The 127,415-nt window shown below is 44.9% G+C and overlaps 1 protein-coding gene across 1 annotated transcript; it reads left to right on the top strand.

Moving 5' to 3' along the window:
- Positions 1-56,744: 56,744 nt before the first annotated feature.
- Positions 56,745-119,854, top strand: GABRR1 (gamma-aminobutyric acid type A receptor subunit rho1). Its single transcript, XM_006263881.3, has 10 exons — positions 56,745-56,991; positions 79,915-79,968; positions 88,516-88,622; positions 97,862-97,929; positions 104,089-104,312; positions 112,749-112,831; positions 113,840-113,980; positions 115,403-115,555; positions 117,980-118,176; positions 118,945-119,854. The coding sequence occupies exons 1-10, from the start codon at positions 56,870-56,872 to the stop codon at positions 119,230-119,232; spliced, it is 1,437 nt and encodes a 478-aa protein (XP_006263943.1). The 5' UTR covers positions 56,745-56,869; the 3' UTR covers positions 119,233-119,854.
- Positions 119,855-127,415: the final 7,561 nt, after the last annotated feature.

The following is a 127,415-nucleotide window of genomic DNA, read 5'->3' as shown; positions in this document are numbered from 1 at the left end:
TACCCAATACTGTTTACACAGTTTATGTATTTAAAGCAACATTTACAGAGAACATTGTCAGGAGGGGCCCTACCCAAAAGCTCCCTTCCCCCAGGAGACTGCCTGCCTCACTTGCCTACAGAGTCAGGTGTCAACTTGCATGCTCCTTGTTGGATATTTTTTTCTGAAGTGAGATGGTTATGTTTTGGGGTGCAAGATTGTGTAGGCTCTGACATCTAATAGGCAGAATAGGATTGCACCAGTATTTCATATTTGCCAGCCCACCAGGAAGAAATGAGCAGGGCACGAAGCAAAAACAAATAGGGCATGTCCAGATGAGCCCACACATGGCTCTTGCCATGTTTCAAAGCAGTTTGAAAAATGGAAAGAGGCATGCTGGGATGAAAAAAATGTTCCCCGCGCTGCATATATGCAACATGGGCTCAAAATTTGATGACTGGATATAAAAAAAAAAAAAAAAAAAAGTGGGGCAGGGTATGGTCCAGGACCACGCCCTAAGGCAACCAGAGGCTTGGGTCCTCCAAAGAGACACTCTGGTAGCTGGCCAGGGAATCTCTCTGTCTGCCTCTTGCCCCAATGATATAGCACGCTGCCTCCACATGCAGGGCAAGGAGCAGTACAGGCTGCAGAGACCTGGACCCGGGCTCTGGCCCAGGTAAGTAGACAGTGGAGGGGCTGAAGTGGGGGGCTCTGAGGGTGTGGGGAACCATGGGGGGGCAGCTCAGGAGGGGTGGGTCCCCTGCCTGCCCCAGCAGGGCCCACATGCCCCCCGCATGGCCCTGCCCCCCCATCCCCCACCAGCCCGCAGCTCACCCTCAGCAGCCATCGGGGGTGCTCAGGGCCTCTTGGGACAGCCCCCTGCACAGTGCGGGCCAGTGTGGTTCAGCCCCAGCCATCTGGCACCTGGTGTTGCCTGTGCCACATCATGCGGGCCTGGCCCGGTGTGGCACCGTGTACCTTTGGGCAGCTCTGGGCTGCTTGGGCTGTCACCTGGGGTCCTGCGCTGCTCATGGGGACTGCCTGTCATGCCAGGCTGGGTCCTGCATGCATGGAAGTGGCCCAACCCATGCAATGTGGCACAGGCAGCACTGGGTGCTATGCAGCCGGGGTCAAGCCGTGTTGCCCCGTACCACATAGGGGGCTGTGCCAGGAGGCCCTGAGTGCCCCAATGGCTTCTGCTGCTGTGGGTGAGCTGTGGGCCATGCGGGGGGGTTGGAGCCATGTGAGGGGGCATGTGGGCCATGCGTGAGGTCATGTGGGCCCTGCAGGGGGGGGCAGTCCATGTGCTGTGTGGGGGATCTGTGCCCTGTGGGGGGGCAGGGGACCCACCCCTCCTGAGAAGCCCCCCACATAGTGCCCCCACACCCACAATCCTCCCACACCTACCCACACACCCACCCACATCCCCCCACACCTCTTCCCATCCTGTTCCTGCAAACCCCACATCCTCCCATCACACATCCATTGTGCCCAGCGGCCAGACAGGATGAAACCTACTGGCAGGAGCAGCTGTCCCCTCATCCTAGTTAGTGAAGGGGTCAGGGGGAGCTCTAACTGCTCTATGATAAGAAAACCAAAAGCAAACATAAAAACATATAGATATTTAGAATTAATTTTATTATGATGATAGAGACACTGGTAGGCTTCCAAATTGCTTTAACATTGTAAATATATCAATAAAAGATTGCCCAACTGATCGATCTCTCTGTGTGTGTGTGTGTGTGTGTGTGTGTGTGTGTGTGTGTGTGTGTGTGTATATATATAGTGGTTTTTTTGTTTTAATTGTGGAAGAACATGGATTTGGGGGTATTTTAAAGAGTGATTTTGGGATTTTTTTTATCAGAGATTTTACAGTTTTTAAATAGGGAATGTGGCAGACTAGTAGGGAGTGCTCCTGCATTGAGCCACCCACCTCACTGTGCCCAACCACGTTCTAGGCTCCAAGTGCTTCCCTGGGGGCACCCCATGTCCAGCTGACCCCTTTCCTGGAGCACATCTGCAAGCCTGGGGGTAATGTTGCCACCTCCCAGAGTCTGGACTGATCTTGGACCTGTGCCCCCTGGGAAACACAGGCCTAGTAGCCCTTGAGGGTACTTGACCCACTGCAAGAACTTGGGGTGCTTCTCTCAGTCTGAAGCACAATTAGTGGTCTCCCTCAGTCAGCCAAACCAAGGGGACCACAAGGCATAATCTAGACCCTCTCTCAATAAGCCTCCCATGCTAGGTACAAAGGAGAACTTTATTGGTTACAAGGAGTAGGTTTGGAATAGGATACAAGGTGGAACAATATCAGAGAAATACCTTAGAGCAAACAGTGGCATGGTAGCCTTTGATCATGCAGCTGAGTTACTGCAAACTATATAACTAGTTAGATCTCAGGTAGCTTACTCATTAGTATCATCCAGAGGCAGGTGGAGATTTCCTCTAGAGGCAGGCAGTTCATTGATAATCAGTTTTAAGACAGAGAGAGAGAGCTTCAGATGGTCCAGCTTCTCAGAGTTTTCATCATGGCTACTGCCCCTCCTCCTGGGCAATGCTTCACTTATAGCCCTTGCGACCTCATTTACCTGATCCAATGAAGGCCAGAAACTGTTGGCTGCCAGCCAACCAATTTGAAATGCATCACTGGTTGCTGGGTAGACTGGCAGGGTCTTTAGCCCCCTCCCAGTCATGTTGGCATTGCTTAGAACAATAGGGAGTTTAAGCCTCACCACCCAGGTATGTGATGCCAGTCATGTAGGCAGAGGGAGCAGGTTTCCCCCTCCCTCATGTATCCAGCTCAAGGTTACCTGAAGCAGATGGGACCAGAGGAGTCTACCCTCTGCAGTGACCATGGTAACCAAATTGTCAGATAGCAGAGTTTGGGGAGAGACAGAGATGGTATCCTGCTAGTGAGGCAAGTGGCAGGACCCAGGCAGAAGGCCCTGCTCAGGGCTGGCACCGAGGACCCTGCTGGAGGGGGCTGACCTCCTGGCCACTTGGGGCCAGAAGGGCATGCTTTGAAAGTTCAAAGCAGGTCACCACACTCAGAACATTTTCCCGGCAATAGTTGCCTAGATGGCTAGGTGGTGGCACACATGCCAGTACTGCCACACAAAGGCCAACTGTGCAGCCACAGCCTGCTGGCAGCTGGCCCAGAGGTGCAGATGCCTCTGCTGTGGCTGTGCAGTCCCTGGCAGGTGCGCAGCCTTGGGGTCACATGGTGTCGCAGGTGGCAGCAGGTCATAGCCAGGCAGCTGCCTCCAGTGCCAGCATGTTAACTCCTAATAATAAAAGCTTGGTAATAAAAACAACAGGGAAAGGCTGAAAAAAAATGAGTCAATTTTATTTTGTGAACTCCTAAAATCATTATTATTTTCAATTGACTGGAAGTTCTGGTAAATAAAGTGTAATCCATATCATTCATCAAAAAGATGACCATGTGCCTCATGTCATTGATTTTAAATATAAAACATGCCTTTCCCATAGACATAACTCAAAATCAGCATCCAGATGGTTACAAGTATCCAAGTCTCCCTTGTAACATGAGGCCAATAGTCCTGATTGCTATAAGCTATGCAGATGTGTTGACCACCCTCACAGTCAAAATTCCTCCTAAGTGCCAACCTAAATTTCCCCTGCTGCAGCTTGAGGCCATTGCTCCTAGTCCTGCCCACTACAGCCACAGAGCAAAGTCCATCTCCATCCTTTCTGTAATCACTTTTCAGGTGTTTGAAGACTATCAAATCTCGCTTCAGTCTTCTCTTCTCCAGACTAAATAACCCTAGTTCTTGCAGACTTTCCGCATAAGTCATGCTTCCCAGGCCCTTAATCATTTTTGTTGCTCTGCACTGGACTCTTTCCAAACTGTCCACACCCTTCTTGAAGTGTAGGGCCCAAAACCGGACACAGTATTCCAGGTGAGGCCTTGGAAGAATCACTTCCTTTGAATTGCTAATGACACTCTTATTAATACAACTCAGTACGCTGTTGGCGTTTTTTTGTAACAAGTGTACACCATTGACTCATATTCAGCTTAATACTATTGTAATCCCCAGGTCCTTCTCTGTAGTACTGCAGCCTAGTCAGTCAACCCTTAGCCTACATTTGTGCGTGTGGTTATCCTGTCCCAAGTGCAGGATTTTGCACTTGTCCTTGTTGAATCTCATCTGACTGTGGAACATTTTTCCAGTCTATCCAGGTCATTCTGGATCCTAGTCCTCCCCTATGGAGTGTTTGAAACTTCACCCAATTTAGTGTCATCTGCAAATTTGATAAGCATGTACTCAATCCCATTGTCCAAATCATTAATGAAGATATTGAACTTGACCCAGGATGGACCCCCAGGGCACCCCACTTGATATCTCCTTCCAACTACACATTGAGCCATTGAGGACTACTTGCTGAGTATGACAATCCAACCAGTTACATATCACCTTACAGTGCTTTCATCTAGTCTGTATTCCTTAGTTTGTTAATGAGGATGTCATGGGACAGCATGTCAAAAGCCTTGCTAATGTCAAGATATACTACATCCATTGCTCTCCCCTCATGCCTAACCTGAATGTATAAGTAAAAAGTAATCTGAACCTTGCCTCCAGCTATGCGGCAGGAGGGAAGTTGGGGTGGGGGAGGGGCAGGAGGGAAGCTGGGTTCCCTGGGCTGCTCCTCTATTCCTCACCTCTTACTCACAGTAGGGGTAAAGCCCTTAACAGATCATCTGGGCCCAATTTTTAAAGTTTTTTTTTTTCTTTTGCAAAACTGTGCAAGAGTCTTGGAAAACTTCATCAGTTTTCCAAATCGGGTTTCTATCATGAGTCTTGCAGGAGGCTTTGAGTGTTAATATGTGTATTTAGAACCAACAAAACCACCCAAGGAAGAGTGCCTGGGAACTTGGTTTATGGAAATGCATATAAATGGTTTGAAAGAAAATGTTATTGCTCTATTTGTCACATAGATTTATAGAAGAAAATTGCTTGTTTAGCTTAGAGCAACTTCTGAGGGGAAAAAATAGAGAGAGGAGTTTCTTGTAATGATAATTTGAAATTACTTTAACCAAATATATTTGGGAAATGGGTCATAACATTGAACTGTAAAATTCTCTAGCTCCTTGGCTCTGTCCATTTTATCTCAATCTCTTAACGGGAGTCAAAATGCATTTCAACCATGAAATATGAGACGTCCCTTTAAATCATGACAATGAATGTATATTTATAGGGAAGAATCCTGAGTTACAGCATTGCATACAGCGACTACAAAAATTTCCAAGATGCACAGAGCAGATCTTTGTTACATTTTTCATTTAACACAGGTTGGGCACACATTATTATGCTACTAATCGGGAGGAAGTAGCATGGAAATGCTTTATTCCATTTGCAAACAGGGTGTAGGTTTGCTACACAAAATGGACACATTTGCCAAAAGATAAAGAGCCCCATAATAACAGGGACTCCTTATCCTCAATTAAAAGGTCAAGAGTTCAGAACAATGTTATAATAGGCTTCCAGTAAGTGTTACAGGACACATTTAAATATATTGCTCTTTCCTAATCTTGATACCTAGATACCAAATTCAAGAACATTAACCTTCTGCACCATCTTGCTCTGGCTTTGTCCTTGGACCCATATTGTTCAACATCTTCATTAATGATGTGGACACTGGAGTCAGAAGCGGACTGGCCAAGTTCGCCGATGACACCAAACTTTGGGGCAAAGCATCCACACCTGAAGACAGGAGGGCGATCCAGGCTGACCTGGACAGGCTCAGCAAATGGGCAGACGAGAACCTGATGGTGTTTAATACTGAAAAATGCAAGGTTCTCCACCTTGGGAGGAAAAACCTGCAGCATCCTTATAGGCTTGGCAGTGCTACGCTGGCTAGCACTACGGAAGAAAGAGACTTGGGGGTCATCATTGACCACAAGATGAACATGAGCCTGCAGTGCGATGCTGTAGCTTGCATCCATAGATGCTTCTCAAGCAAATCCCGGGACATCATTCTCCTGTTGTACTCAGCCTGGGTGAGGCCACAGCTGGAGTACTGTCTCCAGTTTTGGGCCCCACAATTCAAAAAGGATGTGGAGAAGCTTGAGAGAGTCCAGAGAAGAGCCACACGCATGATCAGAGGTCAGGAAAACAGACCTTATGACGACAGGCTGAGAGCTATGGGGCTATTTAGCCTGGAAAAGCGCAGGCTCAGTGGTGATCTGATGGCCACCTATAAGTTTATCAGGGGTGACCACCAGGATCTGGGGGAACGTTGGTTAACCAGAGTGCCCCAAGGGATGAAGAGGTCAAATGGTTATAAACTACTGCAAGACCATTTCAGGCTGGACATAAGGAAGAATTTCTTTACTGTCCGAGCCCCCAAGGTCTGGAATAGCTTGCCGTCGGAGGTGGTTCAAGCACCTACATTGAACACCTTCAAGAGAAAATTGGAAGCTTATCTTGCTGGGATCCTATGACCCCAGCTGACTTCCTGCCCTTCAGGCAGGGGAGCTGGACTCCATGATCTTCTGAGGTCCCTTCCAGCCCTAAAGTCTATGAAATCTATTAAATCTTTCTAGGACTCTGGTCTCCAAATCCAGGGAGAGATGCCAGGAGATTTTTAACAGCCAGTAAAGGCCAAAGGCTTGATTGGCTGAGAAAGCAGCTTCAGCAACAGTGTCCCCTAGGTAGGCCTAGGATGGGGTATGGGGGTCACAATAGCCCAAGATAGTAAAACAGCCCTCTCAGAGGCACCCGCATCATTACTTGCAGCATGGCACTTTCTGCACTGTGCTAGGGGAGTAGCATGTTCAGAAGTTGGCTTTTCCCATATTCCTGGACTTTCCTGGCTTCCACATAAAGCCAGGAAGGAGTTGTCTCCTGCTGTTGCAGGTGTCAGGGGGTTTTTTTTGCCTTTTTCGGGGGTTTTTGCACTCGGGGTTGGCTCCCTCCCTCACTGTGGTGGCCTAAAAGAGTGGGTGGGGATGCAGTCACTCCAGAATTCACTGTAGCCTTCCCAACCCTTCTCCCAGTGCCGCCGTTGCCTGCCCTGAGCGCAGCCTGGCCCAGCCCTCTGTTAGAACAAGCCTGGTGCCAGCTGCAGCCTGCCCTCACCCCATGCGCAGATCCGGCAGCAGATGCTCCCCATGCCCTCCCAGGGTGTGTGCAGGGGTGGGAGCTGCCCCCTCCCGCCCTGTGCCCTCCAGACAAGCTGCTCACAGCTCCATCCTGCGTCCTGTCATGGCTGTGCAGCACCTGTACCAGCCCCACTCCCTCCATCACTGCAGAGTCTTTGATCTGCCTCCCCCTTAAAAACAAGAAAAAATATAAAGGGGTACATGAGATGAAACTTTGAGACAGAAAGGGTCATGGGTGCTGGTGCTGCCTTAGTCATGGGGGCATGTGCCCCCCCCGACCAGTGCCACTGACTGGGGGGGTCCCCCCGCGGCCGATCCTGCCAACTGGGGGGGGGGGAGGGGGGGCGGGTCCACTGCAGCCAATCTCTCTGTGGCTGATCGCTGTGGCCAATCACTGAAGCTGCTTTTGGGAGTGGCTGCAGTGGTCAGCCGGCACTTGCAGGGGGGGCATCGGCGCTCCTGCCTGCTCCCCCTGCCCATCGCCTAAGAGGTGAGTGTGGCCAGTCAAGGGGTGCACCGGCGCTCTCAGGGGCTGCATGTGCACCCCCGTGCACCCTCTACATGCTGCCACTGGAAAGGGTACACTTGTTAAAAAAGGATGAAAACTCCTGTGATAGATTATTCTCTGTGACGATAGGGTACAAGACAAGAAGCAATGGTCTTAAATTGCATGAAAAGAAATTTAGGTAGGGCATTAGGAAGAACTTTATCACTATGAGGGTGGTTAAGCGTTGAAACAGGCTACCTCCTTAGAAGTTTTTAAGAGCAGGTTAGACAGACACTTGAGTTGGGTGGTTTAGTCAGGGATGATCCCGTCTTGAGCAGGAGGAGTGACTGGATGACTTCCTGAGGTCTCTTCCAATTCTACTATTCCGTGGTTCTGTGACTTTGGTTACTTGCTCTGGGCATGACATCAAACCTTAGAAAACATGAACAAATATTGTGTAACCCAGGTGCACAGAACTGCCCATGGCCACCACCGAATAGTGGCATCCTGAATGCCTGGTGGCCAGTGACCTTGCCCACGCCTTCTAGTGGCTGTGGCAGGTTCCTCAAGTAGAGGGTCTCCCTGTACAGAGGATGGGTCTTGCAAACAGGGTTAAGTATCTCCAGGATTTAATTATATAATATCAATTACAAATAAGCAAACAGGTTTAACTCATAAAGTCTATTAAAGGGAACATACAATACATACCCACAATCCTGGTAATGACAGTCATAACACAGAACTTTTCCTTTGAATACCCATAACCTACAAGGAGAGTACTAATCACAGATAGATATTAAGGCACCAATATTGAACCAATTGTGTTACAGACTTATAGGCTTGCTCCTACTTATGTACACATCCAATCAATAACTTTCATAGATTTCATAGATTTCATAGACATTAGGGCTGGAAGGGACTTTGGAAGATCATCGAGTCCAGCCCCCTGCCAAAAGGGCAGGAAGTCAGCTGGGGTCACAGGATCCCAGCAAGATAAGCATCCAGTTTGCTCTTGAACGTGTTCAATGTAGGCGCTTGAACCACCTCCAGTGGCAGGCTGTTCTAGACCTTGGGGGCTCGGACAGTAAAGAAATTCTTCCTTATGTCCAGCCTGAAACGGTCTTGTAGTAGTTTATGACCATTCGACCTAGTCGTCATCCCTTGGGGTGCTCTGGTGAACAAACGTTCCCCCAGATACTGGTGGTCACCCCTGATAAACTTATAGGTGGCCATCAGATCACCCCTGAGCCTGCACTTTTCCAGGCTAAAGAGCCCCAGGGCTCTCAGCCTGTCATCGTAGGGCCTGCTTCCCTGACCTCTGATCATGTGCGTGGCTCTTCTCTGGACTCTCTCAAGCTTCTCCACATCCTTTTTGAATTGTGGAGCCCAAAACTGGATGCAGTACTCCAGCTGCGGCCTCACTAAGGCCGAGTACAAGGGGAGAATGACGTCCCGGGATTTGCTTGAGAAGCATCTATGGATGCAAGCCAGTGTTTTGGTCGCTTTACTAGCCGCAGCATCGCACTGCAGGCTCATGTTCATCTTGTGGTCAATGATGACCCCCAAGTCTCTTTCTTCCTTAGTGCTAGCCAACATAGCACTGATGAGCCTATAAGGATGCTGCGGGTTTTTCTTCCCAAGGTGGAGAACCTTGCATTTATCGGCGTTGAACACCATCAGATTCTCGTCCGCCCACTTGCTGAGCCTGTCCAGGTCAGCCTGGATCACCCGCCTGTCTTCTGGTGTGGATGCTTTGCCCCAAAGTTTGGTGTCATCGGTGAACTTGGCCAGTCCGCTTCTGACTCCAGTGTCTACATCATTAATGAAGATGTTGAACAATATGGGTCCAAGGACAGAGCCTTGGGGGACCCCACTGGTCACAGGACACCATGATGAGTGACTTCCATCAATTACTACCCTCTGGGTCCGACCATGGAGCCAATTTTCCAGCCAGTGGATCGTGGTGGACCCAAGGTGACAATTGGCCAGTTTCTCCAAGAGGTGATCATGGGAAAACTTTTGTACATCAGGATGAATATGATGGCTCTCTGCACATTTAACAGCCTGGGGGTGATGCCTTGAGAGGAATAGCCACTTTGTCCCTTTCACTGGAGCGTGGGCAGATCCTCCTTGGCTTGGGTCCCTCTGTGCTTGCTCCAGGCATCACGCTGCCGGCTGTCACTCCTTCCTGGTGTCTCCGCAATACACTTCTCTCCCCTGATCTGTGTCCCCTGACACAGCAGGCCTCAAGGTCTGGGCTGCTGGCTCAGGCAGTCCCCCTGGCCAATGTACACACCCTGCCAGGCACTTGGGACAGGGTTTTATCACCTCCTTGTCCTGGCTTTCTACAGGATGCCTCCCCCCTGATAAGTAGAGTCTAGCATCCCCTAAACCCACCTTTCCCCACCATGAACCAGGTGGCTGCTCTGGCTCCCTGCAACCTGTGTCCCGCCTCCTTCAACCCCACACGCAGGCGGACTGGACCTGTCTCTCTCTGGTCCCTCCTGCTCCGTGCAAGCTCACCCTGCACAGGGCTTGTGGGCTTCTTCCCTGCTAGGCCGCAGCATAGCTCTCCTCCTCATCCCAGGAAGAATTCATGGCTCAGACATCTCCCCAAGCCTGCAGCAACTCCCTCTGTGGCGCTGCAGGCTCCAGGGAAGAACCACCGCAGCCAGGCTCCCTCCAGCCTGCAGGGTGAGCCCTTTTCTCTCTCTTCCACAGCGGTGGGGGAGAGGGAGGGAGGAGGGGGGTGGACCCTGTTATCCAGGACCTCCCTAGCCAACCCCATACAGGGATTTGTTCTGGAGCCTTTCACAATGGCCTCCTGTTCCTTTTTTTTTTTCTCTCTCCCAGAATAGGTCCCTCCAGGCAGGCTTCATTCACCCACACTATGGTGCCTCCTTGGGACAAACATCCCACTTTCACAGCACATTGTCTCTGGAGGGGCAACCTTCCCATGCTGCTGCCCAGCTGTGCTCCCCACAACCTTACTGCTTGTTGCATGCCTGGGCATGACATCAAACCTTAGAAAATTTAAACAAATATTGAAAGCTACAGCACATATCCACACTAGGACAGTGTACCATGATAAAATCATACCTACTCTCCACTCTCTATGCTGTTCCTGTGGAATAGAGAGTCAAGTTCATGGTCTCAGTTCTTATTTTTCAAAGTGTTCCATATGCACATCCTAGGATACTCTAAAACACAGCTGTCCAACTGGTGGCCTGTGAGGGATTCAGTTGTTGTTCACCATCTTCTGCCTGGCTGCAGCTCCCCACATTGCTCAGGGTACAACAGGAACTGGAATCTCCAGGGTCCTCCTCCCTCCTTCAGCTTCCACGTTCTGTGCCCGGCAGCGCAGCATGCCATGGCATGGTGTGAGGCACTCAGAGTGAGATTGGGGCTGCTGCAAGGTATGTGGTGCAGCAGTGGAGAAGGGGGTGCACAGTGCAATGGGGATGTGGCCATGCAACATGTGGCCTAGGCGCCCGTGACTCCCACTGGTGCAGTCTGTGGGATGGGCAGCCCCTGCTAGTGTGGCCCACAGGGCATGAGGTCTCTGACCTCTAAGAAGCTGGGCATCTATGCTCTAAAAAGAAAACTAAAACTCCAGAATGAAACCATGGTTTCCTGGGGACTGGCCTGAGCTAAAACAGTCTGCTAGGGGAATGCAGAAGCATCACGCACCTCCCCACCTCAACTCCAAGAGAAAGATGCAGTTACTTCGACCTCACTGCCTCTAACACAAACACTCTGGAGCATGTACTTGTTAGAAAGACACCCCAGCATAAACAGGAGGTCCTGCTGACAGTAACCACCACACTGTGCACACAACTCCCCCATCCTAAAGAGCAGATGGTAGAAAGAGCAAACTAAATGTGACAGATGTTTAATGCACCACAGGAAGGTGCTCAGATACCGAGTATAAAAGGGCACTTTAACAACCTATAGAAACAGAACAGACCCTGGCACAAGTCAGGACTCACAAATCTGCCTCTAGTACAGTGAACCCAACGACAGCATCCCAATATGGTCAGTTCCAGTGGTTGCACCAGTTCCTCTAACCCAATCCATCACATTAATTTTCTCTGAGGGAAGGTGACAAAAATTGTTTCTTCAGCATTTGCATCATCCCTATGAAGAGAGACTGAGGGACCTGGACCTCTTCAGCCTCTGCAAGAGAAGGCTGAGAGGTGATCTTGCGGCCACCTACAAATTCATTAGGGGGACGATGCTCTGTTCACCAGGATGCCTCTTGGGGTAACAAGGAACAATGGTCACAAACTGACCAGAGCAGATTTAGGCTATGTATCAGCAAAACTTCTTCATGGTATGGGTGCCCAAAATTTGGAATGGGCTTCCAAGGGAGGTGGTGTTCTCCCCTACCTTGGGAGTCTTTAAGCGAAGGCTCGATAGGCATCTGGCTGGGGTCATCTGACCCCCACACTCTTTCCTGCCTAGGCAGGGGGTTGGACTTGATGATCTGTTGAGGTCCCTTCTGACCCTAGCGTCTATGAATCTGATTTTTTGGTGGGACAGAGTCATCTTTCCTCAATGGAGCTCACATCTCCCAGCTAAAACTGGGCTTTGATTTGCCTCCATTGGATGACAAAATGCCACTCTTCATCCCTGGGGCTCAGTCCTTTGCTCTTTATCTTCAGTAGAGAGGATAACGGGCTCTATTGAATGCAGGTCTACAGCTCCCTGTCAGATTCCTGATACTTTGGGCCTTCCTTTCCCCTTAAAGTGGAAGTGATGCTGGGCAGGAAAGTTCTTTTTATTCAAGGATTCATTGCCCTCTGAGATGGGTGGGTGTGCAGTTGTGTTCAGAGGAAGTAGATGAAAGGGGAAACTGAGGGCCATTCTCTTAATACATCTTAGGTTACAGGGCTCTGAATTACGCTGTGCAATCCCCCGCTGGTGGCAGAGTGCTGCTGTTATTTCAGCCAGGGCAGGGGTTTGTCCTTTCAGATCATTCTCTGTTCAAACAAAAACAGAAACAAAGGTGTAGCTTGAATTTTTAACTGAACTGTTCTCTCAGCTGTGGAGGCGAGAAATGCCCTTACTGAAATTAATGAAAAAATGCGCATGATCCAACATGCTCCATGGATGTTGTTGTCCTCCCCATTTCTGCACACACAGAGCAGAAGCTGCACGGACTCTGTTTCACCAACACTGTTGATTTTACATGCTTTTTGAGGCTAAGCTTTTCCTGGCCTTGAGTTGAACAGTGCAGCACTAAGACATGGACTTGTCGGTGTACCCTGTGCTGATGCTAATGAGGCTTGGAAAGGTCATGGACACTGGCCTCAATGCACAGTACAGGGGAATTTAACAAATCAATCTCTTAATCACTGCAACCTGGCTTTTAGAGGGTGTTACGGTAGGAAAACTCTATTATCCGAGCCAGAAGTGGGCAGGTGGTGATCTGTTCAACAGCTTGCCAATTCCCGTGCTAATCCCCTTACAGAAGCACTCTGCCTCACCCCCGTCCATCCTCACATGGATTCCCCCAGGCTACCATTCATAGCAAGACAGCTTCAGACTCTTACATTGCAACAGAGTGCCATGCTCTGCCCATTGTTATTCAGGATCATTGATGCACAGCATGCTCAGTTTTTCTTCTCTGTCCATCTGTCATATTCCTAGCGGTGCCTGTCATTATTATATACCCCTCTGAGACACTATCTATAAACTTCAGAGCTGGAGGCAAGGCACCGATTCTTTCTCCTTACGCTTGGGCTCACCAATATGATTAGTGTAACTACAGAAGATTGAAATATAAAGCAGCAACCTGTACACTCTCTCTCTCTGGCACAGCAAAGACGAATTGTTCTTAAATTCATCAAAAAAGAATTGAAAGAATTGAACAGAGACAAGAGAAAAATAAGACACAAATAAATGATCCTGATTGCCATAGCAGCATGTTGCTTAGCCGTTAGTTGTTCTTCCCTTTCCTAGATTTTCTTGACACCAACCTAATTTCTGTGTGGTTGTTGTGTTACAGCCCACAAAGAATGAATTTGAACATTATGACATGTTGAGAAGAACAGGAAAATTCCTTCTGTCACCAACTCTGACACAAGCCATCAATAGATGTAAGAAATGGCTGGAGGAAAGAAACACCTTATAGAAGATCAGATGATAGTTTATAAGAGCTGCTCGTAAAGATCTGTTTTCTTACTGTGCAAATCAAATAAAACAATCAGTTTGGCAAAGTGCAGAGTGTGAATTGGGACTGTGGAGGGCAACCCACTACTAAGAGCAAAACTAGAGCTCTTGTTTATGTTGTAATGAGCCAGATGCTAAGGATGTTCTGCATGTCCACTAGTAGTGGTCCTGGTGGGCTTGCCTACACAATGGCAGCCAAGTTTTCTAGCATCAAGAGCCTGAGCCTGCTCCACTCCCTTCCCCCACTCCCATGTTCAAAATCACACTTCACACCCTGCAGTTTACCAGTGAGGCTGCTCCATTTTTGTCCTCCTTCACCCATTCTTAAGAGCAGCTGCTTGGGGTCAAGTCTGGAACACCCTCACTGGAGTACTTCTCAGTTTGCATCAATAGCTACAGGTGAGGGGGGTGTGCTTGAGCTCCTTGGTAGCTAGACTGGCCATTGCCATGGCGCAGACAAGCTCAGTGCAGGGACTGTAGGCTCTTTGGCCATTGGAGAATTTAGGGAGTGGTTCATGGTCTAGGCTGTTCATAGGTTGGGAAAGGGAAATATGGTTACAGAGAGTGGAAAGTGGCTCCATCCTGGCTGTCTCCCAAGGCCAAAACATCTTTCCTTGAAAATACTGGTAATTACAGTATTTTCCCAGGAAAAACACAGCCAGCTGCAGTCAAAGGGAACAAAACATTGTGGCTGTTCTGTCAACACTCTAGCTGTAAGACTGCCACAAGTGCTGCTGTCTGAGCAAACCTGACAGTCTACCTAGCCCTTCTTCTCTTCTCAACCTGAACTGAGTGGGCAGCCAGCTTCTGCAGCATGAGCCTCTGCCAGGAGAAAGAGAAAATGTCTGTGGCCATCAGCTAGGGAGTTCCACGTGGTCACTATGCTGACCCCATGTGCAGTACATGCAGAGGCTCAAGCTTCAGAAAACTGTATAAACATATTTCCTTGCTTAAAGCACATATAATTTCTAGCAGCTGATTTTTTTTAAAGTGAGTGTTATATGTGAGAAAATATGGTAAATTGCTGTAACTTTAACCATGAATGAAACATTACAATGTAGTTCCTCCACTTATACTGCTATATATGTGCATATATAATGCATATATAATAGTTACATTGTGTGCATATATAATGGTTACATTGTAATGGCTTATACTGGTATCATTCCATACCAGTACAATGGTTACATTTGTCCACACTCCTCTTTTGTGACTCAAGAAAGGCATGCCCTTAGGCAAGTAAACCTCAGTGGGGTCTTTGGATTGGGAATCCCTGCTTGCAGGGAAGAGCATAAATGATACCTAATTCGAGGAGACAGATAACTCTCTTTTGCATCCTGCATGGGTGTCAAGGCAAAGGCACTCAAGTGTCTTCATTCCAGATATGGAGAACCAGGACACACAATTCATTGTTTTCAAATTTCACTTGTAGGAACTCATGTCTAAATTGTGAGACATGACAGAGCATTGCCATGTTTCAATCCCTATTTGAATCTGGGACCTACCCCTTAGGAAGCTATCTGCATCTTTTAGTGCCTAAAATACCTTCAAACTAGATCCTAACTTTCATATCAAATGGACATCCTATTTTCCACCTCACTTAATGCTAGTTGAACACACCCATGCTTGAATACACTTTTCATGCAGGATCTCACATATAGCAAATGCCAGGCATCCACCATCTCAAGCAGCCCCCTAATTAATTTCAGCTGGGTGCTGCTGCTTCTACAACATCTGCAGAGGAAGTGCTGACCCTGTCTCTGCCAAAACCACAAATGTAGGTTTCTTTTCTCCCTGTATTATTCTCCTCCTAAAAAAGCAGAGTGAAGGTTATGAGGGAAGCAAGGGAGCTGTCAGACAGCAGATTTTGGATAAGGAAAGGGAAAGAAGCTGAAACATTTTCATGGTTTAGGAACATACAACTAAAAGGGGCTTCTTGGGTCTTCCAGACCCATTCCTTGCTACTGCAGGCAACTGTCAGATAAGGGAAGAAGGGAGCTGTGAAAAATCTCCATCCCAGCCCCCTCTTTGGATTGGTTGTTATCCTCTTCTGTATTTCTCTCTCTCTCTCTCTCTCTTTCTGCCCATGTGTTTATCAACCTGTTTTCCTAGGTGATCTCCTAAGGAGGGGGGGTTTCCTCTTCCTGTGTCCAGGTCCTTTGTGTGACCTTTCCTGCTGTTTACCTGGAGGGGTGGTCCTAAGGTAGTAGTTACTCATCAAGGTGAGGGCTGATGTATTTCAAACTGACTAGTTAGCATCAGTAGTGCTGAGGAAATACCTGATCCTGATCGGGTCTAGATGATGAGGTTAGAAAGGTTATTTAAAAGGGTCCCTGCATCTTAGGAGGGGGAGATATCTTCTGGTCACTGAATCAAGCTGTGGGCCTCCAGAATTCTCTGGAAGTTGATGTGAGTAACTTACCTGAAATCTAGCTAGGAACTTAGATTTAAATGTTTTAGTCATGTATCAAAAGGCAACAAGCCTATGCTGTTTTGCTCCAGGTTGGTTTTCTTTCTATATTTGGTTATTTTGTATTCCTTCCTCTCCCTATCCCTCTTTTATCAATAAAGCTATCTGTCATAGCATGCCTTGTGGTGTGTGCATTAGAGGGAAGAGACCCTCCTTTTTTGGTTCACTTACTCAGCTAGCTAAGGTGGGCCTGGCTTTTTGCATCCCTCCAGTATAGGAGACAGCTTGTGTATGCTTCAGGCTAAAAGAAGCACCCCAGAATCCCACAGTGGGTTAAGTACCCTCAAGGGCTACAGGGTCTGTGTACCCCAGGTGGCACAGAGCCCTAACAAAGACCAGACCCAGGGTGGTGGCAGCGGTTACCCCAGGCTTCTAAGTGGGCTCCAGGAAGGGGGTTGGCCAGATGTAGGCGCTCCAGGGGAGACACTTGAAGCTTGGTTTTTGGTTGGGCACAGTGAGGCGGGTGGCTCAGCACAGGAGAACCCCCTACTGGCCTGCCACAGGAGCATAAAGATACTGCAGGACTCGGGGCTTAAGGCTGGATGTGCTTTCATTTTCTCTCACAGGCCTCAGGGAATCGAGGAGCAGGGAAGGAAGTTGGCTCTATCCCCCCAACTAGCCATCTTAATTCTGTGGATCACCATCTGAGTGCACAGTGGTAGGGAAGAGGAGGCTGGACAGAATACAGTGAGGAATGATTCAATTTATGTGATGTTACTACTCTTTATTATGCATCAATTACTATAGATATGACTCCAGTAAATTTTGATGGGACCGCTCATGTCCCTGAAACTGGAAAGAGATTGTTGTCACCAAGCTTGGCCATGTTTTAGTTTACCTCCTTCAGCACAACTCCCTGCAGGAGAAGGTCAGGGGGTGGAAAACAAAGCAACAAAATCCTTGTAGATTTTCTCCAACTTGTGCCAGCTGGAACTAATAAGTTTTCTGTCCTCATTTGTTCCTTTGCAGAGTGAGCCACAGTTCCACATGCGAACCTAGTGAAGCCTCTGGAGTAAAAGGTGCTCAGCATGGAAGGCTTGTGCCTCTCTCAACTCATGCAGGAACCATATTTTCCCTTCTCAGTTCCACGGCTATAGTGAGGCCATGCCAACATCTAAAGCCCTTGCTATAAAGGAAAAGGGAATGATTGGGGATGTATTACTCTTTGTGCCTGAACTCAGGAGAGCTGGTGAAGGAAACGGTGTAGCCTCATTCTAGGCTCATTTCCTACTTAGCTAAGCTAGCCAAGTTCCTGGCTCCAGAGATCCCTCTACAGAGTTCCCTTTCCTTCCTCTTTCCAATGGAGAGCAAAAGACATCTGCACAAAGCAGCTTTCTCTGTGCGTACACCTTGCAGGAATGATCTTGCCAGTGTTTTATGACTTTGGTTTCTGCCTCTACTTTATTAATCTTTATTGCAGTGATTAAAGGTTGCAAATCAACTATTCCTATAACACCCTCCTCTCCCCTTATTTTTACCCGCTCAGAACTTGTTTACAGACTTTTGAACATGCCTAGTCAGAGTCCCAAGGTGACTTGATTTTGAAAATTCAAGTTTAATTTCTTTAGCCATTTTTACTCATATTTTTTGGGAAAGCATACTTTCCTTTTTAAAAGAATACATTTTATTTGCACAAAACCAACTCAAAGCAGGCTGAACTATTTTCACTTCACGTGTCATATATAGCTTGTCCTCAAATAAATATATTTTGTACATTTGAATAAAAAATGTTATACCCTATTAAAAATAATCTTTCATGCACATTTCTGTTAGGATGCTAGCTATATCATTGCCTGTGGCAGTATGAAAGAGCTTGATTCCTTCATGCAACAGTGCAAAACAAATATGAATTATTATTATTCATAAAAGCCCATTCCACTTTTTAATATCTAAACTCCTGGGTGCATTCTTATTCTAGAGCTTCTAGCACATACTGTTCACTGTCATAATGATAAAGAATATCAACACCAATAGCACTGTTTGACCTAGATCTTTTACAGGATTCCTTGGTAAAGGTAAAGAAGATTTATCAATGCTGTTGTTCAGATGAAGGAAATGAGGCACAGATCAGTTAAGTCACTTCCTTGAGATCATGCATCCAGGGAGCAGGAGAATTAGGAAGAGAAGCCAAGTCTAGCTGGGCATACATTTCTCATGCAGATGTGCAGCTGAGGAAGTGTATGCTGATACAGTGATGCATGCATGGACTTTGCACTTAGAGCGCAACTTTCAAATCCATATTCATATTATATCTAATGTAATAAATAAATTAAATACCCCTAGTTCAGCAAGGGCAGCATGTTAATAAAGGGTCATTACCAAGAGTTGACAGTTGGTTAGTACAGATTAATTCCTAATGAAGAAAAAACTCTTTATGTAATGCAATGCTTTTGGCTGTGGTTCAAGGATTGCAATCATCCACCCACAACAAACCTTTAAATCCGGCTTTGTTCCACAGGAAAAATAAACCAAAAAACCTGCCAGTTTTTAAAGGTTACAGTTCAACCAACCTAAATCAGATTCCAATTCCCAAGGAATCAAAGTTATTTCCTAAATAGCACAATATGTTAAGATCAGTGGTTCCAAAATGCATTGGTCCAACCCTCAACATTTCTTACAGACTATCAGGTAACCTATCACCAAGTTTTCAACTGAAAAGTGGAAGGATCTGGTGAGATCTGTGGGCCACTTACCATGGCTTCTTGGCTTATGGATTTTGTACCACTGGATTAATTCATAGACCAACATTACAGATGTGTCCTACTTTGCTACAAGCTTTTTGAGAGTTTTCAGTAAGGTAGTAGTATAGGGTGGGGGTGCTCAACCTGTGACTTGCGGGCCAAATGTGACCTGTGGAGCCTGGGCATCTGGCCCACAGGGCTCCCCAGGGGTTGGGAAATTTGGCGGTGGAGGGGCTAGTGGCAGTTAATATGACCACACTCCCCCAGTGCCCAATTCCCAACCAGTAGTGGGTTAGAGCTGGGCAATGTCCCCTTCCCTCCCCCACCTCCTCAGAGCAGCTGGGTTATGCCCCATTCAATCTGTGGGGCTGGGTTGGGGCTGCATCAACCCCCCCTTTCCCTCAATGGGCTGGGTTGCCCCTGTGCCCTTCCACACTGCTGCCCTGGGAGCTGGATCATGCTGCCCCCTTCCTGTGGTGCCAGCCCTGGGAGCTGGATCAGGTCCATCACCTAGATCTGGCCTGCTGACAGACTGGACACTGCCCATCTGGCCCACTGGGCAAAAAGGTTGAGCTAGGGAGTTATGTATGGAGTTATATATGGAACATTCACAGAATATAGCTTTTAAGGACCCTCAAGGGGATATGGCATAGTTCTGTGTTAGAAAAGTGTAGAAGGGCCATTACTGCTGTGAGAACACCAAGAGTGAACAGTGGCTGGCTCAGCAGGATATCTCTATGGATCTTGTGTGCAGTGACATGGAAGCAGCAGCTCTTCTGCCCTTTTGAAGAAGGCAGCGTGTACTTCAGCAGTTCTTTTAGCAGGTTCAGAGTAGGGCATACTAGCTGTCTGGGAAGGACAGCACTGCCAACAGCCTCAAGTCACTGAGCAAGGACACTTGGGGGAGGGAGATGGGCAGGAAATAAGAATCCTTGTGCTGTTTTGCATGCTCAAGCAGGGTTAGCCTTAGCTATGGCCTTAATTTCCATTAGCCACAAGAAAACAGATTACAAAATGCAAAAGATCAAAACAGCTTAGGAAAGAGCATTTTTCTGCAGCAGCTCTTCCAGCTTGTCTTTTCTAGGAGCCAGACCTCAATAAATCCATATAGTTTCATTGGTTTCAGCAGAGCTATCCTATTTTACAACAGCCCATGGCCTGTCTCCAGCATACCCCAGCCTCCTGTCCACATGGGATGAGCCTAATAGTTCGAGGGTGGCCATTGGTCCTGTTTGATACTGGATCATCCTGTTTTTAACCCCTTTATCCTCTGTCTGTTTCCAAATGAGGAGTGGATTGCAAAAAGTCCTGTTCTTCAGTTCACTGGTGGAAATACATGTCAATCATTTGTCCTCATGATTCTATTGGCTGGGCCTAGAGGTAGGGTGGTGCACAGCCAGGGAGAACGGGGTTCCAAGCCAGAGAAGGAGGGAGGGAGGGGCCTTTTTGTGGTGGCTCTTCCCCTTACTGGTGATTGGCCAAGGGACCCAGTGGCCCCTCATTGCTGATTGGCCAAGGAGGTGGCAGCCACTTCCCTCACTGCTGATTGGTTGAGGGGGCTGGTGGTCCTGTCCCTCACCAAGGAGATGTCTTGTATTCTGATGATGCATCATTGGCCACCCTAGGCACTTCCCTGCAGAGTGATCCCGCAACCCATCAAGGCCACCTCTACCATGGTCCTGGCTTTTGATCTGTCACTTCAAAAAGAACAATATATTTGACATTAATTTAAATTAGAAAGCACTGTTTTCTTTTCCTCTCAGGAAATGTAGGTGTTAGTAGCAGCCAGTTTCTTTAGGCAACTCAGGACAGGATGTTTCTATGGCTCTTCCAGTATATTTCAGCATCACATTGACAGGTGCACACTTGCAGGACTGCCAGCCTCAGCACCTGCCGTAAGTGCCCTAAGACTCTGAAACAGTCTCAGGGCTTAAAGCATTTCTAAAAAGCCAACAATCAAGAGTGAGAGGAAGGATAGTCTGAAACCCAAATCTATTCAAATGTCTTTAACAACTGAAGGTGAGGAGCAGAATCATGAGCCTGTTTGTTGCATGGCTTGATAAAACAAATAAAATAAAACTGATCTAGCTGATGGAAAGCAAAAACAAAGATGACTTTTTTTCTAGGTGCTTTTTACTGGATGAGGAGTTTTTGAAAGAGTTTTACTATGATGGTCTAAGACATGCTGCCAGCCTGAATTCTGCAATTATTTTGATTTAAACAAAAAAAATGCCCTGTCACCAACCAGTAAGCAAATACAACTGAGGCTATGGAGCTATGACAGGATAAACAGGATGCTTCTCTACAAGATGCTAAACACAGAGAACTTGGGAAATCACAGCCGGTAAAATGAGACTAGTTTAGAGCAGGGCTCAACATTTTTGGTCAGAGCGCTAAAAACACCCCAACCTTGAACCATGCCTCAACTTGGCATGTCCGAAGCAGACAGTGGGGGAACCACAAGGGGCCCGATCCTCACTGCTGGTGGTGGGTGCGTGTGCACTTCTGGGTGGATAGTGGGGAAGGGGCTAGGGTTGGACTCCCCCAGGCCTCTTCCCTGCCATGCACCCAAGGCACATGTGCAGCTGCCACCACCATGGAGCCCAGCTGGGGCTCTGGACCTTGGTGCAGCTGTTTGCAGCCTCCCAGCTGCCTGCCATAGCTGGCCTGGGCTCTGGGCAACTGCTGTCTGCCACAGAGCCTGGGCTGCTTGCAGTAGGGCGTGCAGCCTCTTGGCTGCCTGCTGCAAGAAGCTCAGGCTCTGTGGCTGGTGGCAGCTGCCCAGAGCTTGGGCCGGCTGTGGCGTACCAAGCAATATGGCCTTGTTTAACATGCTCTGGCATGTGTGCTGGGAATTGCCAACCCCTGGCTTAGAGAATGAGGGTGATTTCTTAGATGTGAGGATTTCTTTCTTTTTTCCCCTGTTCCTCTTTTTGATAGCATCAGCAAGCTATAGGAAACAGTTTCAAGCTATAAGGAGTGAAGGGAAGGTCACCTGTGTGCATGTAATGAAGGACTTAAACAGAACGGTAGATTGAATGTGGAGATTTAGCAGAGACTAAAAAAAAATCAAAATAGATTATTATTTTAAAACAAATCAGTGCTGCTGACGTAAAGGTTAAAGGGCTGTGTGAGTGGAACCTGGAGCTATAATCTTCAGCTTTCTTCAGGGTGTATAAATTTGATCTTTTCCCTAACTTATGTGGGATTTACATTATCAGGAACTACTTTGCTGCTGAGAACGAAGAGACCTGTCATGGAGCTAAGTGATAAATGGTCAGCTTTCCAATTCTTTGGAGGAACTGTTGAGAGGATGTGAAAGAAGTTTGTGCATGTCAGGGGCAATGACAGTTCCTATCATATCACATATCATGTCATAAACCCTGCAGAAGCTTGCACTCCCCTATTCTGCTTTCAAGCTGTGTCGTTGTGTAAGTTAGATTGGCAACTTAAAAAACAAGGTAAATGTGTAAAATGGTTTGTTCCTGTTGGGCCATCATGACCCCAAGAATTAGGAACACATGTTCTTTTTCTAGCCTGAATCAGGAAAGAGGAAATCAAGGCTATCCCAGAGTGTGCCATCCACTCTGGTGGAGCTCCCCCAGCACGAGCTGCTGACTACAATATCTGCAATACATGCCCCTCCATAAAATACTGGGTATACTTAATTATATTTATAACTCATACTAAATGCATAATATGCATCTATTCTTGCCTGCATGACTTCTGAGTCCAAGTGTGTCTCTGTTGTACTACATGGCCTTATCCTGATTCCTTCCCCCCTCTTTACCAATAGTGAACAGTGGTAACTTTGGTTCTCACTCCAAAATTCCTACTGCACCAACCCTGCAGCCCCAGAAACTGGCACAAGAAGCAAGGGGGAGTTCCCACTTTTATTTAGAAAATCCTAGGGGTTAGGGTCACAAGCCAATAAGCCAAAGAGAGGGAACAGGTAAAAGGTAAAGAAACATCAACACCATGGTAACATACACTCAGCACCTTAATTTCCTCACCCCTTTCCCCCCAGCAGACTGCCCCTTGGTTCCTCCTGCTGCTACACACATTACAGTCACATTACACTACCAGCCTTTCAATGACCAAAGAGTGTATCTTTTGGTCCCATGAACTGCAGTCCTAATTCAAGACTAAGGAAGCTGAAAAATTAGGTTTTTTTCATTATGATGTTTTATCATTCTTTGAGGAAGTCCACCAATGACATTGATCTGTCTCTCATACTGTTAAGGTTTGAAATGTATGAGGGTATATACATATTAGTAATAAATATCTTTAGTGGAATGTGTAATTGGTTTTAGGGATACTTATTAGTTTATTAGAAAATGCACAAAAATATTGAATCAGTTCTTCTTTCAAACCCATAACAGTTAAGTAATTCTGAGGGAAGGAATATTCTAAGTGAGGTCTTGGCAAATCACTTAGCTCTGATTCAAATGAATACCTATTGCATTATTCTCAACAGCCCAAGGAGTTAAACTTATAGAATGATAAATAAAGCTTGTTTATTCAGAGAGCCTTCTTAGCCTGCTCATCTGCTGTTCCCTGCCCTTCCTTCCTGCAATCCCCAGGCCAATGTAACAATTTAAACATAACACTCTAAAAGGTATCCACACATCTTCCCCCTTTACATGTAACATGTAATACTAACATTGGCAGTTTAGTTCAAACCATAGTTAAATCACATTTTACCAGGTCACTATTAATCTTTGTGTTGGCTTTTTAGCTCTGAGTGATCTTCTCGGTTTCTCTGCATTTTCAATCCTTATTGGTTCAGTTCTTATTTGGTTTCCTTGTTCAGATGTCTCCACTTATGTGTCATTTTCAGTCTCCTCTGTTGTTTCTTGTTGCTTTGTTGTTAGCTCTGTTTCTTTTGGTTTATCCCATGATGCTGCTTCTTTTCTCCCCTTTACAAGCTGCAAGTGTTGTCTGTTCCTTCTTAATACCTGTCCTTCCAGTGTGACTACTTTATATAGGATATGGGAGCTCCTTGATGGGAAACTAGTGCTTTTTTGTTTCCACATTTGTCCATCTGAAATAAGCACCATCTCTTTGTTGTGCAGTTGTGGTAACTCCCTGAAACCCCTGTTATAGTACCATTTTTTTGTTTGAGTTTGTTGATTTTTTAAAATGTTTTCATGTCTTGCTATGCATTCTGATGAGCATCATCCACAAGATTTGGTGCTGGGTTTTGAGTTTCCTGTTAAATGGCATTTCTGCTGGGGACAATCCATGTTTCATGGGTGTTGCCCTGTAATTTATGAGTGATATGTAAACATTGTTGTGTGAACCTGTAGCTTTTTTCAACAATTTCTTCACTATTTGTACTCCATTTTTCACCAGACCATTGGATTGTGGGTATTTAGGACATGAAGTGTTGTGACAGAATCCATATTTGTTTGCAAATTCTTTAAAATCAAACCAGTTGAATTAAGGTCCATTGTCTGCTCTCACAATTTGTGGAATCCCATGTTTAGCAAAAATAGATTTGATGCATGTTATGACATGGTTTGCTGTTGTGCTTTTGAGCAATGCAATTTCAGGATAGTGACAATAATCTAGCACTAATACATAATTTTTTTCCTGCATGCATGAATAAGTCAATGCCTACTTGCTACCACGGAGCTACGGGCTCCTCCATGACCATCATGGGCTCTTTGTGCTGATCTGTACTTCAGGCCCATTGTACAAGCCTTTACAGCATCGTCTACATGACTTATGAGGACAGGCTGAGGGAACTGGGCTTATTTAGTCTAGAGAAGAAAAGACTGAGGGGGGGATTTCATAGCAGCCTTCAGCTAACTGAAGGGAGATTGAAAAGAGGATGGAGCTAGACTGTTCTCAGTGGTGGCAGATGACAGAACAAGGAACAGTGGTCTCAAGTTGCAGCAAGGGAAGTTTAGGTTAGATGTTAGGAAGAATTTTCTCACTAGGAGGGTTGTAAAACACTGGAACAGGTTACCTAGAGAGGTGGTGGAATCTCCAACCTTCATCTCCATCCTCTTCAAGACCCAGCTAGACAAAGGCTTGGCTGGGATGATCTAGTTGGGGATGGTCCTGCTTTGAGCAGGGGGTTGGGCTAGATGACCTTCTGAGATCCCTTCCAACCCTACTTTTCTATGATTCTTTGATTCTATGTCTCAGGGATCCTGGTTTTCTCTGTTTAAAAATCTCAAATTCTCTGATAAAAAAATTGCAAATTCTCTGATTTAAAATGTTTTATTGGCATATTTACAATTTTTAAGCAATTTGGAAGCCTACCAGTACCTCAGTCACTATAATAAAATTAATTCTAAGTACCTAAAAATATTGGTATTTCATTTTGAGTTTTTTATCATGGAAAATCAGAGCTCCCCCTGCCCCCTTTGCTCACCAGGATGCAGGTCCAGGCCCCTCACTTCCTCCCACAACTTCCCAGTGCCCCTCACTCCCCACCTACAGTTCCTCCCACCCTCCCCAGCCACCAGGGCTATGGGACCAGGGCCCTGGGTCTGCAGCCCCCACCCTCCTGCAGCACTGCTTGAGCCTCAGCTCTTGTCTGTGGGAGGCAGCAGCTGCTGTGGCAGAGCAGAGCATGGAGCCTGGCTCCCCCTTGACAACTGGTGGCATGGCTGGGGTGGAGCCCATCAGAGGGGGCAGGGGCGGGCTGCCTGCTGTGGGCTCAGGGCTCCCTGCCCTGCTGCCTTGTCCTCAGTGCCACTGTGGCCCAGTGGGCAGGACCTGGCTCAGGAGGGTAGAGCGGGGCTAGGCGGGGAAGCTCAGTGCTACCACTGGGAGCCCCGTGCCACCCTGGCAAGGTGTCCCCTACTCTCCTGGCAGCAGTGAGGGGCACAACTCAATGCCTCACCATGATAGTGTGGGTCTTGCAGCATCAAGGTGTTTCCCCGCCCAGCGGCTCTGCCCTGCCATGCTGGGTTCTGCCTGCTGGTCTGCAGAGGCCCTATGGGGAAGGCAGCAGGGCAGGGAGCCCAAATCTACAGTGGACAGTGTACCCCCACCCCTGCCCCATGGACAGATCTGGGGGCACGTGCCCCCCCTACTTCCCTGGGAATGTGTGCAGTGGCGGGGAGCCAAATCCCCTCCCCCACCCCCTGGATGAGCTGCTTGTGGTCCCTTCCTGTTCCCCACTGGGGACTTGAGGCCATGCATTCCAGCCCCAGGCTCCAAATGCCATGCACTGTCCCAGCTGGGCAGCAGCCCCAGCTCCAGCCCTACTCAACTCCCTTCCACCCTCCCTCACTATGGGGGCCCCAATTCCCTGCCCTGCCTGATTTACCTGGGGGAGCCACTCTCCAGATTGCCTGGTGGCCATGTTCATATGTAAGTCCACACATGTACATGGCACCCACTGCCTGACCGCCATCCTCCTGCTCCCCCCAGCCCCTTGCAGGCTGTAACTCTTGCCAGCCTGCACAGAGCTCTTTGCAAAAGCATAAAATCCATGTGTTTCTCCATTAAAATGAAAAATCTGCGTGTTTTTTTCCGTTTTTCTGTGGGAAACGGAAAACCCAGATCCCTGGTCATTATTTATGTTGGACCAATATAGACCTTCCTCTCCTTTTGCATTTTTCAATGCCTAGATGCCCCTCATGTTTTCTGTTTAACATGTCTTTCTTTAGCACTGCTGGAACAACAAGTCATGAGCCTTTGAACAAAATGCTATCCAATACTCACAGCTCTTCCTTGAACTGAGAGTAGCAGTTAGGTATATGTTTTCCAGGCCAATCAGAACAAATAGCTGTTATCACTTTTTGCAATGTAGTGTCCTGAGCGGTAGCTTCCACAATTAGTGCCCACATTTTATCTGTGACAGGAGTCACTGTTTTAGATTAACATGTCCTATGTCTGAGTCTGGAATTCCGTCATTTTCTGTTGTGTCATGTGCTCTGGACAATATATCTGCAACAAGTAGATGTTTTCCTGGCATCCACTGTATGTCTAGATCGTACATTTACAGTTGAAAGAAAAGTCTCTGTAATCTGGGTGGCATGTTTGGTAACCCTTTCTTTGCTATAGTTACCAAAGGTTTATGATCATTTTCAGCTATCACAGGCTTCCCATAGATGCATATATGAAATTTCTTACAGCCATATACCAGAGCTGAGCTTTTCTTTCTCAATTTGTGCAAATAGACAGTCTGACTTAGAGAGTATCCTAGACGCGTATGCTACTGGTCTCCAGCTATCCCCATGGTTTTTCATAGATTCATAGATGTTAGGGTTGGAAGGGACCTCAATAGATCATCGAGTCCGACCCCAAAGCACTTCAAAGTTTTGAAGCAAAGCTGCTCCAATGCCTTCTTTAGAAGCATCTGTTGACAATTTAATGTTTTTTTTAGAGTCATAGTATTTTAGTACTGGAGCTTTCATTATTTTTTCCTTCAAGTTTTTAAATCCAACTTCATGTTCATATTCCCATATCCACTGAGCATTCTTTTGTAGGATTGATCTAAGGTGTTTGGTCTGCTCTGCTAAGTTAGGTAGATATTTATCTACATAATTGATCATTCCCACTAATCTTTGCACTCCTTCCTTACCCATAGGGTGTGGCATATTTGTAATGGCTTTAACCCTTGCAGGATAGATTTGCACCCCTTTCTCAGAGAGCTTTTCTCCCAGATATGTTATTTCGTTGACCCTGGATTTGCATTTTTGTTTGTTCAGTTTTAAATCTGCTCTGCAAGCTCTTTCTAGCGCCTTTCTTAGCCTCAAGTCATGTTCTTCCATAGTATTTCTCCAAATGAATACATCATCAATATAAACCACAGTTCCATCAAGACCTTCAAAATGTGTTGCAGCTTTCTGTGAAATATTCAGAGGCAGAACACAATCCAAAAGGAAGCCTATAAAAGCAATGCCTTCTGAAGGGTATATTGCAGATACATAATGTAGTGCTATTCATTTCTAGGGGAAAGTGCCAAAACCTAGAAGTGGCATCCAAAGTGGAGAAATATTTAGCTTCCCTGGTAGGAATGGGGAAATGCTCCCTTTTGGTGTACCTGTTCATTTGCTTAGGATCCAGACATTATCTCAAGGGTCTGTCTTTTTTTCCCTTCTATTATGACCAGTGAATGAACCCAAGTAGTTGGTTGCTCTACTTTTTCCATGTTAACTAATCTATTTAATTCCTTTTTCAGTTTCTCCCTTAGTACAAGGGGAAGTATTTACTTCTTTTAATTCTATCTTGTACTCAGTTGACAGTTTCCCTATTCCTTGAAACATATCATAAAAGCTTTCTTCCATGTTTTTGCTTTCTAGTTCCTCACTGGCATCCATTCTCTTAATCACACCTAGGAACACTTCTACATGTGATGAAACGTGCCTGATTGTACGGTTTAATTGCGTTACACTGTACACATGCGTGGGATATTTGCAATTTAAATGAGTTTGTCATGTTCAAAAATAAACCACATCCTGATGTATTTTAGTTCCCAATGATGCAAATTGCAGTGATTCATCCATTAATCTGTCACGTGTACATATTAATTCACTCAATGACATGTAATGAGCCACCAAATCATTACATGTCATTGTACAATTTTTGTGTAGTGAGCCCCTATGTCCACTAGATGTCACTTCTTATTGCAGGTATTTGCGTGAAATTTGCAGGTATTTATGTGCATTGCATGTTTTAGCATGCCAGGTGTAGCTGCACAGCCTGGCATGAACCAATCTTCTGCTGTCTTTTACTAGTATGTTACTAAATAAAGAATTCTTTGCATGTGCTCCCTTATTTGGGATACTGTGGTGCATGGTATTTATTAACAAATAACTGTGTTTATTAATAACTGAATTTATTAATAACTGCGTTATTTGTTTATTAATAATTGCTTTATTTGGGCTGCCAAGAGCAGTTTCATTTCCCTTTAAAAGAAACAACTGAGCACCCGGTTCCAGGACTGCAGGTTCTAGCCTGGTTAATGCAGGGAATATAAAACTGCTTGGCTGTCTTATTCAGGTGCCTGGGAGCAGTTTTATTTGCTATTCAAAGCAAATGGCAGCCACCTGGTCTCTGGACTACAGCCTGTAGCCTGCAGGCATTAAAATTTTTGTTTTCATTGTCACAAGCTGACAACACAGAAAGACCCATGGTTCTCCTGGCTTGGCAGCAGACAGTCGGGCCAAGCTGCTGCCACCTGCATGGACACCCCTGCCTGCTCAGCATGGCCCTGGCCAGGGTGCCTACCTGGGCTGTGCTGCCTCTGGCTCTCCAGGGGGGCCTGATTGCCAGTGGCCCCAGTGGCCCATAATCTGCCCCATTGGCCCATAATCTGCCCCTGCTTAAAGCAAAGAATATAAAACCACTTGGCCGCCTTACTTAGGCACCTGGGAGCAGTTTCATTTCCCAGATAAAACAAATTGCAGTCACCTGCTCCCAGGACTGCAGGCAACAGACAGCCCTGGGAAGCGGCCGCCACCTGCACAGACACGCCCACCCAACCAGCATGGCCCTGTCTAGGATGTCCACCTGGATCCATGCTGTGCCTGATTGCCAGAGGCCCTCTTGGCCCATAATCCACCCCTGCTTAATGCAAGGAATATAAAACCACTTGGCCACCTTACACAGGCACCCTGGAGCAGTTTCATTTCCCGCTAAAAGCAACTTGTGGTCACCCGCTCCCAGGACTGAAGGCAGTAGAGAGTCCCAGGAAGAGGCCGCTGCCTGCAGGGACACCCTGCACACCCAACATGGCCCCAGCCAGGGTGCCTGCCTGGGTTGTGCTGCCCCTGGCTCCCCGGGGGGCACCCTGATTGCCAGTGACCCTGTTGGCCCATAATCTGCCCCTGCTTAATGCAAGGAATATAAAACCACTTGGCTGCCTTATGCAGGTGCCCAGGAGTGGTTTCATTTCCAAGTAAAAAGCAAATTGTGACTGCCTGCTCCCAGGACTGAAGGCAGCAGACAGCTCCAGGAAGCAGCCTCCACCTGCATGGAAACCCCTGCTCACCCAGTGTGGCCCTGTCTAGGGTGTTCACCTGGGCCATGATGCCCCTGGCTCCCTAAGGCGGGGGAGCTTGATTTTCAGAGGCACCGTTGGCTCATAACCCAGCCCTGGTTCATGCAAGGAATTAATAACTGCTTAGCTGCCTAACATGGGTGCCCAGGAGTAGTTTAATTTGCCATTCAAAGCAAATGGTAGCTGCACTGTCCTAGGACTCCCCAGGTCCAGGGAGGCTAGGGGTGTTGGGCAAGGCCAGGTGTTGGATACCTGTCAGGGGGGGCCTCTCCATCACTTCCCATCCACAGTCCCCCAGTCCCGACAGTGCCCCTCACTGCCATCACAGGTGAGGTGGGATGGGGATTTACCAAATTTTCCAGTTTTACCAGCCCCTCTACTGGTCCCTCTGTCAGCTGCTGTTGATTTGGCAGTGAAGATAACAAAGTGAGGCAACCTGGCTTGACTATCTGCTAATCACCTGCACGGAAAGAAATGCATGCCTGTCAAGTTTATACACACGGAACATGAAGTCAAGCACATAGAAACCTTTATTTACATAATTAAACACAACTGATAGATCTAACATAATTTCCATAATTTAGTGATTCCCACCAAGCAGCATTTACAAGGTAACAATAAGCAATAACGAACAACTTTTATAATGACAAGCAACAAGTAATAATCAACAGCTTCTATAATGACAAGCAATAAGCAATAATCAACAACTTTAAAACAGCTAAGCATTAAGAATTTCAAAATTTCCAAGCTTGAGTGCCATTCTCTTCCCCTTGTCTGGAAATGCCTCCTGCTGCAGTGCTCGGACAAGAAGTGGCCGCTGGTGAGACATACCTGTCTGACAATCTCATGCAGCCACACTGCACAGCTATTGATGGCACTTAAGATCCTATCTGTCTAGGCACTGTTAACAGGATGCCTATCTGGCCTGTGTCTGCTCAGCAGTGACGTACTAAGCAGAGCTGAAAAGCAAGAAATGTGGAAATTAGAGTCTTTTTTGAGATCTCTGCACTTAGCGAATCTTGTGAGTGGATAAGAAGCGGTCAGGGAAAAATGATTGAGAAGGGGTTGCCTGGCTGCAGTGGGTTGTAGGCCCTGGATCTCATCTGATTGGTCCTGGGGAGGAGCTGCTTACAATTTGGGGCTGTGGTCATACGCCTAAGGATCGCCTCTCTAAACATTGACTCTGAGCGGTGTCTCTCCTCAAGATTGGCATGGTACCACGTGGCCAGCTAAAGGAATTTATTTGTGCTGTCCATGATTTCCCTTCAGAGTTCCTTTGTGCTGGCCATGCTTTTGGTCTATCTCTCTTTAGCCTCTCTAAGTGCTTCCTGGATTTTGTCCCACCACTCATCCACAGTGTTCCTTCATGATCCCGAGGCTGCCACCAAAGCCCCCACCATGCTTTCTCTGGACCACTGCTGCCTGTGGCAGAATTCATGCATTTGCTCAGCACCACTGTGAGCTGGTGTCTGCGCTTTGGGCGCATGATCCCGGCTTCCGTCTTGAGTGGTAGCTGGTGACAAGAATGCGAAAAGAAAGTGCTCATGGTCAAAGATCTTGTCCCCACTTCCTAAATGAAGTAACAGTTAACCCCCACCTAAGCAACTTTCAGAAAAGCTACTGCATGTCCACCACACTGGCAGGGAAACATTGTGTGCCTGCTCTAGTCCCACAAATCATTCTAATGCTCTTTTTCCAAAACCTACAAGTCCCTGGGTGTGATTCCTCTGGTGTCTCTGGCACTGACACTGATCTTTGGGTCTCTAGAACTTCACCCATGTCACATGAGTCTGGGGGGAGACAGTATCATCATTGTATCCGATGTGTCCTCCTCCTCTGTTTTGCGGCCGATTTATCTGGGAGACTGGTTGCATGGTCAGGATAACTTCTTCTTGGCTGTCCTCATCCACCAGCTTCTGTGAGCAGTCACCCCAGGCCTCTGACATGTTTCCTGTAGGAGTGGCAGAACAGTCTGTGGACTCTTGACTAGGTGTGGTATCCTGAACCCCATTGTCCCGAACAAATGGAGGTAAACCTTGCCTGCATCCTTGGTGAGAATGACGGACAGCTGGTCATAGAATAGGGCAATTGTGCATCATGACCCAGAACGAGAGTTCTTGTACTTGGTTCAATGGAAAGCACATTTCAGGGCCTTGATCTTGCTGTGGCACTGTGCCCAGCCCCAGTTGTGCCCACATGCCTTCATTTCCTTGGCAGTGGCTGTATAGACTGGATTATTTCACTTTCCAGCTGCTCCAGAATCTTTTCTTCCAGCTAAATATTGATCAAATCTTTCAGTCCTTCCTGGGTCCTTTAGGGGCCCTGGTTTATAGATGTATCTGGGTCCTGCTCTGTACTCTGCAGACTTGACTTGTTCTTTGGCATCACCATCAGGTATTTTTTATGGCCAAAATGAGTCAAGAGAGGGCTTGCTATGCTGTGACCAGAGTCGTGAGATGCTTTCTGCAAAGGATGAGGGCAGTTATATAGACTCGTGTTTAAAGAACCTTTTCTGAAATTCCATGTATGTGTGATGGGCTAGCTGGCAGTGACTTAGCCCAGGGGTTTTGAAAGGGCAAAAGATGATTGGAGGACTTGGGATTCCCATTCCTCACCAATCTGGTAATGATTTGGCTCAGGGGTTTTGAAGAGGTAAAAGATGATTGGAGGACTTGGGATTCCCTTTCCTCACCAATCTGGTAATGATTTGACTCAGGGGTTTTGAAGGGGTAAAAGATGATTGGAGGACTTGGGATTCCCTCTACTCACCAATCAGGCCCCAGAGACTCACCCTCCATGTCCCCTGATTGGCCCTTTGGGTCACCTGGAGGGGGATAAAAGGGGCAGCATGGCTGATTCAGGAGAGACCAGCAAGAGACCGCAAGGAAGGAGCTTCAAAGAGCTGGGCCAGCCAGGCGGGAGCAGTTGCCCCAGAAGAGCCTGAAGGAGCGGGACCTGCAGGCAGCAGTTGGACCCTCAGCAGCAAAGTGTGTGGCTGGCAGGAGAGGCTCCCTGCTGGGCTCCAGGATTGCCTATGAAACGCTGTGGCCAGCAGGAGAGGCTCTCCCAGCTCCAGCAAGGATCTGAGGAGCAACCTGAGAGGTTCCCAGCTCGGCTTCCAGCTCCTCAAATAAGAGGTCAAGCAGTTTGATGTGAAGCCAGGGCTCCGGGAAGGTCAAGACCTCTTGCAGCCTAAAGTAGCACCAGCACTGGTGGCTGTGAGGTAGAGTTTCTGCCTACCATGTGGGGGATCTGAATCCAAGTCCCAGCTGGGGTGACTTGGGGTGAATGAAGTAACAGGGAGAAATTCTTATTGCAGTGGAAAGGGGTCATTGTGTTCCCACCCCCCAGGTACCTAGGCCCTATACCACTTGTATTTTGTGCCTTTTATATTTCACCAACCAGTATTGTTTGTTCTGCTGTTTGTGTTTTATATTTTGTTAACCCTGTCTTTTGTCAATGATTGTAAGTGTCTAACCTTTGTTGAATCCTGCCCCCTCGGGGCATTGTAGTGTCCCCTATACCCCCTGGTTTATGCCTGTTATGTTCCCAGTATTGTTCTTTCATTAAAGATATATGGTTAAGGCCCCATTGGTGGTCTGGCCCTGCTCTACAGGGGGAGGAGAGTCCCTACACCTCCCACAGCGCTTGTGCACCTGCTTTGATCCCTTCAATTGGAGAGGGGTTACCTCTTGGAGTACTGTCTGGGTTACATTTGCATACTTATGAAGGCGTGAACTGTCTTATTACCAGCAGTCACAGGAATCTGCTTATGTGACCTTTCCTAACAAAACACCGGTGATATCAATAGCCTGCCCCAAATTGTCCCCCATTGCCCAGAAGGATAGATCACAATGGTTCTCTGCTGATCACACCCAAAAATCTTTGGCTGGCAGCTCTCCCTTCAAACAGACCTCCCCTCATCCCTCACTGTCCCACCTATCAGTTGCTCCACTGTTCTGAGGGTCTATTTGGTATGAAGGGAGGGAAAAGTGGGGTTTGTCCATTCAGTGTTCTACTCAGCACCCCGCTTTTTATCACTGGGTGTTGGACAGATTTCAGGGGGTATCACCAAAAACTCTAAACCCCCAAGTTTTTTAAGCAGGGCCGGTTACAGGAACCTGGTGTGTTTAATAATTGAAATGGAGCAGGGCTGTTACTGCTACCCTATTCCAAAATCAGGTGTAGGGTGATTTTGGACCATTGTGATGCTGGGATTACTTGATGGTTCTTGTGCCTCAATGTCTGGCATAGCTGTGGATATGCTAATGTGGGCTATTCAAAAATAGAGCCAGCACCACACACCCACATTTCTTCCCTGGCTTATTCCAGGGTGGGGTAAATTGATGGGGTGATACTTCTTGGTGGACCTATTCACTCTGGCAAATGCCATTATCTACTTCCCTGGGCATATGATGGTTTTCTGGGGTCATCCTACACCTCAAGTTCTCAGAGGACATGCAGAACATGCCCTGCTCCTTCCACCCCTCCCCACCTCCACCATAGGACATACACCCTTCTGAGCCAATGCCCAGCCCAGAGGCCACAGCTTCCTGAGCTGTGTACAAATAGAAGTGTAAATAGCATGCCTTTTATACTGCTACTGATTCTAGTCAGCAGCCCTAGCTATTCAACTAACCCTGCTACTGCACCTTGGTGGTGCTGTGAGCTGAGCACTAGGGGTGTGCGAGGCGGGCCCTATTCGATTCGGATTCAGCCCAAATCAGGGACAGTGATCCGATTAGTCGATTTGGATTTCAATACGGCCGAATCCGAATCTGAAGATTCAATGCTGATTCAGATAATCAGCGATTTGGCCGTAGACACAGCTTTACATGCTTTTTCTACGTACCTCGAGGTACCAGGCGGCTTGTGAACGCTGCAATGCTGGGACGCATGAGGGGGGCCCTGCACATGCTCAGTGGTGAACCCAGAAGTGGACCAGAAGTACTTCCAGTCCACTCAGCCTAAACTGGAAGTACTTCTGGTCCACTTCCGGGTCCACCGAGGAGCACGCAGGGGGGCCCCCCTTGCTCTCCCGTCTCAGTGATTGGCCACAGGGGGACCCTGGGTGCCTCCCTCAGACCCAGGAGGCACCAGTCATTGAGCTGAGGAGGGCATGGGGATCCCCCCAGTGCACTCCCCGGAGGACCCAGAAGTGGATTGGAAGTGCTTCTGGTCCACTTCCGGGTCTGCTGCCGAGCGCGCTGGGGACCCCCCTGCACTCCTGTGGGACACTCCGTGCGCCTCAGCATTGCAGCGTTCACGAGTTGCCTGCTACCTAGAGGTATGTAGAAAAAACATTTAAAGCTGTGTCTATGTTTGAACCGCTGAATCTTTCCGAATTGATTCAGAGGGTTCCGATTTGATTCGGAGAGATGAAAGGGTCCTCTGATTCAGATTTGGAGATTTGGCCACCAAATCAGGCCAAATCTCCGCCAAATTGAATCAAGGACCGAAGCTTCGCACAGCCAGACTAAACAGCCACCCTGTTGTGCGCTGCCAAACAACATGGCTTCGATGAATCGTGATGTGAAAGGCAGACACTGAAGGGTGTGCCCATGACACTGATCACCTATAGTGAACCTAATGGGGTGGAGGGTTGTTAGGCCTCCTCAGGTGACCAGGGTCTTTCTTACTTATCTCTGATGGAGGTGGGTTTGGGGGCCAGGAATGCACATAGGACTACAGCCCACCCTTATGGACCCTATAATGAAACTATTGTGGAGACTCAGGTAAGGTTTATAAGTATATTGTAAAATCACCAATACAACAAAAATAAGAACATTAACAAGTGAGAATAGTACAACAATTATATACACTAGTTTGAATACAACACTATAAGCAAGACTGCCAAAGCGGGCAGTAGAGGGCAACGTCATGGCCTTCTCAGGGCTCACTGAACCACTGAGACAACCAAGCCCTCAGTCTTTTCCACACAGTGTACTCAGACCGAGAGTGAGAGGAAGGGTAATATTTACCAACTCTGACTGATGATCGAGGTCCCCGATGAGTACAGAAAAGTCTTCAATCAAATAGTCCAAATAATGCAATAAGTCAACCCTCACACACACTGTCACAAGCAATCCAAACTCAACCAAGCCTTCTCAAATTAGTCATCAATCAATAAACCAACCAACTAAATCATGCACAGGGTGCCATCACCACAGTTCTTTCAGTCCTCAACTCACATGCACCAATCATTCCCAATCGCCCCAAATACTCACAGGATGCCTTTTATACCACCAAAGTCACTCCACTTGTCAATCATCCTCCACCCAATCATGTCAATGTGCACACAACACCCATAATATAGTGCACCCAGCACTCAGATGTAGTACACAGCACTACAATGAACCAAAGAGGCTGCTGCGCATGCTCCCAGATAGTATGTGGGTCATTGACAACATCAAGGTGGAAAGTTCAGCTGTTCCATAACCTTCCCACCTCTAATCAATGCATGCATGCCTAGGAGGGAAATCTATAATGGGACTCTTTGTATGACAGCTGGACTGAGTAAGGAGAACCAAATGTGGTTGGATGCCCTAGAGATGTCTGACCACAGAATGGAGGCACTCAATAATGCAGACATGCTGCTACTGGCCACAACGCAGGGGATGATGAACCTTCTACAAAGTTGTGAAGGAATACCAGGACCTAATCACACCTGGCTATACCAGGCAATAGCTTGTGCAGTGGAGTGGGAGAACCAGGAGACAGCCACGGATATGAACCAGTTTGGCGTGGTTCCCTGCATGGCTGTGGTGGTGGTGGTACCTGAGCTATGCCAGCTGCTGAAGGACACCACGGTGAACAACTTCATTTGCCTCCATAACCCCATGGAAATTGTTGAAGGCTTCAAGGCCATGGGGTTCCCTAACTGCTGGGTGCATTGGACAGCACACACATCCCAGTGTTATCCCCATCGCAGGCAAGCTGGTAATTCACAAACAGCAAAGGATTTGCCTTGGTGATCCTCCAAGCTGTAGTGGATTACCAGGGTGTTTCACTAATATTTATACAGGCTGGACTAGCAGCACATAGGATGTGCATGTCTTTAGAAACTTGCCACTGCCTCGTACAGAGAAAAGACAACATGTGACCAAAGTCCCAGATGCAGTGATCTGGGGTGTTGCCATGTCCCCATTTATCATAGCAAATACGGCTTACCCCCTTCTGCCCTAGCTCATGAGGCCATATGGAACACACATTACTGGCTTGCAAAAGATGGCATTCCACTATCATCTCAGCAAATGCAGGATGACTGTTGAATGTGACGTTGGCTGTCTGAAAGCACGGTGGAGGTAACTGAAATATAGGCTTGAAGTGGAACCAGAAAACATAATGGCTTTCATTGTGACAGGCTGCATGCTCCATATTTGCAAGGCCAGAGGGCAGGTATTCAGCAAGTCTTGGGCTGAAGAGTTGCAGGAGGAAACGGACAGACAGAGAGGTGGGTGGGCAGTGCATATTGCCCCCCACCATCAGCATGCAAATGGGGGTCAGGTGGCCATTGTGCAGAATTGCCTGGCTGTACACATTTTGGCTGCTGCAAATGGAAATGGTTCACTAGGACAATGGATATGGTACCATTCCCATTCAATGTTTCTCTGAATACAAAATAAAATTTTTGTTGCAACACAACACTTCTGTCTGTCTCATAAATACATCATGCATAATATGTGGGAGGAGGCTGCAGGGACGGTGGGGGAGGCAGGGAGAGCAGTGGGCATGGGGCTCCCTATGAGCAGATGTGGCTTCCCATGGTTAATTGAAATATGAACAGCCAGTGCCAGGGCTGCGGCAGGGCAGGGGGGAAGGGGAGGGAGGTGCTGCCTGGGGGAGCGGGAGGCATTATCAGGTTGTCTGGCATGGTGCTGGAGCCTCAGCCCAGGGTGGGGGGTGCCACGGGCATCACCTCCCCTTCCCTCCAGCCCACACTGAGGCCCAGCTCAGTCTGCCACAGCCATCATGAATCAATGCCCAACACCCGGCCCTGCCCAACTCCCCTAGCCTCCCTGCACCTGGGAATTCCCGGGACTGGGTGGGCACCATTTGCTGGTAATAGCAAATGAAACTGCTCCCGGGCACCCATGTTAGGCAGATCAGTGGTTACTAATTTAATAGATTTCGTAGATATTAGGGTCAAAGGATCCCAGCAAGATAAGCATCCAAATGTTTCTTAAAAGTGTCCAGAGTAGGTGCTTGCACCGTGTCCGCAGGGAGTCTATTCCAGGCCTTGGGGGCTCGGACAGTAAAGAAGTTTTTCCTTATGTCCAGCCTAAAACAGTCTTGCAGGAGTTTGTGAACATTGGACCTTGCCATTTCTTGGGGTGCTCTGGTGAACAGGTGTTCCCCCAGATCCGATAAATACCCCTTATGTACTTATAGGATGCCACCAAGTCACCCCTGAGCCTGCACTTCTCTAGGCTGAAGAGTCCCATAGCTCACAGCCTCTCTTCATAAGGCCTGTTCTCTTGCCCTCTGATCATGCATGTGGCTCTCCTCTGGACTCTTTCAAGCTTCTCCACATCCTTCTAGAATTGCAGAGCCCAGAACTGGATGCAGTACTTCAGCTGTGGCCTCACCAAGGCTCAGTACAGCAGGAAGATAACATCCTGGGTCCTGCTCGAGATGCATTCGTAGATGGAAACCAGGGTTCTGTTTGCTTTGGTGCGGTATTGCATTGGTGGCTTATGTTCATCTTGTGGTCAGTCATCACCCCCAAGTCTCTTTTGGTTGTGGTGCTAGCGAGTAGCATTGCTGAGCCTATAAGTGTAAGCTTTTGGTGGAGCCTGCCTACCACCCTCTGCAGCTGGAGGAGCGAGCTGCTGGAAGAGTGGGCAGCCCCTGAACTGCAGGGGGCCAGGTCCTTCCCCCACGTGGTGGCAGTTTAAAAATATGTATTAAAAAGTAATGAAATTAGTGAAATGACACCATTAAATTTATTAAATGAATGAAATCACAAGTTTTGGTCAGCTGTACATGTCAGTGACCTGTGAGCTAGACATCACCGACTGGTCTGTTGTGGAAATTACTGGTTTGGTGGCACCTCCTGCTATAGTTCATTACTAGACAGATCAGTGGGGTGGACTGTTATGCAGTGCTCCCTGCAGTAATTTACTATGAGTAGCATACTGAGATTTGTTTGATTTAAGAGCTATCACTTGTACACAGTGACAGAACAAATTAAAACACCCCGTGTCAATTTTGGGGCATAAAATAAACCCGTTTAGTTTAGTGAGGACTTAACCCCTGTCACATGTATAAGCTCCTGTTATATGTAGGCAACACAATAGTTGGCACTAGCTTTACTGGGACTGTTACAAACTGAACTTTTGCTATATTACCCTCGTGTCTAACATTCAGTACACAAACACCCTTGGTTCCAATCATGTTCTCATTATATGCTCTAAGTCTCACTTTCTTATTTTCATAACACACAGATTTAGTTTTCATTTTTTGAATAATATATTCTGGTATTACATTGACATGTGCTCCTGTATTTAATTTAAAAGTTACCATTAGTCCATTGGTGTCCAGGGTGATTGTCCACTCCTCAGAAGATTTAACTTCTTCCTGCATTTTGCCAGTGAGGAATTCTTCCTTTTCCTCATTGCACGGAGCATGTACCTGCTGCTTCTTGTGTGTTGCATCCTGATCCTTTCTGTAAACTCTTGCAAAGTGATTGAATCTTTTGCATTGGTTGCAGCACTTACCAAAGGAAGGGCATTGCACGGGTTTGTGATAACACCCTAAGCACCTGCAGTTGACCATTACTTCTTCAAGCTTGGCTGCTTCATAGTGAGGTCCTCCATTCTGTATTGTTTGTGTTTTGCCGTAGGTTTTTGCAGTCTTGTAATTCTGTCTAGTTCAACTTGTTCTGCTTTTTCCTCCGGCTTCTGCAGCCTGGCATTTGTTACCTCAGCTGCTTGGCACATTCTAACTGCCTTTTCCCGATTAAGGTCAGGATCCTCTAACAGTCTTTTCCTGAGGCTTGTTTCCCTTATACCTAATACTTTTTGGTCTCTGATCATGGACTCTTTTAGTTGTCCAAAGTTGCATGACTGGCTCAGCAGTCTGAGGTCTTTGACAAACTCCTCTGTTGTCTCACATTTTTTCTGCTGTGACATGTGGAAATTATACCGTTCAAAAGTTTTGTGTTGTTTGGGTATACAATATTCCTAATTTTTTTTTTTATCACTGTGCCATAGCTTTTCTGTTCTGCTTCTGACAGATGTAGGCTATCAAAAAGAGACAGATCTTCTGGGCCTGATATATTTAAAAAAAAAAAGAAGCTACCTTGGGCGAATCTTCCTTCTCTGTAGCATCACTAGCCATCATATATAAGGTGAAGCTCTGCTTTAATTTCTTAGTTTTCTGCTACATTGCTAGACAGCTTTAACTCCTCTGGAATTCTAAGATGCTCCATTTTTTGTCTTTCTTCACACCTCCCTCCTGGTACCATGTGTTAGTCTCAAAAGACAAAGGAGTTAAACTTATAAAATGATAAAAATTGTTTATTCAGGGAGCCTTCTTAGCCTACTCATCTGCTGTTCCCTGCTGTTCCCTCATCTGCAATCCCTGGGCCAATGTAACAACTTATACGTAACATTCTTAACGGTATCCACACACCTTCACTTCGGAAATAATTTTTCTATCACAGGACATATTACTGAAATATCTAATTCTAGCCCAAGAATAAATGTGAACTGTTTCATCAGAGCTGTCAGATATATTTTGTTCATGATCTTTAGGGCCCCTCCATAAAGGCAGGTAAAGGCACGATGGGATCTAATGTGTGATCCACACAAGTGCGGATTATTGACACAGTCACATCCACATGCCACATGGGAACTAAGAGTGCACATTAGTTCCCATTGTGCCTTACTGCCAGTACAGTGTGAGCCTATCTGAGGCTCCCCCTGCACTGGCAAGAAGCAAGCTCCCGTGGCTGGGATCTCCTGCAATGTAATGTACTGTAGAACACAGCTCTGAGCTAAAACTCATACTATTATCAAATATACAACTAAGAGTGTGCTCTTGTTGCAAAAAAGGCCAACAATTTATTAGGTTGTATCAACAGTAGTAGTGTCACTTGCAATTCAAAGTCTTCTTCTCTATTCTGCATTGGTGAGGTCTCATCTGGAGTACTGTATACTGTTTTGGGCCCCACACTTCAAAAAGGATGTGGACAGTTTGGAAAGAATGCAGCTCAGAGGAACAAAAGTTATTAAAGACCTGGGAAGCATGGTTTAGGAGGAATGTCTGCAAGAACCAAGATTATTTAGCTGGGAGAAGAGGAGACTGAAAACTGAAGGGGGATCTGATAGTCTTGGAGATTAGGAGATTAGGATTAGTCTAAGAGATTAGGAAGAATTTTCTGACTATGCGTGTGGTCAAGTATTGGACCGGGCTACCTAGAGAAGTTGTGGAATCTCCATCCCTGGAATTTTCAAGAGCAGGTTGGACAGACATTTGGCTAGACTGTTTCATCAGGGATGATCCTGCCTTGAGTAGGGGGCTGGACTACAGGACCTTGTGAGGTTCCTTCCAGCCCTACTTTCCTATGACCCTATAATCATCATAAAACACACAGAATCTGATTTTCAGTTCTTCTGTCCCTTATTTTGCTCTCTTTTCCTCTGTTCCAAAGCAGCTTTAAGCTCCCACTTGGGAGGTGTGCAAGGCCTTGCCCAGCTCCCAGTGTAAGCAAGAGTGCCAGCTTTCCACTAGCAGAAAGAAGTCAGAGACAAACCATATACCACATGCCTGTGTGCAGGGCAGAGCACAGCCATGTTCTGCCAGTTCAGCTGGCATAAAATGGCTTAAGGGCTAGAGTCAGTTGCCATAAGTAGTGTAGCCTCTGGGCTGCTCTTACTTCAGAGCTGAGGCTGTTTGAGAACCAGGGAACATAGCCAGCTCCTTGAGGGCTCCTTTTCACATCCTCCTCTGCTAGTCAACTCTTGGAGAAAGAGAGAAGGGCGTTCAGTATTTTTCCTTGTAGATGTGATCCATCTATGATTGATCTAATGTGCTTTAGTTTACAATGTCATAATTCTCATCATATGCATGTTGTTTTTTCTCCTTTGAGGGGGTACAACATTGCAGTACAAGTCTCAAATGATAATTCTTTGGGAAGGATATGTTTGCTGAAGGACATTATACTGCTGACAAAACAGTATGACTAGTTGCAATTTGAAACCACTTGAGAACTTAAAATAGCATGAAAGTGAACCCCATGTGGTTGGTATCTAGTATCCTGTTGCCCAGGGAAGGATCGTTTGAAATTGCTAATTTGTATAGGAAAGACTGTCAATGGTACCAGAAGCTTTAAAAATGTGTAAACAAGGTATCCTCCCCAATCAGTCATAAAAACTACCACTTTGAAAGGAGTGAGGGTTGTGCACTGTTATGAGAGAGGACAAAAACTGTTATCACTCTTCTTCACAGTCTCTGTCACATGCTACAGTCTTTAATTTCAAATCTCATGAGGACCTCACCATTTTTAGCACAATATGAAACTCAACTTTGTGCACCGGTGCTAGGTTGTGCTTCTAATCTAAATTAGGGAAGGATACTTTAGATTTGAAACTGGTGATAATTTTATGGTAGAATAAACTGAATATGGAGCTCCCTAAATCACAGATGTCTGAGGGGGCTGATCTATCAGATCATCCAAATTATCACCCCAAAGATGCAGGATTGGTGCATAGCTATGTTAAAGAGGTACTTCCATGTACTTTGGCGCCTAATAATTGTTTTTTTGTAGGTGACACACTAGATGTTGTTCCTGATGACAAATGAAAAATGATCATTCCCAGGGAGCAGCAGATGCTGCCAGTGAGAAACCTTTAAGGTTTGTTAAAAAAAAACCCAACGTATTAGAAGTTATGAGCAATCATTATTGTGAGGTATCAAAGATAGTAGAAAAAGAATGTGAAATAAAATGTTCTCCAGTCTTTCAGTATCTTCAAAAAAAAGATTCACTGGGTCAAAAATCAGTGCTACTGTGACTTCACTGACTGCAGCAGAGATGTGTCCCCTTACACCAGTGCTAAATTTCATAGTTCATAGTTTCATAGTTGGTAGGGTCGGAAGGGACCTGAGGAGATCATCTAGTCCGACCCCTGCCATGGCAGGAAAGAGTACTGGGGTCAAACGACCCTGGCCAGATATTCGTCCAGCCTTTTTTTAAAGACCCCCAGGGTAGGAGCCAGCACCACTTCTTTTGGAAGTTGGTTTCAGATCCTAGCCACCCTGACAGTGAAATAGCGCCTCCTGATGTCTAGCCTGAAACTACCCTCCACTAGCTTGTGTCCGTTGTTTCTTGTAACTCCCGGGAGTGCTCGGAGGAACAGGGACTCTTCTAATGCCTGCTGGTCCCCCTTGACTAGTTTGCAGACTGCCACTAGATCCCCCCTCAGCCTTCTCTTGTGGAGGCTGAACAGGTTCAGGTCCCTCAGCCTCTCCTTGTGGGGCCTGCCCTGCTGCCCCCTGATCATGCGAGTGGCCCTCCTCTGTGTCTCGGCTGGGCTGAACCAACTCGAGGTGATTCAGAATTTACCCGTTCGTCAGGGTGGGCTGGTGAATGGAGAGGCTGACAAGCTTAATGGTTGCAAAAAACTTTACTTACGTCGCGGGTGGCTGCAACGGAAACGGTTCGGTCGTCTGGACAACAATGTGAGTTGCTCCAGCTGGCGAGGCCAATGCCAGTAAATTCGTCCGTAAGTCAAGCCGGCGGGAAAAGGGTACGTCTGGGACTGCGTTCGGCGACGGGAAGAAGGATCGATAGGTGATCAGTCTATCGATCAGCTAGCCGCAAGTCGGATCTCTAAGAGGCACTCTGCAGCGTGCTCAAAGCTCTTTGACTTGGGCGGAAGTCGCACTAATTTTTAAACGGCCAGCAAGCCAATTACCGGCCGCTGCGTGTGAATAATTTAGCACTAGCCAATTGCGGGGCACAAATTTGCATCCGAATGGCGGGAACTCTTTGCACCGTGCATTTCTGTGCTGCAAAGAGAAAATGCATCCTGCAAAGACAGCTGCAAAGTGGCGGGAACTCTCTCCTGCACGCGGGTTCTTTATGCAGCAAAAACCCTCGCTGTGCAAGAGGCTCTTGTGTGTCAAGAAAATTCCATAGTGCCGAGGCACCAAACTCACTGGGTTATGACACTCTGGACCCTCTCCATATTGGCCACATCCCTCCTGAAGTGTGGCGCCCAGAACTGGACACAGCACTCCAGCTGCGGCCTGACCAGTGTCCATAGAGGGGGAGGATCACCTTGGACCTGCTTGAGATGCAATTTGTCCCAGAACATTCAGACAGTTATGTTAACAGGTTTACTTTGTTTACCTCTATGCATATTGAGCTACCTAATCATTTCTGAAGTTGAGATACAAACTTCTCTGAGGCAGTCTGGAGTGCTAATACCCAACAAGGATTGGTATCCAACAAGGTATCTCACTCTCCAAAAAGAGACAAATAGCTGGTGAACGAATTTTAACTCCCCTTTAATTAAATTGTTCCAAAATATTCACTGTAGAACTACACATGAAAAACTTTCTGCCACAGAAAACAACTAAATCTAAGGGTCTATTTGGGATTACAGTTTTTTTGACAGGGTGTAAGAGGCAGATAGAGGAGGTTATGTAAAGTGATTTCTATCATGAGAACAGGATTCAGCTAGGGCATGAATTTTTGAACCAAGACATTTAAAAGATAGAAGACAAGAACTAACTGTGTATTTTTCAAAGCATAAAGTGAAATAATATATTTATTTACTTTTTATAAATCTATTCCATAAGTGTAATTCAAATAAAAATGCAACCAGGTACCTATATTTGCGAATGGAAATTTAACTCTTTGCCCAGTAGTTGGATCTTCTATACTTTTAAATTTCCTTATACATTTTGGCAAAGGCCATGCATTTTTCTAGGCCCATCACACCTCATGCATTCAGCATGAGATTGGACAGTTGTATCCCCAAACATTTAGGGTTGAATTTCATGCATAAACTTTCCTGGCCTCTGAAATAGCTTCTGGGCTAATGTCATACTACTGCATTACAAAGAAGTGAACTCGAGTCATGAAAATAGGCTCACAGTTTATGTGACAGGTGTCATAGCACCAGTGTCTAAAACAACTGCCTCATTTCAACTGGCCAGATCTGAGGCATGTCTACACATGCATTTACTTCAGCTTAGATTTACTGTGCATTAACCTACTGCACAATTGTTGTGTCACCATACGGTGACGTTAGTACTGTACTGTGTTTTAGTACTTGTTTGGGAGAAGTACTAAAACACGGCACGGCAGCCACCTGTACTGCGCTGTATGGATGGTACACATTTAGATTCACTGGCCATAGCGACGTGCTATAGGTGGGCAGCATGCCACTATGGTAATGTAGCTGGAAATCATGTGTAGACCCCCGTGATCGCTATATCACCGTAGTGAGCTGTATGGTGACATAGTGCATCGCTCACAGGGTGATGTATAGATTCACCCAGTAAGGGTTTTTGGGTAGGTATCAACACATGTGGGGATTAGGGGGCAGATTTGCTCCCAGGTCCCTGCAGTGTGCCCCTGTGGCCACTGGGGAAAGCTCCAGTCTCCCCCTGGGTGTTAGCTAGGGGCTGGCAGGGAGCACTGGGGCAGGAGACAGCTGTCTTCTGACCCTGGGGAAGCTGCCTGCTGCTGGGGTGAGGACAATATCCCCCTGCCCTGGCAGCAGGGAGCTTCTCGCCCTGCCTCCCTGATATTGGGTCTGAGGCTTGGAAAGAGGTCCAGGGGAGGGGCAGGTCCCAGCCCCCTGCCCCTATCTGCTGGAGGGGCAGCGAGCAGCTACCTTGCTGCTAGCTACCCCACCAGCAGATTAGGGCAGGGGGCTGAGATCTGCCCCTCCACTGCAGCTCCTTCTAAGCCCTGGGCCTTGATTGCCTGATCAGGGCACAGGGCTGGGACCTGCCCTTGACTGTGACAGTTCCCGGCCAGCCACAGGCTGTGCGGTGAAGCCCAGAGCTGGCTGGGACTGTCCAAAACAGGATAGTTTGCAGCCACCTCCAGGGGCTGGCTGGGAACTGTCCCGGTCAGGGGCATGTCCCAGCCAGCTCCAGGCCAGGTAGGGAACTGTCCCTATGCAGGGAGCTCCCAGCCCCTGCTTCATGATCACAATTACGATTGCAGAGTGGTGGCTGGTGAGCTTGTCTCCGCCCAGCTATGTGAGCATGGAGCTGGAAGGGAACAGACTGGGGAGCTTGTTCCCCCTCCAGTTCTGTGCTTGTGGAGCTGGGAGGGGGGGAACAAGCTGCCCAGCCTGTTCCACCCACCAGCTCCATGCTTGTGGATGGGGATGAGTCTCCCCAGCCTCTGCCTGTGGGGAGCTCCCAGTACTGTGAAGCCACTGCTGGGAGATGCTTATTTCCCAGCCTGAGCCCCATGGTCGTGGGACTCAAGCTAGGAGATAAGGGTGCCCCAGCCCGAGCCCCACAACTGGTGGCCTTGCGGTTGCGGATGGTGGGGCTCCTCACAAGCTAGATCAGGACCCATCTCTGGTGGTGGGGCAAGCAGCAGCAGCGCTATGTTGGTTCAGAGAGCCGTGGGGGTTAATGCAGCCATCCCTTGCCTTGTTGCTGAAACACATTCCTATTAGGGCTCCATACCCCAGAATTCAGTGGCTTACCCTACCTCTGAATTCCCAGCCCCACTAGGAGCCCGGCAGCCCAGGTGTTTGGCACCTCTAGTCTTGAGTGTCCTGATTAGCAATAACTAAAAGACAAATCAACGGCACATGTGCATAGCTTAAGGAATTGTCCATAATGAAATCAGTGTCTTTTGAGGGCGTTCAATTTTTTTTTAAACTTGTGTGTGTGAACTAGCATAAGTGAAAGTGGCCAGCCTAACTGCCCTGAAACATGTGTTTATGCACAAAACAGGCTGAGAACAGGCAATAGCAAACCAAGGTCCCCACTCCTGCCTCAATACTATTTCTTGCTCTTTGCTGAGATCACCAGCAACACTGTAAGTTTGTGTCAGTTGTTCTTTTCATGTTTGTGCTGGGTCACAAAACAGAGCCTCTAAAAAGTTTATGCTAAAAGCATCTCATTTTAAATTTCTGGATGGAAACTAATGTCATTGCCCTTTCTATTTTGGAACTTTCTTCTTCCTGGTCTCTCATTTGGGTCTTGTCTGATTTAGAAATGCAGTATATAAATGAAGCCAGACCTGTTGCCACTGCAGTCATTTACAAAACTTCCACTGACTTCCACCAGGGGAAACTCAGTATAGGTGTAGGAATGTGTGATGATCAGTGCCCTTGTGTCAGAAGTCATAATGCATAAACCCGAATGCCTTTTAAGGTATTTGGGGGAATAGCGCAGTTTTACAGGCCTCCAGCAGAGGGAGACAGGCCCATACCAATTTTCCTCATTGGTTAAATGCAATAGGTTTTTATTCTAATCAGACAAATACATTTTATATTTTTCTTAGTGGGGTTTTTAAGTTGTTTTGGGTTTTAATATCCTCAAATTAAGGAAAATGAACAGCAACTGAAGAAACAAGCATTAAATGCAGGGAGAATGGGGAACTTAATGCTGAGATAGGAGGCTGTCTTACTTCATTTTATGTCTTTCCTAACATATGGGCTGAAATTCCTAGAGGTATCTTGGAAATTTAAATGAGGAAAATGAGTTGAAGTTCACCCACCCCATCATTCTGAACCACAGGACACTTAAATCTGCAATGAGTGGGTGTCCCAGTCTGGGTATGTTATTCAGGTATGCAAAGTGCTGGTGAAAATGGAGAGAACAGCCCCCCAGCCCACCCAGCCAGGGTTTACACAGCACGTGGTAGGAGGGAAGCCCCTGTGGTGAGGGCTTTTCAGACCATGGCAGCCCTTTCCCCTCCCCAACTGCTGATTGCTTCAGTAGCTGCTGTGAGTCTGAGGCAAAACTAATGCAGGGGAGCAGGAACTTCCCTCTGCTCCCTGAGCTATCCCTGATACTTGCAGCATCAAAGGCAAGGGGTTGGGTTTGGGGCTAGGGCTGGGGGGGAAGAATTCCATCTTTCCAATTGGAGCAGAAAGCCCTCATCGTGCATTTCCCTTCTGGACATTGCTATAACAGAAACCCCTTCTTGCCTGCACCCCCCCCCCCCAATTTTTTGCATTACTTTTTCCTTCTAAGTATTGGCAGAGACCTAGCACACTCATTGCATGGGTGTGGCAAGGCTCAGAGCAAGCCAGAAAGCTGAAATTGCTTTTGTAGGAGAAACCTAGAAACTACATCTACATATCAATTAAACTTAGTGTCACTAAAGAAAACACAAGAACTAAAATATCCATTTCAAAGACTGTAAAAATATCCTGTGCTAACCTAACTCACTTACTGTCCCCAGTAGCCTTTGATCCTTACTAACTCACATTGCATTTTTATACATTTCTCACAGTGCATTTTTATATTTCATCTGTCTCATCTTTACCATGGCATTTTGTATTTTATATTTTATACTTTTAAACCCTTAGGAATGAAGTTACACCCTGGACCATTATTAAAAACTGCATTGAAGTTGTAATTGTAAAGTGATAAAATCTGCTATATTGGGCTGGTCCCATGAGTGAATGCGAGTATATATGATGATCAGTAGTTAATTTAATGACAAAGCAAATGCCTCTGGCTGTTAATTAACAATAGCCTAGGCGGAGAAACTTACCATCACAAAACTCTACAAGCCATTTTAGACTAATCAAGCCAAGGAACTGATTCCTGGAACTGAGCACCCACCCTATTGATTATTCCTGCAACCCTTAACAATACCATTGTTAAATTAATCAAAATCACAAACTGACTCCTGAAATTGCACATACCAGCAGGCAGAGACCCCTGTGACTGACAGCTGTCATGCACTACTCAAGACCCACATGGGACAGTGTCCTCCAGATTGGACAGCCAAGATGATGCTGGGGAATCAGACAAGTCTGCCAGAAAGGGATAAAAGGCAGTGAAGCATGACCATCAGTGGTGCCTTCTCATCCAGCACCTACTTACCAAGACAGAAGAACAAGCAGGCAACCCTCTTCTGCAGAAGACATTGTCTTGAAGATAGCTGGCTGTCGTCAGCAGACTCCAGGGCCTCAGATAGGTAAATATACTAACACCAGTGCTCTTACAATCACTACAGCAGCTACTATACACTATACCATATACATTAGCCACTATACTACATGGGTTTGAGTGACATGGGTTTGAATGAGTGAGCGTATGTGCGTGTGTGTATTAAGGTGACCAGTACCCCTCATAACTCAAAGTTTGTATTTATGATTTTATTGGTAACTTCACATCCCATTCAATAAACTAGAATTTGTGATGATCCCGAGAGCTGGTCCTTTGTAGCCAATACAATGACTACTAAATGTACCATGGGGAGCAGAAGCCACGGTGGAGCTTTAACTCAAGGGCATTGTCCCTTGCACTGAGGCCCTTCACAGGGTTTGGCTTGCTCTTCTTTTTGGCTATCCAGTGGGCCTGGAGGGTCTATTAACCCTGTTTAGCCCATAACCTGATAGTAGGAGATATAGATTCCAAACCCCTCTAGTTGATGGCGAACTAGAACCTGGGTCTCACATGCCCTTGAAAAGTGCCCAAAACACTATAAAAGTGGGCTATAAGGTGAGAGGTGCTCATCCTCCATTTTTTTATGACTTCCACAGAGCTCCATGCCTTCTTGGGCAGACCTTCCAACAAACTGGGATCAGATCATTTGGAGAAGGGGCCTTGCTCCTTACAGTAAATCACAATGGGATGTGCACAGCACTTAGGACATGCAGAAGCCCATTACTACATGTGCTATTACTATCCCCACTATGTAGCACAAACATGGCAACTTTCCACTAGTTTGTAATAGACACAACATATATATGCATATTTCAATATTGTTTAAAAAAAGCTCTTTCTAAAATTAGGTATGCTAAAAGCCTATCCTTCCAATTTTAGCAACCAAAACCTCAGTATAGGAGGCCAAGTACCCTCAAACAGCTCATAAAATATTCTAAACCAACAAACCGAACACGGCAAAACAGTGGAATGATGTGAAGCAAAAGGAAGGAATTCTAGAGACAGAACATTCATCACTTGGATCATTCCTAAAACAAAATCTAAGTCTACAGGAAGAAAATCTGTGACATTAAACTGAACTTCCCGGATACAATAATACAGTGCCAGGTGGAGGAAACAGATCCATGTGTTGCAGAAAGAAAAACCTGGATAAAGAACTTTAACAAGATGTAGGTAGATATTAAACATTTTCCTTGCATTGTTTTTGTGCTTCAGCTCCTTTCCAAAACAAATGAAAATACAGCTTGCTTTTTAATATTCTAGTACAGTGAGTTGTTATTTTTTTAACAGAGCAGCGAGGAAGCATGTGCAAATATATCATTGTATAAACTTTGCAGCTCACAGAGGTGCGCTGTCAGCTGCAGTATTTCAGATTTCTGTATCCTGACTGATCACTACATGGTTAGCATATTTCCCCTCTCTTTATACACTGTACAATCCATTTAGGGATTTACATTGGCTTAGAAGCACATGTGCTATGCTTTCCCTCTATTTTATTTTTATTCTGTGATGAATAGACCTGGGTCATAGATGGTTTGGCGCTCCTCTCTGATGTGTGCCTGCTAATCATTTTCCATAAAGATCTTCTTTGTCATGATTCTCTTTGATTCCTTGGGTTCTCCCCAAAATCCTCAGCATTCACAAAACAAATAAAGACTCAGTCTCTGACTAAAAGACATTGCAGATTGAATGGTCATGACCCTGAGGGGCACAAGAGACCAGAAAGAGGTGGAAGGGATCCTTGATAATAATTGTGATCATGACATTATTTAGAACCTCAGCTGATGTATGTTGGCACAACTCCAGGGTTGATGTTGATTTATGCCAGCTGAGAATTTGACCTTTAGTATTGAAAAATAAAATCCTGTTCCCTCCTTTCCTTCTTCTCCCAGTTTCTGCTGGTCTCTGAACAAGAGAAAGGTAGTACATCTAGTTTTGAATCCTGCCACTGGGGTACAGGCATGTCCCTTTTTTTAGCTGCTAAGGAAATATTATTTTTCTCCTCTTATTTACTTAGCATATCATTAAAAAAACACTTCAGTATAAACATAGTAACTGTATGTTTCTGCTCACTAACCTCCTTGTATTTCAGATCACACAAGGGGCTAAGATGTAGTTGTTCAAAGCAATTATCAGCATGAAAGATTGTGCCATAATGGAAATGCAATGAGAGGAATTTTTAATCCACTGGACAACTCTCCTGCTTAAATTGGTATAGTTGCTGTTTGAGGCTAGGGAGAGACATTCAAAAAGCCTGAGCCTGAATTGATTCAATCTTTGCAGGTTAGTCTAACCTGGCTAAATTGAATCAGTTTGCAACTGCACAGACATTCTTTCTGGATTGAGAAAATTCAGGCAAATGCCTGCAGTGGCTCACGCTAGAAGCTGGGATGCTAGAGCAGCCCTCCCTACTCTTGTACAGTGCTGAGCTGAGGGGGGAGGGAGGTGTGGCCAGGTCCCAGCAGGACCTCTAATTAGGGAGGTCTGCCTACACCATCCCGTTCACTGCTCAAGGGGCAGGAGTGTTGCCAGACCCCAGGTCACTGCTAGCACTCTGAGGCAAGTGGGGTGTGCAGTACATGCATCTGTTGATGATACAGAGCTTTTAAATCTCCCTTCTTTATACTGTCTGCAGCTGACAGGGGAGCAAACCAGCAGGGGGCTGATAGTATTTATCACATCAGCAAAACAATAGACTCCATTGCTTCAAACTCTTCTTAAACAACTTACCAGCTGACCTGTTGATTAGCTCCAAACAGCTCTGAGCAGTCACTGTTCTGTCTGCCTGTCCCAGTGAAATCGGAGTCACTCACACACAGAGACACCCAGCAGCATTAACTAGCATACTACATGCCTAGAGTCCATGGGGCTGGGGTCCCTGCTGTGGGAGATGGGAGGGCGGGGGGTTTTCTGGTTGAGTGGCAAGCAGTGAGAGGCAGGTAGGGCAGGGGGAAGCCAGGCAGACTCTGCTGTGCCTGCAAGTCTCAGTCAGAGCTCCAGCCATGGGGCAGAGGGGAGAGGCCAGCTCTGCTGTGGAGCAGAGAGCCCCTCCCAACCCAGAGAGCATGCCAGAATGCTGGGGGTGTCTGGTTTATCTGAAACCAGCAAGGGGTCTGGGACAGACATTGCATAAAGGTGTTTGAGTCAAATCAGTTAAGTCTGATACTACATTCAACAAGGTTTATTTCAAACCAGTTTCAGCCATTTTCAAACTGGTTTATGTGCACTGAACATCTGTTCTGTTACATGTTTAAATCAGTTTCTGATCACTAAAACCGGTTTATGTGTAATGGCTGTCCCTACCCTGGGTGCATAAGGTCTGATATTGTGTGTGTGCAGTAGTCAATTCAGTTAAGATTATTCTAGCAAGAGTGAGCTCTTGGTTTGCTGACATAAGTGACCTAGTTTTGCTGTGGAGCATATGTAGTGAGTAGTATCCACCTGTTGAGTGCTGAGTGCAAGGTATGGTGCTGTGTGCAATAGTGTGGTAGCATGTATACAGGCATTTGATTCGACAGTATATGGCCTGAGCATGTGCTTGATACAAACATTTATGACGAACAAGCCAGAGCATGAAGTAACTGGGGCTAGGAACAGATATTCAAAAACCTGGAGCCTGAATTGATTCAATCTTTGCAGGCATGAATGATGCATGCCCCCCAGCAGCTGGGGGGGCATGGCAATGGTGGGAGCATGGCAGCAGTGCTGGGAGCACAGCAGCGGTAAGCAGGGGAGCTCCCAGAGATGCCGCCGGCACTGTTGGTGCTATCGGCAGTGGGGGAGAGGAGGGTGGCGACTGCCAACTAGTGGTCGGCAACCAGCCACAGGTGTCACCAGCAGTGTTGGCAGTGGCCAGCGGAGATTGTGGACCACCCGCAGACACCACCGGTGGTGTTGGTGGTGGGGTGGCAACTGGCAACAGTGTCAGCGGTGCCTCTCTGTAGGGGGTGCACCTCCACACTCAGGGGGTGCACGTGCACCTGTGTGAACCCCCTACATGTTGCCCCTGTTTGCAGGTTAGTCTAACTGCATAGACTGAACCATTTTGCAAGTGAATAGACACTCACTTTTGACTGAGGAAATGCAGGCACATGCCTACACTGGCACAGGCCAGAAGCCAAGGGAGGGGGTGCTAGAGTATGCATTCAGCTGTAGGGAAACTATGCTGAGAGCAGGGGGAAGGGGCGGGTGTGGCCAGACCTCAAGTGAACTAGCCAAGGAGAGGGTTTAATTTCTCCCTCCCTGCCCCACCAAGGACAAAAGATATCCTAACAACAGTATGGGCTCATTACTACATGAAGACTGCAATGATGTAGAAAAGGTGGAGAAACAAATATTTCTATTTTGTATTTAGAACATGTAGAAAGATGTACTCATATCACAAGAGCAAAATGAAATACTCAGTATTAGTAATTAAGCATTAGTAATTAAGATGAATGTTACACAACATCTCTTAGAGGGATGTGGTAAACATTTTCAAATCATCGTACCTAAATAGCTTTCACTCAAGAATCGTAAAAGAAATTTGGCTCAGGACACAAGAATTCAGCTGGATGCTATCTTTGACTGGACCAACGGTATGGTTGTTAGAGACATAGGCAAGCTTTAGGGTATTGCAATTCTTTCCTCAGGCCTCTAAGACAGAAACAGATACAGCTTAGCTAAATAGCAGATGGAACAAAAGCTTGTTAAGTATGGTCATTATCACTTGTAAAGTACAGGGGTTAGAGGATATTGGCTGGGGAGATCTCTAGCCTGCTTCAATTTTTGGTCAATCTAGGAATATTGGTAAAATTAAAAGGACTGAAAGTGTGCTAATTCTGCCAGTGTTCAAAATGGCAAGCTGAATGACACAGTTAATCAAAAGCCAGGCAGACTGTACCAAAAACAACAGAAAAGAGAATAAAAGAGTCTAGGTTATTAATAAAGAATGAGATAAAAATATAATTAATAGTAGTCAGCATGGTTAAAATTAGATAGCTCTTGCAAAAAATCTTGACTTCATTTTTTGAAGATATCAGATGGTGAAAGGTAACTGCATAGCTATAAAAACACCTGAGTCTGACTTAATTCTACATGACGTGCTCATTAAAAATGTAGCATTACACAATATCAATAAAACATATTGAATGGATTAAGAACTGGATGTCTTAATTCAGTTGATGGCCCCAGCCCTGGCCCCGGCCCCAGCCCCGCGCTACCAGCAGGCCCCAGCCAGCACCACTGCTGCTACGGGCCCCAGCCCCACCGCCACCGTAGCCATTGGCCTTGGCCCTGGGGCCAGCCATGGCCACATGCTGCTGGTGGGCCCGGCCCCAGCCAGCACCACTGCCACTGCAGGCCCTGGCCCCAGCCCCACCACTGCTATGGGCCCAGGCCTGGGCCTGGCTCCGGCCATTTGCTGCCGGGCCAGGGCTATTGGCAGTGCCAGGATGAGGCTGAAGCCCGGGCCCATGGACCTTGGCCTCTACCTGGTGCTGCTGGCGGCCCCAGCCATGTGCTGCTGGAGGGCCCAACCTTGGCTGGCACCACCGTGGGCCCCAGCCCAGTGCCAGCACCGGGCCAGGGCTGTCAGCAGAACTGAGATGAGGTCAGGACCGGGGCTGGGCCCAGCCCCATCCCAGTGCTGTTGATGGCCCCGGCCCTGGCCCTGTGCTGCTGACAGCCCTGGCCCTGCGTGGGCCCAGCCCCAGCTGGCACCACCACCTCTGCCCACTCCAGCACAATGCCGCTGCTGGGCCGGGGCCCGCGTAGGGCTGGGGCTGTGGACCTGTGTGGGCCCTGGCCCTGTCCTGGCACTGCAGCTGGCCCTGGCCATGTGCTGCCGGTGGGCCTGGGCCTGGCCCTGGCCTTTACTGCCACCGCTGGTCCCAGCCCAGTGCTGCCCTGGCCCCAGCCCCATGCTGCCAGTGGGCCCTGGCCCGTGGCCAGAATGAAGGGGGCAGCAGTGATATGATATAGTGTAGGCTGGTGCAGGGGTGGATGGACTGAGGGCAAGAAGAAGGAGTTAAAATGTAAAATCATCAGGAAAGGCTGATGAAGGGCTTCACAGAGATGAATCAGATTGCTAACACAAGAAATTTTTTTATTGACAATCTAGAAACTTTTTTTACTGACTGCCAAACTTTTTTACGGACATTTTTTTACTGATATGCTTTATATAATATAAACATAACTCTTCTGCCAGGCCCTGCCCTGCTGCCAGCCCCCAGTTAGAAAGACTGGGTTCAAATGTAGGAGTTTAACATCAACCATAATCAAAAAAATTAACAAGTTTGGTTGTCAATAAAAATTTGCAGCAAAAAAAAATTTCTTGAGTTGGCAACCCTGTTTGACTGCAGCAATGATTTTACATTGTGCTGCCCCCCGCTGGGGCTTCCTTCTCACCCCAATATTCTGTTGCCCCTGACTATATCCTGCACCATGCTGCCTCTGCAAGGCTACTCCCCAACATTACACCCACCAGTCCTGCTCCCCCTCTCCCCTCATCCTGGCACCCCCCCGCCCACAGAAGCCTCCCTACAACCCAGCAGTATTACAGGCACCCTGGGGTGCAGCAGTACATGGCTGGCAGAATGCTCTGTGCAGGATGCTGCGCTCTGTATCAGGTGGCACTGCTGTATTCTGTCTGCCAGAGCTACAATCAAGCTGAAGCTCCTTAGTGTTAGTACCGAAGTTTAATTTTTTTAAAATTAATTTTACTGGCAGCCATCTTTAGCTTGATTTTTTTACTGAAACCCTGAAAGGAGGGAGGATGCAAGAACAAGTATTTCCCATTTTAATTAGCATCAATGATACTTTTATTCTTCACTAAAGATCAAGAACACTTTTCCTTCAAATTCTATGAAATCTTCTGTTGTTGTCTTCCTCTTGGCATTCCCTACTCTGCATTGCTCAGGTGTGTAACAGTCAAGCACAGGGGTGGATGATGGGGGTAGGGGGTTAGTGTACTGAAGTGGTAACACCCCCTTCGACTGTATAGTGCACATGTAGTGAACTTTCCGCTGGCGAGAACTCTGGTCCTAGCTACTGGTCTTCACTACCAGTCACACATCCTATGACAGGAAGCGCTCCACTGTACCCACCCCCACTACAAATTTCCAGATCCATTCCTGATCAGTCATGATCTCTTATAAATATCCAGCTGCAACAAGTGTAAATAGCTCACCCTACAAACATTATTATTCCTGTAATTAGACATTTTCTATAGATCCTGTATATGCCTAATCAGCATGGCACTTAGCAGTGAAGTGTGTGAGACAAGCCATGCAAGCTCAAAAGCAAACAGTAATGGTATCACCAAGAAACTATAAGCATGAGCACAACAAATAGAGGTTCAAAATATTATCCTTAAAGCCAGATAGAAGTTATGATTATCAGCTGCTGGAAGCAGATAAAAGTAGATACTTAAAAGATCTGTTGTACATAAGGTATTTTAACAGATTCTATTAGTACGTTCAAATAATTTATCAGTGATGAAAGAACCACTCTGATGAATTACTAGACTATCCCAATCTACCAAGTGGAAAGATGAATGCCATTTTCCAAAATACCTGAAAGGTTTCTGTTTAAACCAATTAATTCAAGAGTCTGTTTGGAAAAAAAACTCCAAACAAAACAATTGTTCTGTGGGGATACGTGAATTCTACACTGTTTGAAAATCCCTGCCATCTGACGTAGAGGGATTTATAGGTTTAGTGGAAATTGCTTTCCCTACTGTCCAGATTAAATACTGCAGGATGATTTTTTGTATGAGTAAACATCCTCCCAATAATGAACAGACCAATAATGTCTTAAAAAGAAAAACAGAATCTACATTTTGTTTTTTTTATTCTTGTGTGGATTATTCCTGCATACAGGATCTGAGAGTATCATGTTGACTGTCCATAAAATGCAGTTTAGCCTCTTCTTGCTGTTATGGGGATGGGTTTTGTCCACTGAATGCAGAGCCCACTGGCAAGGAAAAGAAATACACGAGGTATACAAGAAGGGCAGGTGAGTATTCTGTACATTCAATTACTATATATATAATTTGGGCAAATGCAACATTTCTTAATTCTTAATAGGCTAATGTGGACATCTGGGGTTTGCATATGCAGCTTTGATAACTGAGCATCTTAAATAGTTTTCTGAACTCTTTTCTCTAATAAATAGTAGTTTTACTTTTTCAGCAACCAAAATTACTAGGTCCAAAATCTGTTTTAATGTAACATTTGAGTGCAGAGGACTATTGTATCAGAGTGTTTGGGGATCTCCTCACATGAAAAGCGCAATAATGGTTGGTTACTTTATAGCCCTTGTTTGAGGAAAAACAGTCAAATGGGTCTGCAAACTTGAAGGATACAATTAGTCATACTTGTGATGAGGAAGGAGAGCTTGAATTAGCTGAAGATAAAATATTAATTTTTTCCGAAAACAGTACATTCTCCCCTCTCCCTTCCTAATTCCCCCCAGTATTGCCATATACAGCCATTTCAGATATTTTGATTTGAGGAAGTTTTCCCAATACTAGAATAGTTTTATGTTTCATTTCAGAATACTCATTATCTTTATTTTGCAAAGATTTGGGAGCCTAGTACAAATACTTACATAAATGATATCTGTACATTCAAACAGATAAATGCACCATGAGATACAGCTGGACAAAAAATACTGATTAGTTTGGGGATATTAATGGCTACCTCTTTTATGGAACCAGTATTTAAAATGTTGTCTACTAGAGCTACCCAAGGTGAATTGAGACTAGCTATCTGTCCCCTCAGTGCAGTCATTATTTTTGCTCGTTAGCAACTATGTACTGATTCCAACACCATCTTAATTAACATGAGAAGGAATAGTTTTGAGGAACCTGGCCTGTGAAAAGAATTGCAGAAGTGTTATAGCCCTTAAGAATTTAAACTGTTTCTCAAGCGTCGGCATTAGGAGAAAATGAGCAGAAAAGAGCTGAGTGTGATGGATGGTTTTTGATTTACGTCTTCAAATATTTTCCCCCTCAGGACAGGACTATCATATTATCTCTGGTACTACAATAGCTCTGTAATACTTGTGAATCCATGATTTGTCTTGGAGATGAAATATGACATGGGTTCAATGGTGATGTCTCACTGCTGAAAAATGAAACTGTCAAAATGGATGCTGCAGCCCTTATTCATAAACAGTCCCAATGGAACACTTTACAATAAATAGCAAAGCAATGCCATCTGAGTTTCCTTTCATCTGGGTTTATGAAAATGGCACCTGAGATGCTGTAGTTAAGCCTTGCAAAACAAGTTCCAATTCAGCTTTAATTGAATAAAAATACAGCTTTCAAGTTAAACACACGTGCACATGTATGCACGATGCAGTTGTGTTCCATGCAACATTTTTAATGCTAATTATATTCCCAAACACTCAACAGCATAAATATTAATCAACTGAATTTAATAAGTCACAGTAGAAGGGGTTGTTAAGTCGTATATGCAAAAGGAGGAAATTGGCATTAAACACTTAAATGAAACAACATATATGTGAACATCTGGTTAAACTGCTCCAGCAAGATCTCTGGGAGGCACTGAGACTCCAGTGAAAGAGGAACTGCTTCCAAATGGGGTGAGGAAAGAATCAGGACCCTGGACCATTTAGGATGCTTAGCACTGATAGTGGTGATAGCCTAGAGTAATCTGGGTGACTAGAGAACTAAAAGGCATGAAACAGCTCTGGGTCTTCATCTGTTGGTGCAAATTGGAGGTGGGGGGAGAAGGTTCCTTGTGCCCTTCTATTCCATACACAGTTTACCCAAGGGATAGACACAATCTGATTTAGAGTTAGCTATATAAAGAGACAAGGGGATTACAGCAGCCACAGAGAAAGCAGTGCTCAAAGTGAAATGCATGTGTAGCACAAGATCTGTCAAATCTGTACTCATCCGGGTGCACTTTGTAGAAAGATTTTAGTTCATTACAGAGTCAGCATCTGGCACCTGTTAATTATCTGTAATAATTTCTGTCTGAAGAATAAAGAAACACGTGGTAAATGATAATAGTAATTTTGAGATTGAGGAAATAGAAAAAAGAACAATTTTACTCACAGCTTGCTGGACTATATTAGAATAGTCCCAACAGCCATACCTGATAACCAGAAATGCTCCAGTGACAAGGAGTTGTGAGGCTGTTTGGTATAGCAATTTACTAGGCCAGTTGATGACATTTCAGTCACAAAGGACAAGATCCAAAGCTACAGTGCTGGATGTCACTTTAAGCCATCTTTGTGTTCCCTGATTCTGGATCCCTGTGAAGAACTGATCTTTCTGACCCAAAGCCTGCTAAAAGTTGTGCCAGGTGTCTATAGTATGGTGGGATTGTTTCTGCAGCCATGTATCTCAGACCACTCCATCCATGCCCACCCCAACTGCCCCATGTCAGCCACCGAAGGGTATAGTATAATAGCTGCTAAACCAGTGCTACATGACTTGAAGAAATACTCTGGGTGCCGGGAAAGAGAGCTTTTGGTTAGCTTTGCAGAATGAATAATCCAGCCCTAGTCCATAATCTTTTTCATGCTTGTAAGTTTCAAGGCCAGAAAGAACCTGTAAGATTGCCCAAGTCTGACAGCCTGTGTAAATAGGCTAACTTCATCCTCTCATTTTTGCATCAAACCTATCATTTCTGCTTGATCTACACCCTATCTCCTAGAACAAATATCCAGTTCTGATTTGAAAACTTCCAGTGGTAGAGAAACCAACATATTCTTTGGTTAGCTGTTCAAAAGTCTAATTACACCCCCCTGCTAAAATCTGTGCCTTATTTCTAGTTTGAATGTATCTAATTCACGGTCTAACCCTGGATTTTATGATGTCTCTGTCTGCTAGATTAAGAAGTCCTCAGCAGCATGAAAACTGTTCTCTAACTACGTTTTGAGCTCATGATCAAGTCACCTTTTAATCACCTGTTGGATAAATTAAACAGGCAAAGCTTCTTAAATTTCTCCTTATAAGCAGCTTTCCAGATTTTGAATAATTCTTGTAGGTCTTTCCCCAAACCCCTTCCAATTACTCATATTCTCTTTTGATACATGAGCACTAGAACACCATATGCATAGCTACAGCAGTGCACTGGGAACTGTGTTCAATTGTTAAGTGATCCATTGCTTTGAATCCTTCTTGGTATCACTGTATTGCAGGATACAGTCCTCCATCTTACATGGATGGCCTGTGTTCTTTATTCTTTGATGTATGACCTCACATTTGGCTGTATTAAAATGCATACTATTCAAATAAGCCAATCTTGATACAGGCAAGACTCTTGGATTTGCATTGGAAGACTTGTTTTTATTAGGAGGGCAGAATTAGAGTCCAAGGATATGTCTACACTGCCCCTGGACTGGCATACGCACTCTGGTTAGCTGCACTTGCGAAGCTATTGGAGAAGCAAAGGAGATATTCTTGGTGCAGGATGTGAAGCAACAAGGTCAAATATGGTTTTATTCTTTCTCTTTTACCTAATGAGGCAATTCTTTGGCATCCTCAAACATTCATAACTCATGAAATTGCATAAAAGATAAAGAAGAATATTACACATACCATTCAGGTTTACCAGGTCCTGAAGCTCTGTTGAAAGCACTACCATGGTCCTCTGATCCCCTACATGCATGTGTGGAGTCAGGGATGGAGCAATGTAGCCAGTAGTGATCTAACCATCAGGCTTGAGTCTAGTCCAGAGGCAGGGGGAAGGAGCTTCTCAGTCTCTCTGGAGGAAGCCATTAAACTTTCCATGAAACAAAAGATTCTGAAACAGAGGCAGCAGGACTTTTTAGCTTAGTGCATTCATTTGACAGGGAAAGCCCCTGTTCCAAAGATAATACCAAGATTATAAGTATTTTGGACAATATGTAACTATTGACATTCCCTTCACACACCTAGAACAGCCTGTCTTTTGGTGGTTAGGGTGCTATCCTGGGAGATGGGAATCCCCTCAGGCAGAGGAGGAAAATGAATTCAGGTATCCCACTTCTGTGGTGAGTGATCTAACCACTAAGTTTTTGGTCCAAAGGGATAAAGAATCATTATCGTGCCTCTGCTTGTACAGAGCCCAAAAGGCTTGCTTTGAGATTGCTTATTGGATCAAGTCCTGCCAGTAAGATAGGTGGATCAACCCCTAGTTTATGGATTTCTTGTCAAAGTCTTGTCAGGACCCAGGACCCAGGCATGACTTACCTCCAAGCTACTCAGCAATATCAACACTGAAGCACTTTTTGTTGTTAGAAGTAGACAGATAGACATCTAGGGAACTATACCGGCAAAACTGAGACACCTTGGTAAGCTAGAATTTTGAGGATTATAATTTTGGATTTATGTATGTAAAATAGGAGTTGGGTGGGACTGAGATTTGTAGTTCTTTTTTTTTTTAGTAAGTATTGCTGATGACCTAATCAGACCTGAAGACTCATTACTACTGGTGAGGGTGAACAATGGGAGAAGAACCAGCTTGGCTCTCAGAGCCCAGGCTACATCTTCAGACCCCCAAATTTTAAACTCTAAAATCCCTAGGGCCCTCTGGACAGTCACCTTGAAGATAAGCATTCTCCTGCAAGTCAAATTTAATGGTACTGATATATGGATACTGTTGGTCTTTTGCTTAATTTATCTACAAGACCTGCTTCATTTTTTATCATATCCTTATATGGCGGGTTCAGGCTTATTGCTTAGCTCACAAAGCCTTTAAAATGATACAGTCCTTAAACAGAGTTCATAAGGGGATGACTGACTCTCAGTCCTGAGATCTCTTCCCAGATCCCAAGAAGGTGCTGCCAACTTTATGCTGCTCCCTCAGTCCTGCAGTGCAACCTTCCTTCTCTCTCTCACATGAGCTCCCTCTCCTGATCTTGGGGCTGCTGCCTCCAGCCTTGCAGGGTCTTTTGCCAGACCCCAGGAGAGTCCTTAGCTCCATGTTGCAGCGGTCAGGCAGCCAACTAAGCACCCACACTCTCCCTCTGTCTGACCCCAGACTTCCCAGGAGCCTTTAGCTTCCTGTGGCCAGCTACTAATGTGTGTCAGCCGCTCAGGCCTTCAAGGCAGCCTGCAATTGGGCCTTACTGGTTTCGCTGGACTGCAGTGCCTGCCAACCTGCGGGTTCCTGCAGCTGGGAGTGTGCAGGCTGCTGTAAGCTTCTGCCAGCCAGCCTGCTGCATCTTACATTCCTCTTCTCGTGGTTATGATCATTTTACTGCATATATTTTCTGATATATTTTGCTATTGTGGTGCAAATCACACACAACTCAGTATGCTTTCTTAGGCTGCCCTGTGGCTGGAGCGGAATCTCCCTTCTTCACTGCCAAGAGCCTGTTTCTTCTTTCAAATCCCACCTTAAACCCACGTTTTCCAGCACCTTTCTACCAGCACTAGTAATCCTTACCCTGCTCTGCTTCCCTCACTATCTCGCTGTGGTACCTTATCTTGGGGACTGATCCTGGAAACCCTTATTTTTGGGAGTAGTCTTTACTGTTATACAGTGACTTGGCCTTCAGATGCACAATGTATCTTGCACAATCTTCAGAAATGGCCCTGTAAGCATTTTACCTGTATTAGCAGCTTTTATGAGTAAAAAATGAAAACCTATGATGTGCTGAGAACCCACATTTCCCCACACAAGTCACTACTGCCTTCCCTTCTCTCCTTTCTGTTCCCATGTTCATCTTGGAGTCAATAATGACTCCAAGATCCCTTTCTGCCTCCATGTTCACAAGAAGGCAGTTTCCCATCTTATAAGTGTGCTGCTGGTTACTACTGCCCAAGTGCAGCACCCTGCACTTGTCCGTATTGAAACGCATCCTGTTTTTGTTAGCCCACCCCTGCAACCTATCCAGGTCTTGCTGCAGTCTTTCCCTCCCTACCAGCGTGCCCACCTCTCCCCAAATTTTGGTATCATCAGCAAATTTAAACAGGTTGCTTTTCACCCCGTCATCCAAATCACTGATAAAGAAATTGAACAGTGCGGGCCCAAGGACCGAGCCCTGGGGGACTCCGCTGCCCACTTCCCCCCAGGTCGATTATGACCCATCCACCACCATCCTCTGAGGACGACCCTTCAGCCAATTTGCAATCCATCTGACTGTGTAGGCATCAATGCCACAGTCACCTAGTTTTTTAATGAGGATGGGGTGGGACACAGTGTCAAAGGCCTTGCTGAAGTCCAGAAAGATGACGTCCACGGCGACACCTGCATCCAATGCTTTTGTGACCTGATCGTAAAAGGCAATCAGGTTGGTCTGACATGACCTGCCCCTAATGAAACCGTACTGGTTGCCCTTGAGCATCATCCCCAATGCCAGCCCATCACAGATGTGCTCCTTGATGATCTTCTCAAAGAGTTTCCCCAGGACTGAGGTAAGACTGACGGGCCTATAGTTGCTCGGGTCCTCCCTCTTGATATTTGGCAACAGGAGAACGGCAATTGATGCTATTACTGCTCCCCTGCTGCCAAATTTTTGGATATGTGGGGATCAATGGAACACATGACATGGCTCCATGGGCCAGATCTGGCCTGTAGACTGGCGGTTAAGCACCCCCACATTATTTCTATTATTCTCGCTCATTGTAGGTAGGTTCCTATATGGCTCCATCACTGCTGTCTCTGAGTATCTCGTGATATGTAGCATACTTATTCTCATAGCACCCAGTGGGGTTGGAAAATGCTACAACCCATAGTTTACAAATGAGGCACTAACCTCAAAGGCTGGATCTAAGCCTCTTTGTGGTACCACAAACCACATGTGTTGCATGTCAAACCATTTGCCACACTACTAATTAACAGCTCTAGGGCAAAATTTGCTACCAGGATTTTCCTGGGTCCCAACCAGCCCCCCTGCAGAGCAGAGGGACAATGTGTCCCATTGCAAACTGCACTAGCAGGGGCATGTACTGCAGCACAGAGTAGTGGCATTACTATTTGTGCCACTACTATTTGTGCTGCTGCAAACACAAGCCCAAGTGTGGATGTGGCCAGAGAGGCTGAAGCAAACTTCTGACAACATACCACTTATGATGGTCAATGATAAGCTGTGAATTATAACAAATGCAGCTGTGCTGGCAAAAGCCTCTTGTGCAGATGCAGCTGTATTACTGAAACTACACTTTGGCCAGGATAGGTAATTTCACTGATATGGGATGGGATTTGATGGCTTGGGAGTGGTGATCTGGAATAGATATAACAGCAGTTAAAATATATTTCTGGTATAAGATGGGTCTACACCATGAGTATTTGCTGGCATAATTATGCCAGCAAAGCCTTTCAAGGGTAGACCTGTGCTAATTGCCCAGGAACACACAGGAAGTCTGTGTTTAGAGACAGGTTAATACTCTAATCACTGAGCTATCTGAAGTTGGGCTCATGCCAAATAACGAATAAGGTGCAAGATCTCAAACCTGTGTCCAACATGGATATCTGGGGATATGAGCAAGGAGAAAAGATCCCCTTGCAGCCATATTCTGGACATGCCTTCTCAAGACAAGGGCAAGCAATTATTGAAAGACCCAAATAACAGAGGCCCCTCCATTCTGCTTTAGCCCTTTCCTGTGAATACTGGTACACCTGAAGGCACTGCAGAACTAGATCCCACGCTGTACAGGGAAACAGCACCTGGAACATCCATGAATCATCTCTCCTTTGCCCAATGGTCTTACTTCCTCTGGCCATAGAAACAGGTGTCTGGCAGCTTAATTTTTTATGTGAAGACAGAGGCAAAGTAGCTGTTGAGTAGTTCTGCCTTCTTTCTAGCTTCAGTTAGGTGTTCCTCCTGGCTTGCTAACACAGGACCCATAGCTTCCTTGGTCCTTTTCTGGCCAGCATACTTGTAGAACCTCTTCTTGTTGTCCTTAACCACCTCTGCCAGGTGCAGATCATTCTTTATCTTTGCCTTCCTGACCAACACTGTCCATGTTTGAGGGCATGAGACCAGGCAACAATGCTATCATTTTTTCCCCTCTGAGACTCAAAACAAACTTTGGAAATTCAGTCTTGACTTTCAGTATGAGCCAATCACTACAGAGCTCTTTCATCACAACATCTTTTTCCCCATCTATCCCACCCTATAATGCAGCAAGTGGAAACAAGAGCTACAGGCAAAAAGGCAAAACATATGTCTACACCATCGAAGGACTGGGCTAGGGAGTACTTCACAGCACCTCTGCTTTACATATGCTATGCCCCAAAATCATAGAATAATAAAAAAGGATGGCTGGAAAGGACCCCAAAAGGTCATCTAGTCCAACCCCCTGCTCAAAGCAGGACCATCCTCAACTATATCATTCCAGCCAAGACTTTGTCTAGTCTGGTCTTAAAAACCTCCAAGGATGGATGCAATATACCTACCTTACCTGGCAGTGGGCACATGCCAATAAAGTTCTTGTCTTGGGTGTGCTAATTAGTAGCACTGAGGTGGCTGTATGATTTTCTTATTAGGGTATAGTATGGCCAAAGCAGCCATGACATGCTTCACTGAAGCATTCATAAGCGTGTTTTTTTTGACAAAGCAGATATGCCCAAAGTCATAAACAAAGAGACGTCACAGTGCTTGTTCAGCTGCAAGAATGAATGAAATGGTGAGGACAAATGTATGATCTCTAATCCACACATAGATGCACAGTTAGGAGAGCTTTACAAAAGGGAGGTGTTATTAATTTACTTTCATATAAGGCAAGACAGGCACAGGACAGTTAAACAACACGATCACTCACCGAGACAGGTTTTCAGATGTTTTTGAGTCGGGGTGAACAAGATATGGCCTGCAGGCTGGATGCAGACTAGTACAGGGCCATGTTATCTGGCCACAGGGCTGCCCACTGGGCCAGAAATTTGGCTCTGGAAGAGTGGTTGTCACAGTACCAGCATTATCACAGCTGCCAGAGCTGCAGCAATTCATGCTGCTGCTACTCGCTCCACTGCCGAATTTGAAGAGCTTCTGAAAAACCAAGGCCATTTAATGGCGTCTCTATTTGCCTGCCAGGACAGGGACTTCCAAATTCAGTACTCACCTCTGACAATTTAAGACTGGGTACCTGTATTCTTAAGAGCAGAAAGATTTAGGGTAAGTCCACATGGCAGTCAAAGGTGCAGCTGCAAGGTAGTGCAGCTAATCCATAACTAGTTTTAAATTAGCTAGCTCTGGTATTGAGAGCTATCTAGCCAAGGCAGCTTGGAGAACAGTGCAGATTAATTGTTGGAGCATTTACCTAAGGTCCTGGGCGGTTTTTAAAACTCATACTGAACTCAGTGATACTGTGCTACACTGTGATCAGCATCCAAGCTAGTAGTGTAGAGCTGACTTGGGGGTGTTGAACATGAGCTACCATCGCACCCCAGACTGGAGCACAGATATACACTCAGGAGGTTAATAAGGGTTTGTTTTGGCTTACTGTCTGTCAGCTGCCTGCTTCCTGCCTAACCTGTTGGTTTCTCTTTTTAGATTTTTCATGCAATATAATTTGATTTACTGACTGATATTTAGGGTAACTAAATGTATCTCTATAGGGAAAGAAAAAACAACAAATCATGTTGATTTATGAGAGCAGCAAGCAAACTTGCTTCAGGATAACTGGTGATTTATTATCTAGCTCAGAGAGGTAGTTAGCCAAATCAGGCTGAATGCAAGATAAGATGCATCTCTATCTTGCCTTCTGCCTATTATCTAGATTATTTAAATAGGTGACTAGACCATAATAAAGAGTGTCAATTAATGCCAAGCACACTGATAGCATTGCATGTTGTGTGTTGCAGACTCTTATCTACTAGGAAAGTAATGGTACAGTGCATGCATCTAGGCATGCAATTAATGTGAAGCAATAAACTACAGCACATATAGTGCCAGGGTTTATTGCTCCCAGGAGCTGTGTTTACACATGTTCCTGGGACTGCAGCATGTTGAGCTAGGTTGGAGCAGCCCTGGCTGACAGGGGGTTGGGGTTGGGGTTGGGGGGTCAGCCTTCCAGGCCAGGGCTGCTCCAACCTGACTCAATGTGCTTCAGAGGGACTGGCTGGGGCATGAGAGTGCTTCATGGTGGGGCTAGCCAGCAGGCAGCCCCACACTGAAGCACCTTGTGCCCTAGCCAGCCCCATCAGCATCTTCACGTGCATTGTTGCACAGTAAATAATGCTGCCACAGGATAGTACTTGTGTTTACAAGTACTAACCTACGGCAGTGCTTATTAGTTTACTACGACCTAATAGTATGCTGCACGTGTAGATGCAGAGACTTTATTGTGGAGCTAATTAGCCAGCTCTGCAGTAAACATCTCTTGTAGACATGCCCAGTAACAAGGGGCTTGTGTAGATGAAATGAGGGGCATGTGTGCATGACACTTTAAAGCAGGTTAAATGCTTTTGCACCACTTTAGTGGTGTTGGTGTTTGCACACATCTGCGACATATTGCGCATTAATTCCAGCCGCTGTAGCACATTCGGCGGTGTAATATGCCTTAAATGACATGGGGCGCAGCAAACTAAAACACCTCTGAGGAGTTTTAGTCTGCTGCCCTACAGTTGTGGAGCGAAGCACCAGGCTCCATGCAGCTCAGGCGCTCTGCAGGCAGTCGTGCAGGCAGCCTGGCAGCAGCCTGGGAAGGCAAGCTCCGCCAAAGGAAAAAAAAATAAATGGAGAGCCTGATCTTTTTTTTCCCAGTCCCTGTAGCCTGCTTGCCTTCCTGAGCTGCATGAGGACCCAGTCCTTCCCTTTGCAGCTGCAGTGTCCCCTGGGACTGCCTGAGCCAGGTGCCGGCGGGTGGGTGCTGCCTGGGGGGTGCCGCTGCTGCTGTGGAGGGAAGCACCAGCCCCACTCCCCACAGCTCAGGGACCGCTCTGCCCACCAGCAGCTCACCCTCCACTCCTCACCACTGGAGAGGCAGGTAAGACATGGGTATACACGACAGGGAGGTTTACTTCACCTTAAACTGAAGTGGTGTTTTTAAAAACCCATTGCTTCAATTTAGGGTGAAGTAAACCTCCGTTTTGTCTACACATGCCCAGTATGATAATTTCTGATCATCACTGAGCTCCATTCTGCAATGCACTGGACCCTAAAACAGCCAGTTACCTTGTAGCTTTCATTTTAGTAATATGTTTTCTTTAAAAAATTCTGATCATAGAATCGTAGAAATCATAGAATCCTAGAAAATGAAGGTTGGAAGGACCTCAGGAGGTCATCTAGTCCAACCCCCTGCTCAAAACAGGACCATCCCCAACTATACCATGCCAGCCAAGGTTTTGTCTAGCCAAGTCTTAAAAACCTCCAAGGATATAGAAAATATAGCTCTGGATCTAGATCATTAATGTTATTTTCAGATACATTCTCTTGGCAATGATATTCTTGATAACTGTTTCTTTTTATCTGATGGGAACATAAAAATATTTTAAATTTTATTTTCCCGTTCCCCCAGTTTTGAATTATGACTTCATTACTCTTTAGTAAATTATCTCAGGCTTAACCTTGTGAGACATCAAGCTTTTTTAGCAATAAAGCAAGTGGGTATAGAAAGTTCATGTTTAAAAAAGGTTTATTCATTATTAACTGTATATTATCTATAATTAATTAGCCACCTGTTTTTTAAAAAGTAACTTTCAACATTTTTACACGTGTTTTGGGATGTGGCACTGGGCGCTTCAATTAGCAAGCTGCACAAATTAAAAGCACCCATGCGTCATGTGTATCAGTGTCCCTGTGCATCTCCACACTGAAAAAATGGTGGCGGGGCACTTTGAAAACTAAAGCTCATTGAATGTGTTTTATTTGAAAGTGCCCTGCTACCATTTTTTCACTGCGGGGACCCTTGGGGACACTGATACATGTGATGTGGAAGGCTGCTGGAGCGCATCAATTTCTGTGCTCCAGCAGAATCTATTAATTGAGTCTGCTCCAATGTGCTGGTTTTCCAGCACATCAGAGCTGGCTCCCCACACGTCTATAGGAGCCCTCAGTTAGGGAGCAGAAAACTACTTTGTAGTCGCTAAAATGAAAAGAAAATAGTACAACTGAACAGATCACGGGCAGATCGTAGACTGACATTTGTTAACACAAACTATTTAGTGAATACATAGGAATAAGAAATGCATTCACAGGAATCAAGATCAACTTGCAAGTAATTCAGAAACAGAAAGAAAAAACTGCTTGTATCAGATAATGTATTTGCCATTAATAATTTGATTGGCAGGAAAACACACTCATAATCCACAGCAGTAATGTCACAGAGTTCTTTTCTTTGTACATTGAGATACAGGTTTGAAATGATAATTAATGGTCTACTAATAGAAGAAACAGAGTTAGCAATAGATATAAGTGAAAGTAGTAAAGGTGTGAGAAGTGGGCCATATTTGATTCAGATTTGGCCTGATTTGGGGGACAGTGATTCAATTCGCAGATTTGGATCACTGTCCTGATTTGATTCTGAGTTGGAGAATCAGCGATTCAGGCACAGACACAGCTTTATATGTTTTTTCTACATACCTTCAAGTACCAGGTGCGGCTCATGAATGCTGTGATGGTGGGGAGGATAGAGCATCCCACAGGAGTACAGGGTGGGCCCTGCATGCTCGGCGGTGGACTCAGAGGTGGACTTCTGGTCCACTTCCGGGTCTGCTGCCAAGCATGTGGGGGACCCCTCCCCCCATGCCCCTCCAGCTCAGTGATTGGCCACAGGTGGGACCCTGGGTGACCCCCCAGACATTGGAGGCACCAGTCACCGAGCCAGGGGGCTGGGTTGCGCAGGGGGTCCCCTGTGCACTCAGTGGCAGACTCGGAAGTGGACCAGAAGTACTTCTGGCCCACTTCAGGGTCTGCCACCAAGTGTGCGGGGGATCCCCCTGCACTCCCGTGGGACCCTTCATCCACCCCACCATCTCAGCGTTTATGAGCCATGCCTGGTACCTTGAGGAATGTAGGAAAAACATATAAAGCTGTGTCTATGGCCAAATCATCGAAACTTTCTGAATTTCTCTGACTTGAATTGGAGACCTCCGATTTGATTCCGAGAGATTAATGGGTCTCTTGATTCCATTCAGATTTGGCTATTCGACTGCCAAATTGGGCCGAATCTCTTCCAAATCAAATCAGTGACTGAAGCTTCGCACAGCCCTAAAAAGTAGTACTATTTACAGACAGAATGAAAAAGCTGATGGCAGACTAAAAGGAAGTTCAGATATGTCTATTCTAAAATATGCCATGGATATGAAATTCTGACATTAAAATGAAGTAGATGAATCGCAAATGTGAACAAGCACGGACTCTTGTGGATGGAGTATTGAACATTATATGTGTAAAAAGCTCATATAAATATAAGCTCTTAGAAATTGTCAAAGATTAAAGGAATTGAAGTATCAAGGAGCAGGAATAATTGCTATCAGTTTAGGATGCCAGGAACAGAAGGAGACAGGGAGACAGCCTACTATTATAAGCACTGCTCTGATGGCTCCACTGACAGTGCAGGATCAGCGCCAAAGAAAAACATTTAATTAAATCTGTAAGAAAAATGGAAATGAGCCATTAAAAGAGCAAAAGCCCCATTTTGCTCTTTGAGTAATAACATTATTTCTAAACAGCACAAAGCACTTTAAAGATAAGTAAGAAGATGAAGTCCCTCCCAAGAGCTTTGTATGTTCAAAATACATGGATTTGCTTCCTGACATCTGCATAATTAGAACAGAATAACAATGAGGTATTGTCCAACAGTTTGAGTACAAACCTGTAGACCAGAAGGCCTGGATGACTAATCCTGGCATGAATTCCTGTGGCTCAAGGCCAATTAATCTCTCTGCTTTAGTACCCTAAATGGGAGTAATAAACTTTACTCTCCTGCCTCATAGGGACAGTATATCTAGAACAAACAACAATATAAACATTTCAAGTAAGAATTTTTATTATGTAAAATGTCACACAGGTACTGGTGTGAATAGTGACAGAGACTGGAGAAAGAGAGAGGACTAGGGGGTGACTTTACGGGTAAGAGAGGGCAAATGATGGGATCAGTGCACTCCTCCCTTGACTTTTACTAGTATCAATCTATGCTGCATCTTTCCAAATATCAGGTAGAAGACAGTACAGAAAGGCACAAGTTTTCATGAGTGGCAGTTACTTCATCAGATCCTTTCAGACTTTAAAGAGTGTAAAGTAGAAAGGAATTTAAATACGAAGAAAAGGACAGGTGAAAGGGGCACTGCCAAGAAAGGTAAAAGGTGGGTTGAATAAGACAATAGGGAGTTAACACATCAAGGGACACTGGAATAAACAGTTGGAGTTAAAAGCTAATCTAAGTAGGATAAGATTGTGGACTAAGGAACACACAGTCTCTGTTGAGATCCTCTGTGCAGGATCTTTGGCTCTGATCCTGCACTGTCAGTGGAGTCATCAGAGCAGCACTTTTAATTGTAGGTTGTCTCCCTCTGTTCCTGGCATCCTAACCTGATAGCAATTATTTCTGCTCCTTGATACTCCAATTCCTTTAATCTTTGGCAATTTCTAAGATCTTATATTTATATGAGCTTTTTTTCACGTACAATGCTCAACAGAGACATAGTCTCTGTTGAGACCAGGTGGGATAAGATTGTGGGTGAAGAACACACAGTCTTTGTTGAGACCATGGTTGGTTGACACAGTTCAGCTGGTGTATGCTTTCTTGTTCTGCAGTTTCACATTCAATTTGATTTTTAAGGTTTTGTTATAAATACTGGGTTCTGTATGTGTTATGGAGATCCATTAAAGCAGAGGATAAAGCTGAGCAGTGAGAAGCAGAAATAGCTTGTCACAGTAGTGTAAAAGTAATTTTGTAGCTGTGATGGTCCAGAAATTATGTGAGAAGGAAGGATTACTTAGGAAAATAGCTTTTATTGGACAGCTATGTAGCTGCGATAAAATTAAACAAGTTTTTGAATGCAAGTCATCCTTCCTCACATCTCAGTAACTGTCAGGCTGGTGGAGAAACCCATTAAGCAAGCTAATCCTAGATGAAAGGCAGTATATTAGCCCTGAATATTGATATGAAACAAGTGATAGATTGACTTGTTATTGATTCCATAACAAGTGATCTGGGAATCAAGAGCATCATATGTAGGGACCTACCCAAATTGCAATTGCACGGATTTTATGGAAATTGAAAAATTGGGCAGTATCTGCAAAATCTGCAGAAATAAAACAAAACAAAAACTTACTAAAAATAAAATGCCGGTTCCCAGTGGGAGCTAGCAGTCCTCCTGGCCATGCAGCCCACTCTGGGGAAGGTCAGAGGGAGGCTGCCAGCACACAGGTGAGCAGGCAAGATGACTGCTGCCCTTGCCCTCCCTGCTGATTGGCTGAGAGGGCTGTCTGTTGTGCAGCCCCCACCCCCGCCAATCAGTGGCAAGGGGTGGGGCCGCATGATGGGGCAACCCTTTCAGATAGTTAGTGGTGAGTAGCGGGGCCATATGACAAGCAGCTCTCTCTGCCAATCAGCAGGGGCAGGAGGGGCACTGAGGCCCGTCAGCCAAACAGAGGGGTGTTGGGGGGTGCTCTGATAAGCCCTTGAAAATGGCAGCCAGCTCCCCAAAGTCAATCTGTCCATGAAATCAGCCAGCTGCTTCCTTGAGTTGAGTAGACCCCTAATTGTATGCAGAGAGAATGAGTTAAGCGCTCACATAAATAGCTTCAAAGTAGGGTGCTGACTTCTACAACCAACAAGCAAATCTCGATGGCTCAGAGAAAGGTCTTGGTTTGATGGGACTTCATAACATTTCAAAGTCAGGGGCAAAGGGCTGGGACAGGACTCTTGTATAAACAGTCAGCAGGAAGAGTCCGTCCTTTGCTGTGAGTATGTATGGGTCACCAGAGAAGAAAAGTATCAAGGGATACTTTCTGGGGTATGTCTACATTACTATTTATGGTCACCTTCAAAGTTTGTCCTCACAATCTAAACCAGGGACTGGGAATTTGGGGGTGGGGGTCAACAGAGGCAGGGCCCCTGACCAAAATCTGGGGTAGGAAGCCCCCTGCGGATGTGTGCTGGTAGTAGCCTGGGGCAAGAGACAGCTGCCTGCTCCCATCGCCATTACAGCTCATCTAGAGGTGTGCCTAGATGTGGCCCATGAGGATACCCACGGTCTGGATTTGGCTGAGGAAGCCAAATCAATTTGACAGCCCTGATCTATACTAAAAACCCGTAAGCTTGATTGCTGGCTGAAGTCCAGTTGACCGTGGAGGCTCTGCTAAGTGTAAGGGACTGAGGTTATCCTTTATCTGATTCTCCCCCTTCCTGCAGTGTGCTGTTAACTGACCCAGATGCTGCAGTCTGCAAGCACAGAAAATCTGCCAGCAGCAATCCCATATCTTTTGTTCCTGAGTTCCCACCCATTTACACCCCACTTCCTGTCTCTAGTGCCTGCAATTAGGGCCAAGCACAGAAAGAAAGGCAAGAAGGACTCTTAGAAGAGCTCCACTTAAGGAACAGAAGCACAATATGTTATGACTGCCAGGCTGGCTCCTTGACTCGGACCAGTTTAAGCAGTCGCATAACTGAGGGGCGGTGCCTGGGGCAGCGGCAGCAATCACTGCCTTTGTGGGTGGGGACGTGCAACAATAGCAGCCCTTGCAGCAGCTGCTGGATGCACCACCACAATCAGCCACTTGGAAGCCAGTGATGCATCATGCACTGTGGCTGCCCAGGGTGCAGAGCTGCCCTACTATGCCTCTCGGTTTGAGGGAGACCCTGAGGATCACCCATAAATATCAGTGTAGATATTGAAATAAAACAGGAGTGCCTGGCTCAAGCTTCTAAACATTAGAAGCCTATGTACAGTTTTGGTATTACTGGTCTTGGGTCCCCCAAAACATACGTACATTTTGTAAACAAAGAGACTGAGCTAAAAACACCTTGACTCAATAATTTCTCATCCAGATGGAAACCCATTCTGGGAAGCTGCACATTCAGGCTATTACTCTGCCAAAGTATGGTATTATCTTCACTGCTACTGCTACAATAGAAGATTCATTAAGTTTCATTTTGAAACTGTGGGACACTATCCACCTTCTCTTTCTGCATTTCACCTTTTTAACTCTAGAAAAATGGGGGAAAAGTTAAGTAGAATACCTCATCTTTTTAGGTGTTGTGTTACTCCTTGCTATTAAAAGTAACCTTTTGACTCTTACATTTACTTTTAAAACATGTATGCTATATTTTAGCTTTACATTTTCTTAGAAAAAGGAGGTAATTTGGACTTTAAACTACTTTCAATACTTAGCAGTGTTAAATTTCAGGGAGAAACTAGCACTTTCACTATTAAAAATAAAAGCCCTATTTAGTGATAAAGTAAAACTCTGAATTTGCAGTAAAAAAAACACTATTTAAGAAGGAGGGGGGGGGTTATTTTTACAATTTTTGAAAGAGTGAGAACATGGGGGAAAATAGAAGTATTCATATTTTAATATATTTTTATGTTTGCTCTGATAGGAAAATTTTGAATCAAGGTTTTTTTTAATGAATATTCTCACAGGAAAATGTTCCTTTTTCCAGCCAGTCCTACTTTTAATATAGTGCTATGGGAGAGAATCAAAGCAATAAACCCTTGATATTTTCCCATGCTTTGGCAGATTTTGAGTACAGGCAGTCCTCATACTTACGACACAATTGGTTCCTGAAAACTGCATCTTAAGTCAAAATGTTGTAACTTGGAAACAATTTTCCCATAGGAAACAATGTTATAAATGGGGGATTGGTTCCTGAACCAAGGCCCAATGCCCGATTTTCACCAAAAATAACCCAGAATTTTGTACTCAATCAATTATAGACGAATAATATAGCTACATCAGTGTATTTATATTGTAAATAACAATCATATCGATTTGGAAGGACTTTTTTGAGGTGACTTGCTGGACGTTTTGAACGGCTCTTGGTTGGACTATTTGAAGGGTTCTTGGCTGGAGTCTTCTCAGGAGTCTTGGCTGTAGGTTTTTCTGGAGTCTTGTCTGGTTTCATAAAGAAAGTGTCCAAGGAAGCTTGGATAGATGTTCTCCAGGGAGATGGGCAATGTGGTGAACTTGTTTGCTGGTGTGGCATGGCATTGGATCAAGTGTAGTGAAGTTGAAACTGAGTGTCAATTTATAAACATTGTAAGTGTGAAATGTTGTAACTCGAAATATTGTAAGTCGAGGACTACCTGTGTGTCACATTCATGTTTTGATAATGTATTCCCTTTTTTAGCATGTAAGCACATTTACCTAACACCATAATGACTGTACCTACATTAGCAGAAACAAAAGAATAGAGATTATGAAATGAGGCTGCTAAAATATTGAATTATTTTGTTGTTCATTGTCTAAATTTATTAATTTAAAGTTCTGGTAGCTTGCTTTGTGTCACCACATATGCTAATTTAGGAGAGCCTTTCTCAGAGTGTGCCACCTGCAAAGAAGTCTGAAACTGTCCCATGACATTACATACCTCAGAGCTTCTACAGGGCAGAGATTTCCCAGAATTTATTGTGACTGTGACTCCAGGAAATTTCACTGCAGCTCCACTCCCAGCCCTGCACTGCTGCCCAGTGCCTGGTGCAGCCCTGGCTGAATGCCCCACATCCATCCAAATGCCAGGAAAAGCCACAGCTGCCCCAGGGGGCAGTGTAGTGCTGGGAGCTGCAGTGAAATTTGGGGTGGCTGCAGTCTCCTCCCAGCGCTGCCGGAGCCTGCTCCGAGCCCAGCTGCCAGCAAGAACAGCCCCACGCAGTGCTGGCTCTGGCTCCACCCTGCAGCTGCCACCCACCCCACACCACACAGATCCAGGGGCACATGCCCTCCCCCCTGCCCCCCCAAGGTGCAAGCAGCAGTGGGAGCTGCCCCCACCCAACGAGCCACCCTTGCCCCAGCTAGGCAGCACCTGCCCCTGCCGGCTTCCTCACTGCGGCAGGCGTTGATCAGTCCCCCATATACCCCTTCCCACCCCCCTCCCCTTCCACCACAACAGACTTACCAGCTGATGGCAGCTGTATTGGATATCAGATCAGTATTGTCCAACGTGCCTCCTTAAGTATCGGCTATCGGTATCGGCCCCCAAAATCCATGCACCCCTAGTAACAATGCTCCTTTGCTCTGCCCTGTGTCTGGCTAGCTTTGTGCACTCTGTCTGTTGAGGCTCCATCTAGACCTTAATATTGGTTCCCCAGCTCTTCTTGGGTCTACCTCTTTTTCTGTTTCTCTCCACTGCACCCTGCATTATGGTGTTGGCAAGGGTGTCCAGCCTTCTTATGAAGTGTCCAAACCACTGCAGCTTCCTTCATTGCACAACCTCCAACAATGATTCATAGGTCTCAATTTCTTGACTGATTTGCCTCTTGACAGACTCACTGTCCATGTCAGAACTGAGGCATTTGAATTGAGCAAAAACCTGCAGGGACAAAATCAGGAAAGCAAAGATAAAGAAAGATCTGTACCTGGCAAAGGAGGTTAAGGACAACAAGAAGAGGTTCTATAAGTATGTTGGCCAGAAAAGAAGAACCAAAGAAGCTGTGGGTCCTCTGTTAACAAGCCCAGGGGGAACTCCTAACTGAAGGTACAAAGAAGGCAGAGCTACTCAACAGCTACTTTGCCTCAATCGTCACAAAAAATTTAGTTGCCAGACATATAATAGGGACTATCTGGATAAGGAAGGGGGGCACAAGCTGTGGGAGAATATAACAAAAGAAATGACCAGAGAGCTTTTTTTGGGTCTGAGTGAATTCAAGTAAGCAGAGCTAGATAGGCTTCATCCAGGGTCCTGAAGGAACTGACAGAGGTCGTGGGAGACAGGTTAGGTACCAGGGGACTGGAAAAGAGATAACATAGTACCTCTCTTTAAAAAAGGCAAAAAGGAGGACCCAGGGAACTACAGACTGATTAGTCTCACCTGGGAAGTTACCGCAGCGTATTCTAAGGAAGGCCATTTGCAAGCATCTGGAGGAGGAAAGACTGGTGAGAAGCAGCCAGCATGGTTTTATGAAAGCAAATTGTGTCAAACAAACCTGATCTCCTTTTTCAACAAACTACTTGGGTGGATTAAGGGAAGGCTGTGGATATAGTATGTTGACTTCAGCAAGGCTTTTGACAAGGTCCCACATGACCTTCTCATAAGCAAATTGGAAAAATGTGGGCTAGTTAAAACGACTGAAAGGTGAATAGATAATTGGCTCAACAGCTGTAAGCAAAGGGTAATTATAGTTTCATAGTAGTTTGGGGTCAGAAGGGACCTGAACGATCATCTAGTCTGACCCTCCACCACTGGCAGGAGCACACACTGGGATCACATGACCCCAGACAGGTGTTCGTCCAACCTCTGTTTAAATTTGCCCAAGGTAGGAGCAAGGACCACTTCCCTAGGAAGTTGGTTCCAGATCCTAGCCACCCTAACAGTGAAATTATTAACTGGTCCATGTCAAAATGGCAGGAGGTTTCAAATAGAGTCCCACAGGGGTCTGTCTTGAGCCTGGTGCTGTTCAACATGTTTATTAATGATTTGGATGTTGGCATAGAAAGCGTCTTGAGCAATTTTGCCGATGACATGAAACTGGGAAGGATTGCAGACACACTGGAGGATACAAGCATAATTCAGAAGGATCTTAACAGGTTGAAAAGTTTTGCTAGAGCTAACAGGATGATGCTCCGTTTAGACAAATGCAAGGTGCTACACCTCAGGAGGTATAATCAAAAACACAAATACAAAGTGGGGGACACTTTGCTCAATGGCAGCTCTACGGAAAAAGACTTGGGAGTCTTGGTAGACCACAGTCTCAATATGAGTCTGAAGTGTGATGCAGCCGCACAGAAGTCCAATACAGTTTTGGGAAGCATCAACACAAGCATTAGGTGCAAACACAGGAGGTGATAATGCCTCTCTATTTAGCACTTGTTAGGCCTCATCTGGAGTATTGTATTCAGTTCTGGCTCCACATTTGAAAAAGGACATGGAGAAGTTAGAGAGGGACTAGAGGTGGGCAACAAAGATGATCAGGGGCTTGGAAGGCAGGTTATATGAGAAAAGGCTGAAGGAATTAGGCAGGTTCAGCTTGTGGAAAAGTTGCTTAAGAGGGTGCATGACAGCAACCTTCAAATACTTGAAGGACTGCCATAAAAAAGAAGGGAAGTACCTTTTCTCTTTTGCTGCAGAGAGGAGGACACAGACCTACGTCTTGAAGTTGTAGCAAAGTAAATTTTGACTGGGTATCTTGAAAAAAATTCTTCACTGTTAGAATAATGAGCCAGTGGAATAGATTCTCCAGTTGTGGACTCTCCATCACTAGAGGTGTTCAAAAAATAGTTCGACAGTCCCTGGTCAGGGATGATCTAGGCCTAGCTATGCCTGCTTTCTACCATGGGTATTTTGCATGTTTCTGGGATCTGCTGCTTGCTCCTGCCCATCCCCCTCCCTTTTTTCTGCTATAGGTGTCAAGATGTTTTTAAACCTCTTCAGAGGCATTGGGTGTTGGCTACAACTAAGACTGTATACTTCAGTTGGGGTGTGCTGAATCTCCTGCTAGGAGTCAAGCTGGAGGTTCCTGGCTAGAGGGCCTTACCCCTCCACTCAGAATCAGACCAATCATGATATTTGGGATTAGGAAGGAATTTTGCTCCCATGGTCAGATTGGTACAGACTGGGGTGGGGCGGTGGGGGGGGCTGACTTCCTCTGTATCAGGGGCATGGCCCTCTACCTGGGATGTCTTGAACATATATTGACAAAATTTTATAGAAGCAGGAACACAGGCTCCTGTTATTCCCGTTTTACCTGTGGCAAGTTAGGATGTTAGGTCTATATTGTGTCAGGACTGAGGGCAATCTTATATAGAATTTAAATTATAGTTGTATAGGATGGTTTGGATAGGGATGATCCTGCCTCAGGCAGGAGGTTGAAATTGATAACCTCTGGAGGTCCCTTTCAGCCCTACTTCTCTATCACTAAAACGCTATATATACATTTTAGATTTTAAAAAGTCTTCCTTGTAAGGCCCAAGCAGATATATAACTAAAAGTTGCTTAGTGAGTAGTTTTGCAGAGACTCTTGAGTGTTGTATTCAAGTGAAACAGTTCTCAGTTATTACAATGTTTTGAATGCGTTTACCTGGAAGGACTGTAACAGATCCATCACTTACCTCAGGCTGGCTGCATTTTTTAAAGAATTTGGGGGGCTACATAAAGCTGGCTGCCTAAAATCTGCCCTAGCCAGGCAAAATGATCTGCCACTCCATATTTAGCTTTGTAGATTCCATAGCCATTTCCTCTCTATTTTATTTCTATTTCACTGTTTTCTCCTACACAAGACAACATCTTGGTCCACATTGTGCCATCACAGGGTGCAGCACAAATAGAGTACAGGACAAAATTCCAGTAAATAAAATGCAATGCTAATTCTATTCTCTTTCTTTCTCTCCCATCTGAAAGTTCAGGGTTTTAAGTAGATGTTATCCTAAATACACATAACTGCTAATAGACCATGACTGTGTAGGGTCAATTTCCTCCATACATGCAGATGATGACCATGCTTCTAGTGCTGAAAGTACCATGCTGCTCTGTGGTAAACACAGTCTATTGCAGACTTATTGTTATAGAGGTAGTGAAACCAAGTCAGTCATTAAAAAGGATAGTCTTGGCCCCTGGACAAAAGGTACAATCCTTCCTCTCTCAGTCCTTTGTCAAGCAATCTAAACAGCAATACTGACAGGTCACTTTCTTCTGTAGCTGTACCGACACTCAAGAAGGGACCAGATGAGTAGGTAAAACTATATAGGTGGACATGTTTACACACATTACAAACACATACAAAGAAAGTACTGTACCCCAAACATGCCGTACCAGCATCTCCCCTCCCACCACATTTTTTCTTGGTATTACCCCGATTAGCTTGTAAAGCATGACAACCTTCTGTGAGATTTTAAATGTTTCAATTCTCCCTTGTTCTTGTCCTTTTCGTGCAGTCGACCTCAAAGACAGAGACGGGAAGCACATGGAGAAACACACAAGCAAGGCAGGTATGCTACTAAAGATACAGCATCCCAGTAGCCACTACCTCTCACTAGCTCTTTTTATTATTGCGTGTCAGCAGCAGCAGTACCATTATGCCTTAGGCACCATCTAGAAGGGGCAGAATTTGAGTAAGCAAATAAACTGTGGAAGCCTCAAGCTTCAGTCGTGGTTTGGAGCTGGGCATCACAACCTGTTCTCTCTGTTTCCCATGGTATTAATAGGTGACTGTGCCCAGAGACCTGTGCAGAGAAGTGACTCTTTCCCTTCCAGGAAGCGGAGTGGGGGTGTACAGGGGGGACACACACAACCCCAGTGTTAACCCTTTCACAGATGCTCTCCAGTTGGCACCAGTTTTAGGCAAGTTTTATCTGATAAGAAGAATGTGGGGGCTATGTAGCACTGCGGTGGGTATCTTCTGCTTCTGCACAAGGAGGGAGAAGCTGGCAGCCATCTTGTAGCACAGTGTCTGTGAAAAAGCCAGCTCTAGAACATGACTCTGGAAAAAATCTTTTTTTCTACATTCTGCCTTCCAAAAACAAGGTGTGTGTTTTATTTGAGGGGGTGGGAGGTGGAATGTGGGAAAATACTGTATGTAGCCTTTGGAATGGCTGATTTGGTGACGTGGTTTCTCCATCACTGGTAATTAAGAATGAAGTCTCTTTAGAAGACATGATCTAGCTCAACCACAAGTTATCAGGTAAAAGTCTATAGCCTGGGCTGTGCACTAGGTGTTACAGAGAAGTGGATAATCACAGCAGTCCTTTTTTGACTCTAAGATGCCTTGCCATCCCTTATGCAAGCTCCTATGAAAACCAGAAAACCCTTTCCTCTAGTCTCACGGGAGACTGTTGCTGTCCAGCTCCCAAAATACCTTGTGTGTGTGACTTGTTTGCTTTTTATTGAAAAATTTCTCTTTTTGTTCTGAGTCATTAAAAATATATGACTGAGATCAGTGCCAAGTACAGGCTGTGGCACCAGCATCATATAATAGATGCATTGTAATCATGTCAAAGCAGGAAAGGGAGTACTGTCAAGAAGGACCTGGGTAGAAGTTGACAGAACCAAATGCCTCCCAGAGAAACTGAGCGAGTTTGGGAAACAAACTGGATTCCTAGATGTCATCTAGAAATCTAACAAATTACTGACATTCTCCTGTGGGCCCTGGGCCTGTGCTCACCAATGTTGTGGCACAGAGTAGCTGTGGCTTGCATTAAGCAGGTTTTGAATGGAATATACAGTATCTGGGTCACTTGTAATCTTCTACCTCAGCCTAACCTATACAAAGGTTGCAATCTTTCTGTAACAGAAGTACTGTATTATGTCAGTCATAGCCACTAATACAGCTGTTGCCATTGCTACGTCAGAAAATGCCATTTGTTCCCTTCTCTTCAGTTCTGTCCCTCTGATAGTGAATGCAATCTCCTTAGCATGGGTATTAAGCAGAGCCGAATTTAGATATTCGCAAATCTCAGGGCTGCTCAGTGCAAGCTATTACATCTGAAAGTCAATAGACAAAACTGACTCTTAGTGGTCTGTTAAAAGTCAATTACTTATAGCACTCACAAAACATACAAAACCCTCACACTCAAAACATAAAAGGCAGAAGCTTCTGTTGCTTTCTCAGCAATTGTAGATTGTGAGAGGGTGAATAAAATGGGGAAGGGAAGTGTCAAGATCTTTTTTTTTTAATTCTAAGAATAGGAAGGAAGAAAGAATTAATATATTGGATGAACTGAAATGCTTTTATCCAAAATAGCTTTGGTTAAAAGCCTGTTTTTGAATGAACCTAATATTTTTCACAAAACAATATTTTTTGTGGAAAGCTTTTGATATTTCTTAGGGGAGGGAATAAAAAGAAGAGAATGGAAAATGTATTATTTAAAAGAGAAACAGTATTTTTCATTTGTTTTGAAAAACCAAAGCAATTTTGATTTGGGGTTTTAATTGGGGGGCGGGGGGAGGGAGGGGAGAGGTGTGACCTTTCCTCCTACTTCACATTTCATTTCCTTTCCCATCTGAGCAGGGAAGAAAGAAGCAATGGGGAAGGTAAGGGTGGGGAGAGGGACAAGAAACAAAACCATATTCTTTCACTTTTCAAAAGCAAACATCTTCTCATGTCCTGTCACCCCGTTCAAATTTGAGTCCAAAAATGGGCTCAGACTATTGTTCAATCTGTAGCCTTAATGAGGTCTTCACTGGTTCATGGTTTCCCCATACTTGGGAAAGGCAATGGCTTCTTCCACATTTGCACATGCACATGGCGTTTTTGTTGTTACACTATCCCCACATTGCATGACAACTTTAGTCTTACTGACCCGTGTTTGGAGGCTGTTCAAGCTTTTCTGTGTTGGTCAATAAAGCTGTGTGCCTACAGGGAGATGTTTGGCAGTTTTGATATTCATGCTAAATCCTGATCATCTCTGATCTGGGTCATCTCTGATCATGACTGTCATATTTTTATTTGTGTGTCTGTCAGAGTTACATCCAGTGGCTGCATTGTAGATAGGAAACTTTTCTGTGATTTTAGTCTATGCAGCGTGGCTGTGAAGTTGGTGACTCTTGTCTTCGACCTTCCCTGAGACCCACAGCAGGAGCATTCACATTATGGTCCCTGCCAGATTCCTTGAATCTGTGAATTCAGCTACAAACCTAATATGAAAATTGTTGGCTTGGCAATTTTGTTTAAATCTGAATAAAGTCATCATTTTCCCCCACATTTTAATACAAAATAAATCAAACAATTAAATTCAACATTTTTTTCCTTCCAACTTTTTCTCAAAAATTGTTCTATTGGTTCCACATTCACATCAGCAAAAATCTCCACAAGTGGGCACCCATTTGATGTACCTTAGTATTTGGAAGACCAATAATTCAGGCATATAGAGACAATAGCTGTTTTTGAAAACGTGTTTTCAAATGCAGTTCCTGGACCCTGAGACAGGGAACACAATACAGGACTTGAGTAGTAACAGAAGTCAGAAATATTGCTGACTAGAAAATAGCCATACTATTTTGTGAACAAAGATAGTTTTGCTCCTATTCAGAATTAAAAAAAAACACTTATCTTTTTCTTTCATGCAAAACTGACATCTCAGAATAGAAGACCTGGGACTTGAACCTGAGTCTTTCACATCTCTGCTGAGTGCCATAACTATGGGCTATTGGCTATTTTTGTGGCTGATAGAATAACCCTCCCCTGCTTACCTGCATCTCTCTAATATTTTCATCAAAACCTATGCATTCCACAAAATATTTCAGCTTCAGCGACATAACATTTTCATACGAGTTCTGTTAAATTATCTTGACCAACTCTAGCTAGTAGCCCTTCAGGGCAATAACAATCAGCCCCTCACCTTTCCCTCTCCCTTCCCCAAGTGTTATTTCTTCTAGGCTTTTATTCTAGTATTTCAGGTATGTTTTTTAATGGAAGCTGGCACAGCACATTGACTTCAGTAGAGCCATGACAGTTATACCCCTTGATTTTACCTTCACATTTTTGGCTTTTTCTTCTTCAAATAAAATAACAATACCTTTGTCCCCTGTGCATCCAGAAAGCTGCTATATGTCTACACTCTTGCCATTCCAGCTTTGGAACTCAGCTCTCAAGAGCTCCCGTTCACACCAAGCACTGATTCAGTATTATCACCCCATTCCCCTCAAGGAGTGATGCACTGTAAAATGTAAAAAGGGATGGATGAAGATCCAAGGCCATGTAGAGCATTTTATATCTGCCAACCTACCCAAGTTCCTTTTAACTCTTACATGCAAATGAATCTGTCAGGTCTGTTAGAAGTCCATAATCTCAGTTCCTGTAATATCTTCTGTTTGGAAATAATAACATAAGTTTCAAATATTACTTTTTACAGCCACAGAAATGAACTTTCCTTAGGAGGTCTGCCATCTAGGTCCAAACCTACAGAGTTTTTTAGACATTGTTGAAACTTTAGGGTACTGCAATAATGTAGTACTATAGACACATACACAGACATACACACTCTCTAAAAACAGTCCTTGCCCCGCAAAGTTCAGAGCCTATACATAGAATGAAACAACAATAGATGTATAAAACAAATACGTGGGAGGACAAGCAGAAATCAGATCCCAGACTGAGGCCATGTATAGACATTCAGTTTCTCTTGGGACTGTTTGCTGTACTCCTAGTAGAAACCACAGTGTAGAGATGTTCAGAATTTTTCTCCCAAAGCAAAAATGGCGGTAGCAGGAAAAAAATAACTCTGGACTAACTGGGGTTAGATCATTCTCAGAAGAGTTTCTCCTAGGAAAACAAATGTTTGTACACATTCCCCTTGGAGAGAAACCACAGCAGAGTCTTCCAGCATCCCAAGCTGCTTTGTTCCTGCCTCCATCCCTGCCCCCTGTGCTTCCTATGGAGACAGTTTTGCTCAGCCTGGACTCTACTGTTTTAGCTGAGCTGGGAGCAGAACAAGCTCCCTTCATAATCCCTACATAATGGTGCAGGGAGACAGGCTGATCCTGAGCAGCCTGTGTCCAGCAGTCAGGGCTGCACTGTGCTCTGCTGTCATCCGTCTCCAGGCAGCCTGCAAAGCATACTGAAATGTGAGCACAAGGGTCACCTGGCTGCACAGCACCAGCACTGCAAGCTCTCTGCTCCTCAGGGGCTTAGGATTCAAATGTCTGTTCAAGGATATCAGGGTCAGTTTTTCTACCAGGAAAACAAACTGGGAAGTTTTCTCCCAGATCATTTGAATGTGTACACTCAATCTGAGTGTACACATAAAACAATTCAAAATACAAGGCACATCCTTCCTTACCATTTTGAAATATTTGAGGACCTTTGAAAGTTTAAAGGTATCTTGGTAAAAGCTATCACAACCTAGTCATATTTGCTACATGTATACAGATATCTGTCCCAATTAGTAATATGTAAACTATTTGGCACTTTACAAGACCAATTTTTCCAAAGCAAAAAACAGTTATCTGAAAAATTGATTGAGAAGGAAAACATAAACATAAAAATATGAATAGCAATTGACAACTGTTTAAGAAAACTTTATCATCTTCCCCAAAATACCCCAAATCCTACCATCATTAAAGGTATTGTCAGTTAAAAAAAGCCTTGGTTAAGAAAGGAAGTGAAATAAAAAGTCCTTACTATATTGTCAGATGAAACTGTTTACTACTGAGATTACAAATTTAGTTGACAAAAGTAACTGTGTTGACACAACAGATTTCTATGAGGCCTTTGTTTTAGGCTTACATGATACTGTGATTAAAAATTAGCATAATACAATATCAGTGTGGCCCTTAATAGATGGATTAGAAATGATTAACTGATAGATCTCAAAAGGTGGGTGAAGGAGAAATATTCACTCAAAGAGCAGGGAAGCTGGGCCCAATAATCTCACGAGGTCCCTTCCAGCCCCAAACTTCTGTGAATCTGTGTCAATGGGAGTTATAGTGAGGGACTATAGAAAGAAAACATAAAATAGTTGTTAGTAAAGTTTACAGGTGGCACAAAAATTGTTAGACTGGCATACAATGATAAGAACTGGTCAATATTAGAGTGCTTGGAATGTATGGGCATCTGGGTTTAATGCAAGGTCAAACATTAAAAATAAATAATGTTCATCGTACAGGGTAGGGGGATGGATTTTGAAACGAGTGACTTCTGGGGCTCCTGGTGCACAAGTCATGGAATCCAAGCTTGCAATGTGACATGCAGGCTAGGAAAACAAGACTATCCAATCCTTACTTATATAAAGATAATATCAAGTCGAAATAAGGAAAGGTTATTACCACTACTTATAACATTATGGCTCCTATACACATTCAGGGAGCCTGCTCCAATGTGCTGTAATTCCAGCACGTTGAAGCAGACTCAATCGAGTCTGCTGGAGCGTAGAAATTATTGTGCTCCAGGACCCTCCAGCATCATGTGTATCAGCATCCCTGCACTGAAAAATAGCAGGGCGGGGGGCACTTTAAACTAAGGCTTGTTCAGTGAACTTTAGTTCAAAGTGCCCAGCACCATTTTTCAGTGTAGGAATGCTGATACACGTGACATACTGGGTGATTTTAATTAGCACAGATCTTGGAGCTGAGCTAATTAAAGCGCCCCTCCCACCCCTCCGAGAGTACATGTATAAACGTCCTTAGAGACAATTACTGAAATACTGCATCCAGACCTGCTGTCCACTCTTTAGAAGGAATGTTGACAAACTAGGGAGGGTTTAGAAAAGAGCCACAGGAATGAATCAAGGTATGGAAAACCTGGCTTACATACACAGACTAAAGGATTGTTTATACTACACTGGTGATGTGTCTTGGGACCAGATGGCCTGAGTACACCCAAGTCTGCAAGTATGGTCCAGACCTCAAATCTGCTGGTGAGGCTGCTCTAGTCTCATCCTCAGGGCTTATTCTTGAGCCCTCAGTCTCCACTACACATAAGAGCAAGCACAGAGGATATGCTCAAGCAACCTTGTTGACAAACACTGTTGCTGTACGTACAAGTCATAAAAAGCTCAATCTATTTACCGGGACAAAGAGAAGCATAAGGGACTATTTGATCCTGGTCTATAAATACGTCCAGGGGAGGACTTTTTAATATAGCAGGAAAAGAAGCATAATAAGGTCCAATGGTTGGAAGCTGGAACAAGCTGAAACCAGAAATAAGGTGTCAATTTTTAAGAAATGAAGGTAATGAAACAATGGAACAACTTATCTAGCAATACAGTAGATTATCCATCACTTGAAATCTTTAAATCAAGACGGGATATCTTTCCAAAATATGCTGCAGATAAGTGAGGAATTATGGATTGATATAAGAATCACTGGTGAAATTTCATGTTCAGATACATCATTGCATGACAAATAGGTCCATGCATGACGAATAGGTCCAAGGAGGTGATACTTCCCCTCTATCGGGCGCTGGTCAGACCGCAGTTGGAGTACTGCGTGCAATTCTGGGTGCCGCAATTCAAGAGGGATGCGGATAACCTGGAGAGGGTCCAGAGAAGGGCCACTCGTATGGTTAAGGGCCTGCAGACCAAGCCCTACAACGAGAGACTAGAGAAACTGGACCTTTTCAGCCTCCGCAAGAGAAGGTTGAGAGGTGACCTTGTGGCTGCCTATAAGTTCATCACAGGGGCACAGAAGGGAATTGGTGAGTATTTATTCACCAAGGCGCCCCCGGGGGTTACAAGAAATAATGGCCACAAGCTAGCAGAGAGCAGATTTAGACTGGACATTAGGAAGAACTTCTTCACAGTTCAAGTGGCCAGGGTCTGGAACGGGCTCCCAAGGGAGGTGGTGCTCTCCCCTACCCTGGGGGTCTTCAAGAGGAGGTTAGATAGGCATCTAGCTGGGGTCATCTGAACCCAGCACTCTTTCCTGCCTATGCAGGGGGTTGGACTCGATGATCTATTGAGGTCCCTTCCGACCCTAACATCTATGAATCATAGTCTCTTTTGGCTTTAATGTCTGAACCTACAAGCCTCCAACATGATAAAGCAATCTCTTGAGATTTGCCCAGCATTCACTTAGGATGTCTTTCTCCTTTTATAGTTTGAAAACATGGCTGTGTGAGACATTTTTGTTTACTTGTTTGGTCTACTGCTGACCCATCTTTTAACTAATCATGAGAGACGGTGTCTGAGTGTAAGCTGATGGCACTCAATATATCTTTGGGTCAGAAACAGAAAGTTTCTCTCTTTGAAGAGTCCCTCAAGCAATTTCACTTCCTAATACTGCCTTTCCTATTTATCACCACCTGATTTCTGCATCCTATTTTTAGTCCCAGATAAGTATAATTACATCAACACTGCAATAAAAGTGATACTGCAAATGAAACCAGAGTTCCAAGGCTGAGGAGTGCAATCTGCGTTACTCCATTTTCAGAGGTAAATTTGGAAAATGCCCAAGCACTGTATCCACTCTACAAGATTCCATGAAATTGTGCAGGCTCCAAATAATCATGTAGACTTCTGGAATGACCACTCCTAGGCCTTTTACTATACAATTTCCAGTGCTCCTTTTTCTTCTCGTTAGAAATCTGGAGCAGGAATTAATAATTTTGTTCCGAGCTCAGGTTAGTTTGCCTCCTGGCTTGGTTCCCAGTCCATCTCCATTTTGTTCCTGGGTTGCAGCCAATGGCTTTTATTGGAGATATTGTTTCCCTAATTCCTGTTCCCATGTCCTGTCATAAGTCTATATAAGAAATGTTTTACTCAACCCCCAGCACTAGATACACTAGAAAAAATTTTAAAAACCTCACAAATTTCAGTTTTTGTATTCAGACTATATTATAAACATTTTACCTGAGTTTATATAGAGACAAGAGAATTTAAAATGTAAGGGAGGGGAGTTACGAGCAAACCAGCATTACAATAGCTGTCTAAGTATGGTAAATCCTTGAGTTATTTTTCATGTCCATTCTACCAGACATCAAGTATGATCACAAGGATATGGTAAATAAAGAAGACTGGACTCCATTGTACAGATTAAAACTATTTTTCATATCTTGTACACAATTATTAAAATTAATAACCATGTTTATGTTTTCCATATAGCCCCATACTAAAACGAAGCCCTGACATCACCAAAACTCCACTGACAAAGTCAGAACAACTTCTGAGAATAGACGACCATGATTTCAGCATGAGACCAGGTTTTGGAGGTATGAAAAATACAGTAGTTGACATGCTCTTTTCTATGACACCATACAGAACAGTGCCAAGACTGTGTGCATTGAAAAGATAGGGTCTTTCCCAGATAACAGCCCTTTCCAATCTCTAATAGTCATTTTTCTGCCTTGTAAATACAGGACAGATATTTACAAGCATGGGGGAGCTTGCAACAAGAACTTTCAGCAAAAATATGAGAACACAGATAGAGGAATCATCTGCAAATGTTTAATATTCATGGTATCAGTTTAAACTTCCACTGACAAAATACAGATTCGGTCTTCACTCATTTCTAGATGTCAACAAAATCCTTGGGTCTTAATTTACTGTGCCAGTGTTTGTCTACAATCAACTAATGTACCATATTTGCTGACCTGGTCCTTTAGTTTATAAGAAGAAAGAGTGTACTTAGATTGCTTCATACTAATATTTTGCTCATGGGTTTTTGACGATATGCTATAGCAATCCAAGCTTTTAGAGCAAAGGATTAGGGAGAACGTGCTTTCTTATGACCCACTGGATTAATGAATGTAGTAATTTATTGCCCCTTTCTGGCTGACAGATGGTCATTCAAATCCAGGATACCATTAGACACCCTGATAAGAGAAGCTTTTATTACTAAAATCTCAATATACACAATGCCAGTATGTTCAATTAATTTAAAATGGGTTCAGTTACAGGACAGTCCATTAATATAAGCATTAATTATTATAATATACATTGTGTACTGTGACTATCAACAGTAGCTAGAGGTTGGCTAAAGTCTGGTGGACGAAGAGGAAATGTACACAAAGGTTTTTAGGTGTCTAATTTACTATTAAAGACCAGTATTCATAAACGTATGCATTTATATTAGAGTCTGTATACCTTTTAACTCATCTATATTACCAAGGATCTGGGTTTGTCATTTGCCATGGAAAAAATGGTAAAATCTGGATTTTCTCATTTTAAAGAGAAAAGCTCAGTTCTTCTCATTTTAAGGAGAAAAACCTTTTTTCCCCTTTAAAGGAGAAAAATGTGGGAACTGGTGGGTTTTCCCTTGCAGGCCAGCACAGTTCCCAGCCTGCAAGGGGTTAGGGGGAATGGGAGGAGGGCAGTCAGGCATGCAAATGGCCACCAGGCAGCCTGGGGAGCAGCTTCCCACAGGTAAGTCTGGCGGTGGTGGAGGGAAGATTGAGGCCCTTATAGTAAGAGAGGGAGGGAGTTGGGCGGGTTGGGGCTGGGGCTGCTGCCCAGCCTTGGCAGTGCATGAAGCTTGGGGCCCAGGACTGAAATGCATGGGCTGGGTGGGGAGTGGGATGGGGCCATGGGTGGCTTGTCCCGGGGATTGGGGGGGTGAGGGGCTGGCTCCCTGCCACTGCGCACACTCCCGGGAGGGCGGGGACGCGGGGCACATGCTCCCCAGATTTGTGTACAAGGTGGGAGCAGATGTGGGATGTCCACTGTGGGCTCTCCACCCTGCTGCCCTCCCTCCAGGGCCTCCACAGCCTAGCGAGTGGGACCCAATGTAGCAAGCCAGGGTGGGGTGGGGCATCTCAATGCCACTACCATGAGCCCCACACTGCCATGGTGAGGCATCCCCTGACGTTCTGGCAGCAGTGGGAGTGGTGGCATGGAGTTACGCCTCTCACTGCTGTTGGGCAGGCAGGGGGCACCTTGCCATGGTGGCGTGGAGCTCCTAGCAGTGGCAACAAGCTTCCCCACCCAACCATACTCTGCCCTGCCCTGCCCCTGGGCTGCTGAGGCCCTGGGGGGAAGGTAGCAAGGCAGGGAGCCCCAACCCACATTGGGCAGCTTGCCTCCACACCCTGACCATGGGCTCCTTTCTGCCTGGCTGCCTGTGAGGGAGGAGGAGCTGGGCTCTGCACTCTGTTCCACCACATCAGCCACCGCTTCCTGTGAGTGGCAGCTGGGGGTCAGGGGCTGCTGTGGGGGGCAGAGGGCTGTGGACCCTCTGCCAGCTGGGAAGCCCCTCTGGAAGGTCTGGGTGGGTGGGGGGCTGTGGGTGGGGAGTGAGGGGCACCAGCAGGGCCAGGGGGTTGTGGGTGGGCAGTGACAGGCACCGTCAGGCCTGGTGAGCTGTGGGTGGGGAATGAGGGGCACCAGCAGGGCTGGGGGGCTGTAGGTCAAAAGTGAGGGGCACCAGCAGGGCTGGAAGGCTGTGGGTGGGGAGTGAGAATCAATGCTATGGGCAGGGGACTGGCATATCAGGGCTGCTCAGCGCCACAAAGCAGTGTGGGGATGGCGGGGGTAGGGACAGCCACAGCTGGACCCACATCCTGGTGATGTGGTGGGGAGTGGGGGAAGCTCTGATTTTTCATAATAAAAAACCCAAAATCAAATGCAAAATTTATAGGTACTTAGAATTTGTTTTATTATAATGACTAGCAAATTGCCTGCCAAGAATGATGGGGGGGAGGGGGGACCTGGCGGGAACACAGCCTTGCATCCAGCCCCATGCTCCCCCTCCCCACCCACTGCAGCTCCTCATCTGGCCCCACTCTACCCCCACCCCTCCTGGTGCTTGGGGTATGACCCTGCTCCCCACTCTCTCCCCACCACTTTGGGTCTGGCCCTGTTCCATCCCCTCTCCCCCGCCACTTCAGGTCTGACCCCACTCCCCCCCCACCACCACTTTGGGTCCAACCTCACTCCCCCCTCACTTCTTCAGGTCTGACCGCTCTTCCCGCCCTGCTTTGGGTCCGACCCTGCACCCCACTGTCAATTTGGTCTGGCCCTACTCCCCCCCCACTGCTTTGGGTCCAGCCCTGTTCCCCGCCTTCCCCTCTGCCACTTTGGGTCTGACCCTACTCCTCCCCTCCCATCCACTGCTTTGGTCTGGCCCCACTCCCTCCCTCCCTGCCACTTTGGGTCTGACCCCATTCCTCCTCTCCCCGCCGCTTCGGTCTGGCCCTGCTGCACCCCCCTCTTGCCGCTTCAGTTCTGACTCCGCTTCCCTCCCCCTCACCCACCGCTCTGGGTCCACCTAGCTTGCGCCTAACTGCCTCCCCGCTTCCCACCCTCCCTCCCTGCCCACTGCCTTCCCCTCCCTGTTCTGGGGGGCATCGGTGGGCCACCACCACCATGACCCCCCTGCCTTTGCCCTCAGGCAGGGAGGCAGGGGGCAGACCTGCTGCTCAAACAGCCCGGGTATGTTTCATGCCCCCAAACTTCCCCAGCAGTGGTGCAAACTTGGGCCCGCACAGCTTGGGCTGTGCAGCCAATTGCCGTCCGCTCTCTCAGAGGTGCATGAGCAGTTGGCCAGAAGCATTAAGACAGACAGACAGACAGACACACACACACACACACACACACACACACACACACACACACACACACACACACACACACACACACACACACTAAACCTTTTATTATATTAGAATTGAGGCACTAATAGGCTTCCAAATTGCTTTAAACTTTTAAATATATCAATAAAACATTGTGTTCAACTGATACCTATATATATAGTGGCATTTCATTTTAATCACAGAAAAATGTGGATTTTGGGGGTTTAGTCAGAGAATTTGCTGTATTTTTATCAGAGAATTTGTGATTTTTAAATGGAGAAAACCAGGATCCCTTGCTTATTACACTTTATACACCTAACATTTAGAAAGCCAAAGTATTTGGCAGTAACAGAGATAGTAACAATCTGAAAAGAGAGGACAAGTACTGAAGGAGTGTCTCTGAATATCTTCTCACACAGTGCATCTACATGAGACACTTTACTGCAAAGTAGTGTAGTTTACTGTGCAGTAAGCATGTGTCTACATGTGCACATGCTTACTGCACAGAAAACCTTGCTAATCACAAAAAAATTTGCTACCTGCAAATGCAAATAGCAGATTTACTCATGAGTAGTTACTGTGCGGTAGCACTTGAATAGGTGCCTGACTGAGAGTGAATCTGCTCCCGGTCAGCTGGCCATCAGGGGGTGGGAGATTGCTCCCTGCCTCCTGGAGCTGCCTGCTGCCAGGGCAGGATCCACCACCAAGCCTGACTATGAACTATGTGCCCCTGCTCTGGCAGCAGGGAGCTCCAAGCCCCCCACTCCAAGATCATGATCAAGGAGCAATGGCTGGGAGATCTTTATCTCCCAGCACCAGCTCTGTGGTCACAGGGCTTGGGCTGGGAGATCCTTATCTGGAGACCTGCCCCTCTTCTGCAGCTCATTCCAAATCCCCTGCCTTGATCAGGGAGCTGGGGCTGAGAGATCCCTGCTGCCAGGGCAGGGGGACATTGTCCTCACCCTAGCAGCAGACAGAGAGCAATGTCCCAACCCTGGCCAGGAGCCAGCTGTCTCCTAGCCTGGTGCTCCCTGCCAGTCCCTGGGCTAGTACCCAGGGGGAGCCTCCCCTGGTGGCAGCAGGGGCCCATTGCAGGGCTGCAGAAAGTGGGAGCAGTTTGTTGCTAGGAGCAGCAAATCTGTTCCCACATCCCTGCATGTGTAGACACCTGCCCGGGAGCATTTACTCATGAGTAGTTTACTTGGAAGTAAACTAATCTCAGATCAAATTCATGTGTAGATGCACCCACTCTTCCCTAAATATGGTGCACTTGCTGCTCCTGTTCAGTGCATTAAAAGAAGGCTTTTCGTAGCTGTCAGTCTGGAAGCACTTCTCATGGCCACTAATTACGCTAATTAAAAAAATGCAAGAGTCATTTGCAACATACAGAATACAGCCTCCATGTTGCATTGAGAACTGTGGGGGCAGAACTGTGCATTAACACAATCCCAGTGAAGTCAATAGTGCTCCACTTTGGGAAGAGGTCTTAGTACTTGGATGTCAGTGCAAGGTCTAAAGAGAACATATTCTAATAGATCCAGAAAGAGAAATGACTGATCGCATCTTTAACATTATGACTAAGGATTCAAGTTATGCAGTCCTATGGTCCTTCTGTATATGGGACTCAGATATGCTTGAACATGCATTATATTGAGAGAATGTCTTTAAGCAGAAGTGTCAAATACACAACCTGTAGGGCTTTTTGTGTGCCGAACCATTCATCCTCACAGGCTGGATTTAGCCTGAAGGACTCACTTGCCTCCAACCCATCATCAAAATAGAGGTTTTTAGTCACTTCTGACAACTAAGATCAGTGGCAGGGGAAAATGGGGAAGAAAGTAGCAGCAGCACTACCTCCCTGTGTTCTAGATCCATGTTGAAATAGTGGCTCCAACAGTCATTGGAATTAATACTGCCACAACTGCTTGCAAGGCATCTGGCTTGTGGGAGGCCCTGTGCTCTGCATCTGTCCAGCAGTGTCCAACAAGTTTGACATTCCTGCCTTAGAGGGTTTTGCCCTGTATCTGATTGACTCTATCTTCAAATTATCGAAGGTCACATATATTCTGTGTGTTGGAACAGTTCCAAAGATCAATACTGTGTGTGTTAATCTTTAGAACTCAAGCTAATTTGTAAAGATAAGGTTTTCCTAAGCATCAGCAGCTAGAAGGTAGTCTTGCTATTCTTTGGGTATTCACTGCATTTGCAGAAAGGTGATGAGGAGTAGCTAAAGAGAGCCCTGGGTCGTCAGAGCCGGGAATGGGATGTTATTGAAGTCCTAAGTGCTCATCTAGCATATTCAGACTGGCTTCTAATTATTTCTGTGGAATTTGGGATTCTGAACCTTGTAAGATTACTGCTTATCTCACCCCTTAGTAGAATCGCAACCATTACAAATGAATCAGTTCACTTCCCCTATACAACATTACATTTGAGGAAACCTAATTCTTTTTAGACTGTCTACACTCAGTCATAGTACCAGAGATTTATATTTGCAGGTAAGGGAGAAGGAATAATGGAATAAATGAGTTTTACCTTCACATAATAACAGTAGCTATGCTATCTCAGGAACCAGTTTAGTTGGCACCATCCCTTTGAATGGGTCCCATTATACCAGAGTAGTGTACTTACAGGGCCTGTCTACACATTCATTAATGTGCAGTAATTACTTGCTTAATGAAGTACTAACTAAATACACAGTAATTACAGTTACTGCACAGTAGCACCAGCACATGGTTTTTTTCTGATGTTTACTGCTCAATAGTCTAATAACACTGTGCAGTAGTGTATTAGCATGGTTTTTGACTTGCACGCTACTGCACAGTAAGCGTCCCATGTAGATGTGCCCACAGTGGATAAAGTTATACCACAATAGTAGTGCTTGCAAGGGTACAATCTATTTAGATATCTTTATGAAAGAAGCTATACCCATATAACCAAATTGTAATGGTATACTTACATCCACAAGGAAGCGATTTGCTTTTACTAACTGTTTCTAAACAAATAAATTAAATTAGTAAAACAACTACATATAGACAAACCATTGTTCATAGGTTTCAGGCATCTAGAGTTGTCAGCTGTAACACCGTTCAGTTTCCACACGTATTATCTGAAGACTTAAATGAAGCATATAGAATTGAAGTTCCAACCACTCTTGACCCACTTTTCATGTAGTGCCAATATGACTGCATACAGCACTGTTTTTGCTGCTTCCTTAGGTAGTATAGCTATTCTTATTATGTGAAGGTAAAACTAATTTATTCTATTATTACTTCTCCCTTAACTGCAAAGATAAAACTCTGGTACTATGACTGCCAGTCAACTGTGTGGTAAACATCCCATGTAGACACACCTCTTATATCATAATTTAGGTCTTAATGGCATAGTATTATTTCATTTTTGCTTTAGAAGATGCTTTACCAGCTTCTCAGTTATGCAGATAATGGTCTGCATTATCTGCCATCCAGAAATCCTTCAGTAGATGAGGCGCCCTATTCTCTTAATGGCCTTTTATCGTAGTTTCTCTCTCAAACTGTTTGAAAAAAATGTTTTTCTTTCACAAGTAACAAAGGAGGAATTCTTCATACTTTCACAGGTTAATTATCTACTTCAATAATTCATCAGGCATTTTTAACATTATGAAATGATTCTTTCATAGAAATAGCTATGTATTAGCTATTGGGTGAGATGTTAATTACAAAGAGCTTTCTATTATTATATTTACTCAAATATAAGATGGGGAAGATTTCATAGATTTCATAGACATTAGGGCTGGAAGGGACCTCAGAAGAGTGCCCATTGCATGCAGTCCCTCCTTCAGTGCTGACTCTTTTTCAAGTCATGGTAAATTACTATATTGAATATATTTCCACTTTTACTTTACATATTGAGCAGTGGTGAGCTGTGGGGTCACCATGTCTTGAAATGCTGTTGACTCTTCTGGGGCCCAGTCTAATGAGCTATATAGTAAATCATGAGACTTCTGGCTTTGGACTAATATCATGCCTAGTTTGGTCCTTTGCATAATTGCGATGGTTAAAGGTGACAGCATGCAGGAATGCACGTGCACAGTGCAGCTTTGTAACGGGAAAGAGAATGGCGTAATTGTCAACGTATGTTTTGGACTGTCAAGTGAACCATAGTGGTCACAAGACGGGTCAGAAGAAGTATGTGTATAGTAATATATTTGCAAAAAAAAATTGTACTATATATAAGTAGGTACAAAATTGCTGCTTAAAGGTGTGTCCCTGTGCTTGCAGCAGTTTCCAGAGAAAGGTAAAATGCAACAATTTATGGATGAACTCAGTCTATGGCAGGGGCGGGCAATTATTTTGGGCAGAGGGCCACTTACTGAGTTTTGGCAAGCCATCGAGGGCCACATAACAGGCAGCCAGAGGCAGATAAATATTACATTTCTAAATTTTTTAGGGCCGGATAGAATGGCTTGTGGGGCCACATTTTGCCCACCCCTGGTCTATGGGTACCCTATATACAAATGACTACAGGTATATTTATTTTAAGGTCAGTGTTTTCAAATTTGCTCCTCGCTTTGGGGATGTAAAAAGGCTGCAGGGGGGCACAGTTGGGGCCAGAGGGCAAGGGGGTTTATGTCTTTGAAACTCCTTTGAAGCCCTGCCCCTGCTTCCTGGCAGAGTCCTGGGACCTACATGGCAGGGGGTGGGGAAGTCAGTCTGCTCCATCATGCAGGGTTTCTCCCAGTGGTGCATGATTGCTGGGAGCTGCACATGTGCTGTGGGGAGCCCTGCTTGATGCGGGCAGGCTGGCCTGGATCCGCTCCTTGCCACCACATGCAGCGCTGGCTGGAGCTGTGTGCTACTGGGTGGTAGTGCTTGCTCAGGTCAGGAGCACCCTGAGCACCTACCTCCTATTGCTGCTGCCAGCAGTGGAGGCTGTGCGCCATGGGGGGAGTGTGTGGGGGTTCTCCACACTTCCCCACCTGCCCTCACACCCATACCCTGCATACCCAAGCTCTGTGTTCCTGCCACCCCCTAGATGCAGGCTCCGTGCTCCCTCCAGCCCCAGCCCCATACTCTGCACTCCCGCCCAGCTGCAGCTCCTCTTCCCCCCACCCCCACTGCTTCCCTACCTGCTACTCAGACCAAGTGCTGCAGCAGGGAGATGAGAAGCTGCTGGATGCTGGGGAAGCTGAGCTGGTCCCCTGGTGACTGCAACAGTAGTAGCATCAGCCCCGCCTGGAAGCTGTATGCTGGCTGGGCCTGGCCCTTCCATGCATGAGGTTGGGAGCAAGGCACGTGGGCTGGGCACGGTACAATTAGTTGGCGGGCTTCCACAGGCCAGATGAAATTGTCTGGCCCACGGGCCATATTTCGCCTGCCCCGACCTAGGATAAACCTTCCCTAAGTTACATGTATTATAAAACTTCTCATGGGTTCCTCCCCCCATATTTTAAGTAAACTGTGCTGTTGTCACATGAGAACCAAAGAATTGTTTTATCCAGTTACCAATGTCAGGCCATTGACAGACATTCATTTGTAATGCCGCAGAGTTTTGTAGCAGAGCCACTACTTGAAATGTTGGCAGCCTGGGCAGCATAGGAGGAAAGTAAGCACCAACATCCTTGCACAGGGACTATTGTGGTTGTGGTAGCAGCACAGGCTGGTGCTGCCTCAACACAAGATTCCTCAACTCAGGCTGCCATGGTGGTGGCAGTGCAGGCTCTCTGAGGGCTGCCATTCTGGTGCCCCCTCTGAATTGGCACCTGATGCCACAGTTGCCCCCCTCAAGTTAAGCCACTGCTTTAAAGCTCTACAGAAATACTTCACATGAATTCCAAAGTTTTCCAACTTCAAATGGTTCACCAATTAAACATACATTTTCCTTTATATCCTTTTGTTTACATTTTCAAGCCCAAAGTTTAATCTGCCTTATTAAAATATACGTATTTTAATTTATTTTTCCAGGCCCTGCAATTCCTGTTGGAATAGATGTACAAGTTGAAAGTTTGGATAGTATTTCAGAAGTTGATATGGTAAGTATTTATCTGACAACCAGTGATCTTAAACTCTTATTTCACTTCCATAAAGGTCAGGCAGAACTGAAAGAGATAGAATGGCAGCCAGTTTGACATTCTATTTAAGAGAAGTTGCTTCCCAAATCCTTGCTTTTTTGGCTTTCATATTGACACACTTCTTAAAAAGGTGGGGTTAGAAACTCTAATAACCAAAACAACACGACTGCCAGCTTTGTAGCCTAGTGCTTTATAGCACAATGCTGGGAGAACTGAAACAATTTCAGTACCACTACATTAAGTCAGTCTTGCATTTGTGAAAGACAGCAGATACTCAGTAGGCATGTCTACATGAGACGCTTTACCCCGCAGTTGACTAATTGACTGTGAGATAAAGCGTCACTGTCTACACGTGCTGAGGCTTACTGAGCAGTCAGTTAGTCAACTGAGGGGTTAATTTGCTACCTGATAACCGAACTAGACTAGAATAAGGCGTCAATAGAAAAAGAATGCTTGAAGACCACTGCTTACCTAGAAACTACCTCCTTTCCATTGAAGGCAAACCTCTCTTCTGTGCAGAGGGCCAACACATGGCCACAGCATCAGACTCCCTCCTAAGTCTACAAAATAAAGCCTAAATAGGATTTCAGTGACCCATGGTGCTGGTACAGGCCTTCAGCCTTGGATGAATTTACGTCAGAGTTTTGTTTCATCTTTAAACTCTCACCCACTACCTACAAGTAATTACATTCACTCGGTAAACTTTAAAATTTAACAGAACTGCTGAAATGTTATTATTTGTCCTATTACTTGTTAAACCAGCTATTCCCTTTTCTCCACCAAAAAAATCACCTCTTGGGAATAAGATATGGTGTACAAAGAAGATTTTCTAAAAAAGATTATTGAAATAAATTAATTACATGCAACAACATGCTCTATAGGAAGTGCAAGAGATCGGCATCAAAATGCAATATTCAGGCCTGGATCAGAGCTTTTCAGGCTTCTAGATTTAGAGTAGAAAAGCTGTTAGAAATACTTAAGCTTTTGTTTCATTTACTTAGGGAAAAATCCTTTTGCAGAAAGAAAAAAAGTTCAAGTGTGTCATTCTCCTAAAGATCTTATTTAGAAGCTTTTGATGATTTCATAAAAATGTAAAAAAAGTCGTCTGCATTCTCCCATCTTTAAAGTAATCAAATGAACTGTGTGACAGAAAAGCCCTTTTGCCTGACTTGGTCCTGTCTCCAATTTGAAACACAGCTTTGTGGCAGCACAGTTAGCAGTTCCTAATTAACAGCTTTCAGGCTTTTCCCGACCGGAGGAACGAGCAGCTTTGTTTAGTCTCTGGGGCCAGTTGTGCTCCTAGTGACCTCGGTGACAGAACTCCCACAGACGTCAATGGAAGCATCACTGGTCCTACGTCAGCGAATTCTCTTAAGGCTGACGTCTGACGGCATGGGGTTTCTGAGACTGTCAGTCAAAAAGGATTTTTCATTCTTTGCTTGAATCAACAAACAAAAAAAGGAGTCATCCACCCTTTTAACCAGATTTCTTATGCTTCGGGATTTTTGAGGATTTTTGGAGCTGATTTTTTTCCTCTTCCCTTTGCAATTAACACCTCCCTTGCCACTCGATGCATGGCTAAACTAAATCCCACATTTTAGCCAATAAAGAGTTTTAGAATTGTGGGGGTTGACAATACTGAAAAACGTCAGATTAAAAAAAAATCAGATTTGCTCCAATACTATGAAAAGTAAAAAAAAAAAAAGAGAGACTATATTGGGCTTATATTTTGTCTTTTGATGTGTGAACTACCTGCCTGCTGTCCCAAGGTAGATACGGCAGCTACAGTATTGCCAACTCTCCCACATGTACACAATACAGTGAAATGGGCCCCCAGTTTTGCTTCCAAAGGGAGGGAATGGTTGGAATCCAGCCTGCTCTCTAGGGCAGAGTTTCCTTAACTTTTGATATCTGGGTGACACATGTTTTCTAAATTAAAACTGGTGGCACACTTAATTCTTACACCCAAAAAATATATACATCTTACATAGGTTGGAACATATATATACGTAAGACTTACATAGTGGCATCCAATTTTTTGACCCCATGGGCTGGATGAGTGGTGCCAGGTTGGTCTGCAGGCTGGATCTGGTCCATGGGCCCAATGCAGTATCACAGAGCTTGCAAATTTGGCAGCAGATGAGCAGTAACAGTTTTAGTTGCCACTGCTCTCCCACCACCAAATCTGGACCTGTGGAAAGCCCTGTAGGCCAAATGATATGGCTTCACAGACTGGATCTGACATTAATAAAATATTTATTTTCATGGCACACTTGCCACTCTCATTGCACACTAGCATGCCACAGCAGTGCTCTAGACAATCTCTCCAGCTTTGAGCCTCCTGTGGGCCTCATGAGGTCCACAGTTCCTCTGAGATCCTCATTCCCAGTTTCTTGTTCCTACCCACTGCAGAGGTTGAAACAGTGGAATGCTTCTCTCACAACCCACAAAAGACTGATTCAGAGTGAGGCATTTGACTGTGTTCTTCAAGCCCCAAATCTCAGTCATGTAATTATTTAAGAATCTCAGCTTCCAAAGCATTGGTAAGAAATCTTCCATGTTGCTGGGTTTTTGGTTGTAGCTGTGTTGGTCTAAGGACATAGGCAGGCTCTTTGGGTAGATATGATATCTTTTATCCTTTTTTAGACCAACTAAGTAGTTGGGAAAAAAACTGAGTTAGTTTCCTTCCTCCTTTCCCTGCTTTACTTTTGTTTTCCTAATTTCCACCTATTTACATTCTCACTGACATCCTATCACATTTTTAGCTTCTTTTATTCCCTGGAGTCTCAGAATAGCAGAGACTTCCTATGCCTGAAGAAGGGTGATTGCACCTGAAAGTTTGCAATTTTTTCTCTCAACTACTCAGTTGGTCTAATAAAAGATATTACATCTACCCAAAGAACCTTGTCTGCCTTGGGTAAGAAAAGCATTCAAAGTCAATTTTAGCTATTAGTGAAGCAACAGTGAAAGAGATGTATACTTTATTATTGGTTCTTGTATGTTTAATGTGAGTGGAATTATATAAGAAGTAAAATGACATTGTTTGCTTTTGGAAAGCTAATGTCAACCAAATACACTTTTTCTCAGTACATTCAATCTAAGTTTTAAAAGTCAAACTAAGTTTTATTTTGTTCCTACTCTTTAATTATTTGCCATAAAATTTGCAAAAAAAAAAAAATAGAAGGCATTTTGGATGCCTCTTAGGATGATACAATTCAGAAACTTCTTGTCCAATTCTCTTCTAATTGAGTATAAAATTTTATCTTGGGCAAGGTCTTGACACTAAAAATGTCTTTTTGTGGAATTGTTTCATCTGAGGGGAACATTGGAGAGGGAGAAAAATCAGGTCATAACTAGAGACTTTAAAACTTGATTGCAAACATAAAACTGTTGAGGGTATAATGCTATGCCCTAGTACTATTCAATTGCACCCACAAATGGGTCTGTTCATGCATAAATGTGGGCTTCAATATTAGATTCTGCCTGCAAAATAAAACAAATATATTATTGCTAAAATGGAATAAGCTTGCTAGAATTCAAAGAAAAAGTTTTCTTAAATCCAGTTTTTTAAAACATATATAAGTGGGGGAGGAAGGGAGACCTGAAATAAAGCTACTTAGACCAGAAGATGAGGAAGGAGCTTCCTGGTTACTAGGGATGAGATTCTCCAACTGATGCATTGTAAGATGAAAAATACTGACAGTGACCCTCAATTCACTTTCATACATTAAGGTTAATAAATAACTCTGCTGTATTACTCAGGGGAAACAGATATTCTGATATTGCAAAAGATCCTCCCAAAAGTTCTAAGGTAACATCCAAATACAGTTAATAAAAAAATTACAGTGCTGAGAATTCCTTGATTGTGTGTCACAGAAGATTATTTGATCTTACCAGACACCCACAAGGCAACTGGGCTCCCCTCAGTGCAGCAGAGAAACATGTATAGGACCTACCTAACTCACAGAAAGACAACAGGTTTTTCACAGCCTGCTTGTGGCGCACAGAGCCAATTTTGTGGGCATTTTGCAGCAGCCCCACCCCTCACTGCTGATTGGTGGAGGAGCCCCAGTGCCCTGCTCCTCACTGCTGATTGGTGGATGGCACCTTTACTCAGTTTATGTCACTAGTGCATTTTTTTTTGGTTTATTATTGCATAGGAAATCACGGCCAATGCCAGATTTCCTGGTGATCATGTTGATTGTGGACAACTGTTTTTCGCAGTTTCCGTGAAATCTGCAAAACCATGATTTAGATAGGTCCCTAAACATATATAGTCACACAGCAAAATACCAACCCTACAAACACTTATGCGCGTGCTTAATTTAAGAGACCTGAGGAACCTTTGGTATCAGTGAGATACTCACCTTCTAAGAATCAAATAGCAGGGTAAGGACTTGCAAGAGCAAGGTTGAAAAAGAGAGAGAGAGCATCTCAGATCAAGCAGAAACTGGACCTTACAAAAAAACACCATGAGGGGTAAAGGCTAAAATAGAAAATCATAGCTCAAAGGGGCAGCATCTCTACATCAAGAAAATGAGGGAAAATCAGCAATTAAAAAATGAATAATAAATTACACAATGTGGGACAGACCTTTATCTGGTGTAAGTCAGCATCATCATGGAAGTTCAAGGGAACTATGCCAATTTATGCCAAATGAAGATCTGGCTCCTTATAATTTTTAACCTTAAAATGAAAAATTACCTATTCAAGAAAAATAATTTGAGAGCACCAAAAATTCTGGGTTCTACATTGTTTTTCATACATAGTTTTTTTGTACCTGGCAACCAAGTCATATCAGAAGCAGACTGCATTAATTTGAAAGGTTTCAGCTCTATTTATTTCTAAAAAGCAGTGACAATCTTTCTCATGTAAATACTTCTAACTGGAGTCTGGAGATGGCCTAAGTGCCTCCCCTGCTACAGTCCTGGATCAAACTACATGTTCTCTCCATGGCCCTTAATTTCCAGATCTGCTACTTTCTCTGTCTGGCAGAGGATTGCAGCTGCATAGTGTGGAGCATCTAGAGACATATAGCTTTTTCTGTGCCTTCCTCCTCCATCACTGGATTAGTCTGTCTAGTAGGGGTGTGCGAAGTGGGTCCTATTTGATTTGGATTCACATTTGGCCCGAATCCAAATCTGAAGATTCGATGCTGACTTGGAGAATCAGCTATTCGGCCATAGACACAGCTTAAATGTTTTTTCTACATACCTCCAAGTACCAGGCGCAGTTTGTGAATGCTGCAATGCTGGGGCGGATGGAGCATCTCACAGGAGCGCGGGGGGGGGAGGGCCCTCCAGTCCACTTCTGGGTCCACCAGGGAGCATGTGGAGGGTCCTCCCACGTCCCCCCCAGCTTGGTCCTCCTGCATCCCCCCCAGACCCAGGAGGGACTAGTCACTGAGCTAGGGGAGGTGGCGGGGGGGGGGGGGGGGGCGGGCAGCGCACTCCCCGGCGGACCTGGAAGTGGACTGGAAGTGCTTCTGGTCCACTTCTGGGTCTGCTGCTGAGCATGCTAGGGAGCCCCCCCTGCTCCTGTGGGATGCTCCATGCACCCCAGCATCACAGCACTCACAAGCTGCCTGCTACCTAGAGGTATGTAGAAAAATCATTTAACACTGTGTCTGTGTCCGAATCTCCAAATCTTTCTGAATCTCTCTGAATCGATTCAGAGGGTTCTGGCTCGATTCAGAGAGATTAAAGGGTCTCCTGATTCAATTCAGATTCAGAGATTCAGCTACCGAATCAGACCAAATCTCTGCCAAATTGAGTCAGGGACTGAAGCTTTGCACAGCCCTACTATCTACAGGTAGATTTTCCATTTAGAATTCAGTTTTCCATTTGGATGATCTTTGATTTCTAAAATAAGTAAGTCTCTTTAATAAATATTGGGTCTTAGGTAATCTGGTCTCCAGCAGTTTAAGGAATGGGAGTGACATCAGTGACACTACAAGATGTAGTGCTTAACATGTAGTCTATGAAGGAAGAAGGAACTCCTGAAAATTGCTATTCCAACTGAAATCGGTGCATACATAGCTATATACTTGTTTAGACAGCTAATTGCTGTGAAATGCTCTTCCCAAAGAATAAATCATAATGTGAAACCTTTTTCTTTCAGGACTTTACTATGACCCTGTATCTCAGGCACTACTGGAAAGATGAAAGACTGTCCTTCCCAAGTACCAACAATCAAAGCATGACATTTGATGGCAGACTAGTGAAAAAGATCTGGGTCCCTGACATGTTCTTTGTGCATTCCAAGCGCTCCTTTATCCATGATACTACGACTGATAATGTCATGCTGCGGGTCCAGCCTGATGGAAAGGTGCTTTATAGCCTCAGGTAAAGTTGCTTTCACCCATGACAGTGATGTTAGTGGAATCAGAGTAAAAGGACTTTAAATCATTTCCATTATTTTATTAGATACAGCTGTGCTCTTACTGACTTAAACAGTTTATGCATTTCCTCCAATGACTGTTGCTTGTAAAAAGCTTGTAGAGTCCTGCAGTAAGGACCAGACCCGGGTCCCCTCAACCCTGCAATGAATCCCATAAGCATCATGCTATAGTTAGGCTTCTGCTTGCTCTTATTGTTGTCTAAAGAAACTTGAATTCTCTTCTGCCCAGTGGATGGACTAGCTTTCCCATCTAAAGTAGCCTGCAGCCCAGCAATTAGAGCACTCTCTGAGAGTAAGACAGACAGGTGTTTGTATTTGCTAAGACAGATAAGGGAACTGAACACTGGTCTCCCACATCCTGGGTGAGAGCTCCAAACACAGAGCTGTTGGATAAGGGGTAAGCAGGTGGAGCACCAGCACGCACAGCTCTATTTTAAAAGGAAGTGGTGGGCATTGTGACACATTGTGTGCAGAGCCCAATCTGTTAGTTATACTTTGAAAAACACCTACCAGATCAAGACCTTTTGAGGACACAGTGAGGGACTGCCTACGTACAGAATCCTGATTGGGCATAAACATGAGCTGTTCAGCCCTGTTCAGCTGTTCGAGAACTTCAGGCACTTAAGAAACTTAAACTGAGGAGCTTATGGAGTTTAGCTGTCCCTTCACTCTAGACATGCCTAAACAGGACTTTCAAGGTTGCAATTTTAGACTTTGGAAGAAGTTGGGTGCCTAAATCCAGCTTCAGGGATCTGTAGTTATGACTACACTGTACGCTTACCTCAGCACTGGAGCTCTCAAGCATAGAATCATGGAACTGGAGATAAGTAGGGCTGCAAGGGACTTCCAGAGGCCATCTAGTCTAGGGTTACTGTATTTCCAGTTCCAAAGAAGAGGACACCGGTCATGTGTGATAGGGAGGGGGCGGGGGGGTGGGAGGAAGTGATATGCTGGTGCGCTGCCCTTGCCCATTCTGTTGCCCCTCACTCCCAAGCCACAGCCCTCCAGACAGCCCTGCTGCTGCCCCTCACTCCCGACCTGCAGTACCCTGTCCCCCAGGGCCATTCTGGTGTTCCTCACTCCTGACCCACAGCCCCCTGGCATTGCCAGTGCCCCACACTCCTGACTCTCAGTCCCCTGCCCCCCAACCTGGTTCCCCTCACTCCTAAGCCACAATACCCCCAGCCCTGCTGGTGTTCCTCACTCTCAATCCACAGCTCCCTGGCACTGCCAGTTCTTTGCACTCCCAACGCAGTGTCCCCTGCCTCCTCTTGTTCCCCTTACTCCTGAGGCACAGCCCTCCCAGCCTTGCCAGTGTCCTTCACTCCCGACCCACAGCCCACTGCTCCCCCCAGCCCTGTTGCATCTCTTGGCTGCCCTGTCCCTATGAGCAAGGGCACTGCCCTGGTGCCACTGGCCAGGCCACACAGCTCCATGCTGCCCCCAAAGGCCTGCCCCACCCCCTTCCCTGCTGGAGAGCCAGGTGCCTCCCCACCACCTCCCCTGCCCTGCTGCAGCCCTGGTGCCCGGACAGTTTCCCCCAGCCCTGCCAGGCACCCATCCCCTCCACACACCCTACCACACATATACACCTGCGCATTCTTCTTCCCATCCAGACAGTCCCCAAGCCCTGGTCCTCCAACCTCTTCCCCCCCCAGACTTACCTGTATCCAACTGCTGGGGCTGCTCCCACCACTCTGCCTGGTTGCATGCTGCCTCCATACACCCTGCCACCGCTTCCCCCAGCTGCAAACAGCCCCTTGCTAGGGCAAGCCAGAAGTGCTGGGAAAATCTTTGAAACTGAGCTAGCCAAAATCCCAGACATTTGATCATATTTAAAAAAACTGCCCGGGAGGAGATGGGCATCATCTAGACCCAGCACTCTTTCCTGCTTATGCAGGGGGTCGGACTCAATGATCTATTGAGGTCCCTTCCGACCCTAACATCTATGAATCTATGAGATCGGAAGATCCCAAAACAGGACATGTCTGGGAAAACGCGGACATATGGTAACCCTAATCTAGTCTAAACCCCTGCCTGAGGCAGAATCATCCCTATCCAAACCACACCATACAACCATAGTCTAAACCAGGGTCGGTCCACAACTGACTCCATTTCCTAGCAGCCCCTGCTCGTGACACTGTAGCTGGTTTCCATGGAGACCCCAGGTGCAGTAGGGCTGGGACAGTGTGGGGCCAGGGTTTCCCTGGAGACCAGCCCAAGCAGTGTTGGCAGAGTGTGCAGCTGAGCAGGGAGGTGCTCTGGGGCTGGGGCCAGAGCCGGAGCCTGGGCCAGGGCCAGGGCCAGGATCTTGCAGCAGTGACAGCACTGGCCAGAGCCAAGGAAGACCTGCAACCCACTGCCCACATGCCCCAGGCAAGGGCATACAGGCAGTGGATTGTGGCTCTGCTCTGGCTTTGGACCACACTGTCACTGCTGCAGAATCCCAGCCCCAGCCCTAGAGCAGCTCCCTGCCCAGCTGTGTGCCCTACCAGCACAGCTTGGGCTAGTCTCCATGGAAACTCTGGCCCCACACTGTTACAGCCCTGCTGCTCCTGGGGTCTCCATGGGAACTGGCCACAGTGATGTGGGCAGGGGCTGCTGGGAAATGAAGTGTGGCTGCCGGCTGGATCCACCATTTTGCCCACCCGTTCTAAACTCTGCATAAGACTACCCTCAACCCTGACACAAGACAGACCTAACACCCTAACCTGCCACATAAAGCTGGGGAACCACAGCAGCCAGTGTCCAGCTTGTATGAAATGTTGTCAATGCACACTCAAGAGGTCCTGGGTAGAGGGCCATAGCCCCTGGTACAGAAGGCAGCAAAACCCCCCACAGTCTGCACCAATCTGACCATGGGGTAAATTTCCTTCCTGACCCCAAATATGGCAATCAATCTGACCCTAAGCAGAGGGGCAAGACCCCCTAGCCAGGAACCTCTGGCTTTGGTCCCAGCAGGAGTAATGGGACACCCCAGACAAAATCCCCAGCTTTGGATGTAGCCAATACCCAGTGCTTTGAGGAAAGTTTAAAAACACCTTGAAACATGTCAGAAAGAGTGGGGGGAGGGGGCAACCAGTAAAGCCCTGAAACATGGGAAACACCCATGGTAGAAAATAGGCATAGCTATACCTAGATCATCCCTGACTAGTGGCTGTCCAGCCTCTTCTTGAACACCTCCAGTGATGGAGAGTCCATAGCTTCCTAGGCAGTAAATTCCACTGCCTCACTATTCTCAAAGTGAAGAAGATTTTCTGCATATCCAACCTAAACTTACTTTGCTGCAACTTAAAACCATTGGTCCACATCCTCCTCTCTGCAGTAACAGAGAAAAGGTGCTTTCCCTCTTCTTTATGCTGGCCCTTCAAGTATTTGAAGACTGCTATCATGTCCCTTCTTAAGCAACTTGTCCACATGCTGAACCTGCCTAGCTCCTTCAGTCTCTCCTCATATGACTTGTTTTCCAAGCCCTTGATCATCTTTGTTGCCCGCCTCTGGATCCTGTCTAACTTCTCCACATCCTTTTTAAAATGTGGAGGCCAGAACTATACACTGTACTTCAGGTACTCCAATTGAAGCCTGACCAGTGCTGAGTAGAAAGGCACTATCACATTCTGCATCTTGTGCCTAATACTTGTATTGAGGCATCCCAAAATGGCATTCACCTTTTGTGTGGCTGCATCACACTAGCAAGACTCTCAATTCCTTTTCCATAGTGCTACCATCCAGCCAGGTGTCCTCAATTTTGTGTTTTTTTGTTATTATTCCTCCCAAGGTGTAGCATCTCACATTGGTCTGCACTGAACTTCATCCTGCTAGCTCTAGTCCAACTTTCCAATCTTCTAAATTGTGCTCGTATCCTCCAACTTATATACAATCCTTCCCAGTTTTATGCCATCTGCAAACTTGCTCAAGAAACTTTCTATGCCAGCATCCAAATAATTAATAAATACGTTGAACAGCATCAGGCTCAAGACAGACCCCGGTGGGACTCCACTCAAAACCTCCTGCCATTCTGACATGGACCCGTAATAACCCTTTGCTTGCAGCTATTGATCCAGTTATCTATTCACCTTACAGTAGTTTTATGTAGCCCACATTTCTCCAATTTGTTTATGACGGTCAATGTAGGACCTTGCCAAAAGCCTTGCTGATGTCCAGATACGCTATATCCACAGCACTCCCTTCATCCACCCAAGTAGTTACTTTATTGAAAAAGGAGATTGAGTTTATTTGGCAGGAATAGTTCTTAGTAAATCCATGCTACTCGTGATCAACCTTTCCTCTGTCACATGCTTTCAAATGGCTTTCCTTTGGATATTCTCTAGTACCTTCACAGGTATTGAAGTGAGGCTAACCAACCTATAGTTCCCCAGGTCCTCCATTTCGCCTTTTTTAAAGAGGGGGACTACATTGGCCCTTTTCCAGCCCTCTGCCATGCTACTGTGCCATGCTGCCTCCTCAACCAGAAGCAGTATACCCACACCTGTGCAGGGCTTTGGGTGGGTGAAATAGCACTTCTGAATGACAGTGCCAGTTGGCTTTCCCTCTGCTTAATTCACTTACAGTACTGAGCAGTCACAACTATGCTGCTTCTGGTTTAGGAGGCAATTTGCCTGGAAGTAGTAACATAACTGTGCAGGGGAATGAGACGCAAGAGGGCCACCAGCCCCTAGTGCCAACTTAAAGGGGATGCTGGAACAGTGAGAAACTTGTTAGTTAGGAACCTCTGCCTGGAAGAGTGGCCAGCATGCAGGTGCCATTAAAGAGGATAGGTAGCTTGCTGATTAGACACAGCCTAACTTCATATTTTGGTTCTGGCCTCAAATCTTTTTTTAGCAATGGTCTTAGCCTGACAAGGATTCATATGTGAAACAGGAGTCTTAGTAACAAACTGGAAGATACCTCACCATAACTATAAAGATAGCATAATGTCTAATCCATTGATTTGTGACTGAGCCAATAATTAGTGCTTCTGTCCATCTTGGCTTTAGTTTTATCAAGTCATAGAACAGATATTGTCAGATGACTAAGAAATTAGCTGTTAGAAGAAAATTTCTGTTTACCACTCTGATCCAAAAATAACATTAGTAGTGTCATAGAATCATTGAAAATGAGGGTTGGAAGGGACCTCAGGAGGCCATCTAGTGCAACTCCCTTCTCAAAGTAGCAACTTGGTCATCCCAGCCAAGGCTTTGTTTAGCTGAGTCTTAAAAATCTCCAGGGTGGAGACTCCACAACCTTTCTGGGTAACCTGTTCCAGTGCTTCACCACCCTTCTCTTGAGAAAGTTTTTCTTAATATCTAACCTAAACTTCCCGTCTTGCAACTTGAAACCACTGCTCTGTTATCTGCTACCACTGGGAACAGTCAAGCTCCATCCTCTTTGGAACCACCCTTCAGGTAGTTGAAGGCTGCTATTAAATGCCCTCTCAGTCTTCTCTTCTCTAGTTCCCTCAGCCTCTTCTCATAAGTCATGTGTCACAAACCCAACCATTTTTGTTGCCCCCCACTAGACTCTCTCCAGTATCACCTACATTTCTATAGAAGTCCAGACTACATAAATAATTAAAATGGATGCAATCAGTCAACATACCCCTGAAGGATGCTTCACAAACAAGGAGAAGCTGGCAAATCTCTCTTTCATGGGACTGCCATCAAGTAGCACAGTAGATGTAATTTAAACCATACCAGACAAAACAATGAAAATGCTTATATCTGCAGTTATTATTTAAGCAATAATACCAACATTAGTGCAGTCTTTGCATTATGAAGCCTAAATGTACAAGATCAATCTAGAATTGATCATTAATAATTTCCCCAATGCCTTTGACAAAAAACATAATTTGAAAACTGATAAAACTCCAAAAGCTAATACACCAGCAAAAATGCTTTGGCTATAAATATATCTACTAATACTGACTGTACCTGGCAAAAAATGAATCTAAAGGGCACGTTATGAACATCTTTTTGATCATCTTGAGAAAAAGTCTTTGCCAGCAAGTGTTTTTGCTGCCTAGAAAATATCCAAGAAGCTTGAAGTCTATGTAATGACATACACACAACTCATACACAATTTAGAATGTTTTTTTCACAACTAACAAATTTTTGTAATTCCATTATGGTTCCTATAGTACCCACAACATGGGCATGTTGGGTATATTGCAAACACTTAAGGAAGATTAATAATATATGAGAACAATGCAATTAAAATGAAAGGCATTTAATAAAAACGTCTAGAGATGAACTTTAACTGAAACTTTGGGTTCAGACTCAAGTTCTGAACTATTTATTTCAAGAGTATGGCAAAATGTCAAAGCAAATTCCCTGATCCACGTGCTACCAAATTTGATGGTTTAAAACACAGACCTTAATCTGAACTTTCTCACATTTCTTTGTGCTTGGACTTGACCCGTCACTATAGAGATGATATAGCAACTCTACCAGTCAGGTGGCATGTGCATTTCTACTCAGAGCAAGACTAGAAGGGAAGTAGGACAAGGAGGGAAGGGGAATTAAACTTTAAAAATAAAACATGCTTTTAAGCTGGTTTCTTCTCATCACTCTGATCCTATATCTTTATATATGATGCCCTTTATCTGTTTCTGACTTTGTAAGAGAGGCTTCATTCTTTGGACAGCACAACTGTCTTTTCATCTGTGTTTAGAAACCACCTGTCCATACCATTGGTAGCACCACAATCTAAGAAGGAAATGGAAGCAAAACCTTTTCATTCAGGGTGTAACAAACAAAAATTAATTACATCAATACAGGTATGGACATAAGTAAGGGCTGCAAACACAAGCATTTGCAGAATCAGACTATTTTGCTTCCTCAGTCATGTAACCACTGGCTGTCTTTAATTTCATTATAATTTATTACTTGTTTTCTCATTGTAACCTGTAAATTATTTCTGTTCATTTTCTCACAGCTGTAGTCTTTACAAGTTAAATCTACTGATACTTCCTGGATAAACCAGTGCCCTCCTCAAACTGGAATATTTAGAAAAATAATGTTAGAGTTCAGCAAGACCAGAGTTCAATTTTTTGAAAGTCTAGTGTAACTACAAATTCTATCTATGCCCTCTAGTGGATGATATCAGTGTTATATCACCAGACAGGGAGCAGGTTAGTAGGACTGCACAAATGCCTTGAGAAAGTCATGTACTTCATCCACAGCAGTGCTTGAAAAGTGGAAAGCAGTTGGCAAAGCCACAGATCTTTGCAAAGGAATTATTTTTTCCAACACTCTTTTGTCTCATACCAGTAATATGTAGCATTATAAGTTCCTACCCACTTTTCAAACTGATTTACTGGATAAAAGTACGTGGATTTCCATTTCATGAATAGGACTGCATAGAACCAAAAATTTCCCCTTTCAAGAGAATTTAAAGATCAGTTCTAGGGTAGCCAGGCTGAATCGACACTGTTGTAAGTTTTGAGAATATGCTTGTGTATGTGTATGCATTTATTGAATAATGATGCAAAGGCATCAGGGTCATACTTTTATTTTGAAAATAATACCTCAAAATTGAGCTAGACTGGCTCTCAGCAGATAAGCAAACTTTTTTTTTCTTGGAGGCAGCTATCCCATGTTCCAGAGTTTATTCTTCATGTTTAAAATATATCCCCAATCCTTATAACTACAAAACCCCCTTCAGTACATGATTCAGATGTGAACAGCTGCAATGATGTCTGCCTGAGTTTGTAGAGTGCCTGAAACCTCAGATTTGATAGAAGTTAGGTGAATAGGGAGCATTTATGGCTGTATTAACCATTGCACTTTTGGGAAAACACCACACAAAAGATGACCTGTCAAATGACAAAGGTCTGCAGAGCCAATTGCTAATATTTTCTTGTTTTGCCATTAAATTATGCAGAAAGTGGGATAGTACCAGTACTACTCCCAGTTGAATATATGTAGTTTTTTGAAAATCTATAAGCTGAGTGTTTAATTTAAAAAAAATTTAAGGTTTACTTGTTTTAACATACAGTACAGTCGCATCATATGCGCATTTAATTGTGCAAATTCAACTATACATGGGGTGGGAGAGGGGGTGGGGCTTGAGTTTGCGGCGGCAGCGGGAGGTTTTGGCAGCGTGGTGGTGGCCGGGCGGCATGCAGCCATCCCCACCACCACCCCGCGCTGCACCGCTGCTGCCAGCCGCACAGCTCTAAGCACGGCTCCGCGCCGGCAGCAGGAGGTTTTGGAGGCAGAAGCAGTCACCGCTAGTCAAATTGCTGGCATGGTAATATGCGATTTGACTACACGCGATTTTCACCTTACGCGCTGACTTCAGAACCTAACCCCTGCATAAGATGCGACTCCGCCGTATTTCAGTAGCTTAAGACAATGAATTGGGTTTTGTTTTATTTCTAGGGTCACCGTAACTGCCATGTGCAACATGGATTTCAGTCGTTTCCCCCTGGATACACAAACCTGTTCACTAGAAATTGAAAGCTGTAAGTAAACAGGATGTATATGTAGGCACCCTTATTTGAAAATCTTAGGGTAAGTTAACTTTAGGCATGTAAATATGTTGGCTGCTTCCCAAAGGTGCTGGGGATCTGCATCTTTCAACAAATTAAATAAAAAGTAAAATACTTTCTGTCTCTACTCTCTTTCAGTTAAAATAATCATAGATGGTCTTTATTTGAAACCTTTTATTGCTAGACAAGTATGTTTTTTAAATCAGTGTCTCCACCAAAAATTAACCCTCTCCTCATATCCCTGTTCATCCTTCACCCAAAATCATTTGAGAGCTGACTGCTTGAATACCAAATTTTTAACATTAAAAGGTAATCTCATATATTCCTACTACAGCTCAATCCTAACTAGTAGTAGAATACTAACTAGTAGTATTCATGTGCCTTGTTTTTTATGTGGAGTACATACGCATGGGATGAAAAAGCAACATCATCATTTCACTTCTTACATGTCATATTCACACTCGTCGATGTCTAAGCTATATCTAGCCTCGATGGAGCTTCTTTTTCTAACTATGACCTAAACTTGAATTTCCTGGCTATCAGACACAGGCATCTTTAAACTATGCTCTATTAAAGGTTTTTGCCCTCAAGTTGTTGACAAGTATTTGTAACCTTAAGTCCACTTCAACATGGTTATTTTTGTTAGGAATAACTATCATTGGTCTAAACCATACATTAGATAATTAAATACACTCAATATAAAACTAATACAACAAAAGGAAAGAGGCAGTTACTCTGCACATTTACCTTGACTTTCAGCAAGATATACAATTAAGACATCTTGAAATCAAACCCTAACCAGAACTGTTCTTTACCTCATTACACCCATCACCATATATGACCATTACTAATGCTGGACCAACATGGCAGAAAGTCTCTGGTTTACAACAGAATTTTTGTGCCTATCTTTGACACATGCCAACTGTAAATATGTTAATGTTTGATTTAATTGCACTGCAAAGATATGTCGTGCCTTCCCAGATGCCTACACTGAAGATGATCTCATGCTGTACTGGAAGACTGGGAATGATTCTTTAAAAACAGATGACAGGATATCACTATCTCAGTTCCTTATACAGGAGTTCCACACCACCACAAAGCTTGCCTTCTATAGTAGTACAGGTAGGTGAATTTTGCTAGTATTAAACAATCATGGTAGGTTTTGCCTTTCCCCTTCAGATGAGATTCAACTCTGTCACTGCCTGAATAAATGATCTTTCATAGACATTAGGGCTGGAAGGGACCTCGGAAGATCATCGAGTCCAGCCCCCCAGAAGGAGTCTTGAGTGTGACTCCTTCTGGGCCTGTACAAAACTGCCCTTTAATTGGTCAGAGAGGTTTCTGTCAAATAGTACAAGGCATTCCCTTCCCCCACAGGTTGAAAAATGGGCAAAGATCACCACTTTTTATCTGCTCACCACATTACCCCTTCTGTGCTGTACAACATCTGTTTATGTTGCAACATAAATAATAATTTCTGTATAGGAATCTGCTGCATTCAAACTGGACCACATGATAGCTGGTGATACCTTTGATTAAAATATGGGAAAACTTAAGGATGCAAAGCTAACTGGCAATTTTATATGTATAGCCACATAATTATTAGGAGAATTAGTTAGAATAGAAAAATAGGGGCCTGGTTCTACAAATCTCCTCTCCATGGAGCTACCTTTAACCTTAGTAAAAATTGACGGTCAGAGGAGTTACACAGACTATTTTCCAAATTAGGATGGTCAGGCTTTGCCTACATGGTGAGTTATTCCTGACTCTTGGGAGTACCTTATTCTGTATTTGCTTAATCCAGTTTGGATTAATTTCAGTTTCAGCACATCATTCTGGGAGTGTGATGCTACATACACATGAAGCTACATCGCTGTAGCAACGCACTACAGTGACATAGTGTCAGCAGGCAAAAACCATGATGCCACGGCTACATCACCATGGTGAAATGCTCCCTTTGTATAGTGCATTGCTATGGCAACGCAGAGGCTAAAAATAACTGTGCCATGCAGATGGCACAGTACAGGCCATGGCACAGTACTGTGCCATTATTTAGTAGTTCCAAAAGGAAGTACTTGGTCCAAATGCAAGTACTAAATGATGGTGCAGTAACAACGATGCCACAGGGGCTTGTGTAGATGCGCCCTCTTATTCTGAAATAAGAGTACCTACAAAGATGTGATCAGGAACAGCTATGCTACTTTAAAATGGCACTCTACCTCCATCTGAATTAATGCCCAGGTATTTGCTCTAAAGCAGAGGTTCCCAAAGTTTCACTTCTGAAGGGCCAGTTCAAAAGGGCAGTCCCTGGGTGGTGGGCTACAAATAGGCTCACAGGTTGCATTTGGTTCGCAGGCCACACTTGGTGAACTCCTGGTCTAAAGAGTTCAATCCTGTGAGGGGCCAAAACTTCAAGAAGTTTGATAAAGATCCACTTTGTTTTGAAAGACAGAAAAAGCTGTGTGATCACTGAAAAATTGCAGTACTATTAGATTGTGATGATCTTAGTGCCACTTCTTTTCTCCACCCCTTTCCGTTATACAGGGTGGTACAATCGCCTGTATATCAACTTCACTTTACGGCGCCACATCTTCTTCTTCTTACTCCAAACCTACTTCCCTGCCACTCTGATGGTCATGCTGTCCTGGGTGTCCTTCTGGATCGATCGCAGAGCAGTACCTGCCAGAGTCCCTTTAGGTAAATAAAAATACCCAGCTAAGAACTACATGCTAAAAGGGACCATTTAATTTAAACTAACTCATCAGGCTTAACATCACCCCTGTGCTACTATACAACTTGAAATTTGGTTACTGCTCACATATAAAAATGGCCTGGGCTGCCTCCACCTGTTCCACATTATCCTAGCATATTAGTAGGTACCTTAAATATCAAGACACAATGAAAAAACAAATATGAAAGAAAGAGCATTTCTAACTACAGATACCAATAAACTTTACAAATTCTAGTGTACCAAAAGGTAAAAAAATGATAGTGACCATCTTCTGTTTAAACATGTAAATGTATTTCCTTTTCTAGAAGATGTCTTGTATTATTGGAAATAAACCTGATATTTTGAAAGCAGTGCAAGGGAACTCTCTCCCAGTTTTGCAATGAACTTCATGAAGATGGATCCAGAGGCTTCCATCAAGATCTACTGAAATCAGTGGGGTTTGTTGCAGGATTGTGACCTTGGACAAAAACTTCCCTTTAAAAGTAATGCCTTGAAATTCTCATCCGTATTGAATAAGTGTTAACATTTCCCACAGACTGAGAACCCAAGCCTGCTTCCACTGACTTAAGCAAACCAGGATCAGGGCTTTATTTACTGCAAATTAACTTTCCTTACAGAAAATATATGCTAGGCATCCAGTAAATATGAATGAATGTTTTCTCATATTTTTGTTGGGAAACAGTTGACATTTATACTAAGGCATTGCTATCAGATGCCTTGAGACCTAGTTTTAAGTTATAATAATGGAAAATAGAAACTAGACCCAAAGCAACAAAGGAATTAGTCATTTAATTTCTACCAGGTTCAGTAGTAGCTATGGGCATCTTTACACATGCTCTGGAGGTGGAAGGAGGGGGGAACTTTAATGAGAGTGGCTCTAAGAGCTGTTCTAATGAAGTGCCCACAGCGTCTCATGGATTCAGTGTTCCACGCTTCAAAATGGTGGCGGGGCCACTTTAACTAAAGCTTGTTGAACGAGCTTTAGATAAAGCACCCTCGTCACCATTTTGAACCATGGGACACTGAATACACAAGACGCAGAGGCTGCTGGAGTGCGCTAATTCCAGCAGACTCTATTAATTGAGTCTTCTCTGACACGCTGTAATGACAGCACATGTCATTACAGAGCAGCATCCCCACACATCTACAGGCATCCTAAATGCCTTTAGGGAGAGATATATATGATTATCCTGATTTTATAGATAGGGAAAGTATATTCTGGGCAACCTAACTACAGCCATATTCTCATAGCTTGGCATGCTGAGTGGCACCTTTTTCGATGAAAAGGCCTGCTGGAATCAATGGGATCACTTCCAAAGCAAGGTACTGTTCACCATGACAGGTATCAGAATCCGGCCTTTGATCTCTCTGCCTCAAAAGGAAGCTCACCTCTGGCACATTCTTGGGAAGCTGCCAGACTAGGCACTGGGGTTGTCTTCCAGGACACATTCTTGAATGATTGAGTTTTCTCACAGCCCTAAGGTCCCAAATGATGGACTCCTTCCTCTGTCAGCATCAGAGAACTATAGATTTCAAATCATATCCCCAAAATTGTGACTCATACTATCCTTTTACTAGTCCTTCAGTCACAAGCCTGGCTTTATCCTCTTGTGAGCTTTCAACAGGCTAGGCAAGATTTTCTGGTGACTGGCCAGAAAAACCCAGCTCGTCAGTGAGCCAACACTAAGACCTGGCCATTACTGCTGGCTCTTCCTACCACCTACCCATGGTCAAAGCAAACCTCCCTCCCCCCACTGCCAAATACCAGAGGCCCTCTACCTTCTTGGACTGGGCCCAATTGCTCCACGGGTTGTAGGTTGCCAACTCCTGGGATAGAAAGATGGTCTCCTACCTCCTTTGTGCAAATGTAATAGAACCATAGTAAACCATGTTCAGTGTTAGTTTCAAACACTGAACCCAATTATACGAGCAGATCTGTATCTGCCAGTACAGAAACAAAAAGTAGGCAGATGGCAAGAAAACAGGCTGGCGAGAACTGGTGAAGATGAGTGGTGTGCCCATATTGCTTAGTTTGTGGCCACGCTTTGCGGTAGAAACTTAATTATTCATAGCATCTAGGCCTTAGTACTTAACCTCTAATGAATTATCTAGCTCAAATTTAGAACACCACCACAATACCTGCACCGGTATTTTTATGTGGACAGAAGTTAGGTATGAAACAACACTCAAATAAGGATCCAACTAACTATGCAGTTAAGACAAGTCCTTCCTGGTAAAGCCAGGTTAGAAATCAGGGAGTACTAGATCCCACCCAGACAACTAAGGCATACTTTAACCAGGGGGGACAACATACATTTGAAGGATACCCAAGAACTTTAGATATAGAGTCTAATGTGACTATCTCTAACTGGATGATGGTGTGTTCCTAGGGATAACAACGGTGCTGACCATGTCCACCATCATCACTGGTGTGAATGCCTCAATGCCTCGTGTATCTTACATCAAAGCAGTGGACATTTACCTTTGGGTCAGTTTTGTGTTCGTCTTCTTATCAGTGCTGGAATATGCAGCAGTGAACTACCTTACTACAGTGCAAGAGCGGAAGGAGAGGAAGCTGCGAGACAAGGTGAGATAACTGTCTCCAGGAGCATTTTATGCAACAGAAAAATAAAGTGTTTGAAAGTGTGCATTTGCAGTGAAAGTCTAAGCTTCCTTGGAAGAACAGAGGAAGTGCAAAAAAGTAGATGTCAATAAAATACTCCTTGTTGGTTTGAAAGCTAGCTACTGTCACCTGGCCCTTAATCTCACTGAACTAGACATACAAAGAATATTTCTTGGGGGGTGGGGAGAAATCCAGAACAAAACTGAGTTTTAAGCTAGCAACACTTCTCCTGAAACAGAAGTGCCAGGTCCTGCACAGCTCCAAGCAGAGAACACCTGACACCTGGGCCACAGAGCCTGAGAGCTATCTATGCCTTTCTTAATCTCCTAGAACTTTTCATGCTGTTCCAGCACAGACCATATTTTCCAATTTCTTACTAAATAGACCAAAAAAATGGGATTTTATTTTTCATTCTTTTATATGAAAGATAGCAAAGCTGAAGTACAGCTTAATAAATCACATCTGATGCAGACCAAGAACCATCAAGGAAAAAAAACTGCCTTTCCTCACTCCTCTGCAGCCTGGCTCCTCTTCTAGTTTTTTGTCACTGCATTTACACCTAGTAAAAGAAGAGCAGCTGCTGCCCTCCCTTCACTCCTGCTGCTCTTCTCCTTTGTTTTCCATGGGTTGTGCCACACTGCTGATGGGAGGCAGAGATAAATTATCAGGTTCAGATACCCAATACAAAATATCTAGGACAACATTCAGTCTTGAATGTTCTCTGTTTTACAGCTTCCTTGTACCTGTGGAGTACCTCAACCACGGCCTATGATGATGGATGGAAACTTCAGTGATGGGGATGTGAATGAACTGGGCCACTATGTATCTGAGAACGGTGATAAGCAAGACAGAATGATGGTTCAGCTTTCACTTGGTTCTGAAAGGAGTTCGAACAGGAGGAAAAGTCCAAGATACGTCAGCATGCGGATTGACACCCATGCCATTGACAAATATTCCAGGATAATATTCCCGGGTGCATACATTTTATTTAATTTGATATACTGGTCCATTTTTTCATAAGTGTCAGTTATTTCTGTAGTCAATTTCCACACAGTGCTTTGTGTTTGAAATCAATCTCTCTCATGCTAATAGAAAGAAAATGGAGAAAAAAAAAATTTGAAAACTGTTTAATTAATTCTGTTTTTGATATTTTTATTATATAAATTGCATTTGTGTTGCAAAACTCAATGTGCACACTTCAGGTTTGAGCTAAAAGTTAGAATTCATTGCATATATTTTTATACTTCAGGCTGTACCATGTTCCCTCTTGTGCCTCATAGGCCACTGTAAATCTTTTTAATAGGGGATGAATTGTCAACTACCCATGTGTGGGTAACCCTCATTTTGTATTTTAGAAACCTTTCCTAAAATTCTGATCCAGCAAATACTTAAGCATCTGGATTAATTCCTGTGTTAAATAGCCCAGTTGAGTTCAGTGGCATTACTCATGTCAGGAACATTATATAAATGCAAGGGCTGTGTGAAGCTTCCTTCACTGATTCGATTTGGTAGAGATTTGGCCCGATTCAGCAGCCGAATCTCCAAATCTGAATCGACTCAGAAGACCCTTTAATCTCTCTGAATCGAACTGGAGAGATTCAATGATTCAGGCATAAACACAGCTTTGAAAGTTTTTTCTACATACCTCGAGGTACCAGGTGCGGCTCATGAACACTGCAATGCTAGGGAGGATGGAGCGTCCCATGGGAGCACTGGGGGGAGGGGCGGTCCCCAGCACCCTTGGCAGCGGACTTGGAAGTGGACCAGAAGCACTTCCAGTCCACTTCCGGGTCTGCCACCGAGCACATGGGGGACTCCCCCATGCTCCTGTGGGACGCTCCATCCTCCCTAGCATTGCAGTGTTCACAAGCTGCACCTGGTACCTCGAGGTATGTAGAAAAAACTTTTAAAGCTGTGTCTATGGCCAAATCGCTGATTCTCCGAATCAACATTGAATCTTCAGATTCAGCCAAACCGAATCAGGACAGTGATCCAAATCAATTAATTGAATCACTGTTCCCCGAATCAAACTGAATCCGAATTCAAATCGAATACGGCCCACTTCGCACACCCCTAATAAATACTTAACTAGCAGGACAAAGACATAGGTGGCATAGCAAGCACCAAATGTTCAATGCCAAAAGATTATTATGGCAAGTTTTACTGATGCTTATGGTTTGCTTTCCCCTATTTAACACCTTCTTCTTCTAAGAGAGTGGTGGAGTAACTGAATGATCCGAATCATGATGTCTTACAGAGCACATGTGCTCCACCCTGTGCATTCCTAAAAGAAATAAAACTATCAAGCTTGTGTGATAATCCAGTGTTAAGTACAACCTGAAGTGTAAATTCATACAAATATACCTAATAGAATTTTTATTTTCTTCAACAGTAATAAAATCCTCCAAAAATGCATGGGAGATTTCTTAGGACTTGCCTCTGCAAGTCAATGGGAGTTGTGCTGGTGAACTAATTAGAGAAAAACAGCTATTCAAGAGAAACTAGACAAATTACTATTTTAAAGAGAAACAGGTTAAATGAGCACATCCTTATTTAGTTAGGGCATTACAGTTATAGTCAACATGTTCAGGCAGGAAAAGTAAAAACTGTAAAACAACATGGATAAAGATATTATTCTGATGCTGAAGTTTTAACTTTCCTCCAGTCAAATCAGTGGACCTTGAAAAAGAGTAGTGGCAGGTATCTTACAGTCAGTTATCAGGTGTTACCCACAAACATGTAGGTAGATGAATGTGGATGGATAATAGGACTTGAAAAAATAACTGTAAAGAAATTGTATATATGTACAGGAAAAAAATTGCTGCACATGCTGCTAAATGTTTTAATCTTTTCTACTGGTAGCCCACATCATGGTCATGCTATAGAAATTACACCTCTTTAAAGTGAATGGACCTCTTGCATGAAATACGATTTGGAATGGCTGGTTCTGCTGTTTTATGCTTGTTTTAGCCAGGCAGACATAGAAGACATCTGAACAATGTCAATACTTTTTTCCCTTCAATATATAAAAAACATTATTATAAAATACTCAAAATTTTAAACTGCTACAATCATGAACTGAAAGGAAGATAAAATGGGGCACTGCTTACCAAAGCATCCAAATGTTAATAAAAACATGTATATTTCTAAAATAACTAATAGAAACCTACAGCCATCAGATGATTGTTGGACTGCAGAAACATGCATCAGGGAGTACAAATCTATTATATACTATCTTGACTATCTTACTAACTCTTCTCTTATTTTGTCTCTCCTGAGCTTTCCCATTTCACATTTTTTCTTATAAATAGAGTTTGTACTGAACAAACGTAAAAATGTTGCTTTGATAGGGCAGTTGAAAAGCTAAGGACCAGATACTGCATCCTTTACTCACAGTCAGTAATATCTTGCTCCACAAATAATCCTATGATTTCAAGGGAACTACTAATCCAGTAAAGTTTGGCCCTCAACATTATAAAGAACAATCGGTTTCCATTGTTACAATGGAATACGAAATGCTGAAGTTATTTTTAAGTGGGATTGTAAAACCTTGCAGGAAATTACATCTAACTATATAGCCTATAACTATTTTCCTCAATGCACCATTCCTTTCAGTGGTTTTAAAGACTCAGTAATCTGGCATTATACACTTCATTGACCTTTGAGCAAATGGTATTAAAGGAGATTTTCAAAACTGTAAATGGGAGTTGGGCTTTCTACTTCCAGTGACTTTCAGTGGGAGACAGGTGCCTAACAGTCCTTTGAGCTCCTCAAAGTTTCCCTCGTTATGTCTCTTTCCAAGATTTGTAATCCTTGTACTGGAATTTCCATCATTACTTATATTTTTATGGTTTTGCTTTCATGTTCTAGTGCCTTTTTGGTCTGTATTATAAATACACTTCTTCCATGAGAACGGGAGGTGTTAGATAAAGGCAATATTTGACTTCAAAGTTTATAAGTCATTACATAAACACACAAAAAGCACTTTGGGGTTTTAAATTTTCAACGTACATTTTACATAAGATTATTAACATTCCATTCCTTTTCATTTCTGTAATAAACTTAAGTAATTTATGGTTTTATTTCTAGCAAAACAACTCATAATAAATCTTTACATTTGTATTGTGGGGCATGTTTTTTCCCCCCAATTCTAGAATAGTATTTCCAGACGTTTATAAAATGTGCATAGCAGCTTTTCTGCTCAAAGATTTATGCAGAATGTCCCTAAATGCTAGTGACACTAAATGCTATGGGAACACTGAAGACTTCACAGCCAGGACTGTAGCAAGAAGCCTATATTCAAATTAATACTGGTATATCCCTTTTCTTATTAAAACTTTCACTCTAGACTATTTAAGCAGTGGTGGCCTTAGGGTTGTTGAGGCCCTGGGCAAGAGAGTCATTTGAGGCCCCTTAAAGGTATATACTCAGGTAAATATTAACCCACCACAGTTGTTTCATGGATTTTTAAAATATTATTTGGAGGAATTAGATAGAGTGGTAAAATTCAAATAGAGCCACTTCCTTGCAAAAACTTCACCCCCCCAAAAAATTTGGGCCCCCTAAATTATGGAGCCCCAGGCGGTCACCTGGTTTGCTCTTCCCTAAGGCTGCTACTACTATTTAAGGGTCCTGAAGGACTGAGAATTGCAAGAACGCTTTACAATATAATTCATTCCAGCTTCCTAGAGCTTGACCAGATGCCCAATCCAGAAAGTGCTGAGCATCTTCTCATTCACTAATTTTAATTAAAGTCCTGTACCCACCCCCCCCAATAGGCTGCAAACTTAATCAGTGGCTGACACATCACGCTGACTAGTGCAGACTGCAGACCTAGCAAAAGTCTGAATTATGAATAATATCTGCCTAAGCTAGTATATAATCAATAAGATTGCAGTTATATCATAAGCAGTACCCTGGGAAAGTAGAGTTAAGAATTTATCAAGTCCTGCCATTGATATATTGCCAAGAATGAATAACTTCTTTTTGAAAAGCTGTGTAACAGCAACTAGAAATAGCAATTGATGTTTTGCCTTGTGATAACAACTGAATTGTGTTATCTAGAACCCTATTACAGTTATAGTGTGATTTTTGTTAGCCTGTTGCACATTATAATTGGTCTATTTGGCAAAGTAAAAGGAATCATATATAGCAAGTAGCATTCCCAGGTGGCCAGGGAGAGAGATGAGGAGGCCTCCTCCCTCCCAAAGTTTTATTTTTCCCAGGGACGCAAGCACCAGCTAATAGACATTTTCCAAGTCCATGGGGAGACTGGTTCAAACCAATTTCCAAAGTTGCAGTGAAACAAGGCAATTTGAACACACCAATCACAGTATTTATTTAAACAACTCAAATATTGGGTGTAAGCCAGGAATCTTCAAGATGACCTCTGCAAATTCAAGACAACTAGCTCCCAGCCTGCCTGCCAGCTTCCTCCTGTCTCTCTCTAGGTGGTATAGATGAGAATCTGTATTGTGCAGCCACAGGCAACTAAACAGGCATAGAGACAAATGCTTATTTTTCTGCTTTGGGGTGTAATCAGTAATAAGCTGGGTTATAGACTTGTGTCTTGCCTCTTTTTCTGACTTTGGTGGTAGTAGTAATGCTTTACCTCAGTGGTTCTCAACTTTTGGTACTTACACATACCCCCTGCCAATCAATGCGGCAAAAGCAAAGCCAGAAGTCCCACCGTGGAACTTCTGGTTTCGCCACTGCGACCTGAGTCCCACTTTTTCCTCATGGACCATGGTCCAGGACAAAGTAGCCTGCATGGAGCCTCTCTCCCTGTCCCCTGGCACACTGACACTGCGGAGTGAAAGCCCCAGTGCACTGGACGCGGCGAGAGGGGTGGCAGCCGGAACTTCTGGCCCAAACAGGCAAAGACGCCTCCAACCCGCTGGGCAGGGGTGGGGGGAGCGGTGTGGACCAAACTCAAAATGCAGCACCCGTGTACCCCTTGCCCGTGTCTCACACACCCCCAGGGGTACGTGCACGATGGATTGAGAAACACTGCTTTACCTTATAAGAAAATGGGGAGTGTGCGCATGGACCTGTCATGCCCTTTCTACACTTGTCCCAGCCGCCTGCGGAGGGTTCGGAATTGAGAGTATGGTCGGGGGTAAAAAGGTAAGAAAGATTTATTGACTTAACAAAAACACAACTACACGTAGTAACAAGACAAACAATGACAGACAAAAGCAATTTGCGTCAGCAACTTATCGGCAGTTCCCTCTGATGCCTGATACACAGCAAGCTTCTCTTTCCACAAAGTTCAGCGAAGTCAGGTGTCCCTGAACAGCACTGTCCAAAGAGGTACTGGGACGGACCCTGGAATGCAGTCCTTGGGCTCCTCGAGGTCCACGGGCTCACCGATCCAGGCAACAGCTAACTAATCCTTTTTACAGAGCTGTATCATCCTTCTGAATGGTTTCCAGATATTCCAGCCAATTTAAAGCTTCTGAATGGCTCTGATAACGTACAGCCACTCAGATACCTTTTACTTCAACTGTCTTTAGACTGACCAATTAGCAGTACAAGCCTTGCATTCCTTAGATAAGGTAACTTTAACTGCGCCACAGGGCCTTACTACTTCTAGGCTTTGCTAAATTTACCAGGCCTTACTTTATACAAGGCCTCACTACATCTTAAATTTGAATTAGGCTTTTAGCAACAACATATAGCTTAATATCTAAACAAATACAGAAAAACACTTAGTCTAATCTTCATAGAGCCTTCAGCAAGCACCTTTATCACACAGACATAATTTCAGCTATCACATATACTACGTAGCTTTGCTGTCAGTACTCTGTTTCTGCTGGCAAAGGCATGAGTGTATCCACACACAGACCCACTGAGCAGGAATAAACCGCCTGCCTTCTGCCAGCAGAGCAATGCTATGAAGCCCTCCCTGAGCCACAAGTCAGGCAGATCTGCACCAGCCTATGACTGCAGACAGTCTCTATCCATACCAATACCACTAGACCCAAGTTACAGTACATATAAAAGGCTGGCAGACATGAACGGCGCTTGACCCCTGGCAGCAGTGGAAGCGTGGCAGTGGTGGTGGGAGCATGGTGGCAGTAAGCGGGACCTCCCACAGACGCCAGTGGCGGTAGGGGGAGGGGGGTCAAGTGTTGACCAGGGGTCGGCGACCACCCGCAGACACCACCAGCAGCAGTGGTGGTGGCCAGTAGTGATCACGGACTGCCTGTAGATGCTGCCGGCGGTGGGGTAGCAAGCGGCAACTGCCCACAGGTGCCACCGGCAGTATTAGAAGCGCCTTTTAGTAAGGGGTGCACCACCACGCTCAGGGGGTACACGTGCACCTGCATGCACCCCCTACGCGTTGCTCCTATTGGCAGATGTTTTCAATGTTTGCTTGTCAGAATTTCTAGATTAACATCCCTTGATCCCATGAAGCCCTCTGTTTTGCCAAAGAATTAGTTAAATGAATTTTTGCATAGGGCAACCACTGTTTTCAGTACTGAAAGTGTGTCAAATGCATCATCACTCACCTGCAGAAGGTTCAAATCACATCAAATTCACCCAAGGAACCTTGTCCGCCAACTTTTGGACATGCCTTTCAGATTCTTTTCCAAACACAGTCCTCATCAATGATTCATGTCTGTCATTGGTACAGTGCTTATGTAAACAAGAACCCCCCCGGACCCTAGCATTATCCTGAATACTCTTCTTCAGAACAGACTGGGGTGATATGTTAACCCTCCCCCACACCCAACATTTACTAGATTGGAACTAGTACTAGGAAATACTGAAGAAAAATGCCTAAAAGCTAGATGCACAGAACCTGACTTCCTTTTTAAATTAAGATATTCATTAGCAAGACTGTCTTTTGCCTGGTGTTAACACACAGCATTGTTTACTCTTCAAAATACTCCTTGCTCTTATAGGAACAGCCCCCTTCCTCCTTGCCAAGTAGTGAGATGAAATATAAGGATTTTGCCATGGTAGCTCAATATATCAACTCCCTGACAATACCCTACACCTTAAAATCAGGGGCTCTGTGCATAATTTTAGCCTTCTAGTAACAGCATTACTGTGCTGTAATGCTGGGGTCAACCCAGAGCCCCAAGCCTCTTCCCACTTTTCTTCTGTGTGTCTGCGGGGAACAGACTCAATTTTGCTCTTGGGGTAACTCCTTACCCCAGCAGATTTCAGGCTTCCTGGCCCCCGACCAAACCTTGCAGCTCCAGCAAAGGAAGCCTGCTATGGGATATTCCTCTTTGCTTTACAAAAATATTAGAGATAAGGTAAGCAAAACAGAAATAACATTTATTACACAAGATAGATCATACGAGACAAGGTAACTAGTAGGTTTGGAAGAATGAAAAAAAATCTCATGCTCCTTTTTATTCTAGGATCGGTGTCAGAGATTTCTTCAGCTGTATTTCCCAGTGGTCCTGCTAGCTGTCATCAAATCATCCCTGCTTTCCCCTTCCTGGTGGACTAGATAAACTCCGTAAAGCCAGTGGTTCCTAGACAAATTCTCCTCAAGAAAAATCTCTTAAATACTTTAACAATATCTCCCCCATCTTTATTTTTCTGTTCAATTCTTAGGGAGGCTGTGCATGAACAACTGGTGCCTCCCAAGACCGGGGGCACACCATTTGTAGGTGGCAGCATTGGCAGTGAGCGGCGACCGCCCACAGAAGCTGGCGGCGGTGGTGGCGAGCAGCAACCACCCACAGATGCCAGTGGCAGGGGGCAAGTGGCGAGCAGCGACCACCTGCAGAAGCCAGCGGTGGTTTTGGCAGCAGCCAATCTTGCGGGGGAGGGGGCAACATGCCCCCCCATACCTCCCCTACGCGTCGCCTATGAGCCTGTGAATTATGCAGATGATTTCCTTCCAGCAGACAACACTTTGCCCACCAAATCAGGTGTTCTTCCTGACTTAATATTATATTTGAAGAGGATAGCAATATCCTCAACCTTGGAAATGATTTCTCCTTCAGACAGATAAACTTTTAATCCTATTTACACATCTATTCTTTCATGAGATTTCTTTTAGGTGTCTGTCCATGAAGTATGGATTTTTCCCATTAAGGGCTTTCTCCTTTGAAATATAAGCTGCCATTGTTTGAAGCTAATGCCTCTAACTTCAAGCAAACACGGAGTCTTGCCCCCTTGCTGGCTGAGCAATATACACAGCAATACCAATCCCAAATGCATACTCTAGTGATTAA

This window comes from Alligator mississippiensis, chromosome 1 (genome assembly GCF_030867095.1).
Source record: "Alligator mississippiensis isolate rAllMis1 chromosome 1, rAllMis1, whole genome shotgun sequence".
Classification (NCBI taxonomy): domain Eukaryota; kingdom Metazoa; phylum Chordata; order Crocodylia; family Alligatoridae; genus Alligator; species Alligator mississippiensis.
The sequence above is the reverse complement of the archived record's forward strand: the minus strand, read 5'-3'. Positions and strand labels throughout refer to the sequence as shown.

Coding starts and splice junctions, on each gene's coding strand:
- GABRR1 (XM_006263881.3), top strand. CDS start 56,870: ATGTTGACTGTCCATAAAATGCAGTTTAGCCTCTTCTTGCTGTTATGG. Junction 79,969..88,515: donor GAAACACACAAGCAAGGCAG/GTATGCTACTAA, acceptor TTTTCCATATAG/CCCCATACTAAAACGAAGCC. Junction 115,556..117,979: donor ACCTGCCAGAGTCCCTTTAG/GTAAATAAAAAT, acceptor GTGTGTTCCTAG/GGATAACAACGGTGCTGACC.